Source organism: Rhamphochromis sp. 'chilingali' (assembly GCF_963969265.1).
Source record: "Rhamphochromis sp. 'chilingali' genome assembly, chromosome: 19".
NCBI lineage: Eukaryota > Metazoa > Chordata > Actinopteri > Cichliformes > Cichlidae > Rhamphochromis > Rhamphochromis sp. 'chilingali'.
This window is the reverse complement of record NC_137946.1, coordinates 2,069,701-2,198,698: the sequence shown is the minus strand read 5'-3', so window position 1 is coordinate 2,198,698 and position 128,998 is coordinate 2,069,701. Positions and strand designations below refer to the sequence as shown.

The window sequence follows — 128,998 nt, the reverse complement described above, 5'->3', positions numbered from 1 at the left end:
AATTACAAATACACGTGACATTCTTAGACAGGCATCAGTGTCTGTATTCTGTGTGTGTGTGTGTGTGTGTGTGTGTGTGTGTGTGTGTGTGTGTGTGTGTGTGTGTGTGTGTGTGTGTGTGTGTGTGTGTGTGTGTGTGTGTGCTTCCAGCCATACTTTACATAGACGTATGACCTTTCAATGAACTTAAACTGTATGCAGAAAAGCAGAAGTAAGCGTCTTGCTAAACTATAAAAACAGGTTCTTGCAATAGGTCATATCTCAAATGCACATTTGAAGGTATGAACTCTGGCACTTTTAAGAAAACAGAACAGGACAGTCTGGTTTCTAAAGCTATAATGGAAATTATAACATCGAGGCCACTTCCTCTCATCTCATGGTACACAAGTGCAAACAGATTTTTATCAGACCTAATAAGGATAAGATACTTTATCAACATACAAATGATTGTGTATTTCTAAGGATAAATGATTATATGTTCCTAAGCACAAATGACTATATAAAAAATATCAGTTCCAACAGATTAAATGCCATGTTGAGGCTGCCATTTTTAGCATCTACATGGATGTTAAAATCACCCACAATAATTTTTTTATCTGAGCTGATAAAAAGTCTGAGTCCAGCTACCCAATTTTGCTGTGCAAGAAACTGCACAATGACAATAAAAGCTCTAAAGTGTACGTAAAGAACAAGTCAACAAAGTCGCCAATTTAATGTAGGTGTGCAAAAACATGTGCTTTACAGTTAATGGCACAAAGTGTGTTTGAATAGAATGAATGACAAAGTGATGTGTGTATTAAACACATTCAATATTAAACTGTAAATCTGTCCTCAGTAGTTTTCTTCTGTCATTGATGCACAAACTTGTCAGCAGGTGGAATATTGAACCTGTTTGGAGGCGGAGCCGGGCCTTTATATGGACGTTTCTCTACACAACAAAACATACAAATACAAACATCCATCCATCCATTTTCTTCCACTTATCCGGGGCAGGGTCATGGGGGCAGCAGCCCAAGCAGAGAAGCCCAGACCTCCCCAGCCACCTCCTCCAGCTTATCCGGGGGAACACCAAGGCATTCCCGGCTCTCGGCTGGCCTGGGTCTGCCCTGGGGCCTCCTCCCGGTGGTACATGCCCGGAACACCTCACCCAGGAGGCGCCCAGGAGGCATCTTTGTCAGATGCCCCAACCACCTCAGCTGGCTCCTTTCAATGTGGAGGAGCAGCGGCTCTACTCTAAGCCCCTCCCGCATGGCCGAACTTCTCACCCTGTCTCTATGGGAGAGGCCAGCCACCCTTCAGAGGAAGCTCATTTCCACAAATACAAACAGCAAAAGCCAAACTGCTGCTGTAGACTCTCATGGAGCTGAAAAGCTTCTTAGAATGATTTACCTGCTGAAATAAAATAGTCATAAATAAAACATAATGTTAAATACTTTGTGTTTTTGTGCCACAGTGCTTTGTTCGCCTGAGCATAGCAGCCATAGATCTTCTTTTCTTTCCTGTTCAACATGCCGTCAAGATCCTCATCGTCATGGTGACGTGCCCGTGGCTTCTGGGCTTGGCGCGCCGCGTCCTCAAGTTTCTGCTGATGCATCAGGCTCTGTGCTCACCTGAACCTGCACCTGTGGAGTTTTAGAACTCCATTAAAGGCTGAGCGACACGAGCTTGTTAACGCTCAGATTTTTAGTAAATACAGCTCAGCTGCAAGGATTAAACAATCTGCCCTGTGTGTGTGTGTGTGTGTGTGTGTGTGTGTGTGTGTGTGTGTGTGTGTGTGTGTGTGTGTGTGTGTGCGTTACACTGCTAAGGAACTGGTGGTTGCAGCAAAAGACTATCATTTAAATATTTTGTCTTTTATTAGCTGCAGAAAATGTTTCCATCAAAATCACTCCAACCCAGAGCCTTTGGTTGTTCACTGGTGCCTCACAGACGTGATTCTTTAGACTTGTGTGTGCGACTGTTTACTAAAATGAAAGAAGGCATGACAGCAGGGAAATGCAGCCTGTTCTCTTCCTTCTTCTTAATATTCAAAAGACATTTTAAGCAACAACTTAACTGACTTCAAACTTGGATTACTTTCTGTTCAAGGGCCAAAAGTCACGACTTTTTAAAAATGTCGTCTAGAAACAAATATCTGCATCTGAATATGCATGAAGCTGCAGGCAATCGACACATTTGTGCTTACACCTAACTACACATGAAGTCAAGTTTGTCCTCGCTGCTCAAGATGCTTTGGGTTTGTGAGGAGCCCTGTGAGAGCTGCGGTGTGAGGACAGGATACCAGAGCTCGGCTCCGGATCGGCAGCCTCCATCCCATCATCCGGAGCCGAGGCTGGGCTCTGTGCTGTCGCATGTCAACAATCACCAAGCAATATTTTTACCTTCACATAGTATTTTTTCTTATTTGCATTTAGTGTGACTTGATAATTAATTAAATGAATTAAATTCATTTCATTCGAAACATTTAATAAATTATTCATTTATTTAATTCATTTTGTCACTCCTGGCCCTCTGCAGGCCTGCACCGTTAATATTGCACTGACAATGGTTCATCATTTATTTACCTTCTACATCCTCTGCAAAGGATTACGTTATTTGCTGCTAAGAGACCGTAAAACTTTTTCTTGAGTGAGAGATTAACAGTAAAACGGTTCAGCTTCAACATTTGTTTGAGGTTGATGTTTCTTTTCTTTAAATCACATTAAGCCAAATTCTTTAGGATTAAAATAAATTAGAGCAACATTCCCCTTCTCTTGAGGACAAAGCCTCCATGCAGCAGTGTAGCCTACTGTACTGGAAACACCAGGACATTTCTGGTAGTCTGAAAGTGGTTTTGGCCTGATGAGAACAGGCAGCTTGATCATGATAAGTACTTATTATCAAACCCAGGGATACACGAATGCTCCAGATCTGGTTCAAGGGGAACCAATAAAGCTCACTTCACACTAAACCGACTTCTGCCAGTTAAGGAAGTTTTTGAAGGTAAGACCATTTAAATCGATTGTTGTTGTTGTTGTTTTATCTTTGTGGCGCCAGCTTAAAGTTAGTGCGCAAAGGTTAGCTTACACTGTATGAAGTGATTACGAGTTACCATATCATGACAAAGATATTAGCTAATTGGTAAATAAAGGTACTTATTGAGAATATTTGTGTTTTTAGTTTCGGGAGAGTCGAGGAGACAAGTACACAGAAAGTGAACGAGCATCTCTGAACCGAGGAGGGGACCTAAGGAGACATCGTTCATCCTCTTGCAATGCTGTGATTGCAGCCGTTGATCAATTGTCATGACAATTTACATGAATTTACATCTTGTCATGATTGAGTAAAAGGATGTTACAGTCCCTGATAATGCATTACATTAAATGGAGGGAATCTTGAGGGATGGCTGTTATGAGGAAAGCCCAGACGCTTTTATCAGCAGCACACATCGTTGTGTGCCTCAACTTTCGGTCTTTTACCCAGGCTAATCTGCCATTTTCCTCCTTAGTTAGGTTTAGGGATTAGAGATCTGATCTAAATTATCATTTTAAATTTGGGACACATCGTCAGTAGTGGACCTTGCATTCATCGGGTGTTTCGGCCATTATCACTAGGCACCCTCATCCAAGGAGGCCCTGCCTGATCAGGCCCCTGAGTGTGTCACTGGTTTATGTTAAATTGTTATTTCTCTTCTTTCTTCTCAGTTTTCTACAGCTTATTTTCTTCTATCTATTCACTGCAACTGAGAAATAATACTTACCTCTTTAGCATTTAAACCTATTACAGAAGAAAGTTATACGAATAATTCATAATGTTAAATATAGAGAACATACAAACAAATTATTTATAGAATCAAAATTATTAAAATTAGGAGATTTAGTGAAATTACGGACATTATTAATTATGTTTAAGGCTAAAAATAATATTTTGCCTTTTAAGTTACAAAGAGTATTTTTGATGTGTTCAAGGGGAGAAGAGAATAGAAGGAAATTTTATTTTAAACATCAGTTAGCCAGGACTACACAAAGATTAATGAGCACAACGGTTAGGGGTATAAGACTGTGGAATTCACTTCATTATAATTTAAAGAATTGTATAAATCTAAAATGTTTTAAAAAGTGTTATATGTTTAAAACGATAACTCAGTATGAAGAATGCGAATGAATGTGATGTTGGTTTGGGATTCGACCGGAGAGAAATGTCAATATTAGTTTGTTCCTGATTTTTGGTGCCCATCGGTGATATAAGTTCGATGGTAGATAGGGGGCAGGGTTTAATAAGAATATTTTCTTCTTCCTGCTCCTTTTCACACATGGTTGTTGTGTTTTGTTGATAGAAGATGTGGTTGTTTTGTTTGATTTGTAGTACCAAGTGTGAAATAAATAAAAATGAAATGAAATGAAATTTATGGAGTGTCACTTCTTCCAAGGGATAAAAAAGGTGATAGAGAGACGTAAGACAAAACCTACACAAAAAGTGAACGAGCGTCTCTGAACCGAGGAGACATCGTTCATCCTCTTGCAATGCTGTGATTGCAGCCGTTGATCAATTGTCATGACAATTTGCATCAATTTACATCTTGTCATGAAACTGACCTCGAGGCCCATTGTTAGTCAGTGGTGCTAGTTTCAATCATTAGGCAAATGTACTGTTTTTAACACTGGAGAGGCTGAAGAAGTCCCTTGGATAAGTGATGAAACATTTCTCCTGCTGAATATTCAACAGAATCTTCCTGGGAACACCCGGTGAGATCCATGTTACTTATACGAGTTACAGAATTATGTGATACAGAACTATGTTAAGTTTAAATGTACTCGAGAGCCACCGGAACCAAATTCCTTGTATGTGTCTGCACATATACTTGGCCAATAAACACGATTCTGATTCTGAAATGTTCTTTTTAAAATAAATACCACACTCGGTCTTATGTTAAGGGTTAGTCAGGTTAGTTTTAGCTTTTCTGACTCTTGATTTACAGACTAACTCACTGTTATTTAGAAACTGAGAGTCAGTGGAATATGAATGTTTTGTCAGTAGTTAGTAGATCAATCAAGCACTCACTCATGTTACTGGCTCAGTGTTTACACACTTTCCAGCCTCTCAGTCTAAGCAACAATCTGAGGAGAGGCAGCCGCCTGGGACTGAAGGAGTGTAGAGACCTCAAACAGGACAAAACTACAGGAGACAAAGGCTAATGACATGCAGAGTGGCTTATGGAACCAGCCCTAACTACAAGCTTTATCAAAAGAAACGCTAAAAGCTTCATCTTAAAAGAGCATGTCTGTCAGCAGACTCTCCTTCCATTCTACTTCTCCGAATTGGGTGGCTGTGTCTCGGGAGGTGGAGCAGTCCAGTCAGAAAGTTGGCGGTTTGATCCTTGGCTCTTCCAGTCGGCACGTCGAAGTATCCTTGGGCAAGATACTGAACCGTGAATTGGCCCCGATTCCACTCGCACTCAAGAGTACGAGTTTCACGTGGTTGTAAGACAAGATGTTTAGATACAGAAGGAAGCACGTGTGTGTGTGATTAGTTGGATGAGGGTTAGAGGGGAAGGTTATAATTTACAGGCTATAGTATGTAAACTTTAATAAACCTGGATCACGAGCACATAGATGTTTAATGTTGTTTAAACATGGCTGACGTGGGTACAGGATTATTGACCTGCTTCTAGAAAAAAACCCCAGATTCTCCAGTATTTAGAAAGGTCGAATCAGCTTTGCTTTCTATTGTTTTGTTCTATTTACATGAGGTCTCATATCTCATCCCCAAGCTCAATGAGTTAATATGAAACTACCTCCAGTAGATGGCGATAAAGTTCTACTGACAACTACTTGATGTTGATTTCCTGCTCACGACTTTGAATTCCTTGCACCCATTGTGTTCACTTATTAAAACATTCATAAACACGCCACCACCTTCTGCATCTATGGTAATATGTGTGCCCACGCACAGCCCGAGGGGACAAAGTGCATGATGGGAAGAACAAAGCATACTGGAAAGATGTCAGAAGCAAACACGATGCCAACACACACAGGCTGTCGCAGGCTGACACTTCCTCTGTGGCATTCTTAAACCATTAGACTGCAGTCATTAATATGTTTTAATATCAATTAGACAATCATTTATATTTCTACACCGTTGGCGCTACCTCGCGCTCCCTGTTGCAGATCGTTTAGGTTTAGTTGTGTTTGTGATTAACAGAAGACGGTCCTGATTGGTTTGGTTTTAATCAGATAAATAAAAGCAGGTAAAAAGACACGTTTAATACCATTTCATACATGTTTGTCTTTGATTCTAATGACCAAGAGAGAGTGCACACACACTCAAAAGGCCCTGCAGCTTTCCCCTTCTACAGTAACCGCTCCCCCGGTCTTTCTGCAGAGCCTCAGGGAGCTGAACACTGATAACTGCTGCAGTGATGGGAGCCAGCAGGCCGCCTGGCTCCTCACATACCACTAAGATCTGCTTATTGTCCCAGCATCCTCCCAGATAACATATTTATACCTCCTACCTGGTCATTCCAGTTTTCTCATTAACTCTGGGGTGCAGGGAGGTGATATCACATCTTAAGCAGAGGTAAACAGAGAGGTTGGTTTGTCAGACACTAGCAAACGGCAACACAGAACAAATTCACACGTTTGGAGAAATCATGCTTTTACAGTCGCGTACCGTTGCCCACACAAGCTGAAGAACACCAGAAGAGCACTGTTTTGGTAAAGTCCAAGAGAGGGAATTTTGGAATAGTTCAACTACAACAATCATTTTCATATTTAACTTAAAAGCTTAATCATGTTTATTATCTAATAGTTTAGGTAATAATTTGAGGAAGGGGCTCGTTATGTTTATTCTGTTTAGTTTTCCACAACAACAGTTGCCTCAAGGTGCTCTATATAGTAAAGTAAAGAAGCTACTATATCAGAGAGAGAGAGCAATCAGATGTCACCTATGAGGATGCACTTGGTGACAGCGGTGAGGAAGAACTCCCTTTAAACAGGAAGAGTCATTCTGCAGAATGAGGCTGAGGAACGACACTCGTCTGCTGTGAGAGGTGGGAGGGCAGAGAATGGGGACGAGGGCAAAAAGGTCTTAATCCGAGAGACGTTATAATCCGGTGTTTGGGATTCGAGGCAAAATGTCTCCCTGAACCAACCTCGCAGAAAATAATCCCATGATTTCAAAAACCCAAAGTCAGTCTAAGAACGTTTCTAAAACAGAGCAGTCGCAGATAACAGGCTAATCTTCTTTTTATGATAGCACAAAAATAAATAATTTACCAGCTGGTGCCTGCGTGCAGGAGGTGTCCTTGAATAGATATGCTGTAGCTCTATCAGCTCCACAGCTGATATTTTATTTCTGACCTTGACCTTAAAAAGTATCCAACACACACCTGTAGGACAGGTGCACACAGGAAAAAGTGTCACACTCATTAACTGGCAACCCAAATGAATACAATTTGAATTTAAGCACACAACAGATATGAAACAGAACTCCTGTGTGCGTGCGTCCTTAGATCGATGCGGTGTATCTGCAGAAGGCATTTAATGAACATATGAATTATTGAAAGCATATGTATGGAGTAGCAGAGAATGTGGAGATTAAAGGCCTGCATGGAAATGAAATATGTTAAATAACACAGATCTTTGTCACTGGTAGTAACTGTAACAGCTGTAACAGAAGACATTGTTCCCTCAGCTGAGCAAAAGATGAGTCCACACATTCTATAACTGCTGGGTCAATATCACGTAACCCACCTCAGGCGGCTTTAGCAGTAAAATGGACCACGGTGGGACAAAGGTGTGTTTATGAAATAGCTTCCTGACTTCATGGCTTTGTTGCAGAGACCGTTCTCCTGCTTTCTCGGAGCATATATGAGACAGCGTGGGACTTCAGGACATTTGGAAAGCACATGTGTAAAGCCTTTCGGTGGCAGTGTGGTGTGGCTTGTCAAGTTCCTCCAGTGAACTTTTCCATCTCTGCTCTGTGTTTCAAAACCAGGGTATGATGTCACAGTGCAGCAACACAGGCCCAGCCCCTCCTTTTCACCTGAATAGAGGGAGGAGCTGTGCTGAGCTAGACGAGGGGAAAAACAAGGAAGAGCCCACAAGTAGGTAGGTGGTGTGTGAGTGTACACTTCCTCTGATTTTGTGGTTGGAGTCAAAGAAGAAAAAGGAGTTTACCCTGCTTGCGGGTTTCTCAACATGGATATGGATATCCCGGATTCTCCACACGGGAATATGGGGCTGTTAAGGACCTTTGATTCCTCTGAGTTTGGAAGCTGGGAGAAAATAGGCTCAGGTGGATTTGGACAAGTATACAAAGTGCGGCATGTACAGTGGAAAACATGGCTGGCTATCAAGTGCCCTCCCTGCCTTCATGTGGATGATAAGTAAGTCACAGCTGTTTAGTGTTCATCTTTTCCTGGTGTTGATGAAAAAAGTAGTATTGTCCTCTGGCATAGTTCAGATGCTTCCTGTGTTTTTGGTCTTTCTAAGTTCCAGATGTAGAAATCAGTCTGAACCAGGTCCTTTTATGTCAGCGTGATCGTTTGAAGAAATCTCTGGGCAAATGCTAGACGCAGGCATGAGAAAGTGAACACCAGATATAATGTGTGACTCATCCTCTGCCAGCCTAGAAACACTGTGGGGGCTGTAAAGGTGCCTCAACGCTAAGCAAGAGGGCATGTTTGGATATTTCGACACTGCTGAGTTGTGTTGGAGGGAGCACTGACATGCAGGTTGATCTCTGGGGCAGCTCCACAGTGCTGAGAGCTGTTTGCTTTTCCTGCTATGAAAGCTTAACTGCTGATCTCCCCAATAAACAGTGTTGTGGACATTTCAATAGGTGGGCAGAATGGTCTACAAGTTACATCACCATCTAGAATTCTCTTTCATACTTCAGACTGATAAATCCCTCGTTTGCTCTGCCGGGATCTCACAAATGAAAGGAAAATTAGTGAGCTGTACATTTCTCGAGTGTGTTTGAGGCTGACCTGCCTCAAACCAGCTTTGGAAGAAGAGAAGTTTCCATTTCCATGTAACTCTGCGTACACAAACTGACTTCATCAGCCACACATTAGAAATATTAACTGACAAGATCCATTCATCCATTTTCTTCCCCTTATCCACTTCAGGGTCACAGGGGGGCTGGAGCCTAGCCCAGCTGCTGATTGGTGATAAGACCTCTTCATTTAAAAAAAAAAAAAGTTGGTTTATTGATATAAATCATCACTGACATCAATCCTCAGCTACACTGATGCAACAAAGACAGTCCGATTTTCTTATCTAGTCACTGTGACCAAAACAGGAACTTTGACGACGTGACGACTTCCCCCCAAACCTGCGGTGCGACTTATAGCATCCGATGAGGCTGAACCAAAGATACTATCACCCTCAAACATCTGCAGAGCGCATAAACAGTCATTTGACTGCGACCGTCGTTCAGCCACACATAACATCCAGGACTCAAAGCCACCTTTGTGTGCCTGTGTCGCAGGCTGCCACTGTGTGGCACAGACAATACGAGAAGCCGCAGAACCGGTCTTACCGGGCCTCTCTGTTAAAACAGGGACATTGTTTGGTTCAGCAGAGCCGCTGAGCAGCACTTTGGATTAGATGAAGTACTTCGCAAACAAGCGCTAGCCCGTTCTTCCATGACATGTTTGATTATTCCTACCAGGCAGATTCGGGGAGATCCGTACCTCCTTCACTTGTACTGCCACAAAGAACTATTATAACCAGACACACACTTCTTTATATATATTTTTTAATTAATGACAAACTATGTTTAGAACTTTCTTATGTTCGTCTAATTTCTTTTCGTTGATGATACCTTTGCAGGAACAATCTAGAAAGAGTGGTCCATGCTTTTATTACTTCACGGCTGGACTACTGCAATTCCCTCTATGCTGGCCTAGATCGTTCCTGTCTACATCGCCTTCAACTGGTGCAGAACGCTGCCGCTCGCCTGTTGACCGGTTCAAAAAAAAAGAGACCACATCACTCCGGTTCTCTGCTCTCTCCACTGGCTCCCAGTTGCCTTTAGGATTGATTTTAAAATCTTATTGCTGGCTTTTAAGGTTTTAAATGGCACTGCACCTTCTTACCTGTCAGAACTCCTTAGTACTTATCGCCCCAGGAGATCTTTGAGGTCAGCCGACCTGATGCTTTTAGATGTTCCCAGGTATAAATTAAAGACAAAGGGAGAGAGGGCGTTTGCTGTGGCTGCACCCAGACTGTGGAACAGTTTACCTCCTCACGTCAGATTCTCCAAAAGCCTAGAAACTTTTAAAACTGCTCTTAAAACTCACCTCTTTTCATTGGCTTTTAGAAAGGTTTAATTTATTTGTTTATTTATTTTTTATTTGATCAGCGAGGTGTTTTACGAAATTGTGTTCTATTGTATTTTTATCTGTATTTACTGTACAGCACTTTGGTCAGCCTTGGTTGTTTTTAAATGTGCTCTATAAATAAACTTGACTTGACTTGACTAGAAAAACAGAAGCCCTACTCCAGCTCTGCCTCTGGAGCACATTCCTACAAATAAACTCATGAACAGTGATTTATCTCTCTCTCATCAAGAGGCTCCATTTTAAAAGCAACCTTTGCTTAAGGCATGCAGTGAGGTCATGAATGGCCCACACAATTGTGTTTGAGGTATGTCAGCAGGCCCGGCAGACTGATAAGGGGCACTGTGCACAAAGGTTGAGCGGCAGAGAACAAGAGCTGGGTTTGAGCTCCACATGCTCTGCAGACCAAGGTGGACTGTCTTGAGCAGAACCACCAGCCGGGGAAGACCTGGATTATAGTTGTATACAGAGGTCACGCCTCTACACCCTTCAAGGTTAATGTTCATAAATATTTGGCATAGCTAAGAGCTCAGTAAGGATGATGTGTGATGTGCAGGAATTTTGGTTAGGACAAAAAGTTATACCAACTATTGCAGCTTAATGAGCAAAGCGTGACTTCAAAGTCATCATGTTAATGTTTTATGGGAGGGCAGGTTTGATAGATAAGCATGAGTCGAGGAATGTGTGAGCCTTTGTTTTAAAAAAGCGATCACCCAAATAACTTCAAAACAGATTTCAGCTGCGGCACCCCCACCCTCCCCCAAACCCCCAGGATGAGTGGATGAGTGGAAAAGCAGCAGTAAACTGGTGGATGTTTTTTTGCACTGTTAAGAACTGCTGGGTCACCCTCAGCGACAGAGCCTGGTTCAGGAAACGCAATAAAATGCAGTGTTGTGTAGTCCGTGATCTTTTATTTTTATTTTCCTCCTTGAACACAGGGATCGTTCCGAGCTGCTCGAGGAAGCTAAAAAGATGGAGGCAGCCAAGTTCCGATACATCCTGCCTGTGTACGGGATCTGTGAAGACCCCCAGGGGCTGGTCATGGAGTACATGGAGACCGGCTCACTGGAGACCCTGCTGGCCAATGAGCCGCTGCCCTGGGAGCTCCGCTTTCGCATCATCCACGAGACTGCGGTGGGAATGAACTTCCTGCACTGCATGAACCCACCGCTGCTCCATCTGGACCTGAAGCCGGCCAACATCCTGCTGGATGCTCACTATCACGTCAAGGTAGAGAGTTTGTGATGAAGCTTAGAAGGGAGGAAACACACGCACACAGTTTGTTGTGATCTGTAGTTTTGACCCAGGTGTGTGTTTGTTGTTGTTTGCACGATCCTTTTGCTTTCTGTAATTTGTAATGGAATAAGCAACTATGGAAATCTACAGTATGTTTATGGAAATGTGATGATGTCATGTTTTAATGCTAGAAGAAAGCTCAGACATGAAGTGAAACCACAGCCCTCTTTGTTTTAAAACTGTTTGTTTGGCACTTTCAGGAGAAATCCCAGTCATGAGGTGCTTTTCTGCTCCCCTTCATCATTCTTAAATTAGTCCTGCACATGTTTTTTGTCTACAGGTGTCTCCTAGCCTCTGTCCAACCAAAACAGCTAAGCTGTACTAAGAGTAATGGGTGGGAACCGTCATTTCTAGTGTTTAATACCTGGATGTAAACACCTCACCTGGGCTTGTCCCAACAGGATTAATTTAGCTCCTATTAAATCTCCTTGTCTGTGTGTGTGTATGTGTGTGTGGGTGTGCACTCCCCAACACAAATCTGAAGGGCCTCTCCTCTCCTGCAGGCTGGGACATGGCTGGGTTGCCCTCATCATACCGCTGAGTGCACATAATAAGAGCTTAGCAGCCTGTCATAGTCAGCGGGCAAAGTTAGTCATCACTGCCGTGGTGTTTCATGAGAAAGGCAGAGGGGTTGCTCTGTTGGAGGGTCTTATCTGATCTCTTTCTGTCTCAGATATCTGATTTTGGGCTGGCCCGCTGGAACGGCTTGTCACGGGCTGATGACATCAGTAGAGACGGCTTCTGCGGCACTATTGCCTACCTTCCTCCTGAGAGCATCATAGAGAAGGACAGAGTGTCGGACACCAAGCACGATGTTTACAGGTTGGGCTTTTTTTTCATGCACTTTGCATGCAAGCTTTTTGTGTGAACGCAGGGTTTTTTTGTTGTTGTTGGGACATTTTGTGTGTTCAGTTAAGCTCTGACTCACACTAAGATTAATCACATGGATTTGGTATGATACTTTGTCTGTTAAGGGAAATAAGTAACTTATTCCTACAGTGGAAATGGAAATTTCATTCCCTAAAGTAGAACTTGTAGAGTAGGGTAAATGTACTTTATTTACACAGTCTTCTGCTGCACAACCTGACATCTCAGACCTATTCCATGAAAGATTTATATATATTTATATGTATATTTTTGCCTGTTTTCCAGTTTCTCCATCGTGATCTGGGGGATTCTCACACAAAAGAAACCCTATCAAGGTGAGCCATCCAACAAGATGTCCATCCAACCGTGTCTTTTATGATCACCAATGTCAGTCTGATAGTTTAGCTAGAACAGCAGGTCTAGTAGTTCGTGTGGCATGCCTCCCCTACCTCTGTAACATCTGTAAACAATCAGTAACAAATAAAAGGTCCATGATGAGTTTGAGAAAACAGGTCAGCGTTGTTATCATCAGAAAACCTTTTTTTTAAATTTCCCCTCAACTTAGTGTCTCCCCATTTTCCACTGGAGTGGCTCTGCTTGACAGATGGACCATAAATGTACTCAATAGAAATACTTTTTTCTCTAGTTTGGCCACAAGAGATGGCTGAACTGGCTAAATAAGTTATTAACAAGTTTGCTTATTTATAACAGAAGCTCTAAACTCCAATTCTACACAATCTTCTACTTAATAAATCAACTTTCAATCTAGTTGTATCATTTTACTTGCTGGAATCGACTCTCTAAATTTCCAGTTAACACAAGGTAAAAATAGTTGCACCTTTCAAGGTGTGTGTGTGTGTGTGTGTGGCTCTGCACACAGAAGCTGTAGTTCGTGTTTACTCTGTAAATTCCAGAGGAGGCAGGTGGACAGGGCCAGACTGGCAAGCACGATGTTTTTTTCCCAGGCGTATCAGGTAGCAGTTCACTTTCTGAAGCCCGGTGCCAAGGTGAGGTAGCTGGGTTGGCACTGGCACCGCCTCTGTTGATCCAGATATAATTAAAAAGTGATAAGTGGCCTGGTTACCATCCCTTCCCGTTTTCCTCCTCCACCTGCAAAGGGTATTACGGCTACAATAGGAGGTGAAGTAGCTGTAAAGCCTCCACCTGTTTGTTCTGAATCACTGACTTGGCTGATCCCACATTCAGATAGAATTGGCTAGACGAGGAGCTCGGAGTGCTTCCGTGGGAAACAACAGACCACGCACTTCTCTTTCTGAGGACGATGGCGACGATAAAGAAGCGATGATGGCATAACGATAGACGCTGGTTCTATGTGTCATTACCAGAAAAAGCATTATAGCAGACTCAGACCACGTGACCACGTGCTTTTTGAGTGAAACAAAAAGGACTTTTAGAAACTGAAGTACTGCATGATTTTGCCCCTCAGGAGAGAACAATATCCTGCAGATCATGGTGAAGGTGGTGAAAGGGGTGCGTCCAGACCTGGGAGCGGTGCCACGATGTCGACCTTCAGCCTGCACAGGCTTCCTGACCCTCATGCAGCGATGCTGGGCCACAAAGCCCGAAGCCAGACCCAGCTTCCAGGGTAGGTTGTGCCTCTACCTGCTAACAAACAGTGGTCAACCCTCGTTAGCACTATAGGAATGAGCTTGTCCCTTGAACTGCACACTCTGTTCCCTCACTGGCTGTGTGAAAGGCAGTGCTATGGCGCTCTTCTTCCTTTTTGTATTGCATAATCCCATCCCTGCTGTTAATGCAACCTGACCTTGAGACGTTGTTGTTCCAGAAATCACATCTGAAGCCGAGGAGCTCTGCTCTAAACCTCAGGAGGAACCCAAATCACCCAGGTTATCAACATCTGACCCAGAGCCCATGACCCCTAAAGCACTCACGGGTGACCAGGTACGATACGACGGCGAAGCTTTTACTGCTTTTACATGACGAAGCTACATGTCAATGTTCTTTTTGTTTTTTCTAAGACATAGCCATGTACTCTCTTACACATTTTAGCCTGAATTTAAAACGTGACCCCTCTCAGTGGTTCTATACTTCAGTCTCTCTCAGCTGATGTGTTCTGCCATTAATATTTAACTACTCGTCCAGACAACGAGAGGCTTATCTTTACAGAGCTCCAGACATAATTCTTATGTTTGATCCTGACCAATCATTGCATCACATACGAGGAATGTAGACTGATGGCATTGTTAAAACTCTGTGTGCTGTTGTGTACGTGACTGGAAACAAACATCCTGTTCACAGGAACTGATGGCTCCTATCAGTAGTGTTTAGATAAATCAGCTGTGTGAACTTTCACACCCATTTCGTATGTGTTACACACTGTATACTGTAACATTGTGTCAAACCGCACTACCCTACCTGCCTTTTTTGCTCTACAGGTTAATGACAACAAGCCAGTGCGTCCGAAGTCAGCCATGTTACCCGAGAAGGATTACAGCCTGTCTGAGCTTCTGAGCCAGGTGGATTCTGGGATCTCTAGGAGCTTTGATCGCGTGAAGGAGGACAGCTGTCACAGCAAAGAGAGCACCTGCAAGAGACTGTCTGGGATTTCCTCTGCAGATTCTGCCTTCTCGTCCCAAGACTCTATCACGCTGTCTTTTGAGAAAGAAGGCACATACGGTAAGCGTGCATCAAAGACCTCTCCTGTGAATTATATAAAGTAACACGAAAAAATGTATCATTATTTATCACTTTTCCTCCTTACTGCTCAGATTCTGCTGAGGTCCAGAAACGAAAACTGTGTGAGGCCATCAGGAACAAAGACACTGCCAAGCTGATGAAGATCCTCCAGCCTCAGGATGTCGACCTTCTCCTTGACGGAGGAGACAGTCTGCTCCACCATGCCATCAACTTGGGTAACGAGGAGGCTGTCAAATTCCTCCTCCTGAACAACGCAAATCCTAACCTCGCCAACGGCCGCGGCTCCACACCCCTTCACCTGGCCACAGAGAAGCACCTGAAGTCACTGGCAGAGCTTCTGCTCGGCCGGCGCAGCACCAATGTGAATGCCAAAGACGAGGACCAGTACACAGCTTTGCACTGGGCAGCCCAAAATGGCGACGAGGCTATCACGCGCCTGTTGCTCGACCGGGCGGCGGCCATCAACGAGACCGACGGACAGGGACGCACGCCAGCTCACGTGGCCTGCCAGCATGGCCAGGAAAATGTGTTCAGGGTGCTGCTGAGCCGTGGTGCTGATGTTCAGATCAAGGGCAAGGACAACTGGACGCCGCTCCACTATGCTGCCTGGCAAGGGCATCTGGGCATCGTCAAACTGCTGGTTAAGCAAGCCGGCGCCGACGTAGATGGTCAAACGACAGATGGGCGCACGCCGCTGCACCTGGCTTCTCAGAGGGGGCAGTATCGAGTGGCACGGATCCTGATTGAGCTGGGAGCCGACGTCCACATGACATCAGTTGGATCAAAGACGCCGCTACATGTGGCGGCTGAAACGGGTCACACCAGCACCTCTCGGCTCTTGATCAAACACCAGGCAGATATCAATGCTCAGAGCGCCCACGGACTCACTCCCCTCCACCTAGCCTCCCAGCGGGGCCACCTGCCCACAGTCAAGATGCTGATAGAAGAAGGGGCAGACCCCTACAAAGCTAACAGCGCCCTACGCACGCCCTGCCACATGGCGGCAGAGGGTGGACACTGTGAAGTCCTGAAAGAGCTGCTCAATCACTGTCCAGACGGTGGCAGCCTGTCAGATGAGCAGGGCCTCAGCCCTTTACACCTGGCGGTGCAGGGCGGACACTCGAACATCATTACTATGCTGCTGCCGCAGGACTGCCAGGACTTAGTTACAGAGAGCTCTGTGCAACCAGCAGCCGAAGAGCCTGCACCAGCAGAAGCTAGGCACCTCCAGAGGAAAGTTGTCATTCTCAAACTGACGGAGCACGGTGACAAAGACTGCCCACAATCCATCAGTGCACACTGTGCCTCCGCTCCCTGCTAACAGGAGCAAAAACACTGTACAGGACTGTTTTGGTTTGGTGTTTTTCCATGCTAATCCTCTGCTGCCTCACAAATAGGCATGGGATAGTATTCCAGTCTTTTAATTTTTTTAATTGTGCCCTACAAGCACTGTAATATTGTTGTAAATACATACTGTAAATAGAAAGTATTAATACCATTTTGTGTTTGAATTAAAAATGTTGTTTACTTTTTTTTTTTTTACCTAACAAACACATTTTGGTTTCTTTTGTTTTCTTTGTACGTAACAAGCATGTGTCCCATGTCCTCTTGGAATCCTTTTACACGATCATTACTGCAGCTGGCATGCCTGTAAGTTATTTTTAATAGATTCACAAAAACTGACTCATCGAGCGTTTTAGGAAAAAAGCATTCAGTGTTCTTCAACTTGTTACATATCAGTGCAACATCCATTAAACATCTGAAAATCTTTTGTTGGACCCTGGTGTTTGTTTCCTTTTTGCATTTTGTAAGAAAGAAGATCAAATAAAAACGACATGCATGAAAAGTCAGACGTGGTAAGATCAAACTAACTATAGTTCCTCGTGCTTTAATGGTTAGCTAAATTGTGCATAATTTTCAAGGTAATGTTTGTGCAATAGCCCAATTTATCTCCATGTTCTTAAATCTTTTGCAGCGAGAGAAAGCACAGATTTAACTCGTTCACTCAAAATGGGAACGAAACTTTGATAGCATCAACACGAGTGTTTGTGCAACAAAGTCATTCCACTCTCCTCCACAACATATCTTTTGTGCAGTCTTGTTCCTCTAAAGCAAAATTCAAGAAGTGCTTTCTGAGAAGGTTCTCTCGACAGCTCGTGTCGTGTTTCGCAGTCGGCGGGTCTCTGCCGACTGCTCCAGCTGCACGTGTGCAGGCATTATAAGCCTTATGTCAGGCGCAGTTGGCGTGTCTGCATCTGCAGCCTCACCTGGAGTGTTATTATTATTTTTATGCCTCAGCTCTGCTGAGGAGCATATTCAGCTTGGCGCAGACCATGGGAACTGCCCCTGAGGGGGATCACAGGCTCCAAGATGATGAATGAGCGAGAAGGGGCGCTGATGTGCTACCTGCAATTCCAGCCTGTTGGCTAATTCCTCAGACCACTTTAACTTTTCATCGTACTCTAAAGCTAACATGCCACTGCTGATGCCTCAAGGGCTCAGCTTTTTGTAACCAGAGAAACATTGCGGCTGGCTGATATAATTGTTCTGGGTTTTTTTAAGCTCATGTTTGCAGAGACCCAGAAAATGAGCCTGTTAAATATCTGCAACGTGATGTCTCTGCTTTGTGTACATAGCACTCTGTCTTATGCGTTGCTTGGTGATGCGTCTCATCTTCAGATAATCTTCTCTTGTTGCCCAATCGCAGCATCCAGTTAAGTTTGTGTTGGACAATAACTTACAGTATTGCTTTTTCACCCACTCTGGAGTTTCAGAATAAAACACTCAAAATAACTATTAGCAATGACCGGCTATTTTTAGCTGAGTTTGTTTTGTAGGTGTTCTCTGTTGGCCCATGTATTAAGCAGCGTGTGTAGTTATGTGAAGAATGCAACGCATATAACTCGCTGAGCTCAGCTTTGTGGCTGTCAGCGTGTTCAACTTGTTCAAACCAGAAGTGACCCCGAGTAGGTTTGCAGAAATTTCATAAGGGGATATCAAACGTGAGGAAAGCCAGCTTCAAATGTTTGGACGAGGAATAATATTACACTACCCAAAACTGTCTGACCTGTAAGCATCTACGGCACTAAAACATATGTTATTGTGTTCATTCAGAACAAATTCAGATTAGAGAAAGATGTCTAGCCATCCACTTTATTCTGCTCATCCAATTCAGGGTTGCAGGGGAGCTTAAGCCTATACCAGCTGCCAAAGGGCAAGAGGCAGGGGACGCCCTTCTGTGTGAAACCATTCACACCTATGTGACCTATCTACTTAGAATCACCAGTTAACCTAACCCCACTAACTGCATGTCATTGGACAGTGGGAAGAAGCCAGAGTACGTGGAGAGAACACACAAAACTCCTCACAGAAAGGCCCTGGTCAGACAGCAGATTCAAACTAGGACCTTCTTGCTATGAGGCAATGGCAGTAACCTTCATGCTGCCCAAGCAATGTGTGTTTAATCTAAATTAGTTCATCTTCAGTTACTTAACAGCAATAAGCTTTCTATTCTTGTTGGTGTTACTGAATGCTGACCAGGCAATTAGACCGTACGGACTGACTCCAGGTTAAAGAGCGAGCAATAAAGAAAGAAGCAGCATTCTGCAAATAACAACACCAACAAATTCCTAACATAAGGCAAGGCAAGGCAAATTTATTTGTATAGCACAATTCAACAACAAGGTGATTCAAAGTGCTTTACAGAGACATTAGAAACAAGAACAAATAAAAAGCATGATTTAAAATTGATTAAAACAAGCAAATAAACTAACTAACTAATTAACAGACAAACAAACAAACAAACAACAGTATATAAAATCAAAACAGATAAAATCAGAACAGTAGATAAAATCAGTAGTTAAATGTAAGTTTTGAAATTTAAGCTTAAAGTGTGGATTTGGTGCTTTATTCAAATGCAGCTGAGAACAGGTGAGTCTTCAACCTGGATTTAAATAAACTGAGTGTTTCAGCTGATCTGAGGCTTTCTGGGAGTTTGTTCCAGATATAAGGAGCATAAAAGCTGAATGCAGCTTCTCCGTGTCTGGTTCTGACTCTGGGAACTGATAAAAGACCGGATCCAGATGACCTGAGGGATCTGGAAGGTTCATACTGGGTCAGGAGGTCATTGATGTATTTTGGTCCTAAACCATTCAGAGCTTTATAGACCAGCATCAGAACTTTAAAGTCTATCCTCTGACGGACAGGCAGCCAGTGTAAGGACCTCAGAGCTGGACTGATGTGGTCCACTTTTTTGGTCTTAGTGAGGACTCGAGCAGCAGAGTTCTGAATGAGCTGTAGTTGTCTGACTGATTTTTTAGGTAGACCTGTAAAGATGCTGTTACAGTAATCAAGCCTACTAAAGATGAATGCATGGACTAGTTTTTCCAGGTCCTGTTGAGACATCAGATCTTTTATCCTTGATATATTCTTGAGGTGATAGTAAGCTGACTTTGTTATTGTCTTAATGTGTTTTTCTAAGTTTAGGTCTGCATCCATCACTACACCCAAATTTCTCGCCTGGTTTGTGGTTTTTAGATGTATAGATTGAAGTTCTCTGGTGACCTGTAATCGTTTTTCTTTGGCGCCAAAGACTATTACCTCAGTTTTGTTTTTGTTTAGCTGGAGAAAATTGTGGCACAACCAGTCATTGATTTCCTCAATGCATTTACCAAGAGCCTGTACAGGGCCTCGGTCTCCTGGTGACATTGTGATATATATTTGTGTGTCATCTGCATAGCTGTGATAGTTTATTTTGTTGTTCTTTATAATCTGTGCCAGTGGGAGCATGTAAATGTTAAACAGAAGGGGTCCCAAGATGGAACCTTGGGGAACTCCACATGTGATACTTGTCTGCTCAGATGTGAAGTTACCTATTGATACAAAGTATTTCCTGTTTTCTACGTATGTTTTGAACCAGTTTAGTACAGTTCCTGAGAGACCTGTCCAGTTCTCCAGTTGTTTGAGTAATATGTTGTGGTCAACTGTATCAAATGCTGCACTGAGATCCAGTAAAACTAGGACTGACATTTTTCCACTGTCTGTATTCAGACATATGTCATTAAACACTTTGGTCAGAGCGGTTTCAGTGCTGTGGTTCTGTCTAAAACCTGACTGGAAGGCATCGTAGCAGTTATTCTGTTTTAAGAAGTAACTGAGCTGTTGAGAAACTGCTTTTTCAATGATCTTACTTAAAAACGGGAGATTTGAGATCGGCCTGTAGTTGTTCATTTGTGTCTTGTCAAGATTGTCCTTTTTCAGTATAGGTTTGATTACAGCAGTTTTTAGTGGTTCTGGAAACACACCTGATAATAAAGAAAAGTTGACGATCTGTAACAGGTCTGACTCTAAAGTCTTTGAGACCTTTTTGAAAAAACTTGCAATATATATATATATATATGCATGCAGATACACAGCGATCATTTACATTCAAAGGAGAGCCCTCGATTTGTTTTTATTTAACCTTAAATCTTGTTCCAGTGAACCCTCCAGTCTCAAGTCCTCAAAACGCTGGAGTCGAGCCCAGAGAAGAGGAACTAACTGCCTGACTGATTAAATGCCTCCCCTCAAATATCCCCTGACCAGTCTGACACACCCGTTTCCACACAATGCAAAGGACCCTATCTGAAATACTAGGGAAAAAAAAGACACTAAAATCCAAAGATTAGAACGTTATCTGGCCCTAAACGGAGATTATGAACTGGCAGGATGCCGCTTAACTGTCAGAGACAGAGCGCCGAGATAGATCGTAACCAAATACAGTCTCAGTGATGACAAACTTGCAGTCAAACAAGGAAGACTGAGAGGAAGATTGATATGTATCCATCTTTGTGTTACTTTATTGTGATACTTGGCTGAACTGTGAATTTCGATTCTTCTGCATTATTGGTTTTTGGGAATTTTTTATGCCTCTGAATTTAAGTTGAATTCCTCAAACAGGAGACGATCAGAGCTCTGAGGAGAGTTGTGCTCAACCTCTTCCTGTTCACAGGCCTGGACAGGAAACTCACAGGCAAAGAGCTTTGACCGTGTTTTTTTAGAAGCAGTCTCTGAAGAAGAAGTCTGACTCATCGTTGTATTCTTTATGAACCGGTGGGACAGCCTTCACAGCACCAGTATAATATTACTGGGTACACCAGTTTAGATATCGCTAAATATAGATATGAGGTTTAATTATGAACATGTTAAAACACCAAAACCAAAGCAAAGCCTGTATTTACAGATATACACACATGTAGTGTGTAAGTAGTGGGTCAAAGGTCATTCTACGTTGCAAAAAGAAAAATTTGTGCTGCTTTTAAACTGGGTCATGCTTGGACACGCTTCAGTTTATCACTCAATCCGGTCCACAGCTTCACTCCTCACACAGAGATGCAAAATCTTTTAGTGAAGTAAGGACACGCTTCCCCTCTCAAACTGTCATCTGCTTTAAAAGAGTTTAGAAAATGATGAGGAAATAGATAAAAATACACAATAATTCAAGCAGTCAAACCGGTAAACAGAAAACGTGAGTGATTTGTGCTCCAGAATGTGTTTAGCTTTAGTCAGTAACTTGATATTAAAATGCCTTTTGGAACTTTATGGATGTTTTATGAAACTTCAGGCTTATTTTATGCCACTGTTCCGGCGTCCCCGTCATCTATATGTATCTGAACTTGTGTTACAATTAGAGAATCGCATAATTGTAGTTTTACTTTGATTTAATGATTCTGATGATGAATGTAATGCATTTCTTTTCCCAACAAAGCAGAGTGGCTGGACAAGGTGGGAACTAATACTACCGCATAGAACAAACAGAACTTGTTTGTCAGTAGTGTAAAGCATGCACGGGTGTATGACGGAGCCTTAAAAACGTCTCCTTTTTCTTATGCATCCTGTAGCTAAGCGCTAATTCAGGAATCTGGTATATAAGCAAAAGATAACAGGTTTTAGCAGACAGGAGGAAGCTTTGATAACCCAGCTCACAGGCCCAGGTGTAGGTCATGCAGCCAATAGCTCCTTTAATCAGCTCCTGTAAAACAGAGCACAACCCGCAACACAAAAACCAAAACAGACACTTTGTCCTTACGGGTTGTGTGACAACCTGTAGGAACAAAGTGTCTGAGGCGGGATTCCCATCGGGAACCTGGACAGCACCTGAATCAAACATCCTTAACCTTGTCCCCCCTTATTTATACTAGTAAATTCAAAATATTTACTCGTTACAATTTTATCATACTCACCAAATTTACAGCAGCAACAACCCAGCCAGCATGTCCCACTCGGTGACTCAGCAACTCCAGTGCCTGGAGAAGCACTTTTAAAGTTAGTTTGCTGACGCAGAATACCACACATACTTCGTCTTAGCCTTTAAAAGTAAAGTCAGAGCAAACACAGATGAAACATTCTTACAAAATCTATAACTGCAGTGACCCATGGAGCCCAGAAGAAGCACAAACCTCTTCCTGGTTGGCAAAAATGGATTTTGTTCAGTAGCAGAGTCCCGCAGAATGCCGACAGGTAGAAACTTATACACAACCAGACCAGCAAATGAGGAAGGTTTCTCCCATCAGCACAGCTGAAACATGCAGTTGCACCATTTCCCGTGTTTCAAAGACCTGTGAAACCCTGGTGTAAAATAATTTACCCAGATTGAAATGACAGAAGTGCATTTCTCTCCAAACTCTGGAAATGGGTAATGCCTGGGGTAGGTCAGGTGCCTCACCCGTCTTAGTTGTAAGTGTTATGGAAATCCAAATACCAAAATACCCCATGTCACACATCACTTCTATAACTTCAGGGACATCAGGTATCTCTGCATCTGTGCTAAATGCCACAGTCTGAGTTGGTCTTCCAAGCTATCAGCTAAATGAGCATCAGACTGTTTGCTTTATGCTTACAGGGCGAATCCTACCCTGGGGCACTAAATGCAGATTACTCATGCAATGAGGAGAAAGCCAAGGCCCAGGAGAGACACAGGCCAGACCGTCAGCATTTATGTTACTCATACTGAGCCTAAACCTTTCCAGTTAATTTCATTGATATTTTAGTTTTTGTTTTTCAGTTTAATTTCTCATTGCTGCTCAGAAGCCAACCCAGCCGCAGGGTCAGATGATTCAGCGGTGCCCAATGAGCCTGCAGAATGCAGCTTTTTTTGATCAGTTTGATCATGAATATGCAAATTCTCATGACCATCTGGCCTCCCAGCCCATTTTTCCTTCAGTGGGCTGGTTTCAGTCATTATGCAAATGTCCTGTTTATAAGATTGGCGAAACCTGCAGTCAGCTGAGACTGAAGACGTCACCTGGATGAGTGACGAAACGTTTCTCCCACTGAAAACGTCCGGATGAACAGAATCAACCTTTGGGGATTTCCTTACCTGGATGATTGAGCGTGCATCAAGACAGAACAATGGATGGAAAACAGCTGGAACCTCACACAACCAAACAGCAGCACTGACATTTTAACTGCCTAAAAGAGAATAAACGGCTCGTAGGCCTAACAGGGACAGAACAGTAGCAACCTCATACAAACAGGTGTAGGCACAACCAAGCTCCAAACACACAAAGCACAAGGCAAAGACAGCTCGGTGACCATAACTTCTTACAAAACGGTGTTTTACGAGTCACTACAGCTACTCCAATAAACTCATAACTCTCTGCTCACCACCTGTCAGGGTCTCCGGGAGAACCAGATTATACCCTTGTAAGTCCAAGCTGGTCAACAGCAGATTGCCAGACCACAGCGACACTATCACCAGCACTGTTAACCATTTCAAAACAAAAAGTCAGATTTTGCCTGTTGAGCAAAGTAGATGTGAAGCCAATTGTTCCACAAAGCTAATTGTGTCACAGTACGGCAAAACAGAGGCAGACAGGATGATGTAGAACCGGGTGGAGAAAAATGTGTTTGTCAGTAGCAAACAGCAGGCACGAGCTGCTACAACACAAACTTAGCTGAGTTGCTTTAACCAAGGAAACCAAATCAAAGCAGTGAGCAAAGAAGGGCGCCTTTATAACCAAGCTCACTGGCCCCAGGTGTAGCACATGCAGCCAATCAGCCCCGGCAGAACGACACAAACCACAACAGAGACGCGTAGTTTCTAGGCAGCTGTCACAGTTGTTAACATCACTTTTATGTCATCACATACTTTAGCAAACAATGTGAGATCTTTGTAAAAGACACTAAGGGTAATTCTACTAACAGGCATATATCAGTATTCTGACATATTACAAGCACTGTAACAGTGCATGGTTTGATATTTTAGATTTAATAGATGAACTTTGTACGGGGCAAGGCCGTGCATCATGATGTTTGTGGGAGCATGCCTCTTTGAACTGTCAAAAGTGAAGCAAAGAGATAGATGTAGTCTGTGCCCATCACTCATTCATGCTTATAGTCAAAATATTGGAGATAGGGATCTTTCTGGCATGCTGACATGTACAAGGCCCCAGCAAGGTCAAGGCTGTTTGCATATATCTCTGACCTTTGCGTCTCAGACTGCTGGGTCGTCTGTAAGAGAGCCTGTGCACTACTGAAAAGAGAAAAGGATCTCTTAAAGGATTTTGCCTGCTCTTGCCCGCAGTTTGAAGGAAGTCATCATGCCGGTAAAGCTAAAGCTGACCAACCAGTGCTAATCCCCAGAACTTTGATTAATGTGAGGGATTTGTATTGTTTGTCGTGGTTTAAGATGGACCTAAATTAGTTAACTTTACTGTCTTTGCACAGAGCACGTGTAAAAAGTCTCCTGTGACTCCTTTGAACAGGCACACCACACGCTAGTATTTATTAAACGTCTTATATACTGGTGATGTTAACTAATTCTAGGATTGCGGGAGCTGATTTGTACCTGCTTTGATTTGTATCCACCTTTTCCTTTTTTAAACAAAAGTTCTTCTGCAGCAGTTTTGAATCATGATCAAAACAAATGTTCGCTTCAATGGCCACTGGAACATAAAACACTGCATGCATATAATCACCAGTTCAATCAGATTTTTTTTTTAACTATGAAAACGTTTGCTTTCTTTCTCCTTTTGCTTCCCTTGGAAATGATAAATCTCCCACCATCTTTGGTGTTGTGGAATTCTCCAGTAGCTTTCAGGACTGTTCCTGATTTACAAAATCACAAAAGTTATTTGTTTTTCTTCCTGTTGGTTTGTCATGTCTTCTGTTAAGCCTTGAGTCTGTTCTGGTACCTCACGCCCTGATGGATAAAGGATTAAGTCATTCTCTGCCATCACATTAGTCATGTAGCCCGGGGCAAAGGAAACCTCCCTAGGGCTCACACTCCATTATGCTAAGGTACAGCCAAACGGTTACAATAAAATGAAGGCCTTAGTCGTCCTTTTTAGTGACAGGATGTTGCACAAGCTATTGTCCATAATATCTGCTAGGCCAAATTGTGTCCTTACGCCTGTATACAGCCTGCTTGCCAAAGTTCAGCCACAGCTGCAGAAAGCACACTTTAGCCATTTCCACAGGCAAAACTCAAAAATCAGGGATTCAAGTATACTGAGCAAAGAGGGAAAAGCTCGCTAGTTTCTCTGTGACATGGAGTTACAGCCCCGTAATATCGAGATGCTGAGTAGCAGGTGTAACGTAAACAAAACCAGAATGCAATGAAGTGCAAACCCCATAAAACTTTATTTTATTTACAACAGAACATAGAAGACATATCAAAAGTTTAAAGTGAGAAAATGTATGATTTTATTTTGAATTAAATAGAAGCAAAGTGTCTCAAAAAAGTTGGGACAGGTTTGTGTTAAACAGTGTGGAGCATCCCAAACAAAGGATTGCAGGAAGGCCAGTTCAGCACACAGTCTGCTGTAATAGATGCAGCGAGCTTTTTAGCACTGTCCTCCTAAAATATGTACAAAAAATAAAAAATAAAAAAACATCACCTGGATGGGAGTATATGTTACACCTGTATAGACCTTAAAGTGCTGATGGCGGCTTTCCGGATGTGAAAACCGTTGATTCAATAAGCACAAATGCACCACCATGCAGTCAGAGATGCAGGCATTTGAACAAGGCTTTTTTTTTTTAGCACAAAAGACTTCAGTTTGAATGAGCTTTGAGTCAGAGTGGCATTTCTGCATCGTGTTCATATATGGCTTCTTCCTTACATGTCCTTGCAGGCTGGCTGTAGCCTGCATCTGTGAATGGCACTGCTTTGTTGAAATGTTCCTGAGCCCGTGCAGAGATTCCCACAGCAGTGCTACCTGAGGGCCGAACATCACGGGCATCCAGTATTGATTGTTGGCCTTTCCCTTGCACACAGACATTTCTCCAGACTCCCAGGACATTTTGATCATGTTATGTACTGCAGATGATCAGATATACATAATCTTTACAATTTTGCTTTAAGATACATTTTTCTGAAACGGTTCCACAATTTGTAAATGAAGTGGTGTTTTTTTCAGGCTTCTGCACATCTTTACTTTTGAGCAAACATCTGAGAGATTCAGTCATCCTACTGACCTGCTGCCAGTTCACTTAATTAGTTGCAAAATGTTCCTCCTACTGTGGCTTTTTAGGACCACTTACCTTTACAGCCACCTTTCTGTTTCTGATAATTCAAAATTGATAAACCTGCAGATTGTCATCCGTTCTGTTTTTGTTTGGGTTTTACTCAGCGTCCTTCTTGGAACTGGGGTTGTAAAAATGATGCCATCATGGGTGACAGGGTTATGTGTTAGGCTTTTATTATAAATGTATTAAGATTAAGAACATTAAAGTGATTAAATGACTTTGACAGATTTCCATAAACATACCAGATGCCACTAACGCAGCCCAGAAAGTCTACAGAATCACAGCTGCCCGCACAGACTAGTACGTTTGATCAGCGAGTGCCTGAAAGACTGCAAGACTTCCTTCTTGTCAGGTGTGTGGCTGCTCCTTTGTTTGACGATGACAGGGACTTTTTGGATTGGCTGAGTCACAGCTCATTGCACTGTCTGATCAACAGATCAGCAACAAAGCCCTCATAAAGCACAGAACATTTACTGTGATGCAAGTGATGCAAGCCCTTTATCCACACACTGGCAAATAAAAAGTGGACAAAGACTGTAAACACTACAAAGGGAACAGCATTTTTTTAAGCAGAATTATTCTGCTAGGTCTATTAAACTGTTGGCTGTTAGCAGGCAAACATCTGTTATTTGCTGCACGACTGGCTGCTGAGAGCATGACGCTCACACTGTGTGCTAAAGACTGTTTTCTCCCCCGCACTACTTTTTTTCTTCCATCTGTCCCCTTATTCTAACCTCACAGAACTCGCCGAACAAGCTCAGCCATCACGTCTCTTGAGAAGTGAGGCAAGCTGCAACATGTGGATGTAGCCTCTGGTAAATGTGGGCTCGCTCAGCACTGATGAATAAGATTTATGGTTAACCAGGCGATGAATGTACCACTAAAATGTCACGAAACCACTCAAAGATGCAGAGGAGACCATTTTTATATGTTTATTATATTACTTAGCTGAGTTGTAGTGAAATTATCTGTCTGATAAAAGCATACTGTCAGGGAAAAGCAGTTTCCTGGAAAACATGAGACTGAGGGCGCTGAATGCAGCAAGGTTAAAGTCCACACTGGGGGGGGGGGCATATGTGAAACAGAAAACATGCCCATGTCGCCACAGAGTAACCCACGTACTGCCACTGTGTCAACACATCTCCCTCCTGTTTGCTAATGGAGCAGCTTGGGGACATGTCAGGATTTGCTCCTTGATGACATCAGTCTTACTTGACTCTGCCTTTGCAATGCACTGACGTGTTTCATTACAAATGGAGTCTGAACTGCAGAAGCACCGCTGATGATGTTAGGTCTGGTGTGACTCGTGACTCCTGACAGAGCATGTGAACGCTGCACTACAGCTGTAGTGCAGCGTTCACATGCTCCCTCACACACAATTGCATATATAAAAGCTGTGAGTGACTTAACTAGACAGTAAAGTGGCTTCACAGATGACTGTGCTGAGGGGTGCCAGGCGCACTCAAACTTCAGCTGGACTGAATGTATACAGCGTTAAGACAGAGCGTGCTTGGTGGCTGTATATGTCTGCGCAGTCTGAGGAACACGTAGGAGCCACATTTGGTGTGCAACATAATATAGTATATGTGCTACTGTGTTTATTCTGTCCTTTAACTTCCTTGTTATTATATTATGTTAGACAGGCAGAGTTATTTCATTTTATACCTGCTTTACTGGCATTAATGCAAAAAAACAAGGAAGAGCAGTTTTGAGACGGTTGTAATACCGTCTCTTTGGCCAGGAGATGGTGCAAACTCTTTGTCAGAGGTGACTCTTGCAGGATTATTACAACATTCCAGCAGTCTCCAGCACTATCTGTCAAACTTCACTCAACTGTTTTCTTTTTGTTTGTTTTATAGCAGTATTGTGTAAAAGTCTTCAGCCAACTCTTATTTCTTAATGTTTTGCTTGGAGTGAGACAGACTTTGTTTTTCTCCAGGTTTTCTAACATCTTTCTTTGGAAGTTGGCTGTTTTTTTTAATAACAACAACAACAACAATAATAATAATGTATACTTTATGTTAACTTAAGCAAGTTAACACAGACCTGTGAATCATTCTAGCAAAAAGATGCACCTGACTGCACCATCTACTGTTTGCTGACACGTCATCAGAAATGCAAGTTTCAGTCTTAAAGAATCAAACAGCGAGAAAAAGCTGAGTTATGCAAGATTACAGAACTGGGGCCCGTTCTTCGTACGTCGCTTACTACATCCAAGATCAAATCATCGCGCTAACTCTGAGCTCGCTATTCCGGTTCCCCGAACACACCTGTTGTTGACGATTAGTATAGCTGGATGAAGTAATGTGAGATCACTGGGTGGCCCAACAGGGGCTACGCATCGATAGTAGAAACATTGATCGGCAACCCTTTGATTGGTCGGCGAAAATGTCGAAGGAGCGCGCTCGGTATTTTTCGGCAGCAGAGCAAGAACTCTTGAGTGAGGGATTTTAGGAGTTTCAGAGTCTAATTAAAACGCAAGGGAACACTGCAAAGGCTGCAAAAGCAAGGAGAGAGGGCTGGCAGAAAGTTGCTGACAAATTAAACTCGTAAGTAATTTAATAATAACAATAATAATGGAGTGGATCTATATAGCGCTCTTCAAGGCACCCAAAGCGTTTTACAATGCCACTATTCAGTCACTCTCACATTCACACACTGGTAGCTGTCACAGCTGCCCTGGGACAGAAGCCAGGCTGCCATATCGCGCCATCGGCCCCTCTGGCCAACACCAGTAGGTGGTAGGGTAGATTTATCATATCACACCATATTATCCAATATTATATTATATTATAATATGTTATATTATATCCCCTTTCACATTAGCGCCACAACAGGACCCACTAGAACATGGGAACAAGTAAAAGGGAAATATAAGAATATTCTACAGAATGGTAATATTTATCACTTATATTGCTTTTCGTCTCTTGGAAAGAGACCCTGGAATACTCTGTTTGTTTGTTCATAACAGCAACCAAGAAAAGGGCAGAGCAAAAACAAAGACAGGTGGTGGTCCTGCACCCCCTCGTCAACAAGTTGGTTAAGTAGGCCTAAATAATACCCTCACGGGAAAATCGATATCTCTCTATGAGCACACTGTCGCGCTGAGCTAAAGGATCCTGTCTGTCCCGCAATATACGCTGAATTCTGAGGACTCTCCTTATCAATCTTGCACCTTCCGCAATGGGCTGCTCGCGTAAACGGACAGGACATGGCTGCGACAGGCTTCCCAAATCCACCTTCGCTTTTATAGCCGTGGTCTCTCATCTTGATTACACGAAGTAATTTACAATTACTACTCTGAAATATGAATTACATCTGTAATAATCACATACATGTAATAGAATGTTAATAGTACATTTCCCTTTTTTAGGAAATGACCTGTATGTATCTGTGTGAAATCAATAAAAGGATCAAGTGCTGCATTATCTTCAGTTACATTGATATTATTTATTTATGGTGAAACAGTGGTGGAATATCGCTGTTGCTTTCGTATAAATGAAGCGGACATACCTGCGTGCGCGCGATCTAATCCTGTTTACATAAAGTAAACCTGCTCCCGAGCAGGTTTACGCTTACGGCTCTGTTGCTATGACAGCAAGTCCCGGATGAGCTTCGGGGAACCGAACGATCCAGGATCACGCGAAATCGTCAACAATCTAATCCAGCTAACTTACTTAGCGAGGTACGAAGAACGGGCCCCTGGACTGAAAATCAGTGGCAAGAGGTCTGTTGTGGAAATTTTGGTCAGTATGTCCGGAGGAAGTCAGGAGAGAGTTTCAAGTTTATATAGCACTTTTAAAAACAACAGTTATTGACCAAAGTACTGTACAATAACACAGTCAAGGCAGAAGACGAAGAAGAAGATCAGCAAGATATATAGGGGCTTGGCCATGTAACGTCTTAAAAACAAGTGTTAAAATGTTTAAATCAATTGGAAAGCTGACTGGCAGCCAATGTAATGATGCAAGTGTGGGAGATATGTGATCCCACTTGCACGTCCCAGTTAGGAGCCCCGCTGCAGCGTTTTGGAATAGCTGCAGTCGGCCAATTAATGTAGCGGTAATACCAGAATAGAGGCTATTACAGAAGTCGAGACGAGATGAGGGCAAGGATCGCTTTCTCAAAATCTCTGAAGCAGAGAAAAGGCTTAACTTTAAGATGAAACAAGCTAGTCTTGATTACGTTATTTATCTGTTTGTCAAATTGCTGTCAAAGATCACTCCTAAATTTGTTGCAGATGATTTTTTATAGATCTCTAGATGGCCAAGGTCAAGATGGTCACAAGCACCGAAAACAATGACCTCAGTTTTCTGCTCATTTAGGTTGAGAAAATGTAGCGCCATCCATGCCTTAATGTCTTCCAGACAATCAAACAGACCCTTCAGAGGATTCACAGATTTTCGTCACAGGGGAACGTAAATCTGAGTCATCTGCGTAGCAATGGAACGAGATATCATATTTTTTTTAAATTGAGCCCATCGGAAGCATGTAGATTGAAAAACCGGCTGGGCCAAGGCTAGAGCCCACAAGAAAGCACGGTCTTTGGGTATAATGAGTCTCTGAGTTTAACAGAGAAGGTTCGATTAGATAGGTAGGATTTAAACCATTCCAAAACAATCCCTTTTATTCCAATATGTTGTTCCAGTCTAGAGATGAGAAGGCTGCGATCTACTGTATCAAAAGCAGCACTGAGATCTAATAATATTAGGATGGCAGGGTCTCCTGAGTCAGTAAAAGTTAAAAGCTCATTAAAACTCTGTAAAAGAGCAGTTTCAGTGCTGTGGTGAGTTTTAAAACCAGACTGGAACACTTCGCCAATGTTGTGTTGATCTAAAAAGGCCTGGAGCTGGATAAGGACGATTTTCTACAGAACTTTTGACAAAAAGGGCAATTTAGAAATTGGTCTGTAATTTGATAAAATTGTTGCGTCCAGATTCTGCATTTTAAGGATGGTTTCCACCACAGCATGTTTAAAATCAGAGGGGACGGACCCAGACTGCTATTAACAATAGAAAGCAAACATGTGTCAAAAACTTCTTTCAGTAAGCTAGGTGGAATAATATCCAAAATACATTTTGAGGGCTTCAGGTTCAGAATCGTGTTTATTGGCCAAGTATATGTGCAGACACATACAAGGAATTTGGTTCCGGTATGGTGGCTCTCAAGCACAGCAATGTAACTAACTAACTAACTAACTAACTCACACACACACACACACACACACACACACACACACACACACACACACACACACACACACACACACACACACACGTGTCTATATATACATTACACATGCATACACATGCATACACAAGCTGTGTAAACCAACTATAAATAACGAATCTAAACTTGTATACATGAAATACAGAAATCAATGAGGTGGAATGAATACTACACAATGTACATAAGGTGCAGCTGCAGTCTGGCAGTGGGAGCAGTGTGACAGGTCAACTGTTTAGGAGGGAGATGGCGAGGGGAAAGAAACTGTTCCTGTGTCGGGTGGTCCTGGTCTGCAGGCTTCTGTACCATCTGCCAGAGGGCAGCAGATCAAAAAGTCTGTGTCCAGGGTGTGAGGGGTCTGTGATGATTTTCCCTGCCCGTTTCCTGGTTCTTGAGAGGTACAGATCCTGGATGGAGGGCAGGGGGGCGCCGATGATCCTTTCTGCTGCCCGTACAGTCCGCTGCAGTCTGCTCCTGTCCTGTTTAGTGGCTGCTCCATACCAGACTGTGATGGAGGAGCACAGGACAGACTCAATGACCAGTGTAGAACTGGATCAGCAGCTCCTGTGGGAGACTGTACTTCCACAGTTGTCTCAGGAAGTACATCCTCTGCTGGGTCTTTTTGAGGATGGAGTTGATGTTGGTCTCCCACTTCAGGTCCTGGGAGATGGTTGTACCCAGGAACTTGAAGATCTTCACAGTCGACACAGGGCTGTCTGATATGGTGAGGGGGAGCAGAGTTGAGGGATGTCTCCTGAAGTCCACTGTCATCTCTACAGTCTTAAGAGTGTTCAGCTCCAGATTGTGCTGACTGCACCAGAGTACCAGCCGCTCAACTTCCTGCCGGTATGCAGACTCATCACCATCCTGAATGAGGCCGATGACGGTGGGGTCATCTGCAAACTTTAGGAGTTTAACAGCTGAGTTATTGGAGGTGCAGTCGTTAGTGTAGAGGGAGAACAGTAGTGGTGAGAGGACACATGCTTGAGGGACCGGGTTTCAGAGGTGATCTCCCCCAGCCTCACTTGTTGCTTTCTGTCTGTCAGGAAGCTGGTGATCCACTGACAGGTAGCTGGTGACACGCTGAGCTGGGAGAGTTTGGAGGAGAGAAGTTCAGGCACAATGGTGTTAAAAGCCGAACTAAAGTCCACAAACAGGACCCTGGCATAAGTTCCCGGGCGGTTGAGGGTCCAGCTGGTGGCCTGTAATGTCTTTCAGATGGGCTAACACCAGTCGTTCGAAGGATTTCATGACCACAGACGTCAAGGCGACAGGTCTGTAGTCATTCAGTCCTGTGATGGGGATCTGTTGAAGATGCGAGTAAAGATGGGAGCCAGCTGTTCAGCACAGGTTTTGAGGCAGGAGGGTGAGACGCCGTCTGGTCCGGGGGCTTTCCTGGGCTTCTGTTTCTGGAATAGTCGGCTCACATCCTCAGTGTGTATTCTGAGTTTCAGTGAGGAGGAAAGGGGGGTGAGAGGTGTGGTGGTGGTCGTTGAGTCTGGATTGGGGAGGGTGGGGGTGGTCGTTGAGACTGGATTGGGGAGGGGGAGGGTGAAGGGGGGAGAGGTGGAAGGTGTGTTGGGGGTCAATGTCTGAAGCAATGTCCCTGGGGAGGGGAGGGTGGGGCGTGGGAGTCTGTCCGTCTCAAACCTGCAGTAGAAAGTGTTTAACTCGTTGGCCAGGTCTTTGTTTGCTTCAATAGTGGGTGGGGGGCGTCTGTAGCTGGTGGTTTCCTGCAGGCCCCTCCACACTGACGCAGGGTCGTTGGCTGGGAGCCGTTCTTCCAGCTTCTGGGAGTAGATGCTTTTAGCTGCTTTGATCTCCTTGGTCAGTGTGTTCCTGGCTTGCTTGTACAGGACCCTGTCACCACTTCTGTAGGCGTCCTCCTTGGCCTTACGAAGATGTTGGAGTTTAGGAGTGAACCATGGGTCATTGTTGTTGTATGTGCAAAAGGTCTTTGTTGGTACACACACGTCTTCACAGAAACTGATGTATGATGTCACAGTGTCCGTCAGCTCATCCAGCATCTCAGATGCAGCATCAAAAACAGTCCAATCAGTGGAGTCAAAACAGTCCTGCAGTTCCTGCTTTGCTGCGTTAGTCCACTTCTTCACAGTTTTGACTACAGGCTTCGCACGTTTGAGTTTTTGCCTATAAACTGGAATATGATGGACCATGCAGTGATCAGAATGTCCCAAAGCTGCCCGGGGCACAGAGCGATAGGCATCTTTTAGAGTGGTGTAACAGTGATCCAGTATGATGTTGTCCCTGGTGGGGCAGTCTATATGCTGTCTGTATTTAGGGAGTTCGTGGTTTAGGTTTGCTCTGTTAAAATCCCCAAGAATAATTATAAAGGAGTCCGGGAATTTCCTCTCCAGGGTAGTAATCTGGTCAGCCAGCTCGCACAGTGCATTGTTTGCGTTGGCCTGTGGAGGGATGTAAACTCCAACCAGCATGAAGGAAGAAAACTCCTGCGGTGAATAAAACGGTTTACAATTGATGAAAAAACTTTCAAGTTGCTGACTACTTCATTAAGTAATGCAGGGGACACTGGCTCGAAGTAGACGGCTGAGGTCCAAAATGGGAGGGATGATGTGAGACCTAATGTCTACAATTTTATTAATAAAGAATCTCATTAGATTCTCAGATGTTATGTTCGCTGCTATATGAAAATCACTGGGAGGATTAAGAACAAAATTTATAATACCAAATAAAATACGAGGTTTATGATAGTTGTTGAGAGGTACAACAGTGAGTGTCTACAACAATTTGTAAAATATGGTGGAGGCTCTGTGATAGTCTGGGGCTGCATTTCAGCCAGTGGTGATGGGGGTCTCTTCAAAACTGATAGAACTGTGAACACGTAAAGGTAGCATCCAGTACTAACCAACCACACAAAACTATCCTGATTGGCAATGAAGAAGTACTTTACTGTGTATAGCAGCCAAAGAGAAAAAACAACTTCAGTCAAGAAAATAAATACATCACATAACAAAATAGAAAATGACACTAAAGAATGAGTTCAACGTAAACAGATTTTTTAAATTAATGATCTGCATGGTTGGGTTTTTTTTTTTTATGGTAAAGGTCTTCCATTAGTTACCCTTCCTGATACAACCATCCAAATTTATCCAGGCTTGGTACTGACACTAGGAGCACACTGGCTTATCACTTCTACCTCTTCTTAAAGTCAATAAAGAGTTCTTTTACTGATGGCATGAAGTTGGCTTTAATGTTAGTTGTAAGATCTTGGGGTTGTTACAGCTTCACCTTGATCACAAACTACGCCACCGTCGAACTAAAATATAACATAAAATCCAATGAGATAGTAAGACGAGTGAATTAAAGACATAAAATGATCTATATAACATACAAACATACCTCGCTGGCTGACCCATGCTTTGAGGCAGAAATGAGCACTTTACAGATACTTTTAAGAAACAACTTTCTCTGAATTAAATTGGCTTCTCTTGCTTCCACTTGCCATGCTCACACATCAACATGGGCGTGCATCTCCCTCAGGTGCACCAGTGGAACCAAAATGCAGTACAATAGTTCCTACATGAGAATTTTCACAATAAATGACCTAATGGCATATAAAATATGCATAGTGCAAAACAAAATACATTAACTGAAAGTAAGGCAGTAAAACTGGCTTGTGGCACCCATGGTTGAGAAAAGTCCCAAACATAAATCCACCGCCAGCAGCAGCCTGAACTGTTGATAGAGGGCAGGATGGATCCTTTCATGCTGTTTACACCAAATTCTAACCCTACCCTCTAAATGTCACATAAAAAATTAAGATTAATCAGAACAGGCGATGTTTTTCTTTTCTTCTATTGTCCAATTTTGGTGCAGTATATAGCCTCAATTTCCCATGCTTAGCTGCCAGGAGTGGCACACAGTGTGACCTTTCAAGATTTGATATGTTGTGCATTCAGAGATGCTCTTCTGCACACTTTAGTTGAAACGGGTGGTTTCTTTAGTTACTGTACTTTACTGACAAGGTATTTCTGCTCAGAGAACTGCTGCTTACTGGTTATTTTTCAGACCATTCCTGGTGAGCCACGAGATTGCTGCGCGGGAAAATCCCAGCAGTAGTTCCTTAAATACTCACACCCACCAGTCTAACACATAAATGCATAAACAACCATGCCACATTCAAAGTCTCATTAATCACCTTTCTTGCCCATTCTAAAGCCTGATTTGAACTTAGACAGCTAGTCTTGACCACACCAACATGCCCAAAAGCACTGCAATGAGACTGGTTGATTAGATATTTCTGTTAAAAGAGCAGCCTTATTTCATGTTATTATCAAAATGTCACGAAACAAAGTGAACAGGATGAGTGAAAACGTAATACCAGTGACATGTGAAGCCTACAGCAGCTTGCCATTATAGCAGTTTTTATAGTGATACAGTCACAGTTCCTTGAGAACATACAGAAGGGCTGAAAAGGGGATCACAGCCTTTCAATTAACAGTAACTGAAAAAACGAACCGAAAGCATCAGTGATGATACATAAATATATTCAGGGTCTAATCACACTGTCCTTTCATTTCTGCTTCAGAGAAAAGAAAAGTTATTTTTGTGGAGCAGGTAAATCAAAGCTCAAAACACTATTAAATGCTTTCATGTAGACCTGGAAGCAGAAACTCATTATGTTCTCATTGGATAAATGACATTACAAGGTCCTATGCTTTAACTTTGGCTAGGAGTTTATCTCCTACTGAAATGGGTTTGTTTTGGCATAATTATAGATGATCAGTGTTAGACTGACATGAACAGTTTCCATCAAAGGCATTGGGGTGTACAGTAAGGTTTATCGGCTGACATTACTGTGCCTATTAACTGTTTTTAAAACAAAGTACAAATACAGAGGCACAGACCCAGCGTTCTGCATGTCAAAGCCAAGACTGTTTTCTTTAGCGTTTCCATTTTCTGTCATATATTTTGGGGGAAGTGAGACCAGAGTTGCCCTCGCAGTGCTATAAATGGCTGTTCCACTAGGTCTTCACGCTGGAATTTCCCGCGTGTGACTTCACGTGAAGGAGAATAAAAACAGAAACTAGCAAACAACGCGAGAGTCGCCTAAAACAAAAGTATATAGACTCGGACAAACCGTTAAACGAAGACAAAATGCTTTTCTGTTCCCTTTTTATAGTTATCCCTGTGTTTATCTAGAAAAATCACGTCTTCTACCTAACGCTGAACTGTTTTGATGACGCAAGAAAGGCGTAGATATACTTTGATCATAGGGGTGCATGTATGATATTATTGCAATACGCCATTTGTGTAATAAGACTATTGTACTTATGGGCGTTAGTTATGTTTTTAATATTATAGAGTATCAGTATTTTTTTGTCTGTGTTAATACTAGAGCCAGAACACTTAATCCTTGAACTCTAAGTTATTCATTTCACCCCTCGTATAAACTAGTGGTTCGTTCCGCGGAGGGGGGGTTTAGAGGTTCCTGTAGCTTCTCTGGATTTGCCGTGACGCGCAGCCTCGTCCTGTGTTTGGGTGCTTTACTCGGGTATAGGAGAACCGTGGAGTACACATAAACTAGGACTAGCTGTCCGGAGCGGATCTTGAAGATCAAGGTGAGTTTCACAAAAGTGGAGTCCTAAAATAGTGGCGGTGTTGTCGTTAAAATGAGTCCATCGGTGTTTAACAACGCCAAATAACGGTCACGAATCAGCCAGACTGAAGTACTCGGAGGATGCCAGTGTGCTGCTAGCTTAACTTCTTGTTAGCAGGAATTTGTTAAACGGTACTTAAAAGGTCGCTCGGGTTACTTTGAGCTGCCAGCACTTGAGGTAGCATTCTGCAGGCCGTTTAAACTACCGACGGAAAGAAAAATGGGCATTGGTGAAGGTTAACTGTGCTTCCAACAGACTGGAAAGTTCAGGTAGAAAACTATTGGCTATTCTGTTGATTCACAGCTGAAGGTCTGCTAATGGTCTTAATCCTGTGTTAGCGTTAGAAATTTAACGTAGTGAACTGGGAGTGCTTGTAGATGTACGTATAATTTTTTGGTTATATGACATGTTAATTATAAAACTCAAAGTTTTAGATGTTTTTGTGTGTGTTGTCTACTGGGATTGGTGTTGTTAACGTTGCTTAGCTTGTTTTCTGTCCTTGATTAATATTTACGTCGTGTTACGACACACGGAGACAAATAGAACAAACAATAGGGTTTCTTTTAGGTTATTTACAAAACATTTTAAATGATTCCAGCTCTACTGGATGATCATATATGTTGTTGCATGTTCTCAGATCAGTTGTTGAGTGAATCCCGCTATCTCGTCCAGTTGTAAAAGGTATTTACTGTGTGGAGACAAACCCCATAATAACTAAAATATTCAGTGCAGAGATCCAAAGGCACATTAATAATCATTCACTCTTTTTGTCTGATGTTGTGCCAAAAAGTAATTGCCAGTATTTAAACCGAGTATATCACCTACAACAACATAGGTTATTGAATAATGTCCTCGAACAACATTCCTGTCAGAAGGTAGAAGCTGCGATCAGTTTTTGGTGAAAGGACTTTTAACAGCTCTATAAATCTATTTTAAATGGCAAAAAAGGGGACTGGATTCATTGTCAAAGGAGCTTGCAAAGAAAAGCGTCTGGACTTCTTTAAGTTGCTTGAAAACGTTTCACCTCTAATCCGAGAAGCTTCTTCAGTTCTAAGGTCAAATGGTGGAGAGTCCCAGATATAAACCTAGTGGGAGTGACCCCCCACAGAGGGACAAAAGGACCCCCTGATGATCCTCTAATCGCCTGAGCCAAGGTGTGAAATTGGGTGTGGGACCCAATCAGCCAGAGTTTCGGGTATGTTCATTGTGAAACCTGTGTCGTAAACCCCCGCCTCTGTTCAAAGATGGTCGCTCACAGTGGACATAGATGGCTTCTTTCTTTCTATGTCCACTGTGAGCGACCATCTTTGAACAGAGGCGGGGTTTACGACACCAACTCTCTGCCATCTATAATCCAGTTTTGAGTTCCCTTCCCAGACGCCTTAACGCCCACTCACATCCTGGGCCATCTGACCTCAGGAATTCGCATGATAAGGTGGGGCCAGGTTTCACAATGAACACACCCGAAACTCTGGCTGATTGGGACCCACACCCAGTTTCACACCTTGGCTCAGGCGATTAGAGGATCATCAGGGGGTCCTTTTGTCCCTCTGTGGGGGGAAACTCCCACTAGGTTTATATCTGGGACTCTCCACCATTTGACCTTAGAACTGAAGAAGCTTCTCGGATGAGAGGTGAAACGTCTTCAAGCAACTTAAAGAAGTCCAGACGCTTTTCTTTGCAAGCTCCTTTGACTACGATGACCTGGATGACTGAGAACCTTCACAGACAGACTGGATTCATTGTAATGTAGCGCACAGAGTAGGTACAACAATGCAGATCCAATACAGGTACGAAAGACCCCCCCCCCCCCCCCCCCCCCCCCCCCCCCCACATGCATACATCATTATTAGCTTTTTTCACAGACTTATTGTAATGTTCGTTGAGCTATGCTTGTTATATCTTCAGACAGGGAATCCACAAATTCTTTGAATTCTGAAGCTGAAATTAGTGGCTACAACTCAGACAATAGAAGAAATATGAAAAAGAGCCTTTGTTTTTGTCTTGAGTTTTGTTGGATTTCTTATGAAATCAAACCTGCCAGTGGGAGAAGTTTTCTTCCACTCTGTCACTGTATTCATGATGTCCTGATTACATGATCCAGAACGTAATCATTGTTGTTATTACTTCTGTCCAGCAGAGGTTTTAAATAGAGCTTATAGTGCAGTCAGAAATCCTCTCCTTTAAAAGGAGCTGAGAAAGCTCAGCATAAGATTGCGCAGTCTTGGCAAAGGCCTTGACTTTCCATGCTCTGGCTAAATGTTACTAGGTGTGGAGGCCTTAGTCTTGGGGCATTGCAGAGCTGAAAGCTGAAAGCTCTCTGCCTGGAGTTTTCCCGTTGAGACCTACAGACAAGAAGGGGTGAAACACGTCTGGTGGCCAGAGCTCTGTCAGCATTGTTTGTTGGGGCTCTTTTTTTTTTTTCAATCAAACCAAGTGAACTAATCTAAGAGAGCCAGGTCCCTCCTCTGGTAGCAGCTGACAAACGAGCGTACCAACAAGACCAAACAAACTGTGACCAATGAGACTAAAGTTAATTTAGATAATGTTACAAAATAACTGTGCAAAAAATGCCCGGTGGTGTTTCAAGATGGTTACTAATTGGCAAGTTTGTTGTTTTGCTTCTGTTCTTTGTTTTTTTCCCAAGAGGAAGTTTTCAGTCACCTAATGGAGTACTTGTAATTTTGAGTAAAGTTACTGAACATCAGTCTAAACAACTGCAAAGAAAGGATTGGGTAGTTTACATTACTTGCTTGTGTTCATTGTTATATGTGTTTCTAGAGTGCATTAATGTTTGTATTGTTGGTTCAGTGTGGAGGGGTTGGAGCATGTTCACACAGTGTTAAGAGAGTGACTGGCATTTTTAATCTAGCACTTCAGTGATCACATGACCATTTTATCATTTTGGGTCATCATTTTTCTATCATCAACTAAAGATGTATTAAAAAGGACACTGTCCCTTTTACTGTATCTGCACCAAAAATAGTTTAGACCCCCAAAAAAACCGTTCCTCCCGACCAAAAAGTACATTTTTAATAAGTTTATATGAAAGTGTGACCTAATTACTAAGAAATACACTTAGAGGTTGTGCATGCTAACCGTGTTATCTGTCACTGATTGTTTGAACACAGGCACACTATGGATGAAGAGGAACAGTTTGTTAACATTGATCTGAATGATGACAATATCTGCAGCGTCTGTAAGCTAGAGACAGAAACGGGGACCTTGTCTTTCTGCCACGTCTGCTTTGAACTCAGCATTGAAGGTAAGGCTGTGGGCTGCTTGCGTGTTCACCAACAAAGTGCTATGGGGGGAAAAGAAAAGAGCTGCCTGCTTTTTTCAAAAAAACTTTTTTAAGTGTGACCTTTTCTTAATTGCCACACACTGTCTGTCTGATGGGATTCTGAATTTGCCTTTGTCTTAATGTCCAGCAATTTCAGAGCTTTTATCAACAGGCATGAATATATCAGTGCTGCTCTTAGTTTCTAAGACGTTTTGGATTATGTAGAATCATCCAGATTCTTCTGCGGTCATCACTTCCCATCATGGCAAATATGCCTGCACCAGTTGTTGCGATAAAGTCTGAGAGCCTTTCAGTTTTTCATCGGTTTGATGTCTTATAGGATTGCCTGTCACAGTCGCTTCTTTTATCCTCTCTAGAAACAATGTATAAGCTACATGTGCAGGGTAATGGGACTGCACGACCGAAGCCCTAAGTATGGCAGGCTGCCGTGATTCTCCCGTTTGATGTGCCACTCCAACTCAAGAGCATGTGTTTGAAGTTTTTTCATGTCTTAATTAATGAGTGGCCTATTTGAGGAAGAATAGGGAATCAAAAGGGATTGGACATGCCTCTCATTTGGCACTCGTCTCACAGATGCACAAAGGCTCTTGTTGAAGTGTGTGTATATTTTTTATCTACATATATTGTGATTGTGTATGATGTGTTAAACAGCTATAGAGGATTCTGGGAACTGCCCGAGTGCTTCTAGGATGGTATATCATTTTGAGATGGGCTGGATTGTTTTGCTCACTTAGGCTGTCTTTGCATATTCTATTTCAGGATGTTGAGTCCAAGTACTAAAAGTCTATCCCCAAATCTGAGGTGTCCTTTGGCACTGGATGTGTCAGAAAAACCCCCTCTCAGATTCAGTTTTTTGGGGTGCAAGTTTTGACATCAGCATGTGTAGCATTGAAATGGCTGTTATGTAACTGTCGGATATGCTGGGAGAAAAGGTAGAGTTTGCAGACAAGCACGTGTTTCTGGTGCAGCTAAGCATATCATTGGTCAGAGAAAAGCCTGCCAAGCTTCATGTGGCCACTTTCGGCATGGCTGATTGGAAACTAAAGCCTAGCCATGTGCTCGCTGATTGCTCATGTAGACTTAATAGCCATAGCTCCCATTCATCCTGCGCCACTGTTTGTTAAAAGAGAAGAAGCAAGGCTACAATTTACTCAACGGCAAATCTGTTAACTCTGATAAACATGAGTCTATATACACCTTCATAGTGGTGTTTATCTCTTTTATACACACACACACACACACACACCCCAGAGCCCTTGTGTCCCAGGTCACATCAGGTCACATCATGCTATCACTATCATTCATTGGCTCATTCATGTTGGCTCTGAATATTCAATAAACAGCAGAGTCAGAATTATTTGTTTTTGTTTGTTTATTTATTTACTTTTTTGTGTTAGATAGAGGCCACTTTGTATGTATTACTTTCTACATGAACAGAATATTAACAGAATTATCAAGTAAATTTATTGGTGTGGTTCAAGAAAATGCCATCACCCCAAAGAGCTTTTTTTTTAAATTTTTTTATTTTATGAACAAAGATAAGTGTTTTCTACAGGCCACACAGCAGGCAGACTTGTAGCTGGCTGAAACTAAATGGTGACAAATGCTGGTTTCAGATGTAGATGGATAGAGATCAAGTCTTTCTGTGTCAAAAATGATATTTTTAGACCAGGTGATTGTGTGAAGATGAGCCACCACATGCACAGTCCAATTGCATCTAAGGAGAAGGGTTTATTTTTTACTTAAACGCACCACATTTGGAGAAGACTGATTTTTACTGCACTTTTGCAAAGCTGAGTGACCATTAGGGTACACGTGACCCGAAGAATGCTGAAATTTTTCCACAATATTCTATTTTTTTTTTTTAACATTTTGACCACAGCTGAACATTTTTGTAAAATCAATCAAGTTGCCCTTTTTTTCTGCAGATGTTTTTATTTTAAAAAAAAAAATGTTTCACTGCACAGTGTGGTGGTGACACTCACCACAACTTGACACTGCCACATTGTAGCTAAGCAGTAGCAAAAGAATCCACTATGAGTTACACTCAAGTATTCTTTTCAGTCCACATCCTCCCACAGATGTGATTACAGATACGCATGAAGTGGTGTTGTTCAGACATGTCCGGCAGCTGCTGACATGCAGAGTATTCATGACTGTTGTTGGATAGTGTGCACCAACAAGTCAGTAATGTTGAAACTTTGTCATTTCCAGGCGTCAGTATATTGTGTTCCCTATTTAAAGGCACTTTTGTGCGGCATTGTTTATCACCAAAATCGCCAACGGTAGCAGCGGGTGCAGATATAAATGTAAATCCTGTTTGTGGCTAAGACTTTGTTCACAGTTTAAAGTCAAATGAATGGACAGGAAGTGCAGTCTTTGTATCTCCAAGTAGCTGTTTCCTGAGGAAATCACTTTGGCCTGCATCTGCTTGTTCTATGAGAAAGCATCAAACAAAATTTTGTACGTATTTATATACTGCTCAACCTGTACTTAGGTTAACACGTCTTATTTACAGTGTTTCCTTTCCTTTTTCTTACTATACCATCTGAGCGGTATTCTAGCCCTGAGCGTCAACACGTTGCAGCAGAGAACAAGGGGGTGACTGCAGTCCCACACCCAGAGCCAGCCAATTACTACTTATGTTCTGTGGAAGAGCTGTTTCATGTTAAAAGAATGTGCATATTTCAGAGGAAGTTTTATAATTAGGACATCTTTATAACCGCTCAGACTAACCTGTCAATAACCAAACCCAGAAATGCCAGTGATACCAAAGATTATAAGATGACTAAGAGAGCCAGAGGGAGGGCTGGGCCATATTATAGTGTTCACGATAATACCGGTACAATGTTAGGCAACGATAAGAAAATGAAATATCGCGATAAAATATGGGTAAAACGCACATGTGCAGTGCCTTTGTTTTCATACGCACATGGCCGATTGTTGAGTGAAACGGATGAACCAGAATTGGTTTGTAAAAATGGTGCAACTTCAGTGATGTGGAACTGGTTTGGTGTTTGTCCGTCAGATACACAACAAAGCACTTTTCTTTTTTTTTTATTTTATTTTATTTTTTTGTACAACATGCAAGCGGGCCATCGTTATTGCCGTATTTGTTGGACTAAGGTGCTCGTAAATCTGGGAGTAATCTGGGTCCTAAACTCCGTTCTCTTAGGGTCCCAAAGTCAAACGAGCATCACTGAGAGTTAAAAACTGTCTAAATCCAATTCATCTTTAATAAAACGATCAGCATTGCTGCTTTACCAGGTGAAACTATGAAGTTTAACATCCAGGCATCCATGAAAACAGAATTTATTACATTTAACGGAGTTAGAAGTTAGCAGGAAGCTAGCGGAAGTTAGCTCGCTAGTTTCGCTAGTTACCTAAGCATGATATAGCATGTTCTGAGAGATTTCTGAAAACATTCAAACGTACAGCTCTGCTATCACTTCCAACATAAATGAAGACAGGAAACTAAACAGCAGTGACGTTTGTAGGGTTACTGAAGTTGGGCTAGCTGGTATATAATGATGTTCTACGTGATCGCTAGCTACACAGCTATGTTAGCATAACATAAACAGTGAAGCTGCAGGATGAACGCCAACCTTTTTCCCCTCGAAAAAAGTTAACGTGAGGGTTCCTGGTGGTTAGGGACAAATGCAATCGCATGGCAGGATGCTGTAAACGGACCAAACTTCAGTCAGGAGAACAACTGAGATAATCCATCCACAATGCGAGGTTAGTCATTAATATACTGCAACAACATGGGAATAGAGCAGCTGCCAGAGAACGCAGCATTAATGAATCAATGGTACAGAAGTGGAGGAAGCAAGAAGAATGAGTTGAGGAAAGTTTGATTTATCTGACTGTTTTGCTTAATGTGCCTTATAATCCTGTGCACCTTATGGTCCGAAAAATATATATTAGCGTCAGTTATATGTTATCGCAAATTTTCAAATATATATTGTGATAAATATTTTTGGCCATATCGCCCTGCTCGAGCCAGAGGTCCCTTTCAGTTGTGGCATACTGGTATAAATGTTGGTTTGGTCGTCAGATGTCTATTCTAATTTTAATTACACAACTAATTATTATCACATGTGATCTCTAAAGGACCACATTAAAGGAGCAGAGTACCTTTGGCTGTTATGGTATCGCACACTTTCTATTAATATATTGTGCAAGCTGTGATCTGTAAATACCTGAGAGAACTGACAAAAGGTGGATAGGTGAATATTTTCTATCCAGCCCCCATCACAGACGGTTTCTTGTTATTGGACTCCTGTGGCTCCGTGTCAGACGATCAGTCTGCTGAACCGTCACGTTCAGCTGGAACCCAGAACCATTTCTTTATTTTTTCTTATATAATTCTGAGTGTATTCAAGTCGGGTGTTATTATTATACCAGACTTTATTAGGGCTTGGAATGAATAAAGATCAAATTCCTACACCGAAAGGCTGGAATATATTAGACGGTGCTGATTCTGACTGCAGCATGCTTCTATAAACGGCTCATTTATTGTGGGTGAACTCTTCACCCTGGGGTGTATTGAGAGGCCCAATTATGTTGCAGCCTGTGGTAGCTGTTTGATTGAACACAGCTGGGGTCCAGATATTTGCTGAACCCACGGCGTGGTCTACTAGTTTTGTACTAATACATGGGTTTGAATGAACAGGCTCTTTTTAAATCAGAATCAGAATCAGAAAGGGTTTTATTGCCAAATGTTGAGCGGGTTTACAACATTAGGAAATTGCTGCGGTGCTTCAGTGCAAACATACTGTTATAAATACTGTTATAAATTAAGCTTAAATAGACATGAAAATAAAAATGAGAATAAGAATTAAAAGTGCTAAGTAGGTAGGTAGGTAGATAGATAGATAGATAGATAGATAGATAGATATGTATATATCTATCTGAGTGCAGGTGGTGATCAGTGCCAAACATGGAATGATGCAGTGAACACAGCGTAGGGTCATGTGTTAGTGGCGGGAACAGTCATACGGTTATTGTTCATGTGTCCAACAGCAGAGGGGAAGAAACTGTTCTTATGGCGAGAGGTTCTGGTGCGAATGGACCGGAGCCTCCTGCCTGAGGGGAGCAGGTCAAACAGACTGTGTCCAGGGTGAGAAGGGTCAGCTGAGATCCGAGCTGCACGCCGCAGTGTCCTGGAGGTGTACAGGTCCTGCAGAGATGGGAGTCTGCAGCCAATCACCTTCTCAGCAGAGCGCACAACACGCTGCAGTCTCTGTTTGTCCCTGATAGTGGCTCCAGCGTACCACACGGTGATGGAGGAGGTGAGGATGGACTCGATGATTGCGGTGTAGAATTGCATCATCGTCCGTGTTGGCAGGTTGAATTTCTTCAGCTGCCTCAGGAAGTACATCCTCTGCTGGGCTTTCTTAATGACGGAGGTGATGGTGGGCTCCCACTTCAGGTCCTGGGTGATGGTGGTACCCAGGAAGCGGAATGAGTCCACAGAGGTGATGGGGGTGTCAGTCAGGATGATGGGGGGAGTGGAGCTGTGTGCTTCCTGAAGGCCACAATAATCTCCACTGTCTTCTGGGCATTCAGCACCAGGTTGTTGTGGCTGCACCAGGACACCAGAGTCCGAGACATTCTTTCCCAGCCTCACATGCTGTTTCCTGTCCGTCAGGAAGTCAGTGATCCACCGGCAGATGGGATCAGGCACATTCATCTGGGAAAGCTTGCCTCGGAGATGGTCTGGAAGGATGGTATTGAAGGCAGAGCTGAAGTCCACAAACAGGATCCTGGCATAGGTTCCTGGGGAGTCCAGATGCTGCAGGATGAAGTGTAGGGCCATGTTGATGGCGTCATCTACAGACCTGTTGGCTCTGTATGCAAACTGCAGGGGGTCCAGGAGGGGGGCCGTGAGGGTCTTGAGATAGGAGAGAACCAGGCGCTCAAATGACTTCATGACCACAGATGTCAGAGCCACGGGTCTGTAGTCATTTAGTCCAGTGATCCTAGGTTTCTTGGGGACAGGGATTATGGTAGAGGACTTGAAGCAGGCAGGCACATGACATGCCTGCAGTGAGGAGTTGAAAATGCCAGAAAACACTGGGGCCAGCTCGTTTGCACAGTGTCTGAGGGTGGCAGGAGACACGCCGTCTGGGCCGGGAGCTTTTCGAGCATTCAGACTCTTAAACTGCTTCCTCACACCTTCTTCATGAATATGAAGAGTTGTGGTGGGAGGAGGTGGTGTGAAATCCTCTTTTGTGTGGGGTGAGGAGGGGGGTGTTGTAGGTGAAGTGTTTGAAGGTGGTGATGGCTCTGTGGAGGGGGGAGAGGTGGGGGAATGAGTGTCCAAAGTGTCTCTATTGTTGGGGCCGTTGGAGGTGTGAAGGCTGCCTGATGGCTCGTCAAAACGGCAGTAGAAGTCGTTAAGGGTGTTGGCCAAGAGCAAGTCATCAGTGGAGTGGGGGGGTTTTAGGCTTGTAGTTGGTGATATTCCTAAAACCTTTCCACACAGAGGCCGAGTCATTCTCTGAGATCTGCTGCTGCATCTTCTCAGAGTGCTGATGTTTAGCAATGTCCACTTCCTTAGTGAACCTGTACTTGGCCTCTCTGTAGCAGTCCCTGTCTCCGCTTCTGAACGCCTTTCTCTTTTCCAGCCACAGTTTTTTGAGTTTAGGAGTAAACCAGGGTTTGTCATTGTTATAACTCACCCTGGTGCGTGATGGCACGATGCTGTCCTCACAGAAGTGGATATAGGAGGTGACAGTGTCCGTAAACTCGTCCAAGCTGTTAGAAGCAGCCTTCATTGTGTCCCAGTCTGTAGACTCCAAACACGTGCGAAGCTCCTCCACAGCCTCGTTGCTCCACAGTTTTTTAGTCCTCACGACAGGTTTGGAGAGCTTCAGCCTCTGTCTGTACGCAGGGATTAGGTGGCCTTAAGTCTCCTTTAGCCTGACATAAATTGCCTCATGGTGTTTAAACCAGCACATTTCTGTAGTATGAATAAGTAACTCTGATCTTTCTCCACCTTGTGTGGTGTGCATGTAAGGTATAATCCTCGTTTCAGCCACAGTTAACAGACAGTGCTTTAAAAATGATAGAAAATAGTGTACATGGGCCATTATTAGGGCTGCCACAAACCATTATTTTGATAGTCGACTAGTCACCGATTATTTTTGCGATTAGTCGACTAATCAGATCATCATCCATTGGACGTAAAACGTACAGCTTATTGCACCAGCAGCATCTGCTCTTATATAACTATCATTAGCTTACAGCTTTAAGTGTTTAAGGTCTGTGCTAACTAAAAATAAAGAAAAGATGATAGTTTATTAAATTTTAATGAAATTTGCAGATTGTTTCGGTGAAGTTTAATAAACTCCTTGCTATCTAAAATATAACAGGACACCGGAGTAAACTCTCCAGCATCTCACACTTCTGATAATCAGCTGTCTGCTTGACGTTTATTCAGCTGTGCAAAAACTATAACTTTAATCTCAGCCAAACCGATTTACTCAGGAACAAATAAAATACTAAAAAAGCCAAACAATAACATTTTTAAGTTATCTAAGTGACTTATATATCCTGTTTAACCTGAGTAGCGAAAGACGGCGGTGGGTTTGAAACCGATTTGCCGGGAGTCCGGTGTTCTCACGGCTCTAGTGAGCGTTAAACCCCGGCTAGCTATCGAGCTAGTGGGTAACAGACGTCTCCGAAAATGTCGGAGCGCTTTTGAAAATATGTGGTGTCTTGATAAACTGAGCAGATATTTGAGGTTTACACAGCTACATTCTCGCCTGAAAATATGTTAGTCATTATGCTTATGTTGTTAAACAAATTAATCAGCATTTGTCATGCATCAATATCCTTTTCCATGAACAGTTTGTTCTTTATTTTCTGGAATCCGAGTACTTGTTAAACGTGGAGTTTGTGTTTGAATGTATGATTGTTAGTTCACAACAGTGTCTGCATAAACATAGTTTAGGCATAAGAAATGTTGCTCTCCCTGCCACTCACTGTACTGTGTGCACAGTGTGACTGTAAGCCTCAGGGTAAAAGAGACACGCCTTGAACAGAAGCATTCCTGATCTATATTTAGTTGATTTATATTAATAATAATTAGGGCTGCTCGATTATGGCAAAAATGATAATCACGATTATTTTCACTGAAATTGAGATCACGATTATTTGACGATATTTATTTAACCCTTTAAGACCTACTATAGAACCAAGTCCACCAGAGCTTATATTATTTTTATTTATTTTTTTTACATGCTGTAGTGCCATTTGTGGGAGCATTTCAAGTTGCGATACATCAATACAACTGTTATAGCCCATATTTTAATAATATGTATGCATTAAGTCCATAGTAATTACATAAATTGCAAAAAAGTGCAATAAACTACAAAAAAAATTTAAAATCGCTTTTGTTTTGTTTACATATATTTCTACTTGGAGAAATTTAAGAGGTTTATCCCTCAAAACTTTAAATACAATAGAGTTGCAAAAAAATAGTTTCCCACCACAGGAAATTTATTTTGAGTGTCTTCATAGTTTTATTTTGGAGATACAGCAATTTTTATATACTGCAGGAAAAACAAAAAACAATCCTATGATGCAAATTTGCAAAGAAAACAGCAGGTGCATCATTTTACTGTGGGAAGTGTTACGAACAGCTGATAGGAACGGCAAAGCGTGTTTCTGGAATATTATGTTTTTGTTCCTGCAAGCGCTTTTTATGCAATTTTTGCAAAGCTATATGTGGAACAAAACCGTGACCGAGGACAAGCTGATGGCATCAGATGTAAGTACAACTCCTCCGGTTTCATATGCAAAACAAATTATTGCGCTAGCTTACACGGTTCAGGTTCTACAGGGATTTAAAAATAGTTACGCAAAACGGAGCGTGCTGCTCTGACCGGCTTTAAAGGGTTAACAATAGGGGATAGCTCAGTAGGTAAAGTGGTCGCCCCATGATCGGAAGGTCGGCGGTTCGAATCCACTTAACGGCTACCCTGAGGTACCCCTGAGCAAGGTACCGTCCCTACACACTGCTCCCCGGGCGCCTGCTTAGTGGGCTGCCCACTGCTTCACTGAGTGAATGGGTCAAATGCAGAGGAAAAACAAGTAATTTCCCCATGGGGATCAATAAAGTATCCATTATTATTATTATTATTATTATTATTATTATTATTATAACTTTAAAAAAATAATATAAAATGGTGTGCAACACCACTGAAGTTTTTTTTTTTTTTTTTTAAACTCTCTTTTCAACCAACGGCAGTCACTCTCCTCTCCAAATAACTTCTGCTTAGCTTTCCGAGCTTCCCTCGGGTCCTCTTAATCAGCGGTCTCCACCCTTTTTTGCGCCACGGACCGGTTTATGCCCGACAATATTTTCACAGACGGCCTTTAAGGTGTCGCGGATAAATGAGGGAGGGGCTAATAATCGGCTCAGTCATTTTTAATGATCGTTGAAAGCCCAGATCGTAATCGTGATTAAAATTCGATTAATTGAGCAGCCCTAATAATAATAATAATAATAATAATAATAACGGTAATGAACAAGGTCACATTGTGCTGTAGTCTGTTTTTCAACGTTGGCAACAAAACACACACAAAATAAATAAGTCTTTTAAACATGTTTGGATCATGTGCAACTTCCTTACTGTTTTGTTTTTCTGAGCAAATTCTAAGTTTGTTTGTTGTTGGGTTTTTTTTGGGTTTTTTTAATGGCCGCCATACTTGTGGAAATAGAGTTGTGCGCATGAGTGCTTGTAGGTTTCTGTAATCGTATCTGTGTCTTCCAGGCTGAAACAGTTGCTGTTGTTTCGGTTAGATGGGGTTTCCTGCACCTGTGATGGCAGCTAGTCTGTAGGAAGCACTGCAGGACATCTGTAGTGGTTAACATGTAGTCTGAGTTCACGAGTCATTGAGTTCGTTGTTGTTGCCGTGTGCAGCTGCTGACAACACGTTCTCCTAAGCAGTGGCATGCAGCTCTTATTGACACCTCACCATCAGTGACCTGTGTGCCGCTGTCTCCATGCCAACTCCCAACACGTTATTAAAGTGTGTCAAGGATTGAGTGGGCAGGCGGCTCAGAAGTTTGATGAAACAGACATTACTAATATATCACATACTATCCGTATAATGTTCTGCAAACATGTATCATTGAGTTTTCTTTCCCTGATGGAAACCACAAGAACAAATCTGTAAGTGCAGGTCAGAGTTCAGTTTGGCCAAAACGTTTGCCGCTAAAAGAAGCTGGCCTGTCAAACAGAGGAAGTAATATCTCTGTGGTTTTGTCTTGTTCCCCAACTTTTCTGAATGCTTGTTTTCCTTGTGACTAAAACCTTGTGATTTAGTTGTAAAGTGTTTGAGTTCTACTGAAACGTAATCCTTGTCTTAAAGGAAACTCTTTCCCACCTGCCTGAAGTCTGATTATTTGATTTTAATGAAACAAGCTACCTGAGTTCTGATTCGGGTGTGGGTCTGAATTGCCTGATTCTACTTTTGTATAATTATTTGTAGGCAGGGATTACTGATTACAGGCCTGGATTTGTTCATTAAACTTCAGCTTGCGTTTGTGCTTTTGTCTACGACAGTTTAACTTCACCCCTTCCCAGACGAGCAGACCAAAACAAGTCCATTGGTCATCAGTGTGACTAATGTCTCTGGATGTCACAGCCTAACAATGTTGAATCACCTCCAGTGAATAGTCTGTGTGTGCCTGTGGCTGTGTGTGCAGCCATGAAAGACAGTAGCGCTAAGCTGCTTAGCTGGTGTGAGGTCTTTTGCTGGTGGTGCACGGCCCTGGTTGTGTGCCAATGATTTTTCTGCTGGCAAGTGGTAGTCACTGTTTTTGTGGACATCCAAAGGCTAAGACTGATCAGATAAATCCATGGCTGTGTGACTGGCACAAAGTTCTGTGTCTGAAGAGTCATTGACTATTTGTTAGACAATTATTCACGCACTCGCACGACTCAAAACTCTGATAATATTTGGTTCCCTCATAAGACTAATCCATTGCAAACATCTGACTTTTTAGGCACTCGGTGTCAAAACCGAACTACGCTGAAGCTAAGAATAGATTTGTGCCACACAGTTGTGTAATGGTCTAAAACCTTCCTATGTGCTAAGGCATTTAAGGTCTATTAATGCAGTCTGTCCCAAATTAGGGATGAACTATTTGATGTGATTCCACAAGGTTACAAAACAGAAGCTTTCAAAAGATACCAAAAGCACTGCCTACAAACAAATTTGTGCAGAAAAATATTTTTGTCTTCCTTTTCATGTGAGCTGCTTCTATTTTATATAACTCTAGGCAGAAAACTGACTTTTACAATTCATACAACATGCAGCCTCAAACCACTAAAACCAAAATTCTCTTGGTAAATTTTCAGCCAGCATGCTTTATGTCTGTCTTTGCACAACTTTGCTTACTGTCTCTGCTTTTATACATAAAGTTTCCTTTTCTCATGTTAGTTTTGCTAGTTGTTGTTGTTGTTCTCAAAGCCAGTTTTTACAATGACAAATAACTCAACTCTCTGTGTTGACTTCATTAATATTTTCTCTCCATTTCAGTCATTAACATCAGTATGGGTTCTCTTCTTACTTAGACTAAGTGGAATTTGTTGAACCAGCGTGTGTGTGTGTGTGTGTGTGTGTGTGTGTGTGTGTGTGTGTGTGTGTGTGTGTGTGTGTGTGTGTGTGTGTGTGTGTGTGTGTGTGTGTGTGTGTGTGTGTGTGTGTGTGTGTGTGTGTGTGTGTGTGTGTGTGTGTGTGAGAGACTTTAGAGCAGCCCTGCACTACAAACGCCAAACATGAGGCTTATGAGTGAGTGTGTCTGCTGTGGTCGTGTCGTGTAGTGAAAACAGTGACCTGGCTGCTGGTAAAGTGCAGAGAGGCGCTTGTGAGGTAAATGTCTCTGTGTGAGCTTCTAAATCGAGATGAACAACAGTGACTAATCTCCTCACCTCAGACTCCAGCACATATGCCTGTCTACTGAGAAATAGAGGCTGTAAGAAGAAGGTCACCTCTCCATCTCTCTAAAAAACACACACACACACACACACACACTGTGTTAACGCTTTCTCTTTCACCGTCAGCCTCCCATTGTTTATAAAGCCACACTCAGAGGTTATTACAGTTGTGTTCTACTTATTTGGAGTAATTTCCTGTTACACGCAAAACTGAGCACAGTGTGACCCTCTTTTAATTTTTGGATCCATGAAACATTACATTTTATGTGTAAAGGTAACCACAAGGAATGCAGAATTAATTATTTTACACCAGGGAATGCATCTTTTTAGTCTCTTTTTCAACAAGTGCTGTATTGTGCAGTTTTTCAAGCTAAAATGGGTTAAAGAAGCTAAAATGTAGTCACTGCTGGGTAGTGAAGTCATAAAAATATTGTTTGACAGAAGCAGGCACAGGTAAGTCTCATGAATTAATGTAAATGAAGTGCTGCTTCATATGGACAGAGAGACCAATTTCCTCTCATGAATCCTCCGGCTTTAAAAAAAATGCTTTATATTTGCATTGAGACTGAGTTAATCTATTATCCCTCCCATCTCGAGCTCTACTGGCTAATCCACTGAGCACTAAGCAGCTTTTACTGAGAGATTGTGGCAGGTCAGTCTGTCAGTTTTAGCTTGCTTTCATACTAGTTTACTTCTTACTTTTATTTGCTGTGGCAAGTTCAGTAGGTTATTAATCCAACAGAATATGGTATACATGCAACATGATTTAAGGCATAAGCTAAAATAGCAGTTACTCTGTCTTCTTGCATTAGCAGGAGGCAGAAAGAGCTTTCTGACAGTATTGTTTCTACTGCATGTGGTAGATTTGGTGTGTGTGTGTGTCTGTGTGTCTGTAAGCTTTTGAAGCAGTATGCGGTGGCTGCAATGAAGAAAAGCTGGCATGCTAACATTCTCAGAACTGAGGTTTTCACTGCAGCGTTTCCTGCTGCAGACAACGGACACTCTGCAGATGTTACTTATTAATGTTAATAATTTAGCGTCCAGCCTAGCAGCCCCAGATCAGTGGCGTTTTACTGGCCTTCAGGGGGAAAAAGTCTCTTTATCTTTATAATTATTTTATATCTATAATAGTCTAAATCTGCAAAATAATGTGACTGAAGCCTTGAAATAAACACGATTCAGTACACATGCATGGGGTGGTTGGCTCACAGCAATAGAAAGTGGGACGGCTGCTGCAACACATTATATCAGACTAGTTAACAGTTCATGTTTCTTTTTTTCTTTTTTCTGTAGCTCTACTGTAAGTTTATTTAAGGGCAGTTTTTTCCCACTAAAGGTTTTTATGGTGGTTACAAGAACAAGCACTGCTGTTTCACATGCTAGGAAAACAGGTTTGTCTCCACTTCACCTGAGCTCACTCAATAACGGCTCTTCTTACAATAGAAGCTTTAGCTGACTGTCGTTTTGCACTGTGTCATTGCGTTTGTCGTCGTCTTATTGACTCCCTGCTTTGTCCGTGTGAATGCAGGTGTCTCCTCTGCTACCTTGTTGCACTCCAAGTCCCTGCGAGGCCACAGAGACTGCTTTGAGAAATGTCATCTCATCGCCAACCAGAAGCTGTCACGATCCAAGGTCTCCCGGAGTGCCTACGAGGGCATGAAGCTGGCCCTCAGCCAGAAACTGAACCGCATCATTCAGTACGCCCAGAACAAAGACTCTGTCTCCTCCAGTGGCCCGAACAGACGGGGGGCTAAGCTTCTGTGTTACGGCCAGCAAAATGACCGCAAGCTGCTCCCCCAGTCAGACGCCCAGGTGCCCCGCTACACGCCCTGCTGGGACACCGGCAAATCAACAGGGCCGGCTGACTACACGATGGGTATGCTGGAGCGCCACACAGCCGAGGAGCTAGGACTGCTGCAGGAGTCGCATTCTGACATTTGGTCCAACGACAGCAGGAGAGGTCTTCACAGCCGGAAGCCATCAGGAGGACAGCAGCGCGCGCACCAGGGTCACAGCAGAGAAGAGTGTAAGCACATTTCTTCTTTTCACAAACAAACTTTAGCAGACTTTGGTTTTATCAAATTGGAGTTGAAGCAGTGGAACGTTTATGCTTTTCTTCTTCTTCTTCTTCTTTTAAAAAAGAAAAATACATCTGTCAGCAGACAAGGAAAGCTGCTCTCGCCTCTCACATTATTCAGTTTTATCTTCAAAAACCTCAGCGTGTACAACAGCAGAACGTTTTTACTGTCCTTCATCTTCCTCTTAGCTGTGATCTCTCCAGAGAGAGGTTAATTTTCCTCTAACCTCGAGATAGGCTGTGTCCTTGGCTGCTTCACGTCTCATCTCCAGTAAAGCTGTTTATAACTACAGATCCTGCAGGATGTGACTGAGCCTGTTAGAGGCCAGCAGTTTTCAAATTCTCTGCTTATAAGTGAAAGATGACAGGCAGTTCACAGGTACACTGTTTAAACTGTGGATATTTCCGCAGGAGAACAGCATCACCCTCTGACACTTGAGATGGCACAGACCTTTGCAGTTATTTAAACAGAGCAAATGAAGTTTTAGTGCGTATTATTTACAATTTCTGACATCGACAAGTAGCACAAGTGTTGCAGCATGTTTAAAGTCTATTCTTATTCTAAATGACATCCACTGTGCTCACACACCATTAAAAGTGATCTCTTTTCTTTTAGTGACTGAAATGAGTGTGGATGAGCTCCATCAGCTAAATGCCCAGCTACTCCTGCAGATTCAGAGTAAGTGGTTTTTACTGATATCCTGATTGAACAGCTCCTTTCACAGAAGGCTCAGCAGTCATAGTCATCTATATTTTAAGCATTTTTAAAAACCTTTGCTTCAGTGTGAAATCCTCCTCTCTGATAAATCCCCACATGAGATTTTTGGTGCCCTCAGGAAAAAAGCTGCTCTAGTGAAAGGGTCTTTTTAATTCCCAGTCTGACTTTTAGCTCCCCGATTCAGAACATAATACTCAATAAATTAGTGCCTGAAATAGACTAAAAGGCTTCTGGTCAACACATCATCTCCTTGAATCCACTGCCGGCTCTGTTAGAGCCATTGTTTGCTGCTTATCTCAGCTTTCTTATCTCAAGAGGTCCAGCGCACCATGTGACCTCTGAGTGACCTATCACACAGCTGCTTAAATGAGCAGCTTAATCATTATTAAACTGTCATGTTATTTTTTTTCTTGATTCTTTTGGATGAGTAAAATTATCATTCTTCTTGCTGCCAAGAGGCAAATTACCTGAGCTAATGTGAGATATTGTCCTCCCAACGTCCTAGTGGGAGCGTGTCCTGCACATTTTTGTTCACCCTTTAAGAGCAGTCACTTCCACAAATGTACCCACAGCAGATGGGGATGTTAATTGCTCATGTTTAATAATTTGAAAGACTACATAAGCCCGCCCGCGACTTAATGATCTGCTGTGTGTGTGTGTGTGTGTGTGTGTGTGTGTGTGTGTGTGTGTGTGTGTGTGTGTGTGTGTGTGTGTGTGCGCGCGCCTTGTGAATAAAAATGCTGATCCCCTCTATCCACCCCTCCTCTCTCTCTTCACAGAGGTCTTTGAGGAGTTGACAGTTGCCGTGCAGGAGAAAGACTCGCTGGCATCTGAGCTGCACGTGCGTCACATTGCCATCGAACAGCTCTTTAAAAATTGCGCCAAGCTGCCCTGGCTGCACATTAGCAGGGCTGGGGTCAAGGCCAGCAGCAGCAGCACTGTGGAGTGAGGTGCTGGGAGGTGGCTTTTGATTGGCTGCTGGGAGGAAACAGACGAACACTTCAGACTGCAGAATGCAGAACGTGTAACCTGGAGGACACTAGAGCAACATTAAGGGCTGGACTGACATGGTGTTTGTTTTCATGGTTGGAGTGATGATGCGAGGTTTAAAGGTGATTTTCTGCTCTGAATTCCAGCCGAACCGAGTTCACATGAGATGTTAGCAGCAGGTAAAAAGCAGCACAGAGGTTCCTGGGACTGGATGAGGCTGTTTTTAATGGACAAGATCACGTTTTTAATTTCAAATATGTTATTATTTTCAAAGACTGAAAAACAGTTTTAAAATGTTCCAAACACATTTGTTATCATCGTACTTTTGTTTTAGTTTTCTGACACATTTCAGTTTTACAGTGGATTTTCCTTTCTTTTGTTTTGGATTCTGAGAGTTTGATTCTGTTTTTTGTTTGTTTGTTTTTTTGGATGATTTCAAATGAACAGTGACCGTCCCAATCATACTATAAGCCACTGCCAGCAGTTTGATTATTAATGTCATGGAAAGCCCCAACAAGTTAGCATCTACTGACAGTATTATGGGTTGAAATGTCTATTGTAAAGTTGACTACAGACTACGACCGTAACTGGCAAAGTTTCAAATAGTTATACGTGTCACTACAAGCAGTGGCAAGTACTTATATGTGTCTGCTTGCCACACTTATTCCAAATAAGACATTATGAAAAATGGCTACGGGTCATTTCTCATCTGGAAATGTGCACGATGACACCAAGAGCATCAGTTTGTAAAAGACAAATCAGAGTATCTGAAATCCTAAAAGTGAAAACTTTTGATTTAATTCAGCTTCTGGGTTTATTGGAACTATTCTTGCTGACAGGATTTGCTCACTGTATAATACAAAGCTGTGTTTTTTGTTTTTTAACCATTGTGTATGAGAGGCTATGCACTGAATGGAAGTGAACAGGCTGCCAAACCAAAGTTTCTATTTGTTCTGTTTTGTGTGTGAATTACAAACGTTTGATTTTTGAACAGCTTTTGAAACAATTCGTTCCTGTGTGTATTCAGCGTATGTGTTCTTATTTATCTTCACTGTTACGTTGGCTTGCCCTCTCATGTGTTAAAGAGCTAAGTTGATGTCATAGCAACACATATGGGATAGTCTGCTGTACTCTGTGTCTCTGCAGGTCCCTAAACAAGTCAACGAGAGATGTAGAGACAGTTTTTGATTTAGTATGTTCTTCAGGACCCTATGCAAAGAAGGAGACAAATAAATGAGAAGCCTTATAAATATGAAATATATATTGATTATAGGTGTTTCAGGGCTCACAGAGCTACTCAAAATATAATAAGCTGGGAAAGGACAAGGTTAGAGTGATGTTTAGAAAAATTCAGCATTGTAAGTGTTGTGCGTTCTCTTTGTAAGAGATTAAATGTGTTTAGCCCATTTTGGGGTTTAAAAGACTTTATCTCCATTTTAAATTGTAGTCTTGGTTTTAGTTGGATACCTGTGTTCAGTGCTTGAGAAGAGTGAATATTTAGATTCCTGGTCCTAAAGCTCAGTCCTTAAGTCTTTGGTTTTTGGGGTTTTTGTTATGTGTGTTTTGCTTGTGAATGCTGTGTTTTTGCGTGCTACAGAAACATGCCTGGGCTCGTGCCCCTGCTCAGCAGGAAACTCTAGCTGCCTGATTTTGATCTCTTGTTCTTTTTTTTTGGTGGTTTTATGATCTTCTACTGTTACCATACCTGAAATACTTCCACTCTCTTTATTTAGACTGGACTGTTGATTTGTTCTCTGATTTTGAAAATCTCTGCATTTGTGGTATTTTTGTGATTTTTCTCTTTTATTTATTGTGTGCATTTTATGGATCTTACACAGATTAAGTGGTTTGTGCTTAAGTGACCATTTGTATATTTTGTTTTTGCAAAATAAAATAAAAACTATTTTTATTACATGCTAGAACATGGTATTGTTTTCTTCATTGTAGCCACTGCAGCATGGACAAAGAAAAGTTACGGCTGGGTTAATGATGGCTAGAGACTAATATATACACATAAGCTCTTAATGGCATTGGGTGAGAGATAAAGATGGATTTCCTCCGTTACTTAAAATGTAAATGATTCAGTCAAATAAGGAATGCTAACTTCTTTTTTCATTTATTTCACTAGATCGTTTATTTTGAGCATATGCATACAGATTTATACGGGAAGGAAAATAGTGTCCCGTAGTACAACAGGTGCTCAAAAAGTCGTGGGAAGAAGTAACACTTGTGTAGTCCCTTCGCTCAGTCATATGGTTGTGCAGCTGCTTCCTGAGTATATTTAATACATGGTTTAACAATAACTTGTCACATTGGAAATATCTATATTGAAAATGCATCTTGTATACAGGAATATAGGATATAAATGCATTGAGAGAACTGGAAACCATTGTTCCCACTGAACAGTGACCACAAGACATTCTAGGTGATATTGATCCAGACAGCAGCTTTTTCAATCATCAAGACTATTTTTATTTGTTACCAGGATAAGCAACTAAATGAAATTACAAATACAGATCAGATGTTAATAAGTCATACTAATAGCAGAAATCTTTATGCCATTTTTAAAACACAATGCATCACAAAACCCACAAGAATAACTTCTTACTGTGCAACATTTTATTTTATTTTACATAACCAATTCAGTTGTCTTATTTCAAATTTTAGTGAGCTGAGCAAAAATTATAAATACTCCTGTGTGAAGCAGTCAGGGCAAATGTGGCTGTCCTGTATATATGAACATGCTGGAGGACAGTTAATAACATGGGCGTGCACACGTCTGCATGCGATGTACAGTTTGAGAATATTGAAGTGAAATGTTCATTTATTTTATTTTGTGTTATTTTATAACATTCTGGGAATCTAATTTTCATAAACAGCCATGCCACCAAAAGCACCTTTGGATTTGAAGCTGATGAATGCATAGACAACGTGAGACAAAGTGCTGGTTCCAGTCTGGGGTTCTGTAGAGGTCTAGCGCACTCAAGTGGGCGAATGGGCGTATTACGTCAAGCAATGCCGCTAAAAAGGGTTATTTCCAGGAAATGGATGCGACAATCCCTGACTCAGCGTTGTGTTAAAAAGTAAATTTAAAAACAAACAAACCCCAGAACTTTAAACTTTTAAAGTCTTTAAAAATAAAAACTATCAAATTGTTATTGTTACTCATTATCACACGTTGTATCATACATAGTTGGTGTATCATAAACTGCAGCTTTTACTAACTTTAATAGCTTCCCATGGCAACCCGCAGTTAAACTATAAATTAATCTTTTGCTTCTGAGCCACACGAAGAACTACTTTCTCTTTATTCAGTGTTAAGATGAAATTACATCAGAGGATGTAACCACAGTAATAATAAGCAACAAACACATACCTCACCATGAGTCATAACAATCACGTGAATGACTCATTATGTAAGACGGGCATACACTCGACCAATGAACGCGCTATATTGAGTTGGATGGAACCAATAAAAATTATCCGTGGGCGGGGATTGGGTTGTAAAGGGCGGAGTTAATAACAAAAACTGACGGGTTCTTCTGTTGCTTCCTCCTGTTAAGCATCCGTTTTAGTCCGCATGTCGGTGTAGACCACAAGGAGAGGTTAGTGAAATGTTTTACATATTTAGTCTATATTCGAACCTATTAATATAAGCGTTTTTAGGATACAAATATATTTTTTGTAGGATACAAATATATTTTTTGAGTTTGTAGATTTCATCGCCAAATTTATAATGCTGTTGTTAGCAGCATGACCACGTTAGCAGTGTTGCTAATGCTAACAGGTCCACAACGTCTTGAAGGAATAATATCCTTACGCTTTTATTAACAGGCTGTAATTACCAGTGGGGATATAGTTATCATAACGATAACTTAAACCTCAGCTGAAGTTAACTTAAACGCTACTTGGGCCTTATCGTGTTCCGTTTCCGTAAATAGCGCATTTAGAGCAGTAGCTCGTGTTATGGAACGAGGCAAGTGCGTGGCTAAATGGAACCTGTGCGTCTCAGCCCGCCTTTCTCTGGTTCGAACCGTTAACCGAAGGCAGCAGGGCATAAACAAAAGGATGTCCACATTTTAAACTAAAGATGTTTCCTACAACAGCAGGTGTTGCCACGTGAACACAGGCGTATTGTTGATACCGAGGGAGTTTTGGCATTGGATATACAGAATAGTTAAAACGGTCAAACCACCTAAAATAGTGCAGTGATAGACTGTAAAGTGGAATTAGTTTTTTCCAATTTGGGCATCAGAAAACATTTTGTAGGTAGGATCTACACCTGTATATCTATTTTGTTTTACATGATCTGTCACATGCCTTTCATTACAGAAGCTGTCCATACGTGATGAAACACTTGTAAAATATGAGGAGAGAGATTGCAGCTGTGGTGTTCTTTCTGAAGAGGCTTGTGAAAAAGGGGGAGAAGTTGGAAGCGGAGATGGTCGAGCTGTTTGTTGAGAGGCTGGCTGTGGCACTGCAGGAGAAGTTTAAGGGGCACTGGTATCCTGAAAACCCCAGCAAGGGACAAGCATACAGGTGGGGCTGCTCTGGGATGCAAATGAATAAAACTCGGATTGTTCTGGTGGCACGTTTAAGCTGAAGGCAGTTTATGTTGTGTGTGTGCTTTGAAGGTGCATCCGAGTGAACAGATTTCACAAGCAGGATCCAGAGCTCCTTCGGGCCTGTCGTGAGAGTGGTATCCAGTACAGTGACCTGGGACTTCCTCGTGAACTCACATTGTGGGCGGACCCTGGGGAGGTTTGTTGCAGGTGAGATTAAGAGTTTGTAAATCTTGTACGCTTAAATGTGCTTCGGTTGATTGCTTTCTCATTAATCTAAACCTGGTATCACTCAATAATTAAGGCAAACTGGTTTTTAACGTGAGATGACCCATTCACGTTAATCTTCCTCACATGCTTCATGCGCAGTGGTGAAAGAGGCTGTAAATACAGTTTCATTAACCCCAAGGCTTTCCTGTGATTTCAAACGAGACTACTGGCAACAAGAAAACACTATCTTTATGAAACAGCAGTTAAACATTTTGTTGAAACTTGGATATAAACTGGTGGCTTTGTTTAATTTAAAAAAAAATCTTTTACCTGCATTTATCGTTATTAGATGCTTATGAACAAAGACGGCGCTTCTTGTTTTGTAATATGCTTTCCCTAAACTCTTCTAAAGAAAACCGTTCTTAAACAAATTTCCTACTAAGTGTTTAATTAAAGGTAATAATTATTGATGTCTCTCCTAATTATTAGGTATGGTGAGCAAAATCCTTGCTTCTCGGTTGCCACTTTCTCAAGTGACGATGAGGATGGCAAAGATGTTTCAAAGAAGGTGACCAGTGCACTGGAGAGGGTGACATCAGACTACCACTCTGGTTCCTCTTCAGATGAGGAGAGTGCCCGCACTTCTCCCCTCACTATCCCCAGCAGATGCTCTGCTTCCCAGGTATTCTGTCATGAAATGAGGGCTGCCTACATTCACATATATTCTGTCTTTTATGAGAGGAAACATTTTGCTGCTGTCAATGAATATTTGAGTGCACACACAAAGCAAGACTCCTGATAACACAGGCTAATGATTCTGAACAGGAGACACTGCAGTAAGCACTCTGGCTAAATGGTTAGCCAAGGCCTGGATGAATTGTTTTAAAGAATATTTCATGCATGAAGTTGGTGAATGATGGTGTATGTTTGCATGCCAAATTTGCACCTATGCTTCTTGGGTTCAGCTTCAGCCCATAAATGATCAAAATTATACTTGATCAACTGAGTGAAGGAGCCAGGTGATAATGATAACCATTTCAACAATGAAAACTTGGTCAACTAATAGTCCTCTTACACTAGTACCTACTTGACTTGGTCAAGCTTGATCTAGCTACAGTATTATGACTGTTTTTTGGTTTGTCCACTATAATTGGCAGCTTATATATATGTAACTTATTTATTTTTCCTCTTTTTATTCGTTTAAGAAAATGAATCCATGTGCTCCTATATGGCATCCCAAAAAGATGGTACCAGGAAAAGGTCATATCCCTCCACAGCCCCACTACAGCTACAGGCCTCGGAATAGAGCCCCACACAGTTTGAGGAACAACCTGTGGGTCCCTCCTGTGTACAGGAGAGGGCCTGGATATTGGGAAACACACAAAAATCTGGCACATTGTTACAGTTAGGAATCATGGTGCTTATTGTTCACACTGGACATTAAACCTGAAGGCAACTTTAATATGACTGACCATTTGTTGTTGTTTCTTTTTAAACATGAACTTTTTATAAATGTTTTTTTGACAAAGTCTGTTTTGCACTTTAGACTATTTGTTATAGTTGGAGGAAATCACTTGTATTAAATTAGATATTGATATTGGAATACTACACGTATAGTCTTGAAGTACTGTATTTTTACTAAGGGAAATGTTTATGTTTGCCACTGACTGTCCTTTGTGATAAAGTGTTTTATTTATTCATAGTGAAGAGTTGTGTCAGAAGTAAAGGCTTAAATTTATGGAGTTTTATTAAATACTTCTAGCATCACAACACACACTTTGATTTTCTCCCCTATACTGTGTTACCTTCTGTTTGTCTTTGTGTTGCCACCTATCAACTTGCTACCAATCAGTGCAAATATCACACTTTCTTTTAACTCTATTGATTTTTAAAAAAATTATTATTATTGTTCCCTCTGTATGTTTTGGTGTCAACTAGAAAATACTCAAACCCGCACACACAGTGTCTCGCCCTGGTGTTGTGTGTATGAGGTCCAATATCAGGACAGAAATTCTGGCTTTTCGGGCAAAGAGCTGTTGCTCAGTTCCTAACTGATCTCAACTAAATGTTGCGTGACTCTTCAGTCACATTCAATAACAGACCTGAGACATACATATTAAAATGGTCACAGATGTGGGGGATGTGACGAAATCTTTTGAGCATCAGCTAACCTGCTGGATGGGGCTCCTACACCAGCGGCAGACTGAAACATTGCACAGCACAGTTTGACAGCTGCTCTCTTATTTGCAAGGGGATTCCACAGTGGGCCCTCTCCTTGCTTGATTTGGTGGATTTTTCACACAGGCTGCCATTCTGCCTGCAAAAAAATCAAGATATTTGTCTCTGCAGGGGATCAAACCTGTGATCTTTTACTTAATAGGCAAATGTGTAAACTAGATAAACATTTTTCAGAGGATGTGATGTAATAGTAATCATATCAGGGTAAATATTTTGGTAAACACACCTTTGTGGTACAGGTTTAATTGTTTTTACTGGCACAGCCAGGGTGACGGTCACACACAGGGATAGTTCCTCTGGCCTGAAAAGAAAAAGATGTTTCCACAAGTCATTGCATGTTAGTTATGTTTATAGTTTCCTAGTGATGAAGTTACTTAAAACTGCAGGCACTCTGGCTGATAACCTGCCATTAGCTCTACAGTCAATTTCTATATATAATTAATAATTGTCATATTCTGCTGTGCACTTATTTAATTTTAGAAGATTCAATGTCAGGACAGATGTGAAACTGAAAATAAGCTTTTAATGCTGATAGTTCAGTGCAAAAAAGATAAAGGAACAGAGCAAGGAGACAAAACTACATGGATGACGTGACAATGACAGAACAGAGGCAGAGGGTTTTTATTTTAGTTGATTCTATGCTGTTTTATCTTGTTTTGGGTTGTTTTTGGGGGGTTTTTTAATATAGGGCTGTTTTAATTTTTATGTATTTTGTGTTTTATTTATTTATTTTTGCTGTTTTGTGTTATTCTATTGCTTTTAACTTATTTTCTGTACAGCACTTTGGTCCTGTGCTGGGGATTTTAAAGTGCTTTATGAATAAAATTGGATTGGAGAGGGAACAGAAAAACAAAGGACCTAAATAACCTTCAGAGCCATCACTATCAAGAACTGAAGACTCATCATACGGGACTTCTAAATACAATGAACTAAACTAAAGCAACAACACTACAAATAGTAAGAAGAGTAAGTGAATATCAACGGCAGCAAAGACAACTAATGAACCAAACCCAAAAACTCAAAACCACGATCCAGGGACCATGACAATGACCAACACAAAGTAACACATCACTGATCGATGTGCAAAGCTGGGAGAGACTCACTCCAAAAGACTTGCAGCTGTAAGTGCTGATGGTTGGACAGAATATTGGTTCTTCATGTTTGATGTGCAAATATCGATTAACACATTTATTAATTTTTTCTCTAATTTAGTACATTTAAAACACAAGAGTGTGATACATTTTTACAATGAAAATTAATTACAAAGCCAACAGCCTTTCCAGAGAGACCCACTGATGTAATGTCACCTTCCTCTGCTGTAAAACCTCACATCAAAACTGCTTTCTGTAAGAATATGTAGAACATCAGAGCTCAGAAGCCCAGCCTGTAGGAGGACTCCAGGGCTGCCACAATACAACAGGGCTCCTTTTAGCCCTCCTCCTGCACCAGTTATCATTATTACAGAGTACCCGAAGACCTTAAGGGGAAGAAGAAGGAGTCTTCTGAAAACTTAGTAAAACTCAATGTAAAGCCCACAGAAACCGATCCCGTGTTTCAGAACAAATACCTAATAACTTCTGACAAAGAAGACCTGAATAATTTAGCAATAATTCTAAATATAAAAACAAAAAATCCTACGTGTATTTCAGCTGTTTATTTCTGCCACCTGGAAACATCTGAAGCTGTGGTGGGGAGGAGGTCAGTAAACAAACAGCAACTCTTAACACACACTGATCTACTTCGGTGTGCACCTCTGTCCTATCTGGCACAGGTTCCCAGTCTGTCACAGGCCTAACACAGAAAGATCACCATTCACAGTCATGGCCAAATTAGAACGACAAGCTAACCTAATGTGCATGATTTGAACTGTGTGAGGAAGCTGGAGCATCCAGACACAACCAGTGCAGGCACAAGGAGAACAGGAAGCAGGAACCCGCTTCCTGTGAGGTGACAGTGCTAACCACTGCCCCACTGTTTCATGTTATACACAACATTATTTTTAATTGAAATTGTACAGTACTGTGTCTCTTTTTAAAGTGATCTTGAGCAACACTGTTCCAGATTCCCTGGAGGTCTTTCAAAGTTTACTTTGGACATTGGCTATTTTTTCGCTTATTTTCAGTCCAGTCGTTGTGCCTGACCATTTTCAGAGGAAGGTTAACAAACAATTTAAAATTGTATCTTTAGGAACTCTATTACTACCAGCCACGTGAGATATGCAAAATCACACAAGACCTGGACTAAAAATCAGTGGCGACGACGATGTTATGGGGAGATTAATCCACACTTGAAATTTTAGTTTAAACTGTGTTTAATATGTTTGAAGCTCAGGAGAGAAGTACAACAGTGAGTCTACAGAAATCTGTAAAACACGGTAGAGATCAAAGCCTGGAGAACTATTTCTGAACACTACTTAAAGAAGTTACAGGAAAGCTTGTCTGGGAGAGTTAAGTCTGTGTTGAAAAATAAAGGTTGTCAAACATTGACTTTCAAGCTTTTCAGAAACTCTCTTGTTAGCTTACATACTGTATTTTCTATTTATTTGTGCACTTGTTTCAAAGCTGCTGCAGTGCAGTGTAAAGAAATGACAGTGGTTCATGACATGTGGTATTTCTTTTGATTTCAGATTAGTTTGGATCTTATTAACATATTTGCTTTTTCTTATTCAATCAATTTGCTACACGTTTGCTGTGTTTAACTTATTTTTTAACTGTGGTCACAAATATATTTCCCAGTTTGTGTATTCCTCACACATGTGAGGCTTTTGCTCAAGTTTTGTCTGGTTGTCTCTTATAGTGTGTCTTTTGCCTCCTCTCCTTCTTCTCTTCCCTTTCATCCCAAATTGGTCACGGCGGACGGCTGCCCCTGTTCAAAGGGAGTTTTTCCTCCCCACTTTCACCAAGTGCTTGCTCATCATGATCATCTGATTGTTGGTTTCAACATAAAGCACCTTGAGGCAACAGTTTACCTGATGCTATATAAATATAATCACGGTCATTCCAGCTGGATGGCAGGGAGTCAAGTTGTGGAATGTAGCTGAGAACTGTTACTCAAATGTTTTACAGTACAAAATGTGTCATCGTACTTCTGCTCTACTACATTTCCCGATCATTTATTAACAGCTTTAGTTGCTTACTTATTTTGCAGATTATTAAAGATTATATTCTACATAAAACTGCCCAGCTCAATATAAGTAATTAAAATAATTTTCAGCTGAACAATACAATCAAGAATTCACTGCCATCATCCTTACTTGAGTATGTCTTGAGGCTAAATTTCTTGTACTGTTACTTAAGTAGTCTTGTGATTTATTTATTTCGTTTATTTTTATTTTTATTTTTAACTAAAGTAATGTTGTACGATTGTCAATTGTTGGACTCTGTATCCAATATTTTATATGTCAGTTCTCTTCCAGCACATCGTCTTGTGGTTTCACAAAATAAACTTCCGTGAAGAAAAGTTCCCTGATTGACTGAAGCGGAATCTTTAGAGAACCATTGAAGGAAAGGTCCGTGAGGGCCTCTGGCTGGGACACACACAGAGTAGTGCCGTTGTACCGTAAATCATTCTTCAAAGATCCAGCGGATAAGAAGACACGGGCAGGTTGAGCGAACCGTAGCATGGGCACCGGCAGGGGGCGTCGCTGGTCGTGGGATGGCTAGGCCAAGCGGCGGTCACGTGACGCAGTGCGGCGCGCTTCGCTGTGCACCTGCACAGAGTGGAGGACAAGGAGGAGGCGGTGTGGAGTTTGGATGCTGTGTCGGGGCTGAGCTGCCGAGTCTCACTTCAAATTCAGCACAAGTTCTTCACCAAGTTTCACTGAACAAGCGGCGGAATAGTTGAGCAGGAATGGAGCTTTCAGCGGCCCGGTTGTGTGTCTCACTGTTGAGCCTCTTCGCAGGTAAGTTTGTCGACTGAGCTGAAGCTGAGCTACTTTGACTCTAATGAATATTTCTGTGAACCGGGCTCGGAGCGGTCAGACGTGTACAACAACGCTAGCCGTTGACGTGGACACCGAAACTCGTGTTTTTTCGACGAGTTGAAAGGCGCATGATTTTTAAAAGTCGTGTTTTTCAGTGGTTCGACTTGATGACGAAGCTGTAACTTTAGCGGTTAAACACAAAGCACTTCCCAACAGAGCTAGCTGTGACCCAAGGTCAGTTTAGTTGTGTTACAAGCAGAACAAACGAACTGCGAAAGCAGGTTTAAAGTGAAACAGTTAAGTAATCAAACTGAAGTAACTGTGAAAAACATGTCTGTTTTCTGACGAACAGCATTTCAGTCGTTTGTGGTCATATCTCATCTCAGTGACCAGTAAGAGACAGTGGTTTAGTTCACACTTTTAATCAGCCTTACCCAGTGGCTGTGTTTTGTACCTGAGCTGAATGCTCTTTAAAAAAATGTGCTGAACTGGGATTTTAAATGCTCCCGTTAACGAGCGGGGGGATTATTTTATATGAAAAAAAGGACATTTCCCCGGTGCCAAAAATCAGTGTATTTCCCTCCGTGCGTCCATTTCTTTTGGGTTATCGTCGCGTGGCTAACACAATAGCTTGATCCGCTTTTAAACCTGTGGCTGCAGGACTTCAAAGTGCTGCCCCCCCCCCCCCGTCTGCCATCTGCCCTTACCCCCCAGCCCCAAATCCGGTATCACGCCAACTTGAGCGCATGTTTGCTGCTGCTGTGACGGCTTCCTTCACGTCGGTATCATTTATTTATGGTTTTTAACGCCTCACTGCCAGGACTCTGCTTTGTTGGCCGTTTAGTCCTAGTGACCCTCAGCTCAAAGGGTTTATGTTGTTCTGTTGACAGTGTGTGTGAAACCTCTGATTAGTGTCAATGGTCAACAGTGGACTCCAGTTTTTCTTCACCTTGTTACATTTTAACCAGCTTGGGCTGTTTCCTCTTAAGGCTTTGTGCATTTGAAATAATGTATCTGGCTGTGCATGATTTCATTTCTAAAACATTTTGTGATGTTATTTGGGTTGCTAGTTGTTACCATCAAAACGAAACCAAATGATACACGAGAATTCATGAGAATTCATCTCATATCTGCATTAGAACGAGTTTCCGTGTTATTTAGGCTCATGGTGTGGGTATAGCTGTTTAGTGTGCTGGAATTTACACTGAAACTAACAAGTGGCTCCACCTACTCTAAACAATAATGTGAAACTTGAGTTCAATATGCTGTGGTACTTAGTGAAAACATTTCTGATCTTTTGATGGGAAGCCACAGAGTCTTGGTCAAGGCATTGCAATCCAGTTGGCTTGTTAGTGAGAGAATTAAATTGTAATAAAGCAATCCTTTATTTAGGATTTCCTAGTCTCTCTCTCCGTATAAAAGCTGTGAGAGTCACAGTGTAATATTAAGGTTTGCATAGTGTGCTGTTTAGCCTTTTGTCTCATCATTCAGTCTTGTGTCTACACCAGTTTGGCTCATTAACATCTTAATGGCACCATAGTCTCGTTATGGGGTCGCTGGTCCACTTCATCAGACAAGAACAGTATCCGGCGGGCTCAAAACATTCTTTGATTGGCTTAGAAATCCACCATAAATGTGCTCACCTCACTTTAATGGCAAAAATAACAAGTGGGGTCTTTCTGCTCCATTTTCTCTGTCCTATTTATATGTGGCTCTTCGTGAGCTATAAAGGGTTGACAAAAGTAATGCGTTTGTAATAGGAAGTCTAAGTCATTTAAATTGTACCATTTATCATCAGGGAATAAGAAGAATCCAAACTTTGGTATCAGATTTTATAATGGCATTAAATGTGGACATGTTTTTCTGTTTTTCAAGGTGTATATGTGAGCTATATACACAATATGATCATAAATAAATCAGATAAATATTAGGGTTGTGGTAGTGCTCTTGAATGAAAAAGAATACATCTTTTCTAGATAAATTCTAGATAAATCTATGGGGAAAAGAAATCAGAGATCAAATAAATGAAAATGACACTTTGAACTTGGCTCAGATGATTGTAGGATTATACATATATATTATATAATGAGGAAACGGTCAGTATTTGGAACCAATACACATTTCCAGTAAAAATGATGGTGTCAAATTTGAATGTAATACTATTTAAATCATTTTAATGTTGTGTATTAACATAGCAGAGAACCTGTCATTTAAAACCAGGCTGGTGCTTATTACCTAAATGGTTGAATATATATGCTGTCATAAACTGGGATAGTAGCTGTGCTGTAATATTTGTTTATAGTGTTGTCAGCGTTTATACTCCCAAACATGATTATGTCATTGTTTCTTGGTCAACATCTCAGGGTCTGCCAATGAAACTGAATCTGGTACATTTGATAGTTGGATGCAAGAGTTCATATTAATTCATGTTTTCTACCTTCTAAACCAAAATTTAAAAAACAAACAAAAAGTCAATGGCAATAAAAGTGATGGCGTCATAATGTCAGATTGACCAGTTTGTCTGTTCTGCTGTTGTTACGTCTGTTACCCTCCTTCGTTTTCTTTAATTCGCTGTTCTAGTACTTTCAGTTTTAACTTTAATTTAGCTGCTTGCTAACTGAAGTGTAATTTTATGGTCCTGCAAATTGTCCGTGTGCTTGCATGTTTCCGTTTGGATGGGATGTGCTCACACGGAGTCCTCCAAGGATTCGCTGGAAGCGTGTGATGTATGCATCTGCCAAATGCTGATTGGTTGAGAAGTGGGCCAGAATACGAAAAGGGAGTATTTGCTGGGAGTCGTGGGGGGAAAAATAAAAATCGAAGATCATTAAAATACAACATGGAGAGCACAGACAGTGGCTGCAGTGGACAGTTTTCATTGTTTTTAATACTCGCTTTCACTTTCAGCTTTTTGTTTTAACTTTGCTGTTCTCTGTGGCTGACTGACAGACCGACAACAGTACAAGCAAGAGTAACCACAGACCACTTAGACCACATACTTTCTACACTGCCTCCATCTGACAGCAGCGCTCTCTGCAGGGAAACACTCCATCACCTGGACTGCAAGCGGACAGCGAATGCACTAATCCTGCTGGACTGCTAGCTATGGCTGGGCCATATTATACTGTTCACGGTAATACCGGTACAATGTTAGGCAACGATAAGAAAATAAAACATCGCGATAGAATATGGGTAAATGCGCAGTGCCTTTGTTTTCATACACACATGGCCGAAAAAGCATGGGGGCAACGGAGAATGAGAAGGGAGAAAGTGGATCGTTGAGTGAAACGGATGAAATAGAATTGGTTTGTAAAAATGGTGCAACTTCAGTGATGTGGAACTGGTTTGGTGTTTGTCCATCAGATACACAACAAAGCACTTTTTTTTGTACAATATGCAAGCAGGCCATCGTTATTGCTGTATTTGTCGGACTAAGGTGCTCGTAAATCTGGGAGTAATCTGGGTCCTAAACGCCGTCTCCTTCAGGTCTCAAAGTCAAACGAACACTGCAGCATCACTGAGAGTTAAAAACTGTCTAAATTCTTTCATCTTTAATAAAACGATCAGCATTGCTGCTTTACCAGGTGTAACTATAAAGTTTAACTTCCAGGCATCCATGAAAACAGAATTTATTACATTTAACGGAGTTAGAAGTTAGCAGGGAGTTAGCGGAAGTTAGCTCGCTAGTTTCGCTAGTTACCTAAGCATGATATAGCATGTTCTGACTGAGAGATTTCTGAAACAAATTCAAACGTACAGCTCTGCTATCACTTCCAACATAAATGAAGACAGGAAACTAAACAGCAGTGACGTTTGTAGGGTTACTGAAGTTGGGCTAGCTGGTATATAATGATGTGCTACGTGATCGCTAGCGACACAGCTATGTTAGCATAACATAAACAGTGAAGCTGGAGGATGAACGCTAACACTTTTCCACTCGATAAAAGTTAACATGAAGGTTCCCGATGGTTAGAGACAAATGCAATCGCATGGCAGGATGCTGTAAACGGACCAAACTTCAGTCAGGAGAACAACTGAGATAATCCATCCACAAACGAGGTTAGTCATTAATATACTGCAACAACATGGGAATAGAGCAGCTGTGATAGAATACAGCATTAATGAATCAATGGTACAGAAGTGGAGGAAGCAAGAAGAATGAGTTGAATAAAGTTTGATTTATCTGACTGCTTTGTTTCACTTAATGTGTCTTATAATCCCGTGCACCTTATGGTCCGAAAAATACGTATTTGACTTTTCTATTTGGCACACTGCAGTTTAATGTTGCAAAGCACCTCTTTTTAACTTCAGTGGATAATATACATGGTTATGCTCAGGATATGTCAGCCCATTTCTACTGGAAATGCCTTTTGGTTAAACTTTCAGCGAGGAATTTGCATTTGCACTGTTAAATTTTTATATGGCTTTAATGCACATAAAAAACAGCTGCTTGTTTAAGTGAAAATAAATGGATGTTTTTTTTGTGCTTGTAAAGTTGTGGAGTTGTATTTTGTCGTGTCTCGCATCAATTATATACCAGTTATATCGTTATTGCAAATTTTCAAATGTATATCGTGATAAATGGGTGGCTGTAGCTCAGGTGGCAGAGCAGGTCAGCCACTAATCAGAAGGTTGGTGGTTCGATCCCAGGCTGCCTCCTCGCTGCATGCCAAATATCCTTGGGCAAGATACTAACCCCGTGTTTGCCTACTGGTGGTGGTCAGAGGGCCCGGTGGCGCCAGTGTCCGGCAGCCTCGCCTCTGTCAGTGCGCCCCAGGGTGGCTGTGGCTACAATGTAGCTTGCTAGGGGTGTGTATTGGCAAGAATCTGGCGATACAATATGTATCATAATACAGGGTAGACGATACGATATATTGCAATACTAAAAGCCAGACGATATTTGTGTTTAGTAGGACTAAATTTAATTAGGAAAACTCAAGTAAACAGTCCAAACTGTTTAATGCTTGACATGAAACATCTGAAACAAAAACACTCTAAGTTCAAAATGAATGGAGAAATTAACATCTGCCTTATTAGAAGTCATGTCAAATAAACAAACAAAAACTACTTTACTGAAATATCAAGTATTTTTTAACATGAAAAAAGTAAACATGTAACACTGAAGTCTTTCTAAGTACTATGATTGTAAAATACTTATCCAAAAACTGCTCTATGGAGCATCAAAACAAAGCACTTTTTATGTGACCTTAACATAAACAAATATAAATCAAAAATGAAATTGCTTGAAGAATCCATCCAAGTAAACATTAACAAAAAATGTAAAGTGCTATTACAATTAAGTGTTAATAAAATAAAGTACAGCTCTGCAGTGTCCATCAATGGAACACTTTTAGTACAACCTGAAAAAAGGAATTTACTCATCTAAATAAGTGCTTATGAGACTCAACCAAAATGTCAAACATTCTCATATCAGAGATTTTACATGTGTAGTGTTTTCTCAGTGTTTATTTTTCAATTTCCAGATTTTTGTGCAGGAATACAAGCTGATCGACATGGTCAGCTCTCAGGACACTTCTCTGTGCATTTACTATGTCTCCTGCAGAGGAGAAAACTCTCTCTGCAGAGACACTTGTTCCAGGAATGCATAGGAAACTCCTTGCTACTTTGGATAGCTGAGGGTATTCCTGTTCATGGTCCTTCCACCAACTGAGAGGATTTCCTGTGAGAGGCAAAGGGGTCTCATCTCTATACCTCTTGATCTCAGCTGCAGCAACATCATGTTCTGATTTTGGTGCAGTATTGTCACTAGTAGAGGCAAACGTAGCTCCGAGCAAGTCCACCAATGCACATGAGGTCCTCTGTCTTTTTAGGGGTGGCCGAGGGATGGAGTCAAACTTGTCTTTGATATGTGGGTGATGAGCCTCCTCTGTGGCATTCTCTTCCTCCACCTGTTTGTCAGTCTCCTCATTCTTTTGCTGCTGAAAAACATTAAATTCAAATAGTATTAATGTCAGAAAGTCAAAATTCAAATCCAAGATTCACCCTGTTTTTCACTAATATTTGATGACAAATGTCATCAATATGCTTTTTTTTTTTTTTTTTTTTTTTTTGCTTTTTACTTTATTCACTTGCTTATAACTTCAGTTGAATTTTTCCAAATAAACTAATTTATTTACTTACATTTTCTTCCTTCTTTATCACAGTCACCACAGTGTCCAACAGTCTGGAATAGGTCTCACTGGTCTCTGCTTCAGACAGGAAGGGCAGGTCCTTAAACCGAGGATCAACAGTTGATGCCATCCATAGTGTCTCCCTCTCATTTACATATCTCTTTCCCAGATCTTCTGCTATGGCAGTCTTAATGTCCCTTACTGTCGGTGTATCATCAACACTTTCTTGTGCACCCATCACAAGCTTGGCATGAAGAGGAGCAATGATGGACAGGGTTGGCATACTCTCCTCTGACATCACCAGGGTGGCGTCCTTCATAGGCTTGAGTGCCCTGACAACTTCTTCTGCACATGTGATGTCAGACTCACTTAATGTGAAAATTTCTTTTTCACTCTTCCTAACTTCTGCAGAAAGCAGAGCTGCACAGATGGCTGGTTGCTGTTCTAAAAATCGTTCTATCATATCATAGGAGCTGTTCCATCTTGTAATTATGTCCGTGATCAATCTGTGAGCTGGTAGCTGAAGGAGGCACTGTTTCTGCTTCAACTGGTTGCTGGCTGTGGTGCTGCGCCTGAAAAAGGCTGTTACACGTCGGATCCTCCCGAGAAGTCGCACCACGGATTGTATTTTCAGTGCTTTCTGTGAGGCGAGATTCAGACTGTGTGCAAAACATTGTATGTGCGTTATGCCTGCAAGTCTAGCCGCGAGAGCCATGTTTGGTGCATTATCGGTAACAACAACAAGGTCCTTTGCGTTCAATCCCCATTCAGCCACAGCGTCAGTTAGTAACGCTGCAATGTGCTCACCTGTGTGACTGTCATGCATGGCTCGGGTTTGTAGTACATGAGACTGAAGGTTCCACTGGTCTGTTATGTGATGTGCTGTAACAGTTACGTACGATTCAGTGGCTCTCGAAGTCCAAGCGTCGCATGTCAGAGCAACTGTCTCAGCCGAGTTGAGAGAGTCCAGCACTGTCGCTTTGACTTCTTGGTACAACTTTGGCAGAGCGATGTCCGTGATGTGTTGTCGAGAAGGAACGGTGTAACGGGGCTCCAGCGTTTTAATCATATTACGAAATCCTTTATTCTCCACAACACTCAGGGGGCGCATGTCTTTGCAAATAAAAACAAGTACTGACTGCGTTATTTTTGTTGCACGAGTTGAAGTTGCTGGTAGTTTCGAAAAGTTAACTTCTTCAATTGTCCGTTGAGAGGAATCACCTAGTTTTGTTTTAAAATTAGCATTTGACGCTACGTCGCTATGGTGTCTAGACACGTGTGTTCGTAAATTTGTTGTGTTACCGGAATATTTGACTCTGGCGGTGCAGATTTTACAGACTGCATAGCTCTTGTCATAGTCTTTACTGCCTTCTTTTGTCCTAAATCCAAAATAAGTCCACACATCAGCTTTGAAAGCTGCGGGGGCCGGCTGTATCCTCTCCTCTTCAGTCATCAGTTAGCTAGCATCACACACGTCCACTGACTGTTCTACTTCGTTCTTTTGGCAAACTAGACGCTTCTACAGTTATCGCGAGACCTCGTTTTTACGTCATAGTAAAGGCGGTGAAAACTGCAAACCAGTGGCCGGAGTTTGAATTCCAACATACAAAAGAAATAAACAGTAAATGCATGTCATTTTTCAATTAAAAAATCGATAACAGTGATTTTAAATATCGATTCAGTATCATTGCGCGAAATATCGCGATATTTCGTTGTATCGATATTTTCTTACATCCCTATAGCTTGCCATCGCCAGTGTGTGAATGTGTGTGTGAATGGGTGAATGACTGAATGTAGTGTAAAGCGCTTTGGGGTCCTTAGGGACTAGAAAAGCGCTATACAAATGCAGGCCATTTACCATTTACCATAAATATTTTTGGCCATATCGCCCTGCTCTACTGCTAGCATAACCAAATACTCTGATTTGTGGTGATGGCTTGTGCTTTTTGTTTACAAGCAGGATGCTTCGACTAGAGAGGCAGTTTATTAGTTACAGCACGATGTTAGATTCACTTTAGATGTTACTGCCGTTACAAGTGGCCTGACAGCAAGCCTGTTAATCATGTTTTAAGGCCTCCGTCATGCTGCATTGGCAGTCTGCAGGTGTTGCCCAGAGTTTTGCGCATCTACCGTTGTTGGTGTCGATATCTACTGCTCACTGTGGGCATTTTTTGTTTTTGTGAAACTTCTGGTAATGCAGGCTACTCTTTTCATGCTGTCAACGTTTCTGTCAGCACCGTCAGTCAGCTGTAACACAAATGTTTTGGACTTGTGTTCTCATTTTGAAACAGAAAAAATAGATTAATGTTTGGTTCCGAGAAAACTGAAGCCTAATTTAAGGTGATTTTGTTGGTTGTAAAGTCCTCAAACTGCTTGACAACGAGTTCAAAACGAAACTGAAGCCAATCGGCAGCGAGGGAAGCGTCTGTGCAGGTTGTCCAGAAATTTCTTGGCAATCACAGAGCACAGAATTATGCTGAGCTCGTGTGCAATGCTGAGAGCATACCACCGAACTGAAGATGCAGTTTTTACATTCTGATCGCAACTTTGTCCACCAAACCTAGGCGATGTCGGTGACGAGCATGGGGAGTGATTCTAATTAAGATGTACAAGGTTGGCTTTTGTAGTTGGTGTTGGTACAAGCAAGTGCTTTAGACGTTTCTGCATAAAGTGACAGATACATGTTACCATGTCTCTGGTATCACCCACTGGTTTGTTTTCAGAATGAACCACATTAAAACAATTTAACTGGAAATGGTTCCAGTTATTATGTTGATATATTGCCATATTCAAAAGTGACAAAACAACAACAGTGTGTGTCTCTAATTCCTGACACGCACAAGCTTAAATTGAATGTGTTCCCTGTAGCAAACAAATATTTTTTGCAGTGTGCACTACAAAGTAAGCAGCATTGGTTTGTTTGGCAGACGGCACTCCAGACGTTTTTCTGAAGTGTGTTTGTATTTTGGATTTATGCAGAAATCACCATTAATCTCTTAGTGTTGTCTGTGCCTGTTTCTGTCTGTTGGTGTAATGATAGGACTGAATGAATGTATGTTTGTATGTTCCCATCTCCTCCAAGACGAATTTGTACATATTTAAAGTACGCATGGGTTTGCTACTGTGTATAATATAAGCACGTGTCCTACTGTGCTTCAGCCATGAGATCTTAAAATGATTTAATGCAAAGTGTTTGTAAAAATTAAGTACAAATGAGAAATACTCATGGGTAAATCACAGGATAAGATAACAATTATATTTGAAACGCTAAGTGTTGTGAGGCTCGGAGGTTTCATACTGAAGACACAGTTTGCATGCCGTTAGCACCCAGTGGAGCTCAAATCACATCTCTAAAATCACCATAAGCCTTTCATGTGTGTGAGGTTTTCCATTTACATCTCTGTGACAGATCAGACGAATAAGTCTGAGGAGGAATGATGTTATCAGTGTCCTGGAGTTTAGTTTGTGGCTGCCAGCTGTTTCTCGGGGTCTTGTGTGTTTATCCTGTTCCTGCAGCACCAGGTAACAGCGTGCTCCATCCATAAGCCGTGTGAGTTGGACACATTTGGACATACAGCAGAACAGCAATACCTTCATTATTTATTTAGAATAAATGAAGTCATGGATTGAACAGGAGCTGATGCTGTGTACTGTACTTTAGACAGGTGCGCTAGCACATACTAAGTCTTGGTGCATAAACTACAGTTTAATACTCTTAATTCTCATGACTGAAGGAAGGAAAAGAAGGAAAACAGTATTTAGAAAATAAATAAAAATAAACGATGGCGCTCAGGGAGATTGGCTCACTGATTGGCTGGTTGCAGTTGGAAATAAGCCATTAGTGTCAATGCTGCAGAGAAGAAAATAGCTTGTTTCTTAGCTCATCAGGGAAACAGTTTTTGTCATAGGTGAAAACAGTGTCCTTAGCTCTCTCTGACAATGGTCATTTATTTGCTTTGGTTACATAACCTGTTGATTTGGATTTGGCAGTCTACACTCTGCATGTCTCGCACAGTCCGAGTAGTCATTCTTCCAGGAAAGGTATTAGAAGCCTTCCCTGGTACTCTCTCAACCCCCTCCACTCCTCGCTTGACCCAGACAAAAGTGGCTTTACTCTTGTTTGGGTCAAGAGTGAGGCCACTGCCATAAAACAGAATAAAGCACAAAGCAACCTTGTAAAAATGTGAGCGGGACGGGCACAGAAGGGAGTTACCTGATAAGCCTATAACCAAAGGCCGAGACAAGAGCCTGGTTGCTTGGTTACCTTTTGAAAACAGACACGGGGAGTGTGTGTGTGTGTGTGTGCGTGTGTGTGCGTGTCTAAATCCAGCCTCCCTCTTCTGTATATGGATCCTCTTTTATAGCAGATCGAAACTCCTATTTCAGATTCATCTAAATGTCTTGAAACGTTCACTGTTATTAGGATAATATCTGTTGTCACTTTTACGTAAAGCTATGACAGTGGCAGCACAACCTGATCCATTATCAGCTCACACAGACAGTAATGACTGGAGGTCAACCTCGTCGTGACCCGTCAGTCTAACGCCACTCCCTGCCTCCCATTGGCTGAAACGTGTTGCAGTCGCCGTTTTTCTATTCAGCCGAGTGCCTTCCCCACCCAAAGCCCCTTGTCCTTGGAAATGAAGCAGGGGCACGTAGAATCGGATTACACTCCAGGGACACTGGTGTGTCCTCCACAATCTCACGATGGGGATGGCCGCGCATGAATATTCACAGCCCACACGTTAATATTTTAGCATGCCAGCCCTGTGCAGGCTCCCGCTCACCTACGTAGAAGTGTGAAATACTGAGCCCACCTTTACCTCGCCACATTACCTCTCTTCTAGCTTCCATTTCGTATCTGAATTATTAAATGAACAAATTATTGCCGGCTAGAGAATAAATGAAAATGATTAATAGTGGTGCCTGTTTGAGAGTCCTGTTAATGGGTGTGAGAGCACTTTGTATTCAGAGCTCATTGCTTTTTCACAGGGTTGAGAGTGAAGCTGCGTTCTGGGGCTGCTGCCAAAGCATTCTTGTAGGAAGATATACTGGCAAGGTTTATCTTGAACCCTTGGTCATAAAGTCAGTATTACACTGACGGATCATCGTCATCTTGTGTAGCCTCTGTCCAGCTTCTATAACACTTTGGCGTGTCAGTGTTGACATGGCATCATCAGCTGCATTACTTCAGTTCTATTATTCATTGTCCAATAATTGATTTGCTGGACTATGTTGTTCAGCTAATTCATTTGAAAAGCTGAGGGTGAATGTTTAATATTTTTGCTCAGTAAATTGTAACGTTGCGTACCCTGTAAGCTCTTAGAAAAAAACTGCAATGAATTGTATACATGTTATAAATAAAGCATAGGGGTTTGAAGGCTAAGGATGATAGGAGAGAGGGCAAGTAATCGAATGATCCAAGCTTGGCTAAACCTGAATACTTCAAATGTCAGCGCTAATTAGCTCCATGAGATGAGATGAGCATGTGGATGCTGACGTTTGTCTCAGACTTATAACATTAGCAAATGTTTTAGTGCAGTTTCTTTGTCTTATGTGGGATGCTCTCATTTTTACAGCAAGTTAGCTGGAACTATGAATCACCATCAATTCATGGCACTAACTATAGCAAAGTAAAATGTCCAAGATAAAGACAATGTTGGACAATACCTCCCACCCACTCCATGACATGCTGGCCAATCACAGGAGCACGCTCAGTGAGAGACTGAGATTACCCATAATGCTCCACTGAACGACACAGGAAGTCATTCCTGCCCGTGGCCACCTCCCTGTACAACTCCTCCATCTAACACACTGTAAACACTGGAATAGTTACAGCCTTTTTGCACACGCTCGTTTCTACTCAGTAATGTTGCTGTCGACATTCTTGATCATTATTTATAATCACTTCTGTCAATCTTTGATATTTATTAGGAATTATTATTAAATCTGTAACATATTGTATTGAATAGTCTAGTCCAGGGGTCCCTGAGGGCCGGTGTCCTGCAGGTTTTAGATCTCACCCTGGGTCAACACACCTGAATCACATGATTAGTTCATTACCAGGCCTCTGGAGAACTTCAAGGCATGTTGAGGAGGTCATTTATCCATTTAAATCAGCTGTGTTGGATCAAGGACACGTCTAAAACCTGCAGGACACCGGCCCTCGTGGGCTGGGATTGGGGACCCCTGGTCTAGTCTGTTACTGTACTGGAGCAACTGTAACCCACATAATGTCCTTAGGGATTAATAAAGTATGCTGATTCTGAAATTGGTCTTCTTTAATCATTTAGTGCGAGTGCATCTCTTAGAAGAAAAATATAAATAAAAATTGGGCCAAAATTAAATCAGCAGGGCAGTGGTTTCACTTTTACACCGTGTATATATTTCTGTTCATTAAAACTTCTTTGGAGTAAAATGATATCTTTATTCATCTGGCCTAAGTGCATTTCCTGAGTAGTTAAATTTCCACGTCCTGTCATGATCCCTGGAGTCTTTAGAAAGTCTTTTGGCTCGTTGCACCGTTTGAAATATCATTGTCTGCCCTTTGTGTCTACCTGTTGTCAGCACACAGCCTCTTGCTGTCCATGTAACCTGTTAGTTAAAACAAGGTCACAGTAGTGCCGATACTCTCCGCTCCGAGTCCATCGGTCATCATCGCCGTGTCGCACCGTTAGGGGGATAACCCTTAAAGCACATTTATGACTTTGCTGCTCAATGCCCAGCTTTGTGGTGCAAACAAGGCCCGGTGCTCCTAATGAGGAATAATGGGCTCTGTGACAAAAAAGATGTTCGCTGAGACGATAATAAGGGTTTTCATGTGCCTCGTATCTCAAATGAACACGTCCAGAATAAAATTTTTCTGTAGATAAATTGCACCGAAGCAAAGACGCTACAGCGCAGCAAGCAGTGAAGGAGACTTGAAGGATTTCTGTATAATCATTTCTAGGGAAGGGGGGGCGCAATCTTATATAAACAAATGCAATTTGTTTATATCATAACTAGTGTAGCATTTAAATACAAATAACTAATAAATCAAGCATGAAGAGTTACCCGCTGTTAAATAAAGAGTTTTTAAGTTGTTTCTAATTTTCTATTGAATTTCATGCATCTTTTGCTTTATTGTTCCAAAAGAATGGAATTGCCTGTAGAGACCATCCACGACCGAAAGCACTAGTCCTATATTTCTCCCCACATTACAGGTTCATATCCTTTTTGTTTTTGCATAACACTTTGAGCTAGACGTCTCATTGAGGGTACACAGTGTGGCAGACAGACCCCCAGGGTGCTGCAGGTAGTGGTGTGCAGCTTGTTCTAGCTTGCTTGCTAGGTAGATGTCAGCTCGACTCTACGTGTGCTTGAACCTCTGACAGATTCTGTGTGCGGTGGTAAAATAACAGGCCTATTGTGGTGTACTACTATATATTAAAAAAGTCTCCTTATCTTGTAAAGCAGACTTGGAAATTCACTGCGGCGATACATTTTCCTCCTCAGCTGTGGTTTACAGTAGCTGTATCATTTCCGAGATTAACATTGTGTATTGTTTTGTGTATGTCACATTATTATCAGCTAATGTGCAGGCATTGTCTTACACAGAGCTGGGTTGTGGGGCGATGATTATATTTTGTCCTCCAGCGGCGTTGCCCTCCCCCTCTTCTCCTCTAAGAACATTAGAGTTAATTGTGTGTCTAATCTTGAAAAATATTATGGCTCAGGAAAAAAGCTCCATAAGCAGAAGGTGGGGTGATTTTTGAGAGGTGGGAGAGGGGGTGAAGCAGCTGTTGAAGGAGCCATTTTTAGCACCTCATCTCATTGAAAAACATTACGCATTGCCAGCTGCAGGTACGGTGAAAAAGGCAAATAAGTGGTGTCTGGAGAGAGCCTCTTTCTTCATTCGCTCCCACTTTTTTTTGCTCCCTGTGGTGCTGATTTCCAAGTGTGTCTTTGTCTGGCATTTAATCATCTTGTCAAATTATATACTTATGCTAATAACTCCAGTCCATGGAAAAAATTGATTTGTAATAAAAGCAAATGCGTGTTATCCTGATCGAAGCAGTTGTTACAGTGCTGCGATGGCTTGTATTTGACATTTGTGAATAATATTGAAGCAGTCGTGTGGTGAAATTTTATGACAAAGTCCCAATCTTGTTACGAGCGTTAAAGGAGAATTGATACAAAGAGGCACAGAATTAGATCCAGGAAATAAATCCAATTTGTTGTGACATTCGTTGCCTCATTATCGAGCTGGTGCTAAACCGAAGCCAAAGACTGTAATGAAAAATGTCAGAATCTCTAAAGAGGCCAAGTATTAAATGTAGCTTTAAATATCAGGACGCTGTGTTTTATGGCATCAAATGAACGTCACCCCTTCAGACCCAGCTGAGATTATATCTCTCGGCTGGCCTGGGAACACCTTGTTGTTCCCCCGGACAAGCTGGAGGAGGAGCTGGAGGAGGAGCTGGGCTTCTCTGCTTAGGCTGCTGCCCCCGTGACCCAGCCCTGGATAAGCGGAAGAAGATGGATGGATGTAATGTTTGGGTCGAAGAGATAATTATATTAGATCAGACTAATCGAGTTCATCTTTGGATAAGGATCAGATAATGATAATGCAGTTTGATCTTCCCATGTAGGTGTGATTGACCTTTTCTTTATCTCGAGGGGCATTGTGTTATATAAAGGAAAAGAGGGCTGGTTTCAACTGGTGGGTTTCTGTTACGGTAGGGAAGTTGTGAATGTTGTGATTGTTTTATGAATTCAACAGGTCTTCATCGCATTTAAATAGGGATGGGTATCGAAAACCGGTTCTTGTTGAGAACCGGTTCCCACTGTTTCAATTCCTTGGAATCGTTTGCCACTTTTAAAAACGATTCCCTTATCGATTCCAGTCGCCCCGAATGACGTCATCACGTTGAGTAGCGTCTTTTACCCAGTAGGAAACACGGCGCCTGAGCGGCACAAACGCTCAAAAGTTTGGTTACACTTTATGAGAAAGGATGACAACAGGGCAACGTGCAATACTTGCAAAGTAGAGATTTCATCAGAGGGAGGAAACACTACGAATATGCAAAAGCATTTGCTCAAAAAACACGCGATTGCGTTCAACGAATGTCGTGTTTTTGATCCGCTCCGGACTAGCGAAGCTCAACCCAGCAGCAGCGGTAGCGTTTCCACGTCCTCTCCCGTTAATACTGCAGGTAACTAATCAATTAGCATTGCACATTATGTTAGCGCGATTTACCTTATTACAAAACCTGCTATTACTGTGCGTTGCATTTAGATAACCATGATGAGAGAGACAGAGTCTGGCTGGCTCAGATGCTGGCAGTTCTCGCTGCAGTCTACCGGTAGCGTCTCCTTTCAGGCCAGGATAGACGAATGTTACCCAGCAGTGTCTAAGTTTGTGGTCAAAGGCTTGCACCCATTTGCCACAGCAGATGCCCCCGATTTCACTTTGGTAAGTGAATGTGTTTAATTGTAGGCAGGGACATTACTGGATATTCTTGTGTAATTGCTACAGAATAATTTATGTTAAACTTTGTTATTGCTACAGGAGAATATTTATTTTATTATTTTACATATACATTTTTTTTCCTGGGGACCCTGTGACACCCCATTGAAGAGCCGTAGGCTGTGGATCTCTTAAGATCTCACTGTTGGGTTTGTAAGGCCATGTTACTCCTAAATTTCTATCTTGTTCAAAGAGAAGATATAAAACACAGTTCTAAGCTAATCGACTTTAGTGTTCTCCTTTTTTAAAAAAAAGAATCGATAAGAGAATCGATAAGGAATCGAAAATGGAATCGGAATCGTTAAAATCTTATCAATACCCATCCCTACATTTAAATGACATTCATTTGCTTGCTATGGTTTTATAACCAGGTGTCCAGAACGAGTGTGGCTGTCTGCCATCTCCTCTCTCTCCCAGTAATATTCATTAAAACTGTCTGCTCAACCTCTTCTTCCTCTCAAGTCATTACTTCTGGCTCTTTGTTGGATGTACAGGTATGATGACCAGGACATCTGTTACAGTTGGAATAGAAAAGGCTAAGTGTCCGAACCACAGCAAGGTCAGCGAGCCACAACAGACATTTAATTCCTGCGTTGCATCTTACCGCCATGCCAGGAAATCGACAGCTTGCCCAGCTGCCCTCTGGAGAGATGAGACTGAACTGACATTGGCTCTGTGACTGGCTGGTTTATGATGGTCAGAACTCACATTACTGCACAACCTTAATTAAATGCTGCTGTTTTAATAAGCAGTCACAAAGGGGCAGCCCGGCTGCAGTTGTTGCTGGTAAGTTCCTGAGAAACCAGCTGTTAAGTGTCTTAATGGAGCCCATGTATAATTCATAGGCACATGCAGAGGTGCGTAGCTGGCTGGCCTGCTATGAGTGGCTGATAATTGCAAGAAGAAAAGACCCATCACCAAATCTCCAGTCACACCGGCACACACGGCACCCAGCTCCTTTAAAAAGTGGCAGGGGAGCATCACCTCCACATTTATTTCATTTGAGACAAGATTTATAAATGACAGCTGAAGCTATAACACAACTCAACAGCTAGACCTGTAGATTAATGACCTGTGAACACATAAAATAGATCCTCTGTCTGCCTTCAATGTCACCCAACATTTTGTCAACTAATACAGCCTTTAGACAGCAGTCCTATGGTGTTCAGCCCACGTTGGTTCCTTACAGCTCTGAAGCTGTGGGACATCGATCCAGCAAGGAAAACTCATACTTGTGTTAGGTGTGTTTCCTTATACATCGCTGCCCAGCTGGGCCTCCCAGATGGATGTGTCTGAACTGTAGAGCTTTGCTTGTACCAGAAAACTTCTACAGTTTGCTAGTTTAAACTTTTCCACACCAAGGTAGGTAAACAGTTGTGTAGGTTGTCCTTCACTGACATAATCTACTGTAGCTGTAAGCCTGTTCGAGATGCCCTTATAAGCAGTGTTTGGCTGCAAGTACAGTCTACTCAGGGTTCAGACCTCTTTAGATGTCATCAGGAGCCATCGGGGAGTTTGCTTCTGAGGCAGGTTTCAGGCGGAAACACTCTGCTGCACTCACTGCACACTGAGCTGACCTTGACAAATCTTCTGCAGGTGGAAGCTTGTTTGTAGCATTTTTTCCCTTTTTCCACACAAGTCAGAGGCATGGAAACAGTTACAACTTGGAAATCAAAACAAAAACTTTGAGATGCTGTACTCCTTAGTTTCTTATCAACAACTGACCTTTTAAAATAAGACAACTAGTAAATCATCCATGCAAGAGAAAAATGAAGATATGGTGGAAAATATACCTGAGTATATGTGTGGGACACACTGCACTTGGTTAGCAATCGCTGCAAATGGAAATCAGGAATGTGCAACAAAATTCCATTCATGTTTTTAAAGCGGGTGATGGAAAGTTAAGAAACAACCACAGTGGCCTGTGGGCTGTCGGCACATGGTTTGGCGTGTTTAATGACTTGTTTATTAAAAATAGCGCTGTAAAGAAACATATCTGAGGGGTGCACTGTGGAGCGCGTTCGACAAAGCCAGGCTTTCTTTGCATCAGCTGGCTTATCAAAAGCTAAACTCCAGCCAGAGATGATGAGTGGTTGTTATCAACTTTCAGTGTTAGCCCAGGCTTTCTGCTTCCAGCTCAGATAAAAGGAACATCTACTTCTGCACAAAATAAACAGATTGAGACAGACAAGACTCGCTCATGAAGAATATAAAACATTCTTGCAAAAATCTCCCCGGGGTAAAAGATGCTAACGCATTCCTCTCATTTTATATTATACCACTGAGTTGCTTTATTTTGGACAAATGACAGTAAATGTTCCTTCCTTGTTTAAAAAAAACAGTTATCAAGGAAAATGCAGCTGTTCCCAAATCAAAATGAAGTGAATTCCTGAGGATTCCAGCTTTGAGTCAGTTGTCTTCTCTTTTTAAAGCCCTCTGGGTGGAGAATATTACAGTAAATTAGAAGCAGAAATACAGCATTTGTTACAAATAACGTATGTTAATTTATTTGTTGCTTTTTCATTGTAATCTTGCAGAGATAAGAGAGGTGTGTGCAGTCTCTGCTTCATGCTGTGAAGTCCAGTTTAATGTGGGCTCAACAAATATCGATAGAAAATGTGCCTGATGTTTTCTAAAGAAGTTTCTATTTATTTTATTTCTAATTAGCTGCCAAATTACATAACTGCAGCTCGTAGCGTTCCTCCTGGAATATTAGATGTGCTCAAATCTGAGCTCTGCTTCTTTGAATGGGTTTATCTCGACTGTCCAGACTCTCTGCTTCTCTTTGAGTTTGACGGGGTTATCTCACGCCTGCGTAAAGAACTCAACATGGAGAGTAAATGTCTTCATGCTATGTCATAACAACATTTGTAGGCTTTCCTCTTTTGTACTGGATCGCTGAACTAGTGCTGTGAGTTATTTTTAACATTCCCAGTTGTGTCCTGTCACTTAACGATGTATGTCAACAGGAGCGGTCGTTTGGAGCTCTCTCCTCATGTCGAGGCTGAGAGTGTGAGCTCTGGGCATGAATAAACCCAGCAGTCGTGGTTAAGCTGTAACAACTGACAGTGTTTGCCTGCAGCTTCCTACAGGGCCCACCACTCAGGTGCCTCGACTACACCTGCCTTCAAAACCTCACACTGAAGAAGACACTACAGCATTGAAGTATCAGGTCTGTGTTTATTTCCTGCGCTGAGCAAAAACTGAGAAAAGAAGGAGGATTATCTGTCTTATCTTTTAACAGCAGCCTTATCTGGATGTCCTGCAGCGCAGTTTCCCCCACACAGAGGACAGGAAGGGACTGTCTGTGTTGTTACACTTTCACAAAGACCTCATTCTGCCTGGTCAGGGCTGCTTTGGACAGGATGAGAGGGTTTAGTCAGAAGGGAAGTTAAAACTGCATTTGAAAAGGAATTGATGTTTTAGCAGTTATTACAAAGTACCTTTTTTCATGTGCTTTTTGCGCCGGAGTCCTCGGGCAACTTTCAACACCAATCAAATATGCTTTGAATAGATTGCACTGCAGTTGGCCCCGTTGCCTGTTAACAGCCCAGTGTGGGCTGGATATGCAACACATTTGAAACTGTGTACTTGTTCAGTGTCCAGAAGACCACCATCGTGTAATGTCCTTCAGGCAGGAGACCTAATTTTAGACCAGAACCTGGAGGAAATGGCATGAGCGTACCCAATGACAGCCTCCAGAAACAGCCATACGTTTCTCTGCGCTGCACTGAAAATAACTCGATACTTTAATCTAACATAGCAGAGGACAAATGTGATGCAATCAAAATGTCAGCTGAAATTCTGGTCTTTTACATCGCTGGTATATCAGCTTTCTGAGGAGACTGTGGTCAGATTTAAAGTTTTAAAACATGCTGCACTCCTCCTTGGATGAACAAGGGAGGAATCCAGGAATTCATTTGAAGTCATTTCTGTTTGAATTCTTGTTGTTTTTTAGCCGTTTCTGCACCGTCTGCAGTCTGGACCGACACCTTAATCCTTTTAATGGTTTAGGAGTGCACCGTAGGAGTCTTTAAGTCTCAGTAGGTCTTTACTTAACATACATGTTGTTTATGTGTGGCTGATTTATCCAAGCAGCTTTAAGTTGAGCAAAAACGGCATCTCTGCATTGAAGCCGGTACGGTGGGAATTGTTCTCAGAAGAATGAGGAAATATTGCAAGTCAGACTGAAGTTCTTCTTACTCTTTGTTATTACTCCCACTGAGCATGTTACAGTCATCCACCTCACCTCAGACTGAGCGATGAAACTGCTGATCTCTGAATTTTCCCACCTGGAGTTTTTTGGTGGAATTCCATCACTAATGATTGTGAAAGCAGGCTGGTTGTAATCCCTAATTTAGCTCAGTGTTTCAGGAGAAATGTTCTAGCGCGATGTTCACGCTCTGTTGCTTTAAGCTGACTTCTTGAGTGTTCACCTCTCTCACATAATGAATCACACCCATGAGAAAACCTTTTTCGTTCACGCGCATATTTTTGTCGTTTTCTGCATTGCAAGTGCTCGTGCGTGCGTTTGCGTGTTCTATAAGCCATCGAATCTGAATTGGCTTTTAAAGCTGTCTGCCCATCAACAGTCTGAATGTAGTAGTTGCATCTGCTGCGATTGTGTCTCAGTGTTTGATCAGCAGCGCTGCCTCCTGATCGCAGCTGGCTTTGTGCCCTGGGGCCCGGACAAAGGCGGGGGTGCCGGCAGAGGCCTGGTCTCTATCAGACATTTTATTTGTTTAGGGGGTCGAATAGGCAGCAGCATGGCCGTCCCCCGCTCGCATTCATAGAAACTCCTGTGTCAGGAGAGAGACACCCCATCAGTATATCCCACTGAGACATGTGGTTTTCATTTTGTTGTTCATAGTAAGCTGCTGGAAGCTTAGAAGACAAATACCTCCCTTCTATAAACATTGGCGTTTTTCCCCCAGCAGCCTCACCCAACCCTCATTTGTTATGTATTGCATTAAAAAGGTTTTGCTTCACATTCTTAACTGAACGTGTCAGTAAAGAGTATTGTGAAAATCAATGAAACACTGCGGCCATATTTGTATCCGGGCTGTACAGTAGACAAACGACGCATATTTTAACACGTGCAGCAGATGCAGGTTTGATGTTGTTGTTTAGCAACACGTACCTAACACACATGCCATCATTAACCACGGGCTCATGATTGATTTAAATCCTTCAGCTGATCCGCGGCATCTCTTCCTCCACTAATGGGAAGTAAATGTCAGCAGAAACGCATGAATGCGCGTGTGCTGTCATGAGGCATATTTCTGTTTTGCACCCTTTCTCAAGTCATGCAAAATGCTTTCATGTGTTAACTAATTGCTTGCAGAGATTGTTTTTTTGCCCCTTGCAAAATTAGTGGTACATGATTTTGTAATTATCCCTCTGGCTTCTGCGACTGGGAAAAAGTGTTCCTGCTGTTTCAGTGCAACAGCTATGTTTGCATCCAGGTGAAGGGTTTTTATTTTGTTGTTTTTATACCAAGACCCACCAAATGCGCTTGAAGCAGCTTTTATTATTTAGCTCCACTGTGTTTTGCCTCTTTAATGTTTTACTTTCCTCCTCACATGGCTACTCTGGCACATTTGTTAATGTTTCCCACGAGGATGTTATCAGTGGGTTATCTGTGTGCTGCTCCTTGGACTGGCGTATTGCCTATCAGCTTTATGGCATAGCCAGGCCCCACACTGTCACCACCTCACTCTGTCACTGGGCTTCGACAAATCCTGAAGGACACAGGCCTTTTATGTGTGTCCCTGTATGTGCCTGAGTCGGTTTCTACAGGTCTCAGAGATGGTGGAGATGATGGGCACTGTTATCTGACTCTTCAGACTGCTTGAGTTAATTTGCTCTCTTCTCACATGGGGTGTAGGGAGGAGGGGATTTGGAATGGGCCAGTATTGCTTTTAAAGCTTCGCATGTAGCTTTGCAGCAGTTCAGGATTGCAGAGAGTTAAGAAAATCCCCCATCCTGAACTTTGGAAAGGGGATTTTGGTGTCCACACATGCTTAGGAATTCTATGAGTGGTTCCAAGCCTGTGATGACAACTTAATTGTCCATTAAGGACAGAGCTAACGGAAATTGTCCTTTGTGGTCCCTTTCTTCTTTTGTTGCTTCCTTCCCATAGTTCCTTTATTCCCTCAGTAATTTAACATCGGTAATGGTGAGAGTCCAAATGAACTTAAATGTACGTGAAAAATAAAATCATTATTAGGGCTGCCACAAACGATTATTTTGATAGTCGACTAGTCACCGATTATTTTTGCGATTAGTCGACTAATCAGATCCATTGGACGTAAAACGTACAGCTTATTGCACCAGCAGCATCTGCTCTTATATAACTAGCATTAGCTGACAGCTTTAAGTGTTTAAGGTCTGTGCTAACTAAAAATAAAGAAAAGATGATAGTTTATTAAATTTTAATGAAATTTGCAGATTGTTTCGGTGAAGTTTAATAAACTCCTTGCTATCTAAAATATAACAGGACACCGGAGTAAATTCTCCAGCATCTCACACTTCTGATAATCAGCTGTCTGCTTGACGTTTATTCAGCTGTGTAAAAACTATAACTTTAATCTCAGCCAAACCGATTCACTCAGGAACAAATAAAATACTAAAAAAGCCAAACAATAACATTTTTAAGTTATCTAAGTGACTTATATATCATGTTTAACCTGAGTAGCGAAAGACGGCGGTGGGTTTGAAAACGATTTGCCGGGAGTCCGGTGTTCTCACGGCTCTAGTGACCTTGCCCCCGGCTAGCTATCGAGCTAGTGGGTAACAGACGTCTCCGAAAACGTCGGAGCGCTTTTGAAAATATGCGGTGTCCTGATAAACTGAGCAGATATTTGAGGTTTACACAGCTACATTCTCGCCTAAAAATATGTTAAACGTGTATTTTGTGACCCAGAAAGAATAATAAGAGTAATATTAAAACTAACTAGCTGCCGCCATTGTTGGAAACTGAGCAGGGCCGCGCTATGAATTCTGGGACACAGCTGCTTCTTCTTCTTCTTCGGGGTTTAACGGCAGTTGGCATCGTTGTACATGCAGTGCTGCCATCTTCTGTTTCAGTCCGTTATTACACTCTTAAATCCTGCTACTCATTCCTGCGTCTTTTGGGATCTTACAAAGCTTCAAACGACGCGTCGACTATTAAATCAGTCGTCGACGATTTTGATAGTCGACGTAATCGTGACTAGTCGACTAATCGTGGCAGCCCTAGTCATCATCCTTAATCTGTTTTGAGCGGTTGAGTGATGTCATAAAATACCAGGATTGTTGGTCAGCCTCGCTTTTATAATTGCAGTAATTAAGAATTAGCGCCACATTAAATGCGCATAGACGGGTCACTAAATGGAAGCTTCACAGATACTGTATTAACCGCATCCCCCATAGGCTTGTGTAAAAGCTGTCAGACGACTGAGTAAAGTGCCTGTCATTCGTCACCCCTTCATCATTTAATGTCCAATTATGTCAAAACAGCCTTTAGGTCTTCCGCAATGGGGATTGATGCCTACTCTGTGTGGCAAGTGGAGCTTTCAGGCTGCATTACGGTACAATCAGTATGGTTCAACAGTCCCAGCCCTCTGCAACACTACATAAACTCCTGCCAAGCTCGCTCTCAGGGCACCCACATTGCTTCAAATTGAATAGCTCCAGCGGGAATACTAGGGCGAGCATTCAGAGCCGCCTTTTTTGAGCTGCAACCAAGTTATGAAGTTATCCTCTGCCATTCCCAACATAATTGATGTTCGTCAGCATTGTCACAGGGGATCGGCTTGCCTGTTTATGATGGGTAAAGCGTCTGTGCGGTTTAATGTGCTCATTCCAGAGCCCCACAGACTGCAAATGTACTGTAATGAATTGCTAATGTTCATCCCACCGTCATTGCCTCGCTGGAAAAATGTGCCACGTTTTTCAAAAGCTCTGTCGCCGCTGTTTGTTTGTTCTTGCGCATGAGATTATTTTCCTTTCACTCGGTTGGAAATAATACTTTTTAAGATTGTTTTAATGTTTGTTTTTGTGGTTTCCAATGAGCTCGACATATTCCACCCACAGTGCTGCTTATGAGGAAAAAATGTAAATTCATACATGCATGTCTTATTTGTCAGATTGTTTCCTCTGCCATGCACTCTTATATGTGTGTTTTAGCAGCAGGCTGCAATACATCAGACTTGATTGAAATATCAAAACACTTTAAGCTTACGTCAAACCAAATGATAGTGTAACTGCATTAAGGATATGCAAACCTTAAAGAAAGTAAATCTCACTGCAGCGTCATTCACCTCCTTCGTCTAGCCAGGCTTTATTTGTAGCTGTAGTGACTGAAATAGTTGCTGCCTTTATCTCTCAGACTTCACAAGAAGCTTATGGTGCACTCTGACCTGTGCCAAGACTGAGGGTCTTTAGTTTGGGTCAGGAGATGTTAGCTTAGCAAATGGCGGAGCTGCTCTTTGCACCACATGTTGTCTAGAAGAGGGGAAGAAAGAAAAAACTATAAAAGTGATAGTCATGCTTTGAAATTATGCACATGAGAAGCTAATCTGTTCTGACTTCAGATTAGGTTAGTAGTGGACGTTGCTGAGATTTATTATCTTAGAATTATCTTAAATTATATAGATTAAAATAGAGAAATTAAGTTGAAATGTGTAAATATAAAAAATTTGCCTTTTTCCATTTCTTTAAAAACATGTCTTTCATTTCTTTTGTGCATTTGAGTCTGAAAGTATATCATTCGAGGATACATTCACAGTCCTGAGTCACGGCGTTGGTGAGAGGTTACAGCTGTGGGTCGTCTGCTAATCGGAAGTTTTGCGGTTCAATCCCTGCTCCTCTAATCTGCGTTTAGAAGTATCCCCGGGGAAGATACTGAAGTAAGAAAGCGCTTTGAGTGCTCAAATGAGTGAGTGTTGAGTGTTCTGCTGGAGGTTTCTTCCTGTTAAAAGGGAGTTTTTCCTTCCCACTGTCGCCAAAGTGCTTGCTCATAGGGGTCATATGATTGTTGGGTTTTTCTCTGTATGTATTATGGTAGGGTCTACCTTACAATATAAAGCGCCTTGAGGCGACTGCTGTTGTGATTTGGTGCTGTGTAATTAAAATTGAATTGAATTCAAGTAGAGTAGAAAACCGTTGTATAAATATCAGTCTATTCAAATATATACTGAGCTACTTCAGGTCGAAGGACTTCTGTGATTGTCACACGTTGGTTGGTGAAGTCCATTTAAAAACTGGATGTGAAGTAAGCAGCTGTTCTGCTGAGAATCCAAGAGACACATTTCCATCACACGATGGGCCCATCCTAAAACCTGCTTTATCGTTTTATTTTATTTTCACACTAATGAGAAGCATTAAAGCAAAAAAAAATCTAGAAAGCTTGTCTTGTCTTTTGCCTGTAGACTCAGTGTAATCATAACCAGAGACGTGTTTGTAGAGATGAAGAGTACAGAGTCCGAGACTCCTCCTGTTAAAGGGGACACTGATGGACAGCTGCTAATGTTGAGTTAGCGAGTGGGTGAATGAGGAAGCGCTGTATGGCCTGGCAAACTGACTGAAGTCTGTACTATGAGCCGATGTCTGCACTGCTACTTTGTAATGAAACCACGTGGATGTCTGAGTCGGTTCGAGCCGCATAAACACTTTCAAATGCTGAAGTAACATCAACTTCTTTTTATGAATCTTCCTGCCGTGTCCTCCTACTTAACCTCTTTCTACCTCTCTTTACCACACTCGCTGGCTCGCTCACTTTCCCCCTCGCTTCCTCCCATGCAGTCTTTTAAGCACCACGGCAACCTTCTCGGAGGGATTGGTTGCCAGGAGACAGGATTCGCTCCCCATTGTATGCTGACAAAGGTGGCGGTGAGGTGGGGGGGGTTACAATCAGCAGGACTGTGGCGAGTTGGAGGCCTGTGGGACTGGCGCTTTACAATTACGGGTGTGTTGGAGACAGAGGCTGGGAGGGACAGAGAGGGGGATGAGTGAGTGAGATAGTGGTAGTGGGGGGGTACAGGGTGGAGCACGCTGACACCCTAAATTCCTTCTGCTCATTCATTCCTGGTCTCCCAGTAACCATGCTGGGTGTACTGCGTCAGACAGTGAGTCGCTCACAGAGACGCAGACAGCCACGAATAGTTATTAGGATAGACTTTAATTAGCCAGCATGCACTCCCTCATTGCTCAGCTCTCCTCCTACATGCACACACAGCACACATCTTACTACAATGGCAGACTCTGAGCTCAAGGAAATAAATCTGTGGCTGGAGTCTTTGCATGACTGCGTTTACAACCAGCCCATTTTTCATAGTTTTCCTTGGAATTTAATGATGGCCTTCCTTATCACTCGATTATATTACCCTCAGGGAAGAAGGCCTGTTTACTTTTGCTCTGCTGCTGTTTCTCTTAATAAACACTGAAGCTCATCCTATATAAGCCGATGATTGTATACAGCACCGCTGCAGACTTTGACCTCAGTGAGATCATATCTGTTCTGATTGTGGTGTTTCACATCCTGAATACAGTATATGTTGCTCAACACTGTGTGAGCTGCAAACAGTGTGGTGTGTCTTGTGACATAAGGCATTTTTTTTCCTGTTGGTAATGTTGAGCAGGGCGATATGGCCAAAAATATTTATCACGATATATATTTGAAAATTTGCGATAACGATATAACTGACGATATAATTGATGCGAGACAAAATACAACTCCACAACATTACTAGCGCAAAAAGACAACCTTCCATTTATTTTCACTTAAACAAGAAGCTGGTTTTTATGTACATTAAAGCTTTATAAAAACGTAACAGTGCAAATGCAAATTCCTTGCTGAAAGTTTAACCAAAAGGCATTTCCAGTAGAAATGTGCTGACATATCCTGAGCATAACCATGTATAATATCCACTGAAGTTAAAAAGAGGTGCTTTGCAACATTAAACTGCAGTGTGCAGTACGTATTTTTCGGACCATAAGGTGCACAGGATTATAAGGCACATTAAGCGAAACAAAGCAGTCAGATAAATCAAACTTTATTAAACTCATTCTTCTTGCTTCCTCCACTTCTGTACCATTGATTCATTAATGCTGTATTCTATCACAGCTGCTCTATTCCCATGTTGTTGCAGTATATTAATGACTAACCTCGTATTGTGGATGGATTATCTCAGTTGTTCTCCTGACTGAAGTTTGGTCCGTTTACAGCATCCTGCCATGCGATTGCATTTGTCTCTAACCATGAAGAACCTTCACGTTAACTTTTATAAGTGGAAAAGTGTTAGTGTTCGTTCTCCAGCTTCACTGTTTATGTTATGCTAACATAGCTGTGTCGCTAGCGATCACGTAGCACATCATTATATACCAGCTAGCCCAACTTCAGTAACCCTACAAACGTCACTGCTGTTTAGTTTTCTGTCTTCATTTATGTTGGAAGTGATAGCAGAGCTGTACGTTTGATTTTTTTCAGAAATCTCTCAGTCAGAACATGCTACATCATGCTTAGGTAACTAGCGAAACTAGCGAGCTAACTTCCGCTAGCTTCCTGCTAACTTCTAACTCCGTTAAATGTAATAACTTTTGTTTTCATGGATGCCTGGAAGTTAAACTTCATAGTTACACCTGGTAAAGCAGCAATGCTGATCGTTTTATTAAAGATGAAAGAATTTAGACAGTTTTTAACTCTTAGTGATGCTGCAGTGTTGTTTGACCTGAAGCATACGGAGTTTAGGACCCAGATTACTCCCAGATTTAAGGGCATCTTAGTCCGACAAATACGACAATAACGACGGCCGCTTGCATGTTCTGCAAAAAAATGTGCTTTGTCGTGTATCTGACGGACAAACACCAAACCAGTTCCACATCACGGAAGTTGCACCATTTTTACAAACCAATTCTGGTTCATCTGTTTCACTCAACAATCGGCCATGTGCGTATGAAAACAAAGGCACTGCGCATGCGCGTTTTACTCCCATTCTATCGCGATATTTCATTTTCCTATCGTTGCCTAACATTATACCGGTATTACCGTGAACGGTATAATATGGCCCAGCCCTAGTTGAAATCATAACAATGAGCTCAACTGAGATGTCCTAGTGTATTTCTAATACACCCAGTGGGTAAATATTATTGATTTGTGGTCTTAAAGGCCCTGAAAACATCTTTTCACACTCACGGCTCAGTTAAAGTTTTTATGTATGGGGCAGATTCTTGTCAGTGATTGAAAGAAGATGGGGCCCAGCTAACGTGATGCCATATGCTGTGTGCTGTCGCACTCACAAGTCCTGATGTAGCAGATTGTCTGATTTTAAAGATGTTTCAGAGCTTTATTTTCAGCACATGCTTTGATCTAATTTGTTTTGTCATTTTTGGGCCGCATCAAACAACATGTTAGCATGCGGCCGTGAGTATGTGCATGAGCTGCACTGTTGTGTGCATGTTGTGTGTACACGGAAACACGGCTTTAATCAGACACACGTGAAGCCAGTAAACTGCTGCATCCCTACTTGTGACATTCATCATCATCTATCACTTTTAGAAAGGTAGAAATCTCCCGTGCATGCTGCCTCTTACATCAAATCCAGTCTGTTTTTTGCTTTCATTAAGTCTAAAACTGTCATTTACCCGCGAGAGATCTCTGCTGGCGACCTGAGCGGCGCCGCTTCTACATACACAGACTCTGCTGTTAGCTACAATAGCAGGAGGAAATAAAAGCTCAAATTCACTGCTGCTCATGGCAACTAGACCAACAAGTCTATTGCAATATGGCAAAACTCATGGGCACACCCCGGCTCTCTCCATTGTTTTATGTCTAAATGAAGCTTTGGAAAACAGTGACATGGAAGAGACGCTTGGATGACACTCTGGCGCTTCAACAGATCATTAAAGCTAGTTACGTTACACATTTAATGTCTGAAAAGGGCTTATGAATACTCAGATTACCTTATTTGCATTGCACTTCCTCTACTGGAGTTTATACTTCCTGAAGCAGGATTAAATGGATTTATATCATTGTTGGGGGGGGGAAGCTGTGTCTGCATGTTGGGCTTGATGAAGAATTAAGAATACACTACCTGTGTTTTCTTTATCATAACATATTCTGTAGCCTATCACAGAATATGTTGTCATGGAGGTGTACAGGCAATCAAATGTGTCTGCCCGTTGAAGGTAAAATATCCTGAAATGGCATTTTTTCTCATTTGTGTGGTGCGTAATGAAAAAGGCCTCTAGCTGCACTGTAATTGAAACAAATGCTACCCAAGGCTCCAGATAGCTGCCATCGATTCAACAGGTGCATCATTACTCATCAGAGAAAGCAGTCGCTGCGATAAACCATTCCAGCTGATTGTTTTTCTCTCCTCTCTAAGCAACTTTAAAATGTGCTGCAGCTTCTTTAAGTGTTTGATGAATCGACACGGCGTTCCTTAATGCAGATGCCAGGCTGAGTATCCGCTTTGACAGTGACAGACACATATCTAGCTTTTCTCTATTTTGCTTCCCATTTCTCGTGCTTCTGCTGAAGGCGGCGGATTGTTCCCATCAAGGGCATCTGTCAAAATCTGTGGGCCGAAACAACCAGCTGCAGCCCCGGTGGCCATGGGAATAAAACTGAGCTTGTGCTATCATATCAAGTGCTCACATTCTCTGAGCTTCAGCAGTAGTGGGTTGGAGTCAGATTGTGACACTCTGTATGTGTTTAAGTTTCATTCTTTCGTCTGCCACAGGGGCATGAAGCCACTGAGGGACGGGGACTTGACTTGTAGCTAACGCTTTCTTTACCTTGAGAGCCTGGAAAACATATTTCCCCTGCAGTGAGCTGTCTCGATGTTAGAATTGCCACAATAGATATCCTGGTTAACCCTACTGTATGATGACATTGAAACGTCGGGGTTAGGCATCCGCGATCAGCTGGTTTGGATAACAGAATACTTTGAAGGTTAAACGATGAATTGTAGTGGTCGTAGTAACATCTACACCTTGGAAGCTGATTTTTTTTTCCTTCCTTTGATTTTAATTTTTGCTGTTAATGTGTGTAAACAGTTGCCAGGTTTGGCTGCTGTTCCACCAAATACGTGTGCAGATTAGTCCGCTCCATCTGTCAGTTAGTATATGAAAGGAGCTAAAATGAGATGCAGATGTCGCTATGGACCCAGCAGATACATTTAGTTACATGTGTTTGATGCTATTTTGCAGTATTTTTAAGTGTAACACGTTTAAAGCACTTTTTCGCAGCAACATATTGAGATAATTTTTTTTTTTAAGAAGTTCTCCCCCTGCTCGTTGGTTGGACGGTGGCAAGCTGTCAGAAGGATTTTAATACATTGAGGCGGCATGTGACAACTCCAGTCTCTATGGGCTGTGCTCCTGCTGGAGCTTAAATCTCTTATTGAATAAAAAAATCTTAACCCAGATGATGTCGCCCTGGAAATTATGTTTATTCATTCTAAGAATAAATGCTTAAGAGGCTGCTTCAGTTTGTCGTTATTATTATCACCATTCGTTCAGCTAAGCTACGATCTGCTGCGTTAGTCTTGCTTTACATTGTGCAGATGTAAAGAATATATATATCTGAGACAAAGAAAGATACAAACATGACATGAGTTGTAAAGAACAGAAAAGCAAAAATAATTTCTTTTGCTGTTTTATATTTATTTTTTGTTTTTCTGTCAGTAAATTTAAACCCTTTATGCTGTGATGCAGTGTTTTTAGCACAAGGCTTGCTCTCTTTACTGAAGCTTAGTGCAGTCACCCTTATCACAGACTCTAAGCTCTTTGGTCTCAGAATAAAAACTCCTGTCCTAATTATGAAAAACATGCTTTATTCTCATTTTTTCTTTCAGATGATGTTAAACAGAATATAAAGTCACCTCCAAAACTGTCAGTAAGCTCACAGTTAACAGCTCTTGCAAACGTAGTTGTCCTTGTGTTATTGTATATGTTGCCGTTTGTGACTTTAATTAATGTTCTTTGCTTCCAGGGTTGACCTCAGGTCTAGAGATCACATCATCTTCAGCGTCTACGCCCACAGAGGTGGCCAGCGGACAGAGCGTGAAGCTGGATTGCCAGTTCACTCTGGCTTCTGAAGATTCTGGACCGCTGGATATTGAATGGAGCTTGGTGGCGTCTGACAACCAGAAAGACGACCAAGTGGTAAGTGTTTTAAAATGAAAATATGTGTGTGCTGTCCTTAATTCACGACGGTCTCTGGGCTATGAAAAGAGCTTGGGAAGCTTGAAGCCCTGACAGCACGTGGAGATCCTCCATTTAATGGCAGCCTCGTTCAGTGTTTAAATGTGAAGCCATGAGGAATATTAACTATGTCTGAATGAAAGAATGCCATCACTTTAACAGATGAAGCCAGCGGAGTGCCTGAAACAGCCTTTAGAGATGGTTTCTACTGTGGGACGGTCCTCTCCCGTGGCTCTCTGCTCTGCCACCTGTCACAAAGCTTTTTCATCCCTCTCTCCTTTTTTTCCTCCTTCCCTTGCGTTCTATGGCTTTTTTGTGAGCCAAATGTTATAAATGGGTCACAGCCTCATCATTAGGCATTTCTGTCCTCCACCCACTGTTGTTTCTGTCTGCAGTCCCAACCAGCCCCCCTCTCAGTCAGGTAGAACTGACTGTCTGCACAGTTTTGCCTTTAACTCTGTTTCTTTTTGCTGTGGCTCATTAGCTGGAGTGTGGGAGGAAATACACGTTCCTAGTATATTTGTGATTGTCATGATGAAAGCTCATTGCGAGCACTTTCAGCATGTCTCGTTTTTGTATGAACTGGCCTCTTCCTTGTGTCTGAATACAGCTGCAGAAATATATCAAATATCCCCAAAAAGCCTTTGATTCCACAGTTTATTGTCTTTATTACGTGCCATTTTGCTGGCTCCAGTGTCCACATGTGTTAATGTTTCCAAACCTTTGGAGGGATTTGGACAAGTCGGACGTCTCTCTCTGAACATATTTGTTCTCCTTGACCTATCAGATTTTTCTCGCTACATACGCACGCTCAGATTTGTGTAGCCGTTAACCAAACATAAAGCACATTAATGTGCTTTATGTTTGAGCTTTTCTCAGCATCGATGTAGTGGCAGCGCCTTTTATTTGACACATCCTACATATCGTCAGGATCTTTTTCAGGGTGGTGAAGCATAGCTAATGCATCCTGCTTTGTTAGGCCTCAGTGTGAGATGCCAGACATGCCTACAGTATCAGTCATTTGCATTTGGCTCTCATTGCCTGGCTACAGAGCTGCTGAAGGGAGGGCGTGCCCTGACTGAGTATTCACCACCAACGTGAAAACAACAGCAACAGAAAACAATTACGAAACCTGATGTCAGCAGAGAAAGAGCACGCAGCTCTATCACACAACCTGCTTCCTTTATCTTTGAGTGTAACAGCAGAGCCTTTTGTTTGTTGACGTTATTGAAATGGGAATTTCTGTATATTGAAGGATTTGTGTGTAAAAATGTGACAAGGTTTGGTGAAAGTTGAATCGTTTCTATTCAGAAGCTCATGGACGTGTTTTGTTGGACATCTTCAGGTAGAGGTTGAGCGCTAACCTCGTGAATCGGTTTGAGCTCGTCCCCTGAAAGGTGGCGGCGGCAGCACGTTGAGCCATCCGAGTCAGCAGCCTCAGTGGGAGCGCAGAGACAGAAGGGTGCTCCCCTTCAGCTATGCAGGTTGTTTAGATCATACAGGTATTGCTGCTGTGTGCTTTGCCTCTCAAATGAGCTGCAGCTTTTCCTCTTTCACTCCCCGAGTAACAGCGTCACATGACGATGATGTCATCTCAACGTGTGCTCCGTGAAACTGGCCAGTAGAGCTCTTCTTACCTCTGCAGCGGCCTACCGTTCAGTCACATTGAATGGTAGGCCAGCTGGCGCTTGCATCGTTACACAGCCTACCTGTTGTGAGATGCAGCACTTCTGTCCTTCTCCAGCTGGTCTAGTCATTTGCCCTTTATGGTTTCATGATCTTTTTTTTTTTTTTTATTATTCTCAAGGTTATTGTGCAGTTTATTTCTTTATTATTTTAGCTGGAGGTGTGCATGTGCATAAGTACTCCCATCTGTGAAGTAGTTGAGCCCAAGTGAGAGCTCTTGTCTGGCTGAGCTCGGGGCAATTTAATTTCCTCTTCACCGTGGTCTCATCTCGCCCATCTCTGTTATTGCTGCTGATGTTGTGATCCCCAGTGAAGTCAGAAGGATAGGTTTTCCTCCCCTGAGAGCCAAGAGGAATTTTACCACAATTACCTGTTTACATGGCTAATACGTACAAGATGAACACAGCGGGCACTGCGAGTTCGCCTGTCTCGAGAAGCCAGGCGTCCAGTTGGGAATTGAGAGGCAGGGCGAGTCGGCATAGGCACATTAGAAGCTCGCTGACTCGTTCCCTTTGTTTTGTGCCTTGTGCTTCCTTTCAGTGCTCTGCTTCCTCTGATAGGTTCATTATTCCTCCTCTCCTCCTGCCGCCTTAACTTTCTCTCTGCTCGTCTCCACTCTGGGGTATTGCTGTGTCTGCTGTTGATCATGGCACAGAAAAGCCTGCTGATGACTGTCTCCATGGAAATGTGTAGAAGATGCCAGCGTCTGTGAAAGAGACTGAAAATTCTTTTCATTGTTTGTGTTTCTTGTAGCCTCTGTTCTTTTTCTGTGTGTTTCTGTTCCCCCCTCCACTATCTGCCCACTTCTAGCTACAAAGCCTCTCATTAGCTCCACCTGGCCTTTATTTCTAGGCATTTCCTTGCTGCTTTCAAGACCCAGACAGTTGTGTGCGTGTGTGTGGTGAAGTGGTTGGATAGAATTGGGAGCTTTGTTGACACAGCAGGTGTTGATTTAGCTCCACAGTGCTGGCTTTGTTTGTTCCACCTTCATTCTTCTTACGCACAGAAAGGGCAAAACAGCAGAGGCTGGCAGGCTGAAGTGCAGCGCAGAGATAAGAGACTGTCCTTTATTGCTTCTGTGCATTTCAGCTGGTTCAGTAAACAAAGCCAATGCTTGCAGGAAGTAAACAACTTTCGTCTCAGCGGCTTTGTTCACTTTCTTTTTCTAGCAGAGTCTGTTTTATGTTTTCTTTGGTTTAAATGTGAATCTTTCCTTTGCTTTATTTCCAAAACAGATCATTTTGTACTCTGGCGACAGAGCCTACGAGGACTACGATACACCCGTCAAAGGTCGGGTCCACTTCAATTCGCCCGATCCGAAGAATGGCGACGCCTCAATCAACGTTCTAACGGTGAAGTCAACGGACACCGGCACCTACCAGTGCAAAGTGAAGAAGGCCCCTGGTGTCCGCAACAAGAAAATGCAGCTGCTTGTTATGGGTATGTAGGACGCTCACATTAGCATCAGGCTAGCAGTGTCCTAGCACTGTTTTTCCCTCACAGGGTCAATTCTCTCTGCCTCTGCTGTGGAAACGCAGCAGATCATACGCCCTTTGTCCACTTTGGCTGTTTTGATGTAATCCTTCCTAAGAGAGCATGACCTTCCCTGTGGCTGTAGAGCATTGCCCCTACGCTCGCCGCGATGGTGTCTAAAAGGATTATTCAGACATTCGAAAATATTTTTTTCTGTATTTTACCCATTTTAATACCTGCTTTGTACAATTATAACGTCAGTCAGGAAAAGTTATGCTTTTCCACTTAGAAACCTTAATTAACGGCTGAGCTAGCGACTGCATTGCTAATTAATGAAAAATTCCACTGTTACAAATCAGGCTGAAAGGAAGTGAATGCGCTCAGCTGTTGTTTTTATTGCACAGAGTGAGATGGGTGACACATCATAGTTGTATAAGTCAGACGATTCAGTCCCGAGGCAAACACACTCACAGTGGCCTCACTGGTCAGTCAGGCAGCTAAATGATGTTGAAAGTGAATCGCCTCCCGAAACCAGCTCGCTATTTGCATGTGGGGAAAAACAGCCTACACGTGTAACACTAGTGTGTGTGTGTGTGTGTGTGTGTGTGTGTGTGTGTTGTGGGATAAGCTGTGTATTTAGCTGCTGTGGAAGCTCTGTTATCAGCACAGTTTCTGTTCTAAAGATAGGACGAGCTCCAGAAATGGCTGCCTCTCCCGCTGACGCGATATCGTGAAGAAAAGCGAGCGCACCGCACCGACTAGCTCAACCAGAAAAACACGAGTTGGTGAGAAGCAAACTTGTGATGCTGCAGCACAAAGCAGTTCTCTAATAAAGGGTGAATGCTGCAGATAATTTGGCCAAAAAATGTGGCAGCATCTGACTCGAGAGGCATCGACGAGGCCTTCGGGGGGGCAAACAGAAAAACTTAGTCACTGCTTGAGTCGTCGCTAATACGTTTGACTGCGCATATGCTGTGATAGCTTCTCCTGCCAGCTATGCTTCTACATTTTTCACCAGTGAGGGAGATTTTTAAATTCTCATTTGTTTGAAATTTTGGTTAGTGTTTGAAAAAAACAGCCTAGTGTCGTATGAAACAGGCTGCATGCAGCATAGGCAGTGGTTGATCTTATGATGCATGAACCTGCTGTGTTTTATCCACCTGTTTCTACAGATCTGTTACAGTTACACTGCCTCCTGTTAAAGTATTAACGAAACGTACGCTGCTGTTCTAGCTATCCTCCTTATTTTAATCATTTGACTTGTTCATTCTGAGCTGCTGTGGATAAGGGCATCGGCTAATGAATAAACATGTAGTGAGGCTGAAATCCGGATAGCTTTAGCTGCGAGTGCTTGTGTGTGTTTGAGAGACCGCTCGAGGCTACAGGAGCTGACAGGCTGCTAGTTGTTGACCCCAGGGGTAGAGGATGTTAAAAGGAGAGGTGAGGACATCTTGCCTGCTCTGCATTTTACCTTGAGGTTGATGTTGTCACGAGGTGGATGGTCCCCAAGAGCAGGGCAGACGTGCACATGTGTGTCTGTGTGCATGAACATAAGCCGACCTGAGTATATCTACTGGGTTTTTGCCGTGGTTTGTCACGATCGCTGCCATGCGCGCACACATGCTCACACCTGCAGTGTACATGGTGTCCAGGTGCTGTGCACAGGGTAGCATGCCTCGTTGTGTATTCTCCTCCGGTTGCAGCAGGACATTGAAGTTAACAGGAGGAGAGTACCCACCTGCAGTTCAGCGCTGCACGTCAGCATCTCTAACAACTGTTTCTGACTAGGCCCCGCCTATGCTCTCGGCAGCCAATCACTCGGCCCTGCCCGTGTTCAGACAATCCTCATCACATCCAGCTCAAAGCTCAACAGCCGATCTCATTAATTCAGTCTGCCTGGCCCGCGAGTCGCTTATATTTCACTTTACCGTTCCACATTTAGCAAAGTTATTTGTGAAGCGGTGCATCTCCTGTCTGTAATGCATACCAAGATCTGTTTTTCTCTTTTCCACACACCTTGTGCACATAATAAATCTGTTCATTTAACGCAGTAGGGCCGCCTGTATCGCGTTGTCTCTGTGCTCTTCCAGCCTCCTTTTGACCTCATCATTCAGGAGAATGAAATCGGCTCAAAGGACAGAAGCCCTAAAAAAAGAGGAGCTGTGCGTTTCAACGCTCAGATGTGTCAACTTAACTTTCACCTTTAAAAGACGCTTTTAAAAATGTCATAACTCACTGACATTTACTGTGTGTGTGTGTGTGTGTGTGTGTGTGTGTGTGTGTGTGTGTGTGTGTGTGTGTGTGTGTGTGTGTGTGTCTGCAGCAAAGTGCAGGCCAGAGACTTGGGAGCCACGCAGCCTTGGCGTCCATCACTCTACCATCTGTCCATTAGCACCTGCTTCATGTGTGCTCTCCTGCTTTCTGTTTTACCCCCTCTAACCTCGCCCTGTCTGTTTATTAGATCGGGAGGGGCACTCAGTGCTGTCAGTGTACTGTTAATCCTTATGGTTATGCCTGCTAAGCTCCTCCCTTCCCGCCTGGCACCTGGTTCAGATCTGTAGAGCCCCGCTCCAGACGCCATTACAGCACCGTGAAGTCGGCGTCCTGACAGTGAACACAGAGCACAGTCTGTGGCCTTAGATTTCCTCTGTCCAAACATTACCCGTCACTTTCTCTCCCTCCTCTCACTCACCGCGTGTCTGGGCTTGTTTTCGAATCAGTCTCATCTCTTACCAACACCCCGACTGAACGACAGCACACGTGTGCTTGCGTGTCCACTGACGCAGCGCCTTTCTTCCACACGATTATCCTGAGTGACAGCTCTTAATAACTACAGATGTATCAATTACTCTGATTACTGCTCTAATTTGTCAGATGGGCGCTGCTTTGAGTGAGGGAGGAAACTCAACTTTAGAGCTACACAATACACAGACGCACACTGTAAGATTGGAAAATCACTGGGTTGGCTTCCTCTGCCTCTTTGCTCTCCACAGAGAAGCCGTCCAAGCCCAGGTGCTACGCTGAGGGCTCCACACATGAAGGCAAAGACGTTGTGCTGAGGTGCACATCTGATGCAGGAAGCAAACCCATGAAATACAGCTGGGAGAAGACTACTGGCAGCAAAGTGCTGCCCGCCTCCTCAGTGCTGGGTAATGCAGCTTTTTACAAGGTCAAACCGTTCAAAGGTCCTGCACATAACTGTTTGTGTTTAACTCTGTCATTTTTCACTGTTTGTTTAGATCCTGTGTCAGGCACAGTCAACGTGAAGAATGCATCTGCCAGTGCATCTGGCACGTATCGCTGCACCGCTACCAATCGCGTTGGCGCCGAGCAGTGCGTGCTCGATCTCAGCGTGACAGCTAGTGAGTACCCAACCGTCTTAATTAGTGTCTATTCAGTCCATTTCACATGTAGAGCTCCCTGTATTCTGGTGTTTAATGATCAGGTTTGGAATAGTCGGAGCAGAAGTTTAAAAGGTTTTCCCAAGGTTATACCCCGTGAGCTGCTCTCGCTTTTAGGACAGCGTTTATACCTACATCAAGGGTGGGGAACTCGAGGGCCGGTGTCCTGCAGGTTTTAGACGTGTCCTTGATCCAACACAGCTGATTTAAACGGCTATACAACCTACTCAACATGTCTCGAAGGTCTCCAGAGGCCTGGTAATGAAAACAGTTGATTCAGGTGTGCTGACTCAGGGTGAGATCTAAAACCTGCAGGACGCCGAGTTCCCCACCCTGACCTATGTTAACAGTATAAACTGTTAAAAAAGGAGGAAAAATCAACACCGACCATCTTGTTGGAATCTTTAGGATGGTGAATATGACGACGTGCTATTTGTTCAAGACAAAAACAGGTCACCATGGCATTAAAATGTATTTATAACATAATTATAGATCGATGTCATTCTTCCTCTTATCAAGTTGTAGAATAGTCTGTAAATCTTTAAAACACGGGGGAGGACGTCAGTGATGTAAATCCTATATATAAACACTTTGCACCTTAATTTCTGTGCTTATTTGCTTTGTTGATATTCAGTAAAAGTTGCTGATTTTATTACTGATCAAATAATCTTCTTGCTTACAGGAAAACTGTTACTTATTCTACTGTCTCTGTCCTGTTTTGCAGTTGAGTCGGGCTTTGTTTGTTGTCTTGTTTTTATTGGTTTGTTCTTTTTAAATGTTAGTGTAAAAAGTGTTTGTGGGAAAACTGCTGTTGCTGTAGCGTGTGTCACTAGATTATGAAAAGTTTTCCTCAACATACAAAGTAAAGGTGAGTGCATGAAAAGCCTCCAAGGTTATTATAACAGGAAACGGATTGCCAGGTCAGCAGGTCAACCATCAGTCAAGTGCAAAGTCTGATGAATTCTGCCTTTGAAAGACGGAATATTAGAGCGACGTGTTGCTGCCGTGCAGGAACGTGGAGCCTTCATTTATGATGTTATTAGATTTCTCCATCGCAGCTTTTGTTAAATCTCACTGAGCCACAGTGTGTGTCTGTGTGTGTGCGTGTGTGTGTGTGTTAATGAGAGTGTGTATGAAGTACTCGTTCTTCTGATCGTCAAACACCACGCTATGGTTTTGTTTACATTTCACTGGAAACCCAGATGTGCTGTCAGCAAACACAGTTTCCATCACATGGATGCCAACAAGGATATTTTGTTCAGTTCAGCACGTTTCGTGCGTTTCATGTGCTTTATGTGCCTGATTAGGATGACATGCTTGTTATGACTCACGAGTACTCTGCTACACCCAGCACCTTAACCCTCTCCCTTCTTTGTGTCGTCCAGTCCCGAATACTGCCGGCATCGTCGCGGGATCCATAATCGCTGTCCTGTTGATCCTCCTCATCATCGCCATTATCCTGTTCTGCTTCTGCCGTGCCCGTAACAGGAAAAAGTACGAGAAGGAAATCTGCAACGAGATAAGGTACTCGATGAGATTTGGCCCTCAGATGCACACAGCTCCAATCTGATGGATTAATATTTTGTATTACTGTCTAGTGTTTGGTGTGAGAGGTGGAGCGTGTCAAGGTTACGTAATGTTGGATTACAGGGGGCGCCAAAAATGCCATAGGTAACCCGTGATTATTGGTGTCGGCTCAGCGTGTAGCATGATTAGTAGTCATCCACACACACACACACACACACACACACACACACACACACACACACACACACACACACAACGACCGTGGAAATGGTTTTTATCTCTCAGCGTTTTTATTTTTTTTACCCCTCCTCAAATAAACAGCTGTGGTAATCAGTTTGAAAGCTTTGTTCGTTCTGTGCGTCCTTCTTCGTGTTGCTGCCGGCTGCCCTCCCCCTCAGCCCCCCCCTCCGCCACAGCCACCTACTCTAACTCCCCTCGACGTCCGACTCTTCGTCCGGCCTGTGGGCTCTGCACCATCGCTCTGCCGTGGACTGAATCGGTCTTACACCACAATGTGACACCGCTCGCGCTGTAGGACACAAAGGATTAGACCAACAGTCCTGTCTCGCGCACGCAGACACACATTTGCTGAAACGCCACAGCATGAAAGTACGGACTAAACAAGCGCCGGCCCCTCAGGCTCAGTTTGATTGAGCATTTAACTGGATTATTGCTGCTTATTAGCTGTTAATGTGGTGGCAGAGGGAGTCGAGGGCATGGCTGTGTTTGGATGCTCGGCTCAGTCTCTCCAGGCTTTCGCAGTCGGCGTGACTGAGCTGCGGAGACGATGCCTGACCAGCTGACTTCAATTATTTGCCCTTATTATCGAGTCAAGTCATGTTTCATTTTTAAATGACTCGCAGTCGATTCGTTATGTTCCTCGCTGTTCCTACCTGTGGACTTTCTCTTGATTTGCAGGGCATCACAAAATCATTCTCAGTGTATTTGACACCAAGTCCACGATGACGAGTTTCCAGGTTTGTTGTCTAAACGTGCTGCTGTCTGTTTCCCCCCCTCAGAGAGGATGTGCCCCCTCCCAAGAGTCGCGCTTCAACTGCTCGAAGCTTCACTGTGGCCAGCCAGCGCTCCTCACTGGGCTCCATGTCGCCTTCCAACCTGCACGAGTATGCCCTGAAGCCTCAGTACGACAAGATTCCCTCATCAGAGGAGTACGACAGGCCTCCGAGCCAGGCTCCGGTGCTGCCGCCCTCGGCCGGCAAGATGGCCGGCTACAACCTGAGTCGCATGGGGGGCATCCCTGTCATGGTTCCTGCCCAGACGAGGGACGGTTCAATCGTCTAGCGGATCGTCTTCACGGGAAAGGACTGTGCAAAGAGAGGATGGAACGGAAGGAAGCGGGACAAAAGCTGGGATGGATGCACTCGCCTGATTTTTAGCTCTTTATTATTTACATACGGGAATATTCTCTGCTTATGGAGACCCGGCTCTGCTGTGGTGCTGAGAAGAGAATTTGAGTTGTGCACAACAGAGTAAATGAAGTTTTTATCAAATGCAAAAACATACAAAAAAACTTTTATGAATTTTGTCTCCTGGACGTAAAGTTAGCGTGGGTATAAAGCAGACCGGCAAAGTAAATATCTATTGTATATATGCATGTTTTTTTGTTTAGTTTCTGTTTCCTGTCTGTTTTTTAAACATACATGGCCCCTGCTGTAGAGTTGTACTGTATGTTTAAAACAGATCCAGGCCCCTGAGTGGCCTGCTGTACAGCTGTATGCATGCATGTATAAAATTACAGCTGTGTGTGCGTGAGCGTGTGTCTGTGAGGCAGTATAAGTTTCTCTTTCATTTGCTTTCTTTAAAATACTAAATAACTGTTTGATCCAGTCTTCACTCCTCAGAGAGGCTCGTTAGGAGGAAAGTCACAGATCTGGTTTAATCCCTGCACCGAGTGCACCGACTGCTTATGTGGGTCAGCCGTTTTCTTTCCAACGCTTCTTCTGTTGTTTGAATTGTCCACTGTGGGGTTGGCCGGGGATTTGAGGGTGGACATGATTGGCTGGCGGCGAGGGGGAGGTTCAGCCGAGCAGATCTTGTGATTGGGTGTATTATTGCTTCTTGAGTGAGCTTGAAAAGGAGCAGTGTCCATCCCCCAACTCTTCTCCAGAAAACTTTGAAGAAGTGTAGAGAAATAACGGAGGCCGCTGGACAACAAGGTTCACCGAGCACTCGGCGCTGATTATGTTTGACTGTCCGCAGGCCTTTAACCACCCAAAGGACGTGTAGGCGTCCCGAACGGGTTAAACACCAAGTTTGAATTCATTGGTAGTAGCTCACCCCCTCAGAGCTGCCACGTATGCAGTCCTCTGTATCTGAGGTGCATTACAAGGAGCCTGTATCTTAATTAACCTTCTCTGTGTGGTTAATGTGAAACCTTTTGTGGCTTAATTAAGATGTTTTTTAATGATGTAAAGCAGGATGAAGACAGTTCCCACACAGAGAAACAAATGGTGAATATTCTGTGTGTCTACGTTATAACCAGTCCAAGTTTATCTTGCTCTCAGATCCTGTGAACGTTGGTGCAGTCGGTCGGTTTAAGTTGCCACAGTGACGTCGGTTATTTAATTCCCATTCTTCCACCATTTGGAAGACCAAAAATCTCATCTTCTATTTTCTAAGAAAAATAAAGGCAGTAATTTAGCAGGAAAAGCGTTTCTTTTCACTCTGACGCCTTATTGTACTCCTCGTTTTAGCCTTACAACTTCTCCTCCGTTCACTTCCTCACAGCTCAGTTATGATGACTTCTATCGTGCCTTGTTTTCCCAGTTGAGTTGCGTTGTAGCGCGTCTGCCACTGGTGCAGTAACATCGCCCTGCATGGCCGCCAGTGCCACGACATCAGAAGAACAATAATCTATACGCAGCCTGTTTTGTACCTTCTGTTGTCCCACTCCCACTTACCTCATACGATTTTTCCCACGGCTTGCAAAACCTTTACGACTGTCTTAAACCTATTTTTTTATTCCAAAAACATGATTTTGTTCTTCTTCTTTTTTTTAAACTTCATTTTAAACCTCAGTAATTGATGTGCTTTTTAAGAAAAGAGACAAAACAGCTAAATGGCTCTGGCTGTACGTATAAATATTTTGTCAAAGTAACCCTATCTAATCGCAACAAAACGAAAGATGTAAAGACGACACTGTCTATATGGATGTTTGTGATGCTCTGCTGTGCTTGACAAATCTATATCTAGGAGGGGGTTAGTGCAGAGAGCGTGTGCGTCAGGTTTTCGTGTGTGAATCCCAGTATCTAAGAGGAGGTGACAGCTGTAGAAAAGTCTTGGCCCCTGGACTGCAGATTTGATGTAACACCAAGAAAAGTGAGATGTGGGCCTGTCTAGACAAAGAATTACATCTGTCAGATCTACTTAAACACTCTTCTGTGTGCAGGTTTGTGTGTGCAAGAGAGAACTGGCTGATGTGTTGCTGAGGGGAGTTTGTTGTGGGCCCTTGTAGGATTCTCTTTAGACCCTTCACCTGCTGGCAAAGTGTACAGAGCTCACAGAGGGGCTCCTGCTACTGTCCCCCTCTGTGCTCACAACATTAATAACTAATATTACTAACCGTACTAACAGTAGCTTTGAAATCAACCTGCTAATACTATATGAAGATCTACTTTTGAGGTTTGCACATGCGTGGAAACCACTTTTCTTTTGTGTGTGTATCATTTGTGCTTTATTTTTGAATAATAAAAGTCCATGAAATAAGGAAACGCTTGGCTGTTGTCGTTTTTTGTTTCTCTGAGCACTAAAACGTTTATCTCCCGTCCAGCAGCGCGCTCACTGGGGACCCGGTCTCCTGTCCAGCTGATTGTGATTAATTTCAGGCAGTCGCTGAGTTCCACCCCTTACACCAGGTGAGGTGACTTTCTAACCGCTTAATGACCGCCATTAGTCAAAGAAGCAGGCAGGCGGCGATTGCGCCTGCCATTTCCACTCCACGCCGTTCGAGCTCAGAATAAACACGCAGAGGTTTGAGCCCACCTATTCTGTGCGCCGCTTACATCGACTCATCGTCACTCCCTGGTTGCGCCGTTCGGTCTCTGGCACCTTTGCCATTTGTTTCCGTGTTTGCTTAGCTTTTTCAATTACAGCCAATTTCCTCCCTTAGTTAATGTGGTGGGTAATTACGTTTACTGCAAGCCTGCACTAATCAAACTTGTGCAAAATTTGCTTCCTAATTAAGTATGCTGAATGATGTGAAACGCCTGGGTAACAGCTGAGGCACACATGTTGGTGTCGTGTCTTTCTATTGCAATCACTGTCCTCAGCCTCTTTATACACTTAACATGCTGGTGATCTTGACATGCGGATGGATCAATAGATGATTATTAGCCAAAGGCTACACCGCTTGCAGGCTGTGGGCAGGTAGTCAATAACCAGACTAAAGCACTTAGCAGCACTGCTAAGTGGACGTCCATCGCTGTAATTGGATGTCAGTAACAGATAGGGCCACGGAGCATTGATCTGTGGCGAGTCCGAGTCTCCCGTGGAACCTAATAGCTCCCCAGCAGTTGTGCACATCGGAGTGTGTGCAGCTGCACTGATACCAGCGCAATCTCAGCCACCTTTACAAATGGACGTGACTGGATGTAATGGCACTTTTATGGCTGCGCATTCCAAACATTCATTAAAAGGACATTAGTGATGTGTGCTAGTGCACGTGTAGAGATGAGATTTATGGAATAAGCGCTGTTCTCTCATTGAATTAATGTACAAAGAGTCATACATCATCAGTCTCCTCCAGCCCAATATCCATTTGTAGCATTTTTTTACCTCTTGTCCTCATTCACATAGCTGAGGGGAGAGAGTGGTGGTGCACTGAGCACCTGGGGATTTGTGCCTGCCTCCCACTTCCCCGGCCCTCCCCCCACCTTCTGCCTGGCTAAGGTATTAATTGTTTGTACAGATAAAGGAGGCTGGTACAGCAGAAAAAAAACACCAAAAAAACCCTCATTGGTTCTCCAGGAGGGTTTCCTTGGCAACCTTATCTGGTTGTATACAGTCTAAGCTGGCTGCTAGAGGGATGATTTATCTGCCTGCTAACAAAAGAGGCCTCTAAAAGCACAGGTCTCATCAAAGTCGCTATCCTCCCGCGTGATGTCTCCTGTCACAGACGCTAAGCTTTCTGCCATTTTTAGAAACCTCCCTCAGGTTGGGAGAGGGTTGCAGGGGGAATTCTGGGCAGGATGGTGGAATATGCATAATGTGAAGAGTCGGCTCCATCGGCACAGCAGTACATTAAGTTTTTGGCTCGGCGCTCTTAGCACTTTGGATGCAAAAATGGCACACAGATTATGATGTGAAAGTAAGCTTTTACAGCCACGTCGGATGAATGACTGAGGAGTTCAGCCCTTTTTGGACGTGGCCCCCCTCGCGTTTTGGTCTCTATAGTATTCTGATGGATACAGAATCTGGATTCTCCCTGATGTCAAAACGGGAAGCTTTAAGTCGTACGTGCAATGCTGCAGCACTCTTCAGAAGCTTTTAGCTTCACGCTCTAAATCCAGCACCTTCTCATACTTTAATGGTCATAATATTAATGTCACACATGTGGGATACTGGATGTGAAAATACACCTAAAGCTGACAGCCTGAACTTTAAATGCATGTCACCGTGCCATGTCAGAGGAACGGGAATGGGAAAAGGAGGCGCAACATCAATTTGTCACCATGCAAACAGCCACAGCTCTCAGCCATATGTCGCCTTGAACAACCCGCACGCCGAGGCTGGAGACCGCGGAGGATGCTCTGTGAAGAGGGAGTTGAGTCGCAACCTGAGCCAGTCATCCCGCCCTGTCTGCTGTGCCCACCGACAGCCTGGATCTCTCGTGGGGCCCACCCAGCTGGCATGTACTCATTTGTCAGACTTGGAGGAAGAGACCGCTGGTACACCAACCATTGCCCCCTCCCACATCCTCCACGCATCCGTGCCTCGCCATTTGGTCGATACGGAGTCATCCGTTTAAAGGTTGACGTCTGCACACGCTGCATCTCAGCGTCATCTTGGGTCACTATTTTCGACCGCATGCCGCTCACATTTGGATGACTAATATGTGACTTTTGATGAATGACCTTCCCCTCTGTGCTCAAGGGAGGAAAGGGGAGCAGAGGCGGATTCACGCTGAGATTGCACTCAGTCCAACAACATGTTTTTTCCCTCAAGATCCTGTTCTCTCTGCTCTCTCTGGACTGATTTTGGTGAGCTTCATGGATCGGTAAAGTGATGCTCATCTGCACATGTGACATTTTTACTGGCAGGGAGATCACTGTGTGTGGCAAGAACAAAAACGAAGTTCCTTAACCGCACAATGCATTGGAAAATAACCATGTTCAGAGTTGGTCCTCATCACTGAAGCATATGGCAGTGGAGGACAAAGGAACAGTGAGAGCGCCAGATCAAACGGCGTGCTCAGAGAAACGACTCCTGGTTTAATATCCTCCCTGAATACTGTACTAGATCTTCAGTCACCCAGTACCTCTGATCTTTTGTCCCAGCCCTGTGCCGTTATCTCCTATCTCCCTTGGCTGAAGCTGAGAGATTGGAATCGGGAGCACTGCAGTTAAAACCTCACACGGCAAGATGGAGGTTACAGCTCGCCGCAGTCGTTTACAATGTGATTTGTACTTTTAATCTGAACCTCGGCCGGACTCTATTATAGGTGATCAAGCTCCAATGCCGTGTCATCGGGAGGGCACAATCGAGGCCAACAATAAAATGTAGCCTCGGGCCACAGTTTCCCTTCTTTTCTCCTTCTGATGATTGGGGTCATCTTTGTTATTACCACAGTGATGTCAGTGATATATTACGTGTGTGAGTCTCTCAGTGCCTGTCCATGTGTGAGTTCATATATATCAATGCTGGCGTGTGCTTCCATGTTTCCTGTGTGGCCACAGTCAGGGCAAAGGTCAGGTTACTGATTTAAGGAGATGGGGCGATCCCAGTTCCCTCTGCACCAGCACAGCTAACACTTACACCACCTCAGGCTGTTCCAGCTGAGAAATTAAGACGCATGAAGTCGCAGTATATACATGCTTTCTCTCAGCCGCATCACTCAGCTATGCAGATGACACACAGCTTTATGTCCCTGTTATGTATTTAGTAAAATCAGTTTATAGTTTGTGGCACTACTTTCTGTTATTGAGTGTAGAACACAAAGTGTGGTGTATGCGCGCATTGATATGCCTGCGCCTTGTTTTCCTTAGACTGGTTATTAAAGTAAATTCCTACGACTAAAGAAGGCGTCGTTACTTACCAGTTAAGTTATAAGAGAACATAACAGTCCCTATGACAGCAGTTAAACATAATGAAGGATATCTCTGTCCGTAGATAGAGCTTTTCCTCCTAAGGCATGGGCACCAATAAGCAGAGTTCATCCTTTAACATATAACAAAATTAAAATATTCTCATGCATGATCAACGGGCAATCACGGTACCGGCCGGAGTACCGGGAGCAGTTCAGAAGAACAAGAAGACGCGGAGACCGTTCTAGGTGTCATTCCAAACTGACTCAGAGGTTTATTTATCATACAACAGCTTATATAGAGGAAAAAGGTTCGTGTGTCAGCAGATTCTCAGTTCAAACCGGTACAGACCAAATAAGGAAACGTCTTCCTGCCTTGTGAGCAAAGAAGTATCCTTTGTGTAGTTTATCAGTTCAGCTACAATTTATGATCATTCCAGCAAAATACACTCCTAGACATAGAATACAGAGTTCTTTCATTAGTGAATTCTGAAACAAACCACCTGGCCTTTAACGAGCCTTTTTCTAAGAGATAAAGAAGGGAGGATGGGAGTAAGGAAGTGGTCTCGTCTCTGTGGTATTTTCGACCTTGGGGTACCAGCCTGTGAGTCTTATACATCAATTCTTGGGTCAGAGAGAAAGAGAAAAACAACTATTAAATGGGCCTTATTGAGTAACAGTTTTCACTACAAAGCAATATCCTGTAAATGCTACCGTGGTATCAAAATATCACAACACATAATGCTTTAATACAGTAATTAGAGCACGCTGTAGGCATTAAAGGTACTGCGCTCAGTGGTTTGAATTATATCTGTCTAATAGACTGCAGCTTGTTCACAAACTAAGGTTAATAATGGAGATCCACAGGGTTCAGTGTTAGGACCAATATAAGGCAGTGTTCTTCAGGTGCAGAGCATAAATTTTCACTGCATCATAAGCCAAACGATGCACCAGTTAGTTGCATAAACAACCTCTAATTTTCTGCTTCTGAGTTCAGATCAAAGGTCGTTGTACTCAGCCCTAAGAATCGTAGAAACATGGAGTCTAACCAGATACCTCCCCTGGGTGGAACGACCTTTGACTCCAGTAACACTGATGAATCTGGGAGTCGGTTTTGACCAGGATATGTCCTTCACTGTGCACGTTAGACAAATATGTTGGACTGCTTTCTTGCATTTGCAATATCTCTAAAATTAGAAACACCCTGTCTCAGCGTGATGCTGAGAAACTACTTATTACTTGTAGGTTTAACTATTATAATTCATTATCATCATGAAGTCCTAAAACTCACTGATAAGCCTTTAGTTGGTCCAAAATGCTGCAGTGAGAGTGATGACAAACGTCTTCCATCTCAGCTTCTCTTCATAGTTGAACTGAATTTAAAATTCTTCAGCTGACACAGCTGAAATCAGGCCTCATCTCATTTTGAAAACAACATTTTTATGAATCACTCTGCATTGACTCATCAGTTATTATTCATCGCTGGCTCTCCTTCACAGGGCCTCTTCTGTCCCGCCCCTCGCTGAGCCCAGTTCTGCTGAAGGTTTCTTCCTGTTAAAAGCGGGTTTTTCGTTCCCACCGTCACCAAACGCCTGCTCATAGAGGGTCGTCTGATTGTTGTGGTTTTCTGTGTTATTGTACGGTGTTTACCATAAACAGTGCGCTGGGGCAGCTGTTGTGATTTAAAACAAATGTAGTATAGTCATCAAACTGGCACTGGGACGCCAGTGGTGCATCTTGTGGGTTATTCTGCAGGTGTTTTACCAGTTCATAAACTTGTGAGTTTGGATGTTGGGTGATTGCCTCAGTTATTGATAGAGTGTAATTTAGTCAGGATATTAAACATTAAGTGATAATTATTTTCACTTCTGTCGCTGTAAAGGTAACAGATGTTTTTGGACCACTGCTAAATTAACTGAACTTCAGGAGGTCTTATTTCCAAAGTGTCCACCTGTTTCTGATTCTAAAATTCCTGCATCTTAGATACTCTTTCTCATTTCGAGGTTGCTAACATCTGCTGTCTTACTGGTGTTAGTTAAGCTTGCAGGGCCGTGTAGATGCTACCTGTTGGCACAGTGTAGCAGGCTGAACTGTCTGTGTATGGGCTGACAGGAGCTTTGAGATGTGTTGGTGCTGCAGAACAGAAACATAACGTGGATCTTTGCCAAACTTTTGCTGTTGTTTGAGGAAATTTCTGTTGACTCTGTGCTTGCACATTGACTCTAAGGCTAACGTCTGTTTGCTCACTGGGTTTTTACCGCAGTCTTGTTGACATGTCATAGCAGGAAACTCACAAAGGTTCATAGTAAAATTTGTAATGGCTGCCCATTAGTCTCTTTTAGGATAGTTTACATGCTGCCTCAATGGGATTACATATGAAGTTAATGAATGGAAAAAGTAATTAAGTTATTATTATGAACTTATTTCAGTCTGAGTTTCTGTCTCTTCTGTATCGGCACCACTGTGAATGCACAATGAGACACAATTTACACATTGAAAACAAAGTGTTGCACATGCCACACGTGTATATTCACTGTTTTTCTGCTCAGTATGAGAGAAACTAAAAATTCACATGTAGCTGTTTTCCCTTTTGAAACCTGAGCTTTTGCCTTACAGTGGATTAAAACGTTTCCATGATTAATTTGAGCTTTCACTATAACAGTAACAACAGAATAGAATAGAATGCCTTTGTACATCTGTATAGTGACAATAATGAGATACAGAGCAGAACAAATATATAAAATGCCCAAATATACAATCTGATAAAAAATATATATCTATACACAGAAAATAAGGAAGCGTGTGACAGTTGCCCTTTAAACCAGTTTGTGATAATTAGCATGGAAGATAATCACTATTTTAGCAACAGCTGCTGAGGCTAACTCCTCCTCTGTGGTTTATCCGATGCTCCTGGAATTATTCAAGGTTAAGAATAATACACTCTCCATACTGAACTAAACTTGGAAAAAATTAGTTACGTGAGAAAAAGACCCACTTTTGTGGCTGACTTTGTGAAACTTGCTTCCATCTTTTCTTATGTGAATATTTTGTGTCTGTAATGTGTTGCATAATATTTTGGATGTAACGGTTCTGATCAGAAATGGGAAAATGTAATTAGGAGCTCTTTCATAATGTGGTCTGTAAATATCAGACTGTTATAAAATCATTTACGTTTCTTTTCCCACACTGATGTTCAGTTTACCAGTAATAGAAGACAAAAAGTCTGGGAGGGAAAATGAACCATTAATCTTAGCTGATTGTTTTTCTGTTTGCTAGTTAAAGTCATTATTTCTGCTAGTTACACGCCTGTTTTTTAACATGTACACACTGTGAGTTTGGTTATGTACTATATGTACAGGAGTAGGTGTGACCCTTCTTTCCTCCACTTCCTCTCCAGGTCACTGTTAAAATGAGATGTCAGTGGATGGTGCATGCCCCCAGCAGGCCACTTGTTGTCTTCTTCTTATCCTATAGTAGGTTTCACACTGCAGATGGTGTTCAGCTCTCTCTATTATGACCAGAACTGTTCAGTGTCTGCTCTGCTCGAAGAAGGTCAGAGTCCAGACACCAAATATCAGCTCTGTACATCCTCTGCATTCAGTCGGGATGTTCCACACGAGCTGGCCGAACCGTTGGTGTGCAGCTGAAGCAGCTCCTGCAGTAATTAAAGTTCATCAGTCTGCACTGGCAGATCTGAATCTCACTGCTAATGAGGCCCCGCCGCATCAAACCCATGAAGGTCATCCGAACCTGTCTTTGTTGAAATCAGTCGAAAAGAGCGGCAGGATTAGGGCGGGTCATATGATATCTAGGTCAGCGTGAAGAAAGAATACAGAGCAGGTAGGAGTAATAAAACACAGTGTGTCTGAGAGTGCTGCTAAAGCGGCTATCTGGTTGCGTCAGTTGTGACAAAGACTTTTTCCTCTGTTTTCTTCTGCCACACTGCAGCTGTGTGTGTTTCCTTTTGAAGGTCACTGCTGTGTAAAAACACTCCTGTTTTCATTGCCGCCCACAGAAAGCCTGAAATACCCTCCATAAGCCCAAAAACACATTGAAAGACAACTTGAGTATTTCTGCTGGTCTTACTATAGCAGGAACTCTGACAATATTATATAGCATTTTTCCACCATTGCAGCAAACTGTCATTCAGCTATTCAAACCTCTTATGTCCAACATGATGATGCTGGGAATCTATTAATCTATCTGCTATGACCAGGCTGTGCATCCTCCTCTGACTCCTCCTCTTCTCCTCACTATAAACAGAAGCTCTAACCGGCTCCACTGATTGTGTGTAAGATCACATATGTCTGAAGAATTATGGTCATTTCCTCGGGTTCAGTGGAGGGCTGTGTGCACTCTGCTCCAGTTCAGCATGTATATATATGAGAGCAGCTCTTCCTCTTTTCATCTCAGGCTTTCCAGATTTGTAATATTACCCCACCAAGCAGCTGTGTTACCATGAAACGACTCACAGTGACAAACGAATGAACTCCTTTTTGAACAGGCTGAGCATTAAGTTAATCCTGAACAGACAGCTTCACTGGTAGGCTCGTGTTTATAGGCTTTCTCTTCTTTTTTCTAAGCAGAGGAGTGGAAAATCTAGGGGAACATTACCACTGAGAGTGGGATGCCTTTCCTTTTTTACAAACAGGAAAATATTTTTAGGAGCGACCGAGCCAAGTTTGTTTGGAGGTGATTAGAAGTGTTGTCAGCGGGGAGAAAATACTGAACCTTCCTCTTTTTTGTAGGGGAATAGGGTGGCGTGTTAGCCAGAGCCAGTGTGTGGTGCTACATGAGATTAAGACGATGTGGAGCTTGTATGATCAGGTGATGGGCAATGTGTGGTTCTCGGATCGCTTTATTATTCTTATGAAATATGATCTTATTTCCCAGAGACTGGCTTTGTTTGCAGTAACACTGAGATATAGCACCGAGGCGTCAGATTCCTGTTTGCTGTGGGTTCAGGTACAAATACAGGTGTGCCTCCAGTTACGACACAGACAACTCTTAAGTGCAGGCTGACGATCGAGGACCGTCAGCCTGCTTAGTTTCTGTCATGTGTTTAAGCTCACAAAGGATATAAATGTCAATCAAGGAGCGTCTGGCACGCAATGCTGTTCTTCAGGTTTGACAGCATGCGTGATTGTCAGTGTTGAAGCAAATCGCATTTGTGCATTGGTCAGAGGAAGTTGACCTCGGCAAACTGGTTCTCTGCTCGTGAGATGACAGGCACAGTGTGTGCTATCTGCTGTGGATGAGCCCTTTGTTGCTCCCTTTGCTTCACCTTGCAGTCCATCAGTGTGCACTGATGCCACCTTGTGTCGAAAAGGTGAATTACATAAGCAGAGTTTTGTGGCCATCAGTGCAGAGGCGGGGACATACAGGTCATACCTGAGGCTTGTTTCAGTGCAGGTTCCAGCATTTACTCAGTGTTAAAGGAAGCGTCCTTTCTAAACTCTATTTGAATATTTGCAGATTGTTACGTGTTAGACGTCACTTGTTACTTGTTGTAATGCGTTACTTTACTCAACCCCAAAGGTTGATGCTGTTCATCTGGATGTTTCAGTGGGAAAAACATTTTACCATCATCCAGGTGACGTCTTCAGTCTCAGCTGACTGCAGGTTTCAACCTTATAAACAGGACATTTGCATAAAGACTGAAACCAGCACCACTGAAAACGCTGCGTCCAGATGAACAGAATCAACTTTTGGGGGATTTACTTACCTGGATGACTGAGCGTGCATCAAGACGTCACTTTACCTAATTACTCCCTACTCGTTACTTTTCTTCTGCGTTACTCCATGGACCCGAAACACCTTCCTGTAACAATATGAACCTACAGACACACACACACACACACACACACACACACACACACACACACACACACACACACACACACACACACACAAATCCCTATCCTAACTAGAAGTTTTGGTCAACACCAGCCTTACATTTACAGTACCACTGCTCTACTGGATGCCAAATATTATAATATTTTCACTATGTTGAAGTCACGTTTCTATCTTGTGAGCCAAAGTCTTCAATTTTTATGCAGTTTTCATTTCCATATGAATTTGATTGTGTAACCTAATTACTAAGACATTTTACACTCTACTAAATAAAATAGGCCCACTTTTTGAGTTTTGATGGTCGAGCAGCATGCTGGTAGAAAACATTACCAGCAACTCTGTTGATGCCAGCTTCATATTTGGAATTTGTTTTTCGGGAGTCTTAGTGAGGCAGCACGTCAGCATTTTAAATTGAGCAGTTTTAGCAAACAAAGCGAAAGAGCAGCGCTTGAAGGAGGAAGGTGGGAGCAGAGCAGTGTTGGGGTTTGTTCTCTAGCATTGTTAGTCTGTACCTGCAGCTGTGATTTGGTGCTATGTAAATAAAACTGAGTTGAAGTGTAACTCCTTATTTTGGAACTACACTAACACCGGTCGTATGTAGAGACAACATTGGTTCACAGTTTTGTGTTCAGAGGCTAAAAACGAGGCCTTTAGAGACCTTCAAGACCAGACTCTGTCTCCTTGGAAGCAAAATATAAAGAAATGAGGTGTCCAAGACTTTTGGATGGCACTATATTTGACACAGCAACGTGTAGTTTATATATAAATGTTAAACTTCATTGGCTCCACATTTCCAAATACCAGAATTGCCTGTTTGAACTTTAGTGATTGAAAACTGAAGACTGGGTCCTGAAAGAGTCCAGATCAAACATTTTCTTCTTTTTAACTTTTGAAATCTACCGTTTTGTGCGTACTGGTCTAGACGGGCAGGATTAATGAGCACCTTCTGTTGGAAACCATAAAAATCACAGTGAGCTTATTAGCAGCCAGGTTTGCACAAAAACACTGTCGTGAATTGATGTAAATGTAGTTCAGACTGCAGGAGGTCGTTGGAGAGAAGTGTTCTCAGCTGTTTTTCACTTTAACGAGCAAAGTAAGAGATTAATGTTGAGTCACTGTCAGGATTTCATCACATAAAACCTCTACGTACTCTGTACACCGCCGGAGCAGGTTTATTATGTCTTTGTTATCAGTCTGATAAAGAAATCACACCACAGGATCCCATTTATCAGACCCCCTGCTGTCACACATCATTAATCACGAGCTTGGGCCTAACAGCGTCTCATTAAAAGCTTTTCTGACTCTTGATAACAAAATCTGGCCATGGAAGATGTGACGTATACTACTATTCTATCTATGATATAGATGATATTCAAAGTCTTCACAATTTCATGTTGGGAAACATAATTCTGAAATTGTTCTAAAATGTGTAGACTTTTTAGCAGATTGGTGAAAATCTGCCCATTTTTGCTGATGCGACGCCAGGTAACCTAATTAGTTGCTAAATGTTCCTCCAGCTGTTTCTTTTGTGCTGCTTAATTTTCTCCATCCAAACGTTTTTGAGACACGACGCTGTCATCAAATTCAAAATTTAAGTGGTCTCTAAAAACGGTCTCTTTTTAAATATTCGACGTGGTTTCTTATGTTCTGTTGTGAATATGAGGTTTGCAAGCCGCTGCCTTCTGCTTTTGTTTCTGAAGCTTCTTAAATGTGAAGTTTTGCTTCTTTGATTTCTCTAAACTCCCCTGCTGCATGTCTCCTTTTCACCTCACGATTTTTAATCAAATGACTTGAAAGATTCATTCTTGTTCTTGTTCTCTATGGGGGCTCTGGCTTCCTTCAACAGTCCAAAGACATCCATGTTAATTGGCTTCAGTAGATGTACGTGTGAGTGTGAATGTGTTGGTCCTGAGATATGGTTCAGGCTGGTTTATAGGCCAACCTTGCGTTTCTTTGACAGTAGTTGTCAAACGGTAGCTCTTACGCAGAGTAATGGTTTGTCTAAAGAGTTTCATCCACGCCATAAGACTTCTTATAGTTTGGCGCCCTCTGCTGGTCCAAAGGCTGAATTACCCCCATGCTGTAGCCCTATATCATTTCATACGTGCAGGTCTGAGAGGAAAAGCAGCGGTGACTGACGCACCCACGCGCCTCAGTCAGAGGCGGCGGCACGAACCTGTAGTTACTCAGTGTAATGCCAATAACTCTTGCATCTGCTCATGATTCACAATTCTGGGGTAACCATCAAGTTTTCTCCTACATCAGCAGGGATGTGACACGCTGTACGTGACAGAGGATTAAAAAAAGAAGTATTAATGGCACACACAACCTGTAGCGCTATAAAAACACTGGTGGGTGAGAAGTGGGGCCAGGACACGTCACATATGGCGTCTGTGCAAAGGCGGAGAAATAAACACCCAAACACAGGGTTAGTACACATTTTTTAATAACATGGCACAATTTACATAACACAAGTTTAAATGAGGAGCATGCTGAAGATTCAGTCGCTTCATTTTTTCTCATTGTACACGATCTAGAAAGACTTCGTTTTTTCCCCTGTACACGGTAAACAGCAAAAGGTTTCTCGTTGAACAATCTTTTTGCGATACGTATCGACTAACCACTATGGCTCGGGTGGACAATTTCATGTTGGATTAAAAAACACTGCACGACATGATATCACAGAGTTTGAAGCGCACAACTAAACCTTCAGTGGACTACTAAAATAGATCTCTGCTTGTTAGAAACAAACCGTCCATGGTTGAGACTTGCTTTTTTTGTATTTTGATTTTGTAGGTACAACAACTTAGGAAAGCACTTTAATACACTGTTTGACCAACAGAAACATGTACTTTACACTCCTCCGCTAGGGCTAATGTGCCGTCATGGTGTTTAATGCGCTGCATTCTCCCCAGAACAAGACTGGTGTTAACCAAGAGGACAACAAAAAAATCCATCCACACATTTGTGCTGCTGGCTTTTTACATCACAATTTAATATTCAGTTCAATGGGATTGTCACCACAGATTATTATAAGACAAAAATCATTTTGTTTTTGTTAAATCTGAAACCCTGTGCGGATCAGTTAAAGCTGCATCTGTCAGCACGGACGCAAAGTTAATGTCAAGTCTGCGTTGTGGAGAGAATACAGTCCTTGAATGGTACACAGTGGCACGCAGTCAGTAGTGTTGAAGGCCAGCTTTCAGAAAGGGAACCGAGACATTTGTTGCATAGTTGAATCTGGGGATCTGGTACAATGCGAATCACCTGCGTCAACCAAACGATAAAGAAATTGCAAAAAGCACGTTCTGAATCATACTCCTGTATTTACATCTGTCAAAGTAAAGCTTTCGAAACACTCTTTTGCATATTTGTACCATGAATTTGAATCCGTACAGGGCGAGCACAGCGACTGTACACATTATCTACACACTCAGTGCTAAAGTACCTGTACAATCCAAAGTTGCTCATTCTGACTCCACATCACTTTTCTATACAAGAGAAAGAATGCACACGGAAAGCTGGAGCAAAACGGGAAAACAAAATCTCTGAAAAAAAGCTTTTTTTGTTCCATGATTATTGTCTCTTTGTAGTTTTATACAAAAACGATTCATTGCATGGGCATCTGTGTGCCCACATAAATTATTCACAGCTATGTTACAGTCTTGCTTTGCCAAAGCTAAGTGCTTGGTTGTGAGTTCAGTGTTGGTGAGGCACAGGGCTGCAGGGCCACCGCGTCTGCTCGCCTCACCGCGCCTCGATGTCTTTGTGAGCCGGTCTGTCTCTGATATCTGTGCCCAGGGGAGTAGTCCGTCTGGGCGAGCCGGGCCGGGCGCCCAGTGTGGGAATGAGTGGGGGCGGTGCACTCAGAGACGCGGTGGGTGGCGTTTTGTTCAGAATACCATTCTGATGGGCGGTGGCTGCGGCTGCGGCGGCGGCAGCTGCTGCCGCTGCGGCTGAGGGACTCACCCTGGAGTAGTGCATGCCAGCGAGTCCGGGGGCCATGAGGCCCGGGGCAGGGTGGGGGAGGTGTCCGTCGAGGGCGGGATGGTGCACCGCGGGGTGGAGGCGCCCGTGCTCGTAGTCCTCTCGGAGCATGTTGAGGCGATCGCGCTCCTCCAGTTGGGCGCGCTCCTGTTCCCTCCTCTGCTCCAGGACCAGGGGGTGGGCGTGGTCGCGATTAAAGTCGTGAGGCTCGCGGTCCCTGTAGGAGCGCTCTGTCTCGTACAGGCGCGGCCCTGCCAACCGGTGCAGAGGATCGTTCCTCAGCAGCAGGTCCCTGGCCAAAGGGTCTCGCCTGTGAATGTCCAGGCCCCTGTAGGGGTCTCTCATTGGGTCCCAGTGGAAGGGAGGGTAGGGGAATCTGTCAGCTCCTGGGATGGGACTGATACCCATAAAGGGCGCCACGACTCGAGTTCTCTCTAGGCTGCTGATGCTGTTGATGGGGTGGACAACGGGCATGCCCATGGACACAGGCACTGAGGAGGGAGGGTGGAGATTAGGGGTGGAGGACGCCTGTTGCAGGTGCTCACTGGCCCTCTCTGTGCCTCCATCCTGCTCCTCCTTCCTCTCCTCCTTTACTTTCACCTCACTGCTCTTCTTCTGGTGCTCGTATGGCAGCTCCGCCTTCTTCTCCAGGACATCCCTCGTCAGGCCACCGTTGGGACGTTCCAAGCTGGTCTGCCGGACATAGGGTGACGCCGATCCTCTGTTTGACATTTTGTCCTCCGACGCTCGGCCGTCATGGATGACAGGCGTGTCCTTGTCACTGTGCTGGCTGTCCTTGAGCTTGTGGTCGTCTGTGCCGTTGTCTTTCCATGAATCCGAGTGCTCCCTTTCCCTCTCTTTGGCCTTGTTCTCCTTCTCCCTCTGAGGCTCTCCAGAAGCAGGTGGCAGGTGGTTCCTGTGGTGCTCAGGAGGTCGGCTGTGGCTAAGAAGGCTGATTGGATTGACGGGGACCGGGGACGGATGGCTGGGATGACGCTTTTCAACAGAGTCCCTACAGGCACAAACAAGGTTATGAGAGTTTTACGTTTGGAGTTAAATAACTGTACAGAGAAAAAAACATTTTATGGAAAATTATGATTATGTAAAACATACAGGAAACATCTTTAATTTAAGCCTTTGCCAATCTGCTTATCACCACCTGACTGATGCTGCTGCTGACTTGTCTACATGACTCTGACTCAACTAAATTCAATGCTGCTGCTAATTAAGGAGCTGTTATCAAATATGGGCGATGCTAACCTTTTCCTCTCTCCTCCCCCCAGCAGGAGCACGAGCTCGCTGATCATAATTCACGTCGGCAGTAATGACACCCGGTTACGCCAATCGGAGGTCACTAAAATCAATATTGAATCGGTGTGTAACTTTGCCAAAACAATGTGGGACTCTGTAGTTTTCTCTGGTCCCCTCCCCAATCAGACCAGGAGTGACATGTTTAGCTGCATGTTCTCCTTAAATTGCTGGCTGTCTGAGTGGTGTCCCAGAAACGATGTGGGCTTCATAGATAATTGGCAAACCTTCTGGAGGAAACCTGGTCTTGTTAGGAGAGACGGCATCCATCCCACTTTGGATGGAGCAGCTCTCATTTCTAGAAATATGGACAAAAATGGATTGGGGCTGCAGCTGCAGTAATGCGGACGCTGCACCGGTCCGTCGTGGTGAAGAGGGAGCTGGGTGTAAAAGCGAAGCTCTCAATTTACCGGTCGATCTACGTCCCTACCCTCACCTATGGCCACGAGCTGTGGGTAGTGACCGAAAGAACGAGATCGCGGATACAAGCGGCAGAAATGAGCTTCCTCCGAAGGGTGGCTGGCCTCTCCCTTAGAGATAGGGTGAGAAGTTCGGCCATCCGGGAGGGGCTCAGAGTAGAGCAGCTGCTGCTCCACATCGAAAGGAGCCAGCTGAGGTGGTTCGGGCATCTGACAAGGATGCCCCCTGGGCGCCTCCTGGGTGAGGTGTTCCAGGCATGTCCCACCGGGAGGAGGCCCCGGGGCAGACCCAGGACACGCTGGAGAGATTATATCTCTCGGCTGGCCTGGGAACGCCTTGGTATTCCCCCGGATAAGCTGGAGGAGGTGGCTGGGGAGAGGGAGGTCTGGGCCTCTTTGCTTAGGCTGCTGCCCCCGCGACCCGGCCCCGGACAAAGCGGATGAAGATGGATGGATGGATGGACAAAAATATGACTATCCAGAGTTGGGACCAGGAAGCAGAGTTGCAGTCTTACATGCCTCTCTGCAGCTTCTCTCCTCCTGCTACCCCCCCAAAAACCCATCTCCATAGAGACTGTGTCAGCTTCCAAAAAGACAAAAAACGAACTAAAAACCAGCAACAAACAACTTAAACATAAACAATTACAAAGAAAGAACAATACAGTATCCACATCTGAACCAAAGAGTAAAACAGTGAAATGTGGATTATTAAATATTAGGTCTCTCTCCTCCAAGTCTCTGTTAGTACATGACTTAATAATTGATCAACAAATCGATTTACTCTGCCGTACAGAAACCTGGTTGCAGCAGGATGATTGTGTTAGTTTAAATGAATCAACACCCCCGAGTCATTCTACCAGAAACCTCGAAGCACAGGCCGAGGGGGAGGTGTGGCAGCAATTTTTCACACAAGCCTATTAATTAATGAAAGACCAAGACAGACTTTTAATTCATTTGAAAGCCTGATGCTTAGCCTCGTCCACCCCAGCTGTAAAACTCAGAAACCAGTCTTACTTGTTATCATCTATCGTCCACCTGGGCCTTACACAGAGTTTCTGTCTGATTTCTCAGACTTTATATCTAATTTAGTTCTGAGCTCAGATAAAATAATTATTGTGGGTGATTTTAACATCCATGTAGATGCTAAAAATGACAGCCTCAACATGGCATTTAGTCTGTTATTAGACTCAATCGGCTTCTGTCAAAATGTAAAAGAACCCACCCACCACTTTAATCACACTCTAGATCTTGTTTTAACATATGGCATAGAACCTGAACATTTAACAGTGTTTCCTGAAAACCCTCTCCTGTCTGATCATTTCCTGATAACATTTACATTTACAATAATTGATTACACAGCGGTGGAGAGTAGACTTTATCAAAGTAGATGTCTTTCTGAAAGCGCTGTAACTAAGTTTAAGAATATAATCCACCCACTGTTATCATCTTCAATGCCCTGTACCAACACAGAGCAGAGCAGCTACCTGAACGCTACTCCAACAGAGGTCAATTATCTTGTTAATAATTTCACCTCCTCACTACGTACGACTCTGGATACTGTAGCTCCTGTGAAAACTAAGGTCTCAAATCAGAAGTACCTGACTCCGTGGTATAATTCTCAAACACGTAGCCTAAAGCAGATGACTCGTAATCTGGAGAGGAAATGGCGTGTCACAAATTTAGAGGATCATCATTTAGCCTGGAGAAATAGTTTGCTGCTTTATAAGAAAGCCCTCCACAAAGCCAGAACATCTTACTATTCATCACTGATTGAAGAAAATAAGAACAACCCCAGGTTTCTCTTCAGCTCTGTAGCCAGGCTGACAAAAAGTCAGAGCTCTGTTGAGCCAACCATCCCTTTAACGTTAACTAGTAATGACTTCATGAACTTCTTCACGAATAAAATTTTTATCATTAGAGAAAAAATTACCAGTAATCATCCCACAGATGTAATATTATCTACAGCTACTCTTAGTACCATTGATGTTAAGTTAGACTCTTTTTCTCCAATTGATCTTTCTGAGTTAACTTCAATAATTACTTCCTCCAAACCATCAACGTGTCTTTTAGACCCCATTCCTACAAAACTGCTCAAAGAAGTCCTGCCATTAATTAATTCTTCGATCTTAAATATGATCAACCTATCTCTAATGATCGGCTATGTACCACAGGCCTTCAAGCTGGCTGTAGTTAAACCTTTACTCAAAAAGCCATCTCTAGACCCAGCAGTCTTAGCTAATTATAGGCCAATCTCCAACCTGCAGAGGAATGGCTTATTTGAAGAGTTTCAGTCAGGTTTCAGAGCTCAGCACAGCACAGAAACAGCTTTAGTGAAGGTTACAAATGATCTTCTTATGGCCTCTGACAGTGGACTCATCTCTCTGCTTGTCCTGCTAGACCTCAGTGCAGCGTTCGATACTGTCGACCATAATATCCTATTAGAGCGATTAGAACATGCTGTAGGTATTACAGGTACTGCACTGCAGTGGTTTGTATCATATCTATCTAATAGACTCCAGTTTGTGCATGTAAATGGAGAGTCCTCTTCACACACTGAGGTTAATTATGGAGTTCCACAGGGTTCAGTGCTAGGACCAATTCTGTTTACATTATACATGCTTCCCTTAGGCAGCATCATTAGAAGACATAGCATACATTTACACTGCTATGCTGATGACACCCAGCTCTATCTGTCCATGAAGCCAGATAACACACACCAATTAGTTAAACTGCAGGAATGTCTTAAAGACATAAAGACCTGGATGGCCGCTAACTTTCTGCTTCTTAATTCAGATCAAACTGAGGTTATTGTACTCGGCCCTGAAAAGCTTAGAAATATGGTATCTAAGCAGATGCTTACTCTGGATGGCATTACCTTGGCCTCCAGTAACGCTGTGAGGAACCTTGGAGTCATTTTGACCAGGACATGTCCTTCAACGCACATATTAAACAAATATGTAAGACTGCTTTCTTCCATTTGTGCAACATCTCTAAAATTAGAAATATCCTGTCTCAGAGTGACGCTGAGAAACTAGTTCATGCATTTATTACTTCCAGGCTGGACGACTGTAATTCATTATTATCAGGAAGTCCTAAAAACTCACTCAAAAGCCTTCAGCTGATCCAAAATGCTGCAGCAAGAGTCCTGACAGGGACTAGAAAGAGAGAGCAGATTTCTCCTGTTTTGGCTTCCTGTTAAATCCAGAATTGAATTCAAAATCCTGCTCCTCACATACAAGGTCCTAAATAATCAGGCCCCATCTTATCTTAATGACCTTGTAGTACCATATCACCCTATTAGAGCACTTCGCTCTCGCTCTGCAGGCCTACTTGTTGTTCCTAGAGTATTTAAAAGTAGAATGGGAGGCAGAGCCTTCAGTTTTCAGGCCCCTCTTCTGTGGAACCAGCTTCCAGTTTGGATTCAGGAGACAGACACTATCTCTACTTTCAAGATTAGGCTTCAAACTTTCCTTTTTGCTAAAGCATATAGTTAGGGCTGGACCATGTGACCCTGAATCCTCCCTTAGTTATGCTGCAATAGACGTAGGCTGCCGGGGATTCCCATGATGCATTGAGTTTTTCCTTTCCAGTCACCTTTCTCACTCACTATGTATTAACAGACCTCTCTGCATTGAATCATATCTGTTATTAACCTCTGTGTCTCTTCCACAGCATGTCTTTATCCCGTCTTCCTTCTCTCACCCCAACCAATCACAGCAGATGGCCCCGCCCCTC

The 128,998-nt window shown here is 42.7% G+C and overlaps 6 protein-coding genes across 19 annotated transcripts in view; 4 read left to right on the top strand and 2 right to left on the bottom strand.

The window, feature by feature from the left end:
* The first annotated feature begins 8,066 nt into the window (after window positions 1–8,066).
* Window positions 8,067–16,788, top strand: ripk4 (receptor-interacting serine-threonine kinase 4). The gene is made up of 8 exons (XM_080866262.1): window positions 8,067–8,365; window positions 11,263–11,554; window positions 12,294–12,442; window positions 12,773–12,822; window positions 13,935–14,093; window positions 14,295–14,410; window positions 14,905–15,145; window positions 15,238–16,788. The coding sequence occupies exons 1-8, from the start codon at window positions 8,178–8,180 to the stop codon at window positions 16,485–16,487; spliced, it is 2,445 nt and encodes an 814-aa protein (XP_080722388.1). The 5' UTR covers window positions 8,067–8,177; the 3' UTR covers window positions 16,488–16,788.
* Window positions 16,789–30,382: 13,594 nt separating this feature from the next.
* LOC308386869 (uncharacterized protein) lies at window positions 30,383–37,127 on the bottom strand. Of its 5 annotated transcripts, XM_080866684.1 has the most exons (3): window positions 36,790–37,114; window positions 36,081–36,153; window positions 30,383–34,371 (listed from the first exon to the last, which is right to left on the bottom strand). In XM_080866684.1, exons 1-3 carry the CDS (start codon window positions 36,846–36,848, stop codon window positions 33,187–33,189), a joined length of 1,317 nt encoding a protein of 438 aa, XP_080722810.1. In that variant the 5' UTR covers window positions 36,849–37,114; the 3' UTR covers window positions 30,383–33,186. The 5 variants fall into 5 exon arrangements, with proteins under 5 accessions (XP_080722810.1, XP_080722812.1, XP_080722814.1 ...); XM_080866686.1 differs by lacking the exon at window positions 36,081–36,153 and having other exon boundaries at window positions 37,023–37,127; XM_080866688.1 differs by lacking the exon at window positions 36,081–36,153.
* Window positions 37,128–37,375: 248 nt separating this feature from the next.
* Window positions 37,376–58,499, top strand: cUnh21orf91 (chromosome Un C21orf91 homolog). The gene is made up of 5 exons (XM_080866753.1): window positions 37,376–37,503; window positions 40,674–40,807; window positions 54,332–54,829; window positions 55,497–55,559; window positions 56,378–58,499. Exons 2-5 carry the CDS (start codon window positions 40,681–40,683, stop codon window positions 56,545–56,547), a joined length of 858 nt encoding a protein of 285 aa, XP_080722879.1. The 5' UTR covers window positions 37,376–37,503; window positions 40,674–40,680; the 3' UTR covers window positions 56,548–58,499.
* A 1,598-nt stretch (window positions 58,500–60,097) lies between these two features.
* Window positions 60,098–62,878, top strand: btg3 (B-cell translocation gene 3). Its single transcript, XM_080866417.1, has 5 exons — window positions 60,098–60,193; window positions 60,921–61,127; window positions 61,223–61,360; window positions 61,850–62,042; window positions 62,566–62,878. The coding sequence occupies exons 2-5, from the start codon at window positions 60,955–60,957 to the stop codon at window positions 62,767–62,769; spliced, it is 708 nt and encodes a 235-aa protein (XP_080722543.1). The 5' UTR covers window positions 60,098–60,193; window positions 60,921–60,954; the 3' UTR covers window positions 62,770–62,878.
* A 4,429-nt stretch (window positions 62,879–67,307) lies between these two features.
* Window positions 67,308–110,162, top strand: cxadr (CXADR Ig-like cell adhesion molecule). Its single transcript, XM_080867799.1, has 7 exons — window positions 67,308–67,499; window positions 98,137–98,309; window positions 101,270–101,474; window positions 104,501–104,656; window positions 104,747–104,869; window positions 106,294–106,432; window positions 107,455–110,162. Exons 1-7 carry the CDS (start codon window positions 67,448–67,450, stop codon window positions 107,735–107,737), a joined length of 1,131 nt encoding a protein of 376 aa, XP_080723925.1. The 5' UTR covers window positions 67,308–67,447; the 3' UTR covers window positions 107,738–110,162.
* A 12,793-nt stretch (window positions 110,163–122,955) lies between these two features.
* auts2a (activator of transcription and developmental regulator AUTS2 a) overlaps window positions 122,956–128,998 on the bottom strand; it is a 364,715-nt gene continuing 358,672 nt past the window's right edge. For all 10 annotated transcript variants that reach the window (XM_080866329.1, XM_080866333.1, XM_080866332.1 and 7 more), the window contains one exon: window positions 122,956–124,548. In XM_080866329.1, the coding sequence (XP_080722455.1) occupies window positions 123,297–124,548 (1,252 nt within the window). In that variant the 3' untranslated portion in view covers window positions 122,956–123,296. The remainder of the gene's footprint in view (window positions 124,549–128,998) is intronic.

Coding starts and splice junctions, on each gene's coding strand:
- ripk4 (XM_080866262.1), top strand. CDS start 8,178: ATGGATATGGATATCCCGGATTCTCCACACGGGAATATGGGGCTGTTA. Junction 12,443..12,772: donor ACCAAGCACGATGTTTACAG/GTTGGGCTTTTT, acceptor CCTGTTTTCCAG/TTTCTCCATCGTGATCTGGG. Junction 14,411..14,904: donor AAGCACTCACGGGTGACCAG/GTACGATACGAC, acceptor TTTGCTCTACAG/GTTAATGACAACAAGCCAGT.
- cxadr (XM_080867799.1), top strand. CDS start 67,448: ATGGAGCTTTCAGCGGCCCGGTTGTGTGTCTCACTGTTGAGCCTCTTC. Junction 101,475..104,500: donor AATGCAGCTGCTTGTTATGG/GTATGTAGGACG, acceptor TGCTCTCCACAG/AGAAGCCGTCCAAGCCCAGG. Junction 104,870..106,293: donor CGATCTCAGCGTGACAGCTA/GTGAGTACCCAA, acceptor TGTGTCGTCCAG/TCCCGAATACTGCCGGCATC.
- cUnh21orf91 (XM_080866753.1), top strand. CDS start 40,681: ATGGATGAAGAGGAACAGTTTGTTAACATTGATCTGAATGATGACAAT. Junction 40,808..54,331: donor CTTTGAACTCAGCATTGAAG/GTAAGGCTGTGG, acceptor GTGTGAATGCAG/GTGTCTCCTCTGCTACCTTG. Junction 55,560..56,377: donor GCTACTCCTGCAGATTCAGA/GTAAGTGGTTTT, acceptor CTCTCTTCACAG/AGGTCTTTGAGGAGTTGACA.
- LOC308386869 (XM_080866684.1), bottom strand. CDS start 36,848: ATGACAGAAAATGGAAACGCTAAAGAAAACAGTCTTGGCTTTGACATG. Junction 36,154..36,789: donor TTTGACATGCAGAACGCTGG/GTCTGTGCCTCT, acceptor GTCTCATTGCAG/TGCTTTTGGGCATGTTGGTG. Junction 34,372..36,080: donor CTTTAGAATGGGCAAGAAAG/GTGATTAATGAG, acceptor TATTCACCGCAG/GAGTTTTCTTCCTTCATGCT.
- btg3 (XM_080866417.1), top strand. CDS start 60,955: ATGAGGAGAGAGATTGCAGCTGTGGTGTTCTTTCTGAAGAGGCTTGTG. Junction 61,361..61,849: donor CCTGGGGAGGTTTGTTGCAG/GTGAGATTAAGA, acceptor CCTAATTATTAG/GTATGGTGAGCAAAATCCTT. Junction 62,043..62,565: donor GCAGATGCTCTGCTTCCCAG/GTATTCTGTCAT, acceptor TATTCGTTTAAG/AAAATGAATCCATGTGCTCC.